Source organism: Pongo abelii, chromosome 4 (assembly GCF_028885655.2).
Source record: "Pongo abelii isolate AG06213 chromosome 4, NHGRI_mPonAbe1-v2.0_pri, whole genome shotgun sequence".
Lineage (NCBI taxonomy): Eukaryota > Metazoa > Chordata > Mammalia > Primates > Hominidae > Pongo > Pongo abelii.
The window spans coordinates 137,275,830-137,420,008 of NC_071989.2; the positions used below are offsets into that span (position 1 = coordinate 137,275,830).

The 144,179-nt window shown below is 36.8% G+C and overlaps 1 protein-coding gene across 1 annotated transcript; it reads left to right on the forward strand.

Annotated features, from left to right (window-relative positions):
* Positions 1 to 34,962: 34,962 nt before the first annotated feature.
* Positions 34,963 to 102,837, forward strand: SLC27A6 (solute carrier family 27 member 6). The gene is made up of 10 exons (XM_024247316.3): positions 34,963 to 36,083; positions 54,592 to 54,795; positions 58,062 to 58,220; positions 59,798 to 59,922; positions 85,146 to 85,340; positions 92,832 to 92,922; positions 96,352 to 96,550; positions 97,560 to 97,657; positions 98,785 to 98,915; positions 102,310 to 102,837. The coding sequence occupies exons 1-10, from the start codon at positions 35,603 to 35,605 to the stop codon at positions 102,484 to 102,486; spliced, it is 1,860 nt and encodes a 619-aa protein (XP_024103084.1). The 5' UTR covers positions 34,963 to 35,602; the 3' UTR covers positions 102,487 to 102,837.
* The last annotated feature ends 41,342 nt before the right edge of the window (positions 102,838 to 144,179 follow it).

The following is a 144,179-nucleotide window of genomic DNA, read 5'->3' on the forward strand; positions in this document are numbered from 1 at the left end:
TAAAATTATTGAATTAGCTGGGCATGGTGGCACACAGCCATAGTCCTAGCTACTCGGGAGGCTAAAATGGGAGGATCGCTTGAGCCCTGGAGTTCAACATTACAGTAAGCTGTGATCACACCACTGCACTCCAGCCTGGGTAACAGAGACACCCTATCTCTAATAATAATAATAATAATTTGAAGGGTTATCATAGTCAAAACAATGTGAAGATTTTTAATATGTTACTCATTTTATTATAAATTTCTAAGTGCTACCTTATTTAGGCATAGTAACCTTGAAATATTCACATGTTTAGAATAAAAAAAAATGAAAAGTGAAGTGAATTAATTTTTGGAAGAGTCAGAAGTTAACCTTGGAAGTGATTTCAGGTGATTAATTACCTGGGTGGCTGTGGCTGACCAGCCTTACTGGCTCTGCTTTTCTTCATCTGTGAGTCCTGAGCTAGATTATGTCACCCTAATATCTTGTATTAAATATCTTGTATTAAATATCTTGTATTAAATATCTTGTATTAAAACAGCACAGAAAACAAGAATATACCATATTTACTAGAAGCTTATGATGTGCATGCAGTGTTCTTTATCAATATTATTTCATTTAATGTCCACCATAATCTTTGGTGGTAGATAGTTAAAGTAAAATGCAAACAGACCAAGTTATGTTGCTGTACCACACCAAGCCCAGGTAAAACCCACATGAAACTCCTAAGCCTGGCTCACCTTTACTCTTTGATTTAAAAAGTTCATTTCAAATGTCACTTCCTTTAGAAAAATTTATCTGACTTTTCCAAGAAACTCAAGAATTCTTTTCTTTAGCTGCTTAATACACTTTGTTCATTCCTTCATTATATAAACTATCATACTGCTAGCCCCATGTCCACCTCCCTTTCTGAGAGAGGAGACTGTGATATTTCATGCTGTATCCCTAGAATCCATTAGTATCTGGTATACAATAGGTACTAATATATTCGTTAAATAAATGAATGAAATATTTAACACATTTCTATGGAAATAAACGCCAGTAAGCATACCATCAGTATATATTAAATGAGACTTACCAATCATCCAATACCAACATGTTGGCACTGCTTTTGTGAGGACACTGTAAGCAGAAATTGGATTGAGCATTGGTATGAGGAGTCTAACATGGTTGAACTTGGCCAGTCCAAACCATACATGTATGAAATCTGATATATTGCTCAGTGGCAGAGAAGTTGTGTCCCTCTTCTTAAGAGTTGCCTAATACAAGACATGGCCAACCTGATTGTGCCTGTGTCCACATCTGCCAAGACCAGCTCGGTCATGGAGACCCTAACCCAGTGGCGCTAGAGGAATTAAAGACACGCACACAGAAATATAGAGTGTGGAGTGGGAAATCAGGGGTCTCACAGTCTTCAGAGCTGAAAGCCTCAAACAGAGATTTACCTACATATTTGTTGACAGCAAGCCAGTCATAAGATTTACTAAAAGTATTCCTTACAAGGAAATAAGGAGATCGGCTGAAATAAAGGGATGGGCTCTGGCTAGTTATCTGTAGCATGAACGTCTCCTTAAGGCACAGATCGCTGATGCTATTGTTTGTGTTTTAAGAATGGCTTAAGTAGTTTTCTGCCCTGGGTGGGCCAGGTGTTCCTTGCCCTCATTCCGGTAAACTGACAACCTTCCAGGGTGGGCATCAAGGCCATCACGAGCATGTCACAGTGCTGCAGAAATTTTGTTTATGGCCAGTTTTGGGGCCGGTTTATGGCCAGATTTGGGGGCCTGTTCCCAACACACATCCTGATAGATGTGGACTTCTTCCTCATAGAGGATAAGGACTGGAGCTGGGCGTGGTGGCTCATGCCTGTAATCCCAACACTTTGGGAGGCCAAGGTGGGAGGATCGCTTGAGCTTAGAAGTTTGACCAGCTTTGGCAACATAGTGAGACCCCGTCTTGAAAAAATAATAAAAGAAAAAAGAAAAAAAGACTTATTTGGAAATATCTTCACTTGCTAAGCAAAATGGTCTACCAATATCAAATTTCTCTTACTAATGCTCCTAGAATGAAACAGGAATTAAAAGAAATTTAAGAATGTGTAAGCAAAAACTCAGTTATATATTAAAAAAAACCCAATTTCCCCTGAGAAAGAAAAAGAGATGGAGTCCTTTAAAAATTAACTGCCTGTTTTTCTGTCTGTGGCTAGTGAGCCTTATCTCTCCCTTTCCCAGGCATTGTGAAGACCCTGTTTCTCTAGCTGTGCAGCTGCAAGGTCACTAGGCAGATAAACTCATGTCGTAAAACATGTTTTTCCTTGAAAATTAAGAAATAATGTAATACATGTCTCAATTGAATAACTGTTTTTGTTTCTTGCTTCTGTAATATGCTTCCCCCTGCACAGATCTCCCCCCACCCCACAAAATGCTTAAAAGGTAACCTGACCCTTTGTTTGGGGCTCAGTCCTTTGGATGTTAATCCAACCGGGTTGGTGCACCTAAATAATAACATATATCCTCCTCAAACCCTCGGTCTCTCTGATTCCTAAATTATCCCACTGAATTTCTGCAAGAAGTTATCCTCTCTTCCTCTCTATCGTCTTCAAGAAGAGTCACTGGGTGCAGTGGCTCACGCCTGTTATTCCAGCACTTTGGGAGGCAGAGGTGGGAGGATCACCTGAGGTCAGGAGTTCGAGACTAGCCTGGGCAACATGGTGAAATCCCGTCTCTACTAAAAATACAAAAATTAGCTGGGCATGGTGGCAGATGCCTATAATTCCAGCTACTTGGGAGGCTGAGGTATGAGAACCGCTTGCACCTGAGAGGTGGAGGTTGCAGTGAGCCAAAATCATGCCAGTGAACTCCAGCTTGGACAACAGAGTGAGACTCAGTCTCAAAAAAAAAAAAAAAAAAAAGCATAGATCTTTTCCCAATATAGGATGAAATGCATCTGAGTGAAACATACAATATTGCTACTCCAGCTAAGATTGCTCTTGGTCACAGAATTACCATTAGAGTTGATAAAATATGTTCAATTAAATTACTTTATCATGATGACATATTTGCAAATAAGAACATTCATATTTAGATAGGAAGTTATACAATATATAGTAAACAAAAACAAATTACTCAATGACATAGTATTTCATGTTACTTAATATATTTATAACTATCTAGGAAGGAGAAAGCAAAAAAAGTGTAATATAATGACAAATCTATGGATTCCATATATAATAAATAGACTCATATGTAATAAATGGATTTAAACACTATGAAAAAGCTAATGGGCTTTTATCTTCATTAATAACATTTCTGATTTTTCACAAACACTTTACATTTTACAAAGTCTATTCTTATACATTAACTCCTTAAATCTTCACAACTTTCTCCTGTGGGAGTTTTATATTTTATTTACCAGAAAAGAGCATAGAGGTTCAGTGAGGTTAGGTTTCTACTTTGTATATAACTGTTTCTCCATTAAATAATGGAGGCAGCATAGATGATACAGCATCATTAAGATAAAAATAAATTTACACATATGTAGAAGAATTTTCATGAAATATTTCAAAAAAGTGACAGAAAAATAAATTTTACCATATATGCTAAATAATTATATTGCAAAATGGAGCAGAACTATAGGTAGTTATGAAAATAATCTTGCTATATTACACTCAATAATAAGATTTTCACTGCTTAATTTCCTGGCATAGCTTTTTGTTAGATTTCCTATTCACTCAAAGCTGAATTTCTAATTGCAGTATTCTCTTTATTCTGGAAGAAAAGAGTACTGAAAATCTTTTGTAATTTTACTATAATGTATAATGCAAGTGCTAATTTTCCTGTAGACCAAGAATTAATTTACTAATCATTTTTGTGTTTCAGGACTTTGCTGGAGAACACAAAGGATGTTGGATACTTCTTGAAAGCAATAAAAACAATTTTGACAGAAAGATAAGAATATGTCTAATTTATAGTGATAAGGAAATCCTGGGCATGAAGTCTACTGCTGCTGGTAAAGTTGGACTAACAGAGTTCGATTAAATCTCATGCCTGAAGCAACTTAAAAACTGGAAAAAATTATAAGAAAAAATTGGTTTTTAGGCATTGGAGATAATAGCAATAAAGAACAGTGATCCCAGAAAGATAGGAAAAAAAATGAGGTGACCCTCCAGCAGCCCCAGTTTACTGACTGGAGAGAGTTTCAGGACACAGTACAGGAAGAGAGAACTGGGTAGGATCTGGCAGTTTTATATGAGATAAGGAGATAGATCTTAGAATCCAGAGAGATCAACAAAACTAGAGGTTGCAAGGCATAGTATCAGAGGAGAGAGCCACCAGAGAAATCTCTACATCTGTGGAGAGTGCTATTTGAATCTTCAGCTGAGTTCAGATCAGTGCATGCATGTGAGTATAAGTAGCCAAAGGTGGAGGAAGAGCCAACCAAAAGGATAAGATGGAACACACAGGGTGAGAAATGCTTTTTATTCTAACCATGCAGAGTGGAAGACCCCATCATTCACAGGACACTGGGTAGAAGAGTCAGAAAGATTTTACCTCAGTATTAGGGCTAAATTAGCCCTACACTAATCATCACTCTTTTTCATCCCAGTGAAGCTTAAACATAGATCTCAAAGGGATCAAACTGTATCCATGTTTCTTAATTGCATCACAAAAATAAGTCAATATTTATTTAAAGGAATACAAATATAGCTAACACAAAGTTAAATTGACGATATCTAGCACCCAATCAAAAATTACCAGGTATATAAAGAAAAAGGAAAATAGGACCCATTTTGAGGAGATAAATCAAATTGACATGGGACAGGGCATGGTGGCTAACACCTGTAATCCCAACACTTTGGGACACCAAGGCGGGAGGATTGCTTGAGTTCAGGAATTCAAGACCAGCTTGGGCTACGTAGTGAGATCTTGTCTCTGGTAAAAATAAAAAAAAGTAGAGTGGTGTGGTGGTGTGTGCCTGTAGTCCCAGCTACTTTGGGGGCTGAGGCAGGAGGATTGCTTGAGCCTGGGAGATAGAGGCTGCAATGCTCTATGATCATGCCACTGCACTCCAGCCTGGGTGACAGTGTGAGATTCTGCCTCAAAAAAAGAGAAAGAAATTGACATAGAAATTATATTTGTGATAGAATTAGTAAAGAATGGCTAAACAATGAATGTAATTGATTCCATAGGTTCAAGAAACTACAAGACAGATTGAGCATGTTACGTAAAAACATGAAAGATGAATGTTATTAATGTTTCTGTTAATATCAGACATAATGGATTTAAGAAGAAAGAATATTATCAGGTCATTTAATAATGATAAAAGTATAAATTATTCAAGAGAACATAGTTCTCAATGTTTATGCATCTAATAACAGATTTAGAATACACAAAGCAAAAATTGATAGAATTTTTAGGAGAAATAAGTATACAGATGTAGTAAAATATAAATGTCAATAACCCTCTTTCAATAAATTATATAGAACACATTATCATATAATAATACATTTTATAGAGCAATTAGTCAGAAAATCAGTAATGCTATAGAAAATTTGTTTGACACTATCAACCAAATTGACCTAACTGACATTTATAGAACATTCCACCTACCAAGAGAAGAAAACACATTATTTTTAAGCACCTTTGGAACATTTACAGACCAGATTCTGGGTCATAAAACAAGTCTCAATACATTTCAAATGATTCAAATCAAAAGCAGTGTGTTCTCTGACTACAATAGAATTAAATTGTACATCAATAAGCAAAATATATCTGGGAAATCTGCAAATATTTAGAAACTAAATACCACCTTTATAAATAACTCATGAATCAAAGAAGACACAAAAAGGAAATCATAAAGTATTTTTAACACAATAAAATTAAAGGCAAAACATTTCAAAATTTGTGAGATGCACCTAAAGCAGTGCTCAGCAGAAAATCAAAGCATTGGAGTTCCACTTTGGGAAAATAGAAAAAAAGGCCGAATTAAATTCAAAATAAGGAAAATAAAGGAAATAAACATCAGAGGGAAATTCAGTAAAACAGAAAAACTGAACTGATGAAACTAAAAGTTTTTGTTTCTTTTCTTTTTTTTTTTTTTTTCACTCTGTTGCCCAGACTGTTGCAATGGCAACTATCATGGCTCACTGTAACTTCCAGCTCCTGGGCTCAAGCCATGTCCCTGCTTCAGCCTCCCGAATAGTTGGAACTACAGGTACACACCACCATGCCTGGCTAATTTTTAAAAACTTTTTGCAGAGACAAGGTCTTGCTATGTTGCCCAGGCTCCAGGTCTCAAAATGCTTCTACCTTGGCTTCCCAAAGTGCTGGGATTATAGGTGTGAGCCACTCATCTTGCTTAAAAGTTATTCTTTTTTTTTTGAGGAGATCAATGCGATGGATAATTTTTTAAACAGATTCATTGGGAAAAGAAATAGAAGAAATAAATTACTAATATCAAAGAGAAGTTATATGAATACAGATTCTGCAGATGTTCAAAAGGCTAATAGGTGTATTATTTTCCTATTGCCATTGTAACAGATTACTACATTATCACTCACTTGGTGATTGAACACAACACAAATTTATTATCTTATAGTTCTGGGGGCCAGAGGTCAGAAATAGGTTTCCCTTGGCTAAATTTTTTTTAAATACTTTAAGTTCTAGCGTACATGTGCACAATGCTATAGAAAATTTGTTTGACACTATCAACGTGCAGGTTTGCACTAACAACATGCAGGTTTGTTACATAGGTGTACATGTGCCATGTTGGTTTGCTGCACCCATTAACTCATCATCTACATTAGGTATTTCTCCTAATGCTATCCCTCCCCTTGCCCCCCACCCCAAGACAGGACCTCACGTGTGATGTTCCCCACCCTATGTCCAAGTGTTCTCATTGTTTAATTCCCACCTATGTGTGAGAATATGTGGTGTTTGGTTTTCTGTCCTTGTGATACTTTGCTCAGAATGATGGTTTCCAGCTTCATCCATGTCCCTGCAAAGGACATGAACTCATCGGTTTTTATGGCTGCATAGTATTCCGTGTGTATGTGTCCCACATTTTCTTAATCCAGTCTATCACTGATGGACATTTGGGTTGGTTCCAAGTTTTTGCTATTGTGAATAGTGCCGCAATAAACATATATGTGCATGTGTCTTTATAGCAGCATGATTTAGAATCCTTTGGGTATATACCTAGTAATGGGATCACTGGGTCAAACGGTATTTCTAGTTCTAGATCCTTGAGGAATCACCACACTGTCTGCCACAATGGTTGAACTAGTTTACACTACCACCAACAGTGTAAAAGTGTTCCTATTTCTCCACATCCTCTGCAGCACCTGTTGTTTCCTAACTTTTAAAAAAAATTTTATGATTATGATGCTTTAAGATTTAGGGTACATGTGCACAACGTGCAGGTTTGTTACATATGTATACATGTGCCATGTTGGTGTGCTGCACCCTTTAACTCATCACTTAGAATTAGGTATATCTCCTAATGCTATCCCTCCCCCCTCCCCCACCCCCACAACATTCCCCGGTGTGTGATGTTCCCCTTCCTGTGTCTATGTGTTCTCATTGTTCAATTCCCACCTATGAGTGAGAACATGCAGTGTTTGGTTTTTTGTCCTTGAGATAGTTTGCTGAGAATGATGGTTTCCAGCTTCATCTATGTCCCTACAAAGGACATGAACTCATCATTTTTTATGGCTGCATAGTATTCCATGGTGTATATGTGCCACATTTTCTTAATCCAGTCTATCATTGTTGGACATTTGGGTTGGTTCCAAGCCTTTGCTATTGTGAATAGTGCCACAATAAACATATGTGGGCATGTGTCTTTATAATCCTTTGGGTATATACCCAGTAATGGGATGGCTGGGTCAAATGGTATTTCTAGTTCTAGATCCCTGAGGAATCGCCACACTGATTTCCACAATGGTTGAACCAGTTTACAGTCCCACCAACAGTGTGAAAGTGTTCTTATTTCTCCACATCCTCTCCAGCACCTGTTGTTTCCTGACTTTTTAGTGATTGCTATTCTAACTGGTGTGAGATGGTATCTCACTGTGGTTTTGATTTGCATTTCTCTGATGGCCAGTGATGATGAGCATTTTTTCATGTGTTTTTTGGCTGCATAAATGTCTTCTTTTGAGAAGTGTCTGTTCATATCCTTCGCCCACTTTTTGATGGGGTTGTTTGATTTTATTCTTGTAAATTTGTTTGAGTTCATTGCAGATTCTGGATATTAGCCCTTTTTCAGATGAGTAGGTTGCAAAAATTTTCTCCCATTCTGTAGGTTGCCTGTTCACTCTGATGGTAGTTTCTTTTGCTGTGCAGAAGTTCTTTAGTTTAATTAGATCCCATTTGTCAATTTTGGCTTTTGTTGCCATTGCTTTTGGTGTTTTACACATGACGTCCTTGCCCATGCCTATGTCCTGAATGGTAATGCCTAGGTTTTCTTCTAGGGTTTTTATGGTTTTAGGTCTAACATGTAAGTCTTTAATCCATCTTGAATTAATTTTTGTATAAGGTGTAAGGAAGGGTTCCAGTTTCAGCTTTCTACATATGACTAGCCAGTTTTCCCAGCACCATTTATTAAATAGGGAATCCTTTCCCCATTTCTTGTTTTTGTCAGGTTTGTCAAAGATCAGATAGTTGTAGATAAGCTGCATTATTTCTGAGGGCTCTGTTCTGCTCCATTGGTCTATATCTCTGTTTTGGTACCAGTACCATGCTGTTTTGGTTACTGTAGCCTTGTAGTATAGTTTGAAGTCAGGTAGCGTGATGCCTCCAGCTTTGTTCTTTTTGCTTAGGATTGTCTTTGCAATGCGGCTCTTTTTTGGTTCCATATGAACATTAAAGTAGTTTTTTCCAATTCTGTGAAGAAAGTCATTGGTAACTTGATGGGGATGGCATTGAATCTATAAATTACCTTGGGCAGTATGGCCATTTTCACGATATTGATTCTTCCTACCCATGAGCTTGGAATGTTCTTCCATTTGTTTGTATCCTCTTTTATTTCCTTGAGCAGTGGTTTGTAGTTCTCCTTGAAGAGGTCCTGCACATCCCTTGTAAGTTGGATTCCTAGGTATTTTATTCTCTTTGCAGCAATTGTGAATGGGAGTTCACTCATGATTTGGCTGTTTGTCTGTTATTGGTGTATAAGAATGCTTGCGATTTTTGCACGTTGATTTTGTATCCTGAGACTTTGCTGAAGTTGCTTATCAGCTTAAGGAGATTATGGGCTGTGATGATGGGGTTTTCTAAATATACAATCATGTCGTCTGCACACAGGGACAATTTGACTTCCTCTTTTCCTAATTGAATGTCCTTTATTTCCTTCTCCTGCCTGATTGCCCTGGCCAGAACTTCCAACACTATGTTGAATAGGAGTGGTGAGAGAGGGCATCCCTGTCTTGTGCCAGTTTTCAAAGGGAGTGCTTCCAGTTTTTGTCCATTCAGTATGATATTGGCTGTGGGTTTGTCATAGGTAGCTCTTATTATTTTGAGATAAGTCCCACCAATACCTAATTTATTAAGAGTGTTTAGCATGAAGGGTTGTTGAATTTTGTCAAAGGCCTTTTCTGCATCTATTGAGATAATCATGTGTTTTTTGTCTTTGGTTCTGTTTATATGATGGATTACGTTTATTGATTTTTGTATGTTGAACCAGACTCGCATCCCAGGGATGAAGCCCACTTGATCATGGTGGATAAGCTTTTTGATGTGTTGCTGGAATCGATTTGCCAGTATTTTATTCAGGATTTTTACATCAATGTTCATCAAGGATATTGGTCTAAAATTCTCTTTTTTTGTTGTGTCTCTGCCAGGCTTTGGTATCAGGATGATGCTGGCCCCATAAAATGAGTTAGGGAGGATTCCCTCTTTTTCTATTGGTTGGAATAGTTTCACAAGGAATGGTACCAGCTCCTCCTTGTACCTCTGGTAGAATTCGGCTGTGAATCCATCTGGTCCTGGACCTTTTTTGGTTGGTAAGCTATTAATTATTGCTTCAATTTCATAGCCTGTTATTGGTCTATTCAGAGATTCAACTTCTTCCTGGTTGAGTCTTGGGAGGGTGCATGTGTCGAGGAATTTATCCAGTTCTTCTAGATTTTCTAGTTTTTTTGTGTAGATGTGTTTATAGTATTCTCTGATGGTAGTTTGTATTTCTGTGGGATTGGTGGTGATATCCCCTTTGTCATTTTTTATTGTGTCTATTTGAATCTTCCCTCTTTTCTTCTTTATTAGTCTTGCTAGTGGATTATCAATTTTGTTGAGCGTTTCAAAAAACCAACTCCTGGATTCATTGAGTTTTTGAAGGGTTTTTTGTGTCTCTATTTCCTTCAGTTCTGCTCTGATCTTCATTATTTCTTGCCTTCTGCTAGCTTTTGAATGTGTTTGCTCTTGCTTTTCTAGTTCTTTTAATTGTGATGTTAGGGTGTCAATTTTAGATCTTTTCTGCTTTCTCTTGTGGGCATTGAGTGCTATAAATTTCCCTCTACACACTGCTTTGAATGTGTCCCAGAGATTCTGGTATGTTGTGTCTTTGTTCTCATTGGTTTCAAAGAACATCTTTATTTCTGCCTTCATTTCGTTATGTACTCAGTAGTCATTCAGGAGCAGGTTGTTCAGTTTCCATGTAGTTGAGCAGTTTTGAGTGAGTTTCTTAATCCTGAGTTCTAGTTTGATTGCACTGTGGTCTGACAGACAGTTTGTTATAATTTCTGTTCTTTTGCATTTTCTGAGGAGTGCTTTACTTCCAACTATGTGGTCAATTTTGGAATAGGTGTGCTGTGGTGCTGAAAAGAATGTATATTCTGTTGATTTGGGGTGGAGAGTTCTGTAGATGTCTATTAGGTCCACTTGGTGCAGAGCTGAGTTCAATTCCTGGATATCCTTGTTAACTTTCTGTCTTATTGATCTGTCTAATGTTGACAGTGGGGTGTTAAAGTCTCCCATTATTATTGTGTGGGAGTCTAAGTCTCTTTGTAGGTCACTAAGGACTTGCTTTATGAATCTGGGTGCTCCTGTATTGGGTGCCTATATATTTAGGATAGTTAGTTCTTGTTGAATTGATCCCTTTACCATTATGTAATGGCCTTCTTTGTCTCTTTTGATCTTTGTTGGTTTAAAGTCTATTTTATCAGAGACTAGGATTGCATCCCCTGCCTTTTTTTGTTTTCCATTTGCTTGGTAGATCTTCTTCCATCCCTTTATTTTGAGCCTATGTGTGTCTCTGCACATAAGATGGGTTTCCTGAATACAGCACATGGATGGGTCTTGACTCTTTATCCAATTTGCCAGTCTGTGTCTTTTAATTGGAACATTTAGCCCATTTACCTTTAAGGTTAATATTGTTATGTGTGAATTTGATCCTGTCATTATGATGTTAGCTGGTTATTTTGCTCGTTAGTTGATGCCGTTTCTTCGTAGCATCAATGGTCTTTACAATTTGGCATGTTTTTGCAGTGGCTGGTACCGGTTGTTCCTTTCCATGTCTAGTGCTTCCTTCAGGAGCTCTTTTAGGGCAGGCCTGGTGATGACAAAATCTCTCAGCATTTGCTTGTCTGTAAAGTATTTTATTTCTCCTTCACTTATGAAGCTTAGTTTGGCTGGATATGAAATTCTGGGTTGAAAATTCTTTTCTTTAAGAATGTTGAATATTGGCCCCCACTCTCTTCTGGCTTGTAGAGTTTCTGGCGAGAGATCCACTGTTAGTCTGATGGACTTCCCTTTGTGGGTAACCCAACCTTTCTCTCTGGCTGCCCTTAACATTTTTTCCTTCATTTCCACTTTGGTGAATCTGACAATTACGTGTCTTGGAGTTGCTGTTCTCGAGGAGTATCTTTGTGGTGTTCTCTGTATTTCCTGAATTTGAATGCTGGCCTGCCTTGCTAGATTGGGGAAGTTCTCCTGGATAATATCCTGCAGAGTGTTTTCTAACTTGGTTGCATTCTCTTTTTTCCCCCGTCACTTTCAGGTACACCAATCAGACGTAGATTTGGTCTTTTCACATAGTCCCGTGTTTCTTGGAGGCTTTGTTCACTTCTTTTTATTCTTTTTTCTCTAAACTTCTCTTCTCGCTTCATTTCATTCATTTCATCTTCCATCGCCGATACCCTTTTTTCCAGTTGATTGCATTGGCTACTGAGGCTTGTGCATGTCGTCTAGTTCTCGTGCCATGGTTTTCAGCTCCATCAGGTCCTTTAAGGAATTCTCTGCATTGTTTATTCTAGTTAGCCCTTCGTCTAATTTTTTTTCAAGGTTTTTAACTTCTTTGCCATTGGTTCAAACTTCCTCCTTTAGCTCGGAGTAGTTTGATCTTCTGAAGCCTTCTTCTTTCAACTCGTCAAAGTCATTCTCCATCCACCTTTGTTCCATTGTTGGTGAGGAGCTGCGTTCCTTTGGAGGAGGAGAGGCACTCTGATTTTTAGAGTTTCTGGTTTTTCTGCTGTTTTTTCCCCATCTTTGTGGTTTTATCTACCTTTGGTCTTTGATGATGATGATGACGTACAGATGGGTTTTTGTGTGGATGTCCTTTTGTTAGTTTTCCTTCTAACAGTCAGGACACTCAGCTGCAGGTCTGTTGGAGTTTGCTGGAGGTCCACTCCAGACCCTGTTTGCCTAGGTATCAGCAGCAGTAGCTGCAGAACAGCAGATATTGGTGAACTGCAAATGCTGCTGCCTGATCGTTCCTCTGGAAGTTTTGTCTCAGAGGTGCACCCGGCCGTGTGAGGTGTCAGTCTGCCCCTACTGGGGGGGTGGCTCCCAGTTAGGCTACTTGGGGGTCAGGGACCCACTTAAGGAGGCAGTCTGCCCTTTCTTAGATCTCAAGCTGCATGCTGGGAGAATCACTACTCTCTTCAAAGCTGTCAGACAGGGACATTAAGTCTGCAGAGGTTATTGCTGTCTTTTGTTTGTCTGTGCCCTGCACCCAGAGGTGGAGGCTACAGAGGCAGGCAGGCCTCCTTGAGCTGCGGTGGGCTCCACCCAGTTCCAGCTTCCCAGCTGCTTTGTTTACCTACTCAAGCCTGGGCAATGGCAGGCGCCCCTCCCCCAGCCTTGCTGCTGCCTTGCAGTTTGATCTCAGACTGCTGTGCTAGCAATGAGCAAGGCTCCATGGGCGTAGGACCCTCTGAGCCGGGTGCAGGATATAATCTCCTGGTGTGCCGTTTGTTAAGCCCATTGGAAAAGCACAGTATTAGGGTGGGAGTGACCTGATTTTCCAGGTGCCATTTGTCACCCCTTTCTTTGACTAGGAAAGGGAATTCTCTGACCCCTTGCACTTTCTGGGTGAGGTGATGCCTTGTCCTGCTTCGGCTCACACACGGTGCACTGCACCCACTGTCCTGCACCCACTGTCCTGCACCCACTGTCTGGCACTCCCCAGTGAGATGAACCCGGTACCTCAACTGGAAAGCAGAAATCACTCGTCTTCTGTGTCACTCACGCTGTGAGCTGTAGACTGGAGCTCTTCCTATTTGGCCATCTTGGCTCCACCCCCTGTTTCCTGACTTTTTAATGATTGCCATTCTAACTGGCATGAAATGGTATCTCATTGTGGTTCTGATTGCATTTCTCTGATGACCAGTGATGATGAGCATTTTTTCATGTGTCTGTTGGCTGCATAAATGTCTTCTTTTGAGAATTGTCTTTTCATATCCTTTGCCCACTTTTTGATGGGGTTGTTTGATTTTTTCTTGTAAATTTGTTTAAGTTCTTTGTAGATTCTGGATATTAGCCCTTTGTCAGATGGGTAGATTGTAAAAATTTTCTCCCATTCTGTAGGTTGCCTGTTCACTCTGATAGTAGTTTCTTTTGCTGTGCAGAAGCTCTTTAGTTTAATTAGATCCCATTTGTCAATTTTGGCTTTTGTTCCCATTGCTTTTGGTGTTTTAGTCCTGAAGTCCTTGCCCATCTGTGTCCTGAATGGTATTGCCTAGGTTTTCTTCTCGAGTTTTTATGGTTTTAGGTCTAACATTTAAGTCTTTAATCCATGTTGAATTAATTTTTGTGTAAAGTGTAAGGAAAGGATCCAGTTTCAGTTTTCTACATATGGGTAGCCAGTTTTCCCAGCATCATTTATTAAATAGGGAATCCTTTCCCCATTTCTTGTTTTTGACTGGTTTGTCAAAGATCAGGTGGCTGTCAATGTGTCATAGTATTTCTGAAGGCTCTGTTCGGTTCCATTGGTCTATATCTCTGTTTTGGTACCAGTACCATGCAGTTTTGGTAGCAGTACCATGCTGTTTTGGTTACTGTAGCCTTGTAATATAGTTTGAAGTCAGGTAGTGTGATGCCTCCAGCTTTGTTCTTTTTGCTTAGGATTGTCATGACAATGTGGGCTCTTTTTGGTTCCATATGAACTTTAAAGTAGTTTTTTCCAATTCTGTGAAGAAAGTCATTGGTAGCTTGATCGGGATGGCATTGAATCTATAAATTACCTTGGGCAGTATGGCTATTTTCATGATATTGATTCTTCCTATCCATGGGCATGGAATGTTCTTCCATTTGCGTCCTCTTTTATTTCGTTGAGCAGTGGTTTGTAGTTCTCCTTGAAGAGGTCCGTCACATCACTTGTAGGTTGGATTCTGAGGTATTTTATTCTCTTTGAAGCAATTGTGAATGGGAGTTTACTCATGATTTGGCTCTCTGTTTGTCTGTTATTGGTGTATAGGAATGCTTGTGATTTTTGCACATTGATTTTGTATCCTGAGACTTTGCTGAATTTGCTTATCAGCTTAAGGAGATTTTGGGCTGAGATGATGGGGTTTTCTAAATATACAATCATGTCATCTGCAAACAGGGACAATTTGACTTCCTCTTTTCCTAATTGAATACTCTTTATTTCTTTCTCTTGCCTGATTGCCCTGGCCAGAACTTCCAACACTATGTTGAATAGGAGTGGTGAGAGAGGGCATCCCTGTTTTGTGCCAGTTTTCAAAGGGAATGCTTCCAGTTTTTGCTCATTCAGTATGATATTGGCTATGGGTTTGTCATAAATAGCTCTTATTATTTTGAGACACATTCTATCAATACCTAGTTTATTGAGAGTTTTTAGCATGAAGGGTTGTTGAATTTTGTCAAAGGCCTTTTCTGCATCTGTTTGGATAGTTACGTGGTTTCTGTCATTGGTTCTGTTTATGTGATGGATTACATTTATTGATTTGTGTATGTTGAACCAGACTCGCATCCCAGGGATAAAGCTGACTTGATCGTGGTGGGTAAGCTTTTTGATGTGTTGTTTGATTCAGTTTCCCAGTATTTTATTGAGGATTTTTGCATCGATGTTTGTCACGGCTATTGGTCTAAAATTTTCTTTTTTTGTTGTGTCTCTGCCAGGCTTTGGTATCAGGATGATACTGGCCTCATAAAATGAGTTAGGGAGGATTCCCTCTTTTTCTATTGATTGGAATAGTTTCAGAAGGAATGGTACCAGCTCCTCTTTGTACCTCTGGTAGAAATTGGTTGTGAACCCATCTGGTCCTGCACATTTTTTTGGTTGGTAAGCTATTAATTATTGCCTCAATTTCAGAGCCTGTTATTGGTCTATTCAGAGATTCAACTTCTTCCTGGTTTAGTCTTGGGAGGTTGTATATGTCCAGGAATTTATCCATTTCTTCTATATTTTCTAGTTTAATTGTGTAAAAGTGTATATAGTATTCTCTGATGGTCGTTTGTATTTCTGTGGGATCGGTGGTGATATCTCCTTTATCATTTTTTATTGCATCTATTTGATTCTTCTCTCTTTTCTTCTTTATTACTCTTGCTGGCCATCTGTCTATCAATTTTGTTGATCTTTTCAAAAAACCAGCTCCTGGATTCATAGATTCTTTTGAAGGGTTTTTTGTGTTTCTATTTCCTTCATTTCTGCTCTTATCTTCATTATTTCTTGCCTTCTGCTAGCTTTTGAATGCGTTTGCTCTTGCTTCTCTAGTTCTTTTAATTGTGATCTTAGGGTGGCAATTTTAGATCTTTCCTGCTTTCTCTTTTGGACATTGAGTGCATGGCATGAGTACTACGTGATGCATGCACAAGCTTCAATAGCTGATTTGATCAAGTGGAAGAAAGGGTATCAGTGATTGAAGATCATATGAATGAAATAAAGTGAGAGGAGAAGTTTAGAGAAAAAAGAGTAAAAAGATACCAACAAAGCCTCCAAGAAATATGGGAATATGTGAAGAGACCAAATCTACATTTGATTGGTGTACATGAATGTGACGGGGAGAGTGGAACCAAGTTGGAAAACACTCTGCAGGATATTATCCAGGAGAACTTCCCCTACCTAGCCAGGCAGGCCAACATTCAAATTCAGGAAATACATAGAACACCACAAAGATACTCCTCGAGAAGAGCAGCTCCAAGACACGTAATTGTCAGATTCACCAAGGTTGAAATGAAGAAAAAAATGTTAAGGGCAGCCAGAGGGAAAGGTTGAGTTACCCACAAAGGGAAGCCCATCAGACTAAGAGTGGATCTCTCAGCAGAAACTCTCCAAGCCAGAAGAGAGTGGGGGCCAATATTCAACATTCTTAAAGAAAGAATTTCAACCCAGAATTTCATATCCAGCCAAACTAAGCTTCATTACTGGAGGAGAAATACAGTTCTTTACAGACAAGCAAATGCTGAGAGATTTTGTCATCACCACGCCTGCCCTAAAAGAGCTCCTGAAGGAAGCACTAGACATGGAAAGGAACAACCGGTACCAGCCACTGCAAAAACATGCCAAATTGTAAAGACCATTGATGCTACGAAGAAACTGCATCAACTAACTGCCAAAATAAATTACAGGCATGTGACACCAAATCCGGCTAATTTTTTGTATTTTTAGTAGAGATGGGTTTCTCCATGTTGTTCAGGCTGGTCACGAACAATGTAGCATCTTTAAATCTCTCGCTGACTCTGGCTTTCTTGTTTCCCTCTTTCATGTAAAAGAAACAGTGAGATTGATTACATTGGGTCCACCTGGATAATCCAGAATAATCTCCCTATCCCCAGATCCTTAAAACATATCTGCAAGTGCTTTTTTTCCATTTAAATAACATATTCATAGGCTCTGAGTTTCTGAATGCCCAAAAAGTGGGCGAATTGTTGGGCCATTATTCTGCCTGTCACAGTAGATAATACTATCAACAAATTTATGCCAAAAATTTAGACAATTTAAATAAAATGGATAAATTCATTTAAAAAACAGCTAAAGCACACTGAAGAAGAAATAGATCATCTAAATAACCTTATATATGTTAAAGACATTGGACATGTAGTTATAAAACTTCTGACAAATAAAACTCCAGGCCAAGATCATTTCTCTGATTAATTTTACCATTTAAGGAAGAAAATAATACCTAGTCTACAAAAATTCTTCCAGAAAATTGTAGAGGAAATCATGCTTTCTACCTCTTTCTATGAGGGAAGTATTACCCTAATACCAAAAGCAGATGAAAACACTTCAAGGAAAGAAAGAAGTGACCAGTATCGCTCATGGACAAAGGTTAAAAAAAAAAAAAAAAAAAAAAAAAGGCCTAACAGAACGTTACCAAATAAAATCAAACAATATATAAAAAGGGTAATATATCCTGACAAAGTGATGCTTATCCTATGAGTGCAAGGTTGGTTTTTACCCTTGAAAATTAATGAATATAATTCACTTTTTTGTTTGTTTGTTTTTGAGACAGGATCTCACTCTGTCACCCAGGCTGGAGTGCAGTGGCACAATCTCGGCTCATTGCAACCTCCGCCTCTCTAGCTCAAGTGATCTTCCCACCTCAGCCTCTATTGCAATTACAGGTGTGTGCCATCACCCAACAGTTTTTTTTTTTCTTTTTTTTGGTATTTTTTGTAGAGATGAGGTTCTCACTATGTTGCGAGGGCTGGTCTTGAACTTCTGGGCTCAAGAAATCTGCCTGCCTCAGCCTCGCAAAGTGTTGGCATTAACAGGCATGATACACCACAGCCGATCCACAGTATTTTTAGATTGAAAAAGAAATGTCATATGATCATCTTAACAGATGCAGAAAAAAAAATCTCTTGGTAAAACCCAACATCCATTCCAAATAAAAACTCCCATCAGACTAGATGAGAACTTCCATTCCAAATAAAAACTCTCATCAAACATTGATGAGAACTTCCTCAACGTGATTCAAAGTACCTATTAAAAAAATCTACATTTAACATTACACTTAATGGTGAAAGAATGAATGCTATCTCCCTAATATCAGGAATAAGGGAAGGGTGTCCACTCTCACCAGTTTTATTCAACATTGTACTGTAAGTTTTTGCTAACACATTAAGAAAAAAACCAGAAATAATAAAGGCATTCAAATTTGAAATGAAGAAGTAAATCTTATTCATTAGTGGCGTGATCATGTACATAAAAAGTCCTGTGGAGTGTGCAAAAAAGTTAATATAGTTAATAAGTGAGGTTAGCAACTGTTCTAGGATACAAGAACAACTTAGAGAAATCAATTACTTTTTATACTAGCAAAGAAAAATCAGATATTGAATTTTTTAAAACATTACTTATATTAGTATCAAGAATATGAAATACTTGTATATCACCTTGACAAAACCTGGACAAAACACAGGTACACTAAAACCTAGAAAAATTATTGATAGAAATTAAAGAGAACTGAATAAAGGAGAGATATATTGTGTTCCTGGATTGAAAGATTAACATTGGTAAGATGTAAATTCTTCCTTAATTGATTTATAGATCAAATGCAATCTGAATAAAAATTTTCCTAGGTTTTTTTTTCTTTTGGTAGAAATTGACAAAATGATTCTAAAAAGAAAATGCAAATGCAAAGGACACACACACACACAAACAACTTTAAAAAATAAATTTAACATTGGAGGACTAATGACACCTAATTTCAAGACTTATTAGAAAGCTTGAGAAATGAGGACACTGAAAAAATGATGTACAGGCAGACAGATCAATGGAACAAAATAGCACAAAGATAGAGCCAAAAATGTATGAACAACTGATTTTTTACAAAATTGCAAAAGAAATTCTTTGTAGAATGTACAGCTTTGCAAAAAATGATGCTGAAATAATTAGATATCCATATGCAAAAAAATTTACATCCATACCTTGTACCATATAAAAATTAACTCAAAATGGAGCCTAGATAAAAATGTAAGACCTAAAACTATTAGTCTTCTAGAAAAAAAGCATAAGAGAAAACCTGTGACTTTTGCTTAGACAAAGTCCTCTTAAATAGGATATAAAAAGCATGAGCCATAAAAGAAAAAATACTTAATAAATAAAACAATTAAAATGAGGAGCTTCTGCCCTTTGAAAGACAATCATAAGAGAATATTTTTTTAAAAGCCACAGACTTGGAGAAAATATTTGTAAATCACATGTTGACTTTCTAGGGGCCAAGGAGGATCCTCTGAAGATTCACTGAAAAATCTACTTGCAAAAGGCAGATTAACTGGAGAACAGGTGCATATGAGCCAGATATGGTCATTCACATCTGTAGTCTCAGCTACTGGGGAGGGTGAGGTGAGAGGATGGCTTGAGCCCAGGAAATTGAGGCTGCAGTGAGTTATAATAGTGCCACTGCACTTCAGCCTGGGCAAAAGAGCAAGGCTCCATCTCTTAAGGAAAAAAAACAAAAGGCATACAAATTTATTTAATGTGTGTATACAGGAGCCTTCAGAATAAACGCCCAAAGATACAGGGGAATCGTTCATTTTTACGCTTAGGTTGAACAAAGTATGAACAACCATGTAAAAATATGATTAGACAAAACAGGTATGATGTAATGCTAATGGACCGAGTGAGGAAACCCAGCCAATCCTGTCTGTCTAGATTTTTCTTGGCCTCTCTGTGCAACATTCCTTCCTTCCAGGTATGGGGCAGGACCTTCTCTGGAATGGGGTCTTAGGCTCTACAGTCAAACAAGATAGGTCCGATAATTTCTTTATGGCCAGTTCTTACACAGAAACATAAAGGGAAAATTAGAGTAATAATTTTAGGTTTTATGGCTGGCTGAAAGGAAAAGGAGTTCTGGTTTCTATAAACTGCCTTCACGAAGAGGGATTCTAGTTTCGATGGCTAGTCTTAGGGGATAATGGAGCTGAGAGACAGGAGGGAAGGGTAAGATCAAAGAAAAAGTTTTCCTTCTGAGGCTGCTTTTGAGGGCTTCATTTTGGGGTATTGTTTTCTGAGCCCCAACAACTATTATCCAATATATTTTCAAAAACTCTCAAAACTCAATAAGAAAACAATAAAAACCCAATACAAAAATAGATCAATGATTTAAGCAGACATTCACCAAGGAAGATATATGATAGTAAATATGCACTTTAAAAGTAGCTCAAGATTATTACTTATTAGGAAAACAAAAATTGATAGCTCAATTGGATATTACAACACAGATATTAGAATGTTTCAAGTGAAAAAGAATTAACATTCCAAGTGTTGGTGAAGTGGAGCAACTAGAACTGCTGGTGGGACTGGAAAACTGAACACTTTGGAAAACATTTTGGAAGTTTCTTCAAAAGTTAAATATAACCTTACCCTATAACCCAGCCATTCTACCCTGGGGTTTTTATCCAAGAGAATCAAAGGCACATGCCTAGTCAAAGATGTGCACTGTAATATTCATAGCAACTTTATTTGTTTTTTGTGGTTGTTGATTTTTGAGATGGAGTCTCACTCTGTCACCCAGGCTGGAGTGCAGTAGCTCAATCTCGGCTCACTGCAACTTCTGCCTCCTGGGTTCAAGCAATCCTCATGCCTCAGCCTCCCAAGTTGCTGGGATTACAAGCACCAAACACCATGCCCGACTAATTTTTGTATTTTTAGTTGAGACAGTGTTTCACCATGTTGGTCAGGCTGGTCTTGAACTCCTGACCTCAAGTGATCTTCCCGCCTTGGCCTCCCAAAGTGCTGGAATTACAGGCATGAGGCACTGCGTCTGTCCATAGCAACTTTATGTGTAATAGGCAAACTGGGAAATGACTCAGATGCCATTGAAACGTGAATTGATAGATAAATTATGGTGTAGCCATTCAATGGAATATGACTTACCGACATAAAGAAATAAACTCTTTCTACAGTTACAACGTCAGATGAATCTAAAAATAAATATGCTGAGCCAAAGAAGCCAGACCAAGTAAAAGGAGGAGTGCATATTATATGATTCATTTATATGGAAATCTAGAACATGCAAACTAATCTATAGTGACAGAAAGCACTGTCAGTCAGGATTTGCTTAGTAACAGGGTGGAACAGATGTGGCAGAGAGGGATTATAAAGTGAGGAAACTTCAGGAGGTGATGGATACATCCACTATCTTGATTGTGGTGACTGGCTCATATACATGTACATATATCAAAACTAAACTATACACTTTCAATATGTGTAGTTTTTATATTATTATAATATATATAAAACATCTCAATAAAGTTGTTAAAAAACAGATTATAAGAAATTTAGTAATCTAAAGAACACTTAAATGTTATTAGTAATAATATTTCTTATTAGATATTAAATATTAAAATATACATACATGCCTATATATGCTAATTCTGATTTATTTACCTTGTCATACATTTAAAACAAACAAACAAAAGTAATCTATATACTACTGTGAATGCTTATGTGGTAGATGATACTTCTGTATGTGTATGTTCATGAATCTCTATTTTCAATCTAGTAAAAAAGTGTAAATTTTTCTGCGAAATCTTCTGCAATCCAGGTCTGCAAAGAAGCCAAACAGGGCTGGGTGCAGTGGCTCATGCTTGTAATCCTAGCACTTTGTGAGGCCGAGGTGGGTGGATCTCTTGAGTCCAGGAGTTTAAGATCAGCCTGGGCAGCATGGTAAAACCCCTTCTCTACAAAAATACAAAAAATACAAAAACTAGCCATGTGTGGTGGCCCAAGCCTGTAGTCCCAGCTATTCAGGAGGCTGAGGTAGGAGGATCACCTGAGCCCAGGGAAGTAGAGGCAGTAGTGAGCTGAGATCTTGGCACTGCACTCCAGCCTGGGTGACAGAATGATGAGGGCACATCAGGAAACAATCTTCCAGCTTTGCTAAAAGCAGAAAATAAACTACTGAAGCAAGTGAGACAGTAAGTGGGTGGATTACCTTCAAGCCTGTTGCTTTAAATAAATCAGAAATCATAGTAAAGAAGTAATTTGTCTATTTCAACCCTTTATTCTATCTTCTAAAACCTACCGAGCTCATCTAATAATCCTCAAATGCATTATTAAATAATTAAATAATTAAGAAGTTTTGAGGAAAAAAAATCCTTGTGAAGACTTGTCAATCCCTTTCTTATCCTACCTCCACAATGAGTCTACATAATCTGTAAGCTTATCCCACCCTTCTCCTAATTCAACATGAGAAAATATGCGAAGCATCATGCCTGTGACGAAAAATGGGATATTTGGAAAGTTTCTATTTTGCTAAATGAGTTTCCTACCTTCTACATCTTCTGCTCCACCATCTACCCTTGTCTCTGTGCTGTCCCTCCTGCTCTATATAGACACATGCACACATATGTTTATTGCAGCACTATTCATAATAGCAAAGACTTGGAACCAACCCAAATGTCCAACAATGATAGACTGGATTAAGAAAATGTGGCACATACACATCATGGAATACTATGCAGCCATAAAAAATGATGAGTTCATGTCCTTTGTAGGGACATGGATGAAGCTGGAAACCATCATTCTCAGCAAAATATCGCAAGGACAAAAAACCAAACACCGCATGTTCTCACTTATAGGTGGGAATTGAACAATGAGAACACATGGACCCAGGAAGGGGAACATCACACACTGGGGCCTGTTGTGGGGTGTGGGGGAGGGGGAAGGGATAGCATTAGGAGATATACCTAATGCTAAATGACGAGTTAATGGGTGCAGCACACCAACATGGCACATGTACACATATGTAACAAACCTGCACATTGTGCACATGTACCCTAAAACTTAAAGTATCGTAATAATAAAATTTAAAGAAAAGAAAATAATCCAGATTAGGCCTTTTGTAATCTTTCTGTGAGTTCAGAAGTTAATTGTAAAGAGTTGACAAGTTTTTCTTGTTGAAAAACATTAGAGATTCCTTGTGTGTAACCATTAGGTTTTCATTTGATATTATATAAGGCAGCTCATGGACCTTATTGATTTAATGAGCCAAAATGTATGTGCCTCCCAAAGCAAGTCAGGATATACATTTTTATAACAGTTTGGAGAACAACATATCTTTGAAGCGTGTGGCCTGGATTTTGAGGCCACATTGCTACCGTGTCTCTCATCTCTGAGACCATCTATTTGTTTAGTTTAGCTTTTGTTTTAAATGTTTTCCTAATTTGCTATATAATATAAACAGGAAATTTAGTACTGCAAGGAGCATAAAACTGATATGGATTTTGAATTATATAATTTCATGTCAATAAAACAAAATTTACATTCTATAGGCATGAAACACTTAATGGCATTAGGATATAGAACAAAAACCTTTACAATAGATAACTTTAGTTAACTTGTACATATTTATGAGAACATCTTATATATTTCCTAGTATTTCCTACTTTCCCTTATTGAAAAGTAGTCTTATTAGAGACTTCTTTTTCAGTTGCCCAATATTCTTATACACTGATGCAGTACATGCCAATGGTACAACCAATACATAGGGGAAATTGTCAAGATCCAGAAAATTCACAGATATGTTTACTGTTTGAATCAGCAATCCCATTTCTAAGAAGCTATCTTAAAGTTACAGCTAGAAAAGTATGTAACATGTCCCGACTCATTAATTGTAACACTATTTGTAATGGCAAAAAAATGGAAGCAAGTCTAAATGTCTATCAGTAGGGAGGGAGTTGAATAAGTTATTATATTATTCCACAGTGAAGTATATGCAACCATGTGTAAAATGAAGAGGATGTCTGCATAATGATAGGTTGTGATCACCAGGATCCATTAAGTGAAAAAGGCAAGATGCAGATCACTGTAAAAGCTATGTTTTGTAAAATAAAAAAGAGAAAAATGTAAATATGTATGTATTTCTTGTGTTTGCAGAAAGAAATATTGGAAGAGTGAACTGAAAGCAAAAATTACTACTATAAATGCGCCGGCAATAAGGGTGAAAGGGTTAAGATGAAAGCCAAATTTTCTGAGTGTATATATATATATATATATATGTAAATATATATATATGTAAAACTTAATGTTTTACATATTTAGAATATAATGTATAGTTAAAAACAACATTAAAAAGCACTTGTCAATTACAGACACAAATGTTGCAGGAAGTCTTCACTTTGCAAGTTGATTGTTGAAAGAATTGACTCTTCAACTCACTTTATTGTATAAACTGTATTTCAGAATAATCATATGGCTCTTGTTAATAAAATAAAGCTCTTTTTGGAGAAAAATATCAGCTAGTAGGATCATTTTTCAACTCTATGAAATAATTGATTCAGGCAATCAATGGGCAATCACTAATGGATACTAAAATAATTGAGTGAAAGATTGATAGAAAACTGAACATTCACAGAGGGTCCAAGTACCCCTTCCTGGTACTTGTGCAGTAGCACACCAAAAGAGGAAAAACAACCAAATGTGACCACCTGAAACCTGTAGTCAGGTTTCATCATCGATAGCAATGTGTTGTCCAATTCACAACAAGGAGGTATTAGGTTTATCCTGATGTAATATGACATAAAGTACACAGCATCACCTATGAAGTATTCTTGCCAAAATGTTTAAACTGAGTTTCATGAAGATTTTAAGTCTAATTATCAGTTTACATGAAATTAAACATGGTAATTAGCATATTTTAGGGGCAATTAGGGGACATAGGAACACGTTAAATGAGAGCAGGGAGAAGCAGTCAGACCAATGCAGAAGGTGGGACACTCTACAAGATCTGTGGCCTGTTCTAACAAGTAAATCTCTGGCAAAGATAAAGCGGTTGTGATAGGAAATCGATTCTAGTTTAGACAAACTCTATAATACAATATGAAAAAATTAAATGTGGACTAAATATTAGATGGTATTAAAGAATTATTAATTTTATCAGGATTGATCATGGTATTGTGATTAGGTAGGAAAACGTCTTTTTGTCAGAGTTGCACCCTGAGATTTTTAGGGGAGAAATGCCATGTCATCTGCAATTTATTTAAAATATCTAAAAATAAATGGGTAAGACAATTTGAATATAACACTAACAATCATTAAACCTGTGTGATGAGCATATTGAGGGGGTGGGTCAATATTTTATTGTTTCTACCATTATGTATGTTTCTAATTTTTTATTTAACGAAAAGCTAAAAATTAAAATTGAAACAAAGAAAGAGCAATTGGCTGTGACTTTCCTGGGCCAATTTTCCCTTCCTGATGGCCAGGAGAGAGCGAGAGCTGAAGCAGCTGCCTTGAATTCATAAGCAGAAACCTCCAGTTGGCAGAGTGGTGCCAGCCCTGGGCCACCAGCGCTAAATCACCTGCCTACCCAGGGAAAGATATTATTATAATCAAGTCATTGAAAAAACATTTTTAAAAAATTAAGTGTTGTAACATTTCAGAATATATTGAGATGGCATTTCCACTGTACATCTCAGAAGTCCCACTCTCCCCTCATACACCTTTGAGACTAAATCTTAGACCTTCTGAGACATACAAGAGTGGGAGCACATGGAAAGACTCACTGCAACACTGGAGTATTGTTAATTCCTAACAACAGTTGCTAGAGAGTTTCTTTGATTTACCTCACTAATGATGAAATGAAGTTCCTCCATGTAGGTGGCTTATAAAATAGAAAGGAAGCTGGCTTGAGGACTCAGTGTCCTCATTTATATATTTACATAAATATCTTTTCCAAACAGTAAATTTTGTCAACACTGAGAAAGGGGAATTGTAATAACTAGAAGTATGTGGATATAAGACAGCTGTTTTTCTTAAAAAAAAAAAAAAAACACGAATAAAAACGTGTAAAATATCTTCTTGGCAGGGTCCTGACTGCCATAAATTTCTAGGCATAGTTTGTAATGAGTGGTAGAAATGATAGTTAAATATTTCATTTGTTTGGAAACTGTTCTTAAGTCTATCATTATAGGACCACTTATTTGGTGCTATAAAATTTTTATATTTTAAGAAGTGTTTGATGTGTCTGACATGTAGTAATGTTAACAGCACCCAATTCTCAAACAGCACACCTCTTTTTTTTTTTAATTATACTTTAAGTTCTAGGGTACATGTGCACAATGTGCAGGTTTGTTACATCTGTATACATGTGCCATGTTGGTGTGCTGCACCCATTAACTCGTCACTTACATTAGGTATATCTCCTAATGCTATCCCTCCCCCCTCCCACACCCCACTACAGGCCCCAGTGTGTGATGTTCCCCACCCTGTGTCCAAGTGTTCTCATTGTTCAACTCCCACCTATGAGTGAGAACATGTGGTGTTTGGTTTTCTGTCCTTGTGATAGTTTGCTCAGAATGATGGTTTCCAATCATCCATGTCCCTACAAAGGACATGAACTCACCCTTTTTTATGGCTGCATAGTATTCCATGGTGTATATGTGCCACATTTTCTTAATCCAGTCTATAATTGATGGACATTTGGGTTGGTTCCAAGTCTTTGCTATTGTGAATAGTGCCACAATAAACATATGTGTGCATGTGTCTTTATAGCAGCATGATTTATAATCCTTTGGGTATATACCCAGTAATGGGATGGCTGTGTCAAATGGTATTTCTAGTTCTAGATCCTTGAGGAATCAACACACTGTCTTCCACAATGGTTGAAACTAGTTTACAGTCCCATCAACAGTGTAAAAGTGTTCCTATTTCTCCACATCCTCTCCAGCACCTGTTGTTTCCTGACTTTTTAATGATTGCCATTCTAACTGGTGTGAGATGGTATCTCATTGTGGTTTTGATTTGCATTTCTCTGATGGCCAGTGATGATGAGCATTTTTTCATATGTTTTTTGGCTGCATAAATGTCTTCTTTTGAGAAGTGTCTGTTCGTATCCTTTGCCCACTTTTTGATGGGGTTGTTTGATTTTTTTTTTGTAAATTTCTTTAAGTTCTTTGTAGATTCTGGATATTAGCCATTTGTCAGATGGGTAGATTGTAAAAATTTTCTCCCATTCTGTAGGCTGCCTGTTCACTCTGATGGAAGTTTCTTCTGCCATGCAGAAGCTCTTTAGTTTAATTAGATCCCATTTGTCAATTTTGGCTTTTGTTGCCATTGCTTTTGGTGTTTTAGTCCTGAAGTCCTTGCCCATGCCTATGTCCTGAATGATATTGCCTAGGTTTTCTTCTAGGGTTTTTATGGTTTTAGGTCTAACATTTAAGTCTTTAATCCATCTTGAATTAATTTTTGTATAAGGTGTAAGGAAGGGATCCAGTTTCAGCTTTCTACTTATGGCTAGCCAGTTTTTCCCACACCATTAATTAAATAGGGAATTCTTTCCCCGTTTCTTGTTTTGGTCAGGTTTGTCAAAGATCAGATGGTTGTAGATGTGTGGTATTATTTCTGAGGGCTCTGTTCTGTTCCATTGGTCTACATGTCTGTTTTGGTATGGCACCATGCTGTTTTGGTTACTGTAGCCTTGTAGTATAGTTTGAAGTCAGGTAGCGTGATGTCTCCAGCTTTGTTCTTTTGGCTTAGGATTGTCATGGCAATGTGAGCTCTTTTTTGGTTCCATATGAACTTTAAAGTAGTTTTTCCAATTCTGTGAAGAAAGTCATTGGTAGCTTGATGGGGATGGCATTGAATCTATACATTACCTTGGGCAGTATGGCCATTTTCATGATATTGATTCTTCCTATTCAAGAGCATGGAATGTTCTTCCATTTGTTTGTGTCCTCATTTATTTCGTTGAGCAGTGGTTTGTAGTTCTCCTTGAAGTGGTCCTTCACATCCCTTGTAAGTTGGATTACTAGGTATTTTATTCTCTTTATTCAGCAATTGTGAATGGGAGATCACTCGTGATTTGGCTCTCTGTTTGTCTGTTATTGGTATATAGGAATGCTTGTGATTTTTGCACATTGATTTTGTATGCTGAGACTTTGCTGAAGTTGCTTATCAGTTTAAGGAGATTTTCGGCTGAGACGATGGGGTTTTCTAAATATACAATCATGTCGTCTGCACACAGGGACAATTTGACTTCCTCTTTTCCTAATTGAATACTCTTTATTTCTTTCTCCTGCCTGATTGCCCTGGCCAGAACTTCCAACACTATGTTGAATACGAGTAGTGAGAGAGGGCATCCCTGTCTTGTGCCAGTTTTCAAAGGGAATGCTTCCAGTTTTTGCCCATTCAGTATGATATTGGCTGTGGGTTTGTCATAAATAGCTCTTATTATTTTGAGACACGTCCCATCAATACCTAATTTATGGAGAGTTTTTAGCATGAAGCACTGCTCAATTTTGTTGAAGGCTTTTTCTGCATCTATTGAGACAATCACATGGTTTTTGTCTTTGGTTCTGTTTATATGATGGATTACATTTGTTGATTTGTGTATGTTGAACCAGCCTTGCATCCCAGGGATGAAGCCCACTTGATCATGGTGGATAAGCTTTTTGATGTGCTGCTGGATTTGGTTTGCCAGTATTTTATTCAGGATTTTTGCATCAATGTTCATCAGGGATATTGGTCTAAAATTCCTTTTTTTTGTTGTGTCTCTGCCAGGCTTTGGTATCAGGATTATGCTGGCCTCATGAGTTAGGGAGGATTCCCTCTTTTTCTATTGATGGGAATAGTTTCAGAAGGAATGATACCAACTCCTCTTTGTACCTCTGGTAGAATTCGGCTGTGAATTCATCTGATCCTGGACTGTTTTTAGTTGGTAGGCTATTACTTATTGCCTCAATTTCAGAGCCTGTTATTGGTCTATTCAGGGATTCAATTTCCTCCTGGTTTAGTCTTGGGAGGGTGTATGTGTCCAGGAATTTATCCATTTCTTCTATATTTTCTAGTTTATTTGCGTAGAGGTGTTTATGGTATTCTCTGATGGTAGTTTGCATTTTCGTGGGATCGGTGGTGATATCCCCTTTATCATTTTTTATTGCGTCTACCTGATTCTTCTGTCTTTTCTTCTTTATTAATCTTGCTAGAGGTCTATCAATTTTGTTGATTGTTTCAAAAAACCAGCTTCTGGATTCATTGATTTTTTGAAGAGTTTTTTGTGTCTCTATCTCCTTCAGTTCTGCTCTGATCTTAATTATTTCTTGCCTTCTGCTGGCTTTTGAATGTGTTTGCTCTTGCTTCTATAGCTCTTTTGATTGTGATGTTAGGGTGTCAATTTTAGATCTTTCCTGCTTTCTCTTGTGGGCATTTACTGATGTAAATTTTCCTCTATACACTGCTTTAAATGTTTCCCAGAGATTCTAGTATGTTGTGTCTTTGTTCTCATTGGTTTCAAAGAACATCCTTATTTCTGCCTTCATTTCGTGATATACCCAGTAGTCATTCAGGAGCAGGTTGTTCAGTTTCCATGTAGTTGATTGGTTTTGAGTGAGTTTCTTAATCCTGAGTTCTAGTTTGATTGCACTGTGGTCTGAAAGACAGTTTGCTACGATTTCTGTTCTTTTACATTTTCTGAGGAGTGCTTTACTTCCAACTATGTGGTCAATTTTGGAATAAGTGTGATGTGGTGCTGAGAAGAATGTATATTCTGTTGATTTGGGGTGGAGAGTTCTGTAGATGTCTATTAGGTCTGCTTGGTGCAGAGCTGAGTTCAATTCCTGGATATCCTTGTTAATTTTCTGTCTCGTTGATCTGCCTAATGTTGACAGTGGGGTGTTAAAGTCTCCCATTATTATTGTGTGGGAGTCTAAGTCTCTTTGTAGGTCTCTAAGGACTTGCTTTATGAATCTGGGTGCTCCTATATTGGGTGATATATATTTAGGATACTGAGCTCTTCTTGTTGAATTGATGCCTTCACCATTATGTAGTAGCCTTCTTTGTCTCTTTTGATCTTTGTTGGTTTAAAGTCTGTTTTATCAGAGACTAGGATTGCAACCCCTCCTTTTCTTTGTTTTCTGTTTGGTTGGTAGATCTTCCTCCATCCCTCTATTTTAAGCCTATGTGTGTCTCTGCATGTGGGATGTGTCTCCTGAATACAGCACACTGACGGGTCTTGACTCTTTATCCAATTTCCTAATCTGTGTCTTTTAATTGGAGCATTTAGCCCATTTACTTTTAAGGTTAATATTGTTATGTGTCAATTTGTTCTTGTCATTATGATTTTAGCTGGTTATTTTGCTCATTAGTTGTTGCAGTTTCTTTCTAGCATTGATAGTCTTTACAATTTGGTATGTTTTTGCAGTGGCTGGTACCAGTTGTTCCTCTCCATGTTTAGTGCTTCCTTCAGGAGCTCTCATAAGGCAGGCCTGGTGGTGACAAAAATCTCTCAGCGTTTGCTTGGTTTGTAAAGGATTTTCTTTCTCCTTCACTTATGAAGCTTAGTTTGGCTGGATATGAAATTCTGGGTTGAAAATTCTTTTCTTTAAGAATGTTGAATATCGGCCCTCACTCTCTTCTAGCTTGTAGAGTTTCTGGCGAGAGATCCACTGTTAGTCTGATGGGCTTCCCTTTGTGGGTAACCCGACCTTTCTCTCTGGCTGCCCGAAACATTTTTTCCTTCAGTTCAACCTTGGTGAATCTGACAATTACGTGTCTTGGAGTTGCTCTTCTCGAGGAGTATCTTTGTGGTGTTCTCCGTATTTCCTGAATTTGAATGTTGGTATGCCTTGCTAGGTTGGGGAAGTTCTCCTGCATAATATCCTGAAGACTGTCTTCCAACTTGGTTCCTTTTTCCCCCGTCACTTTCATGTACACCAATCAAACGTAGATTTGGTGTTTTCACATAGTCCCATATTTCTTGGAGGTTTTGTTCATTTCTTTTTACTCTTTTTCCTCTAAACTTCTCTTGTCACTTCATTTCATTAACTTGATCTTCAATCACTGATACCCTTTCTTCCACTTGATTGAATCAGCTACTGTAGCTTGAGCATACGTCACGTAGTTCTTGTGCCATGGTTTTCAGCTCCATCAGGTCATTTTAGGTCTTCTCTATGCTGTTTATTCTGGTTAGCTATTCGTCTAATCTTTTTTCAGTGTTTTTAGCTTCTTTGTGATTCGTTTGAACATCTTCCTTTAGCTCAGAGAAGTTTTTTATTACCAATCATCTGGTAAGTCATTCTCTGTCCAGCTTTGTTCCATTGCTGGTGAGGAGCTACATTCCTTTGGAGAAGAGGCGCTGTGATTTTTAGAATTTTCAGCTTTTCTGCTCTGGTTCCCCCCATCTTTGTGGTTTTATTTACTTTCGGTCTTTGATGATGATGATGTACAGATGGGGTTTTGGTGTGGATGTCCTTTCCGTTTGTTAGTTTTCCTTCTAACATTCAGGACCCTCAGCTGCAGGTCTGTTGGAGTTTGCTGGAGGTCCACTCCAGACCCTGTTTGCCTGGGTATCACTAGCAGAGGCTGCTAGAGCAGAGGCTGCTAGAGCAAATATTGCAGAATGGCAATTGTTGCTGCCTGATCCTTCCTCTGGAAACTTCATCTCAGAGGAGCACCCGGCTGATGAGGTGTCAGTCGGCCCCTACTGGGAGTTGCCTCCCAGTTAGGCTACTCGGGGGTCAGGGACCCATTTGAGGAGGCAGTCTGTCCATTCTCAGATCTCAAACTCTGTGCTGGTAGAACCACTACTCTCTTCAAAGCTGTTAGACGGGGACGTTTAAGTCTGCAGAAGTGTCTGCTGCCTTTTGTTCAGCTATGCCCTGCCCCCAGAGGTGGAGTCTACAGAGGCAGGCAGGCCTGGTTGAGCTGAGGTGGGCTTCACCCAGTTTGAGCTTCCTGGCCACTTTGTTTCCCTATTCCTGGCCACTTTGTTTCCCTATTCAAGCCTTAGCAATGGTGGATGCCCCTCCCCCAGCCTCGCTGCCACCTTGCAGTTGGATCTCAGACTGCTGTGCTATCAGTGAGCGAAGCTCCATACACGCCTCTTATTTTTAATGTTCGGTTTGCTTCATGAGTCCTTGTGTCGAATACTATTCTGGGCAATGATTATTCATTAATACAAATAAACATTAGATTATAGGAAGAGTAAGCTTCCCATGAAAACCGAAGTTATTATCAGATCCTAAAAGCAATAATTAAAAACCCTGTTCCCAGGTAGAATTGTAAAGTGGATGACTCTTGCATCCAGCATTCTCCCATTCATTTTTAGAGCCATCCAACTCCCTCAGTCACTTCACTGCCATCCCTTCCCAAGCCCCAGCTGCCATCTAGATAGTCACAGCTTCTTGGCCCATTGCAAGCACTCATCATGATGTTTAGCCACCAACCCAGCATTGTTTGGCATCTTTCTTAATTTCTTGGTTTTCACTCAAACCTCCCATAATCCAAATGATGACTGCTATAGAATTGCATCAGAAGACTTATGAAGACAAGTAATTTGATAGCCAAGAGTCAGAATTCTTAGGTTACAGTGGCAAAATCCTGTAAGCTCCATATCTGTCATATGTTGCTATTTGTTCAGTCTTACTTTGATCTACTCACTAAACAATTTGTCCTCTATAGAACTGAGGGTGTAAAGGTGGTTGGTAGTGGGTTAAAGAGGAAAGTCAAATCAGAAATGAAGAAGAGGTTGAGGAGACCATATGTAGATTAAAAATAAACTTGTTTTGGGCATTGATTTTCATTTAGTCACAATATTTTTATTTTCAAATAACATTAAAGAAAAACATACAGCCTTTATATTTTCTAAAGGAGAAGCAGAGAAATATCACACTGTTCTTAGTCAAAAGTAATGTTAGCAGGAATGTCTAGACTATGTCTATGTGTTTATTTCTCTTTATTTTAGTTAAATGATAGATTTACTCACTTGCAACTAACTCTTGCTATATTTCTCCCATTTCAAAATTCTTAAACTATTGTAGCTAAAAATTGTATCTATTTTACTTAACTGCCTTTGGTAGCATTTGAAAGTGAATGCAAAATTTCTGGACAAAAAAGAATCAGATACATGGGCTAATATAGGAATATACACAATACTGTTAACTGTCCCAAGATTTTTCATTGATTATGTCTTCCATGGTGAGATTTCAGGCATAAAATTGGTTTGGGTTAGTACAAAGTCTGGCCCAACATAACTTACTTGTAGTTCTTCCTAATAAGTCAAACAAGCTCACATTTATGGTGCTGAATATATTCTAGATTCCTTGTATCTGTAGTTGCTAAAAATTTAGTTCCATGCCTTAGGATGGTATTAGAATGTCCATGATAAGAAAAATAAGTGCAGCAAAATAAAAGAAATGCCACGCCTGTCTTTCTGTATTAATTTTTTCCACTGGAGAAGGACAGATTTTACTCATTAAAACTACAAAAGTCTGAGACCAACTGCTCCATATTCTTTTGTGTTCTTTAAATGTTGTTATTTGGAGGTGACTTAATTAGACTAAAGCTAGAAGAGAAAACAATAGAATGTCAAAGATGCTTTTCAAGTTGTAAACTAACATTTTAAGTTATAAACTCCTTGATACTATTTTCTTAATTAAAAAGATATTTCTGAATCGAAAAGATCACAGCTTCTGAGTAAATTTAGAAAGCATTTTTTTGTCATTTACAGAAAAGGGCTTTAAGAGCCTATGTTCCTTTGGTTTTAAGAGCTCTTTACTGTGACTTCAAAGTAATCATTTTCAGATTAATAAACTGGAGCTCGTCTTTGGAATTATCAGTTTTTCTTTTACTACAGAATCTGAGGTTAGCCAGAATCCATCTGTAGAACATGAGGCAGAAGGGAGAAACACCTGACAAGGTGAGGCCATCCTTAACTATTTTAACACAGGCAATTAACCATTTATACGCACTTAAAAGCAGACAGCTGGGATGATGGTGTCTGCTAGAAAATAAAAGTGTAATGAAATGTTCTTTAGTTTTTTGATCTTTAGTAAAATTTCATCTTCGTATAAAATTTTGTTATCCATTCCACTAACTTGTTACTTCTCCACTCCACCTCCCCACTCCCTTTAGAATCCTTAGTTTGAAGACATAATTCTTTAAATGATCTGTCTTGGGGAGGGGGGAATCTTGTTACTTTTAAGGACTGAAAATAGCATTATAAACTTTGTTTTTATTTTTAAATACGAATAACGACTGAAGCTCTCAAATCAATCAATATTGTTGCCAAATTTTGTAAAACGCACTGTCTTGGCCCTCTAACGATAGAGTTCCAATATAAATGTAAAAACCAACCTATCAACATGTTTTCAAAAATACTTTTTGTAAAGAACAGTACAATTTTGTGGCGTCCAAATATTCCTTCCTTTCTTACAAAATATTATTGGATCTGTCCAGTTCATAAATATTCCTTCCCTCTCTCCCTCCCTCCCTCCCTGCCTCTCTCTGCAGTTTTTTTGATGTTTGTTCTTTTCTTTCCATTTTCTAGTTATTAATTGGTTCAATGGATGACCTTTGTGCGACACTGTTCTACCTTATCAGCCTCGCCAGGGCCCCCGCGCCGCCCAATTCCAGCAACCCTGGTTCTCCTGTGACCCCAAGCCTTCCAGATCCCTGGGTTTCCCCCCACGGGACTGTCAAATTTTTCCCCGCCAGAGACGCCAGTCGCGGGCTTCCTCCCTGGGGTGTGAGCCGGTCGGCGCGCCACACTTCTCTAGGTGGCCGGACGCGTGCCCAGGGTAGGAGCTGGCGGCGGGGCCCAGGCTGTTCCGGCTGCGGCACGCCAGGGAATGTGGTTGGCCCTGAGCCTGGAGGCCGAAGGTGGGCAGTCAGCACTCCCACCGTGTTTCGGAGGAGAGATACACTAAGCCAGCCTAACGACACTCGGAGTGCGAGCCGCGGCTGGGGTGTGGGCAGCCCCTTGCAGCGGGCGCGTGGGTCACCAAGGAGCAGTTCTCCGGGACCCGTTGCGTCCGAGGGACTGGGCGGGGCTGGGCGGGGCAGGACGGGGGCGGCGCTCAGGAGCCCTGGAACCCGCTGGTCCTGCGGCCACGGTCCGAGGCGTGGTTCTGAGCCCCTGCGCGGTTTCTGGTGCGTAGAGACTGTAAATCGCTGCGCTTCTCAGTTACCATCATCCCAGCTTTTCCCGGCTCGAATTCAGCCTCCAACTCAAGCTCGCGGGAAAGACTACCTGAGAGGAGAAAAGCTTCTGTCCCTGGACCTTCTTCTGAGGGTGGTGAGGTTTGTTTAGGGTCGCAGAAGCAGGGAGGACTGACTCAGCCCTCACAGAGAAGCCCTGGGGAACTCGCAGGGCACGGGCCGCTGTCGCGGTTGGGAGGCGAGGGCACAGCGCTGCGGTTGTAGATTCCAAGACCCCTGAGGGTGGCTGTGTTGGTTTCTCGCAGGAGTCAGAGGCTCCCTGCTCTCCAGCCGCCCAGTGACCCCAGCTTAATCTTCAGCACCACTTGGGGCGACCTTTTCGGTGCAAACCTACGATTCTGTTTCTCAGGATTCCTCCCCATCCCGCTTCGCCCCGGAAAAAGCTGACAGGAACTTCAGGTGTAAGCCCTGAGTAGTGAGGACCTGCGGTCTCCGCGGAGAGCTGTGCCTGCAAGAGAAGGACGCTGGTGGGGGGCTGAGATCAGAGCTGTCTTCTGGCCCTGTGGTCCCCATGCTTCTGTCGTGGCTAACAGTTCTAGGGGCTGGAATGGTCGTCGCGCACTTCGTGCAGAAACTCCTGTTCCCTTACTTTTGGGATGACTTCTGGTTCGTGTTGAAGGTGGTGCTCATTATAATTCGGCTGAAGAAGTACGAAAAGAGAGGGGAGCTGGTGACTGTGCTGGATAAATTCTTGAGTCATGCCAAAAGACAACCTCGGAAACCTTTCATCATCTATGAGGGAGACATCTACACCTATCAGGATGTAGACAAAAGGAGTAGCAGAGTGGCCCATGTCTTCCTGAACCATTCCTCTCTGAAAAAGGGGGACACGGTGGCTCTGCTGATGAGCAATGAGCCGGACTTCGTTCACGTGTGGTTCGGCCTCGCCAAGCTGGGCTGCGTGGTGGCCTTTCTCAACACCAACATTCGCTCCAACTCCCTCCTGAATTGTATCCGCGCCTGTGGGCCCAGAGCCCTAGTGGTGGGCGCAGGTAGAGTATGGGGTGTGGTCTGCCTATACAGAATGGCAACCCACCTGCTTTCCTACCCTTTTTTTTCTTTAGGATAATTCGTAACTAATATTTTGGGTGAGTGAAGTGTGCATGTTAAGAGTACAAAATAGTTTTATGATTCTATGCTGATTTAACAACTGTCTCCTCCCTTCAGGCACGTAGTTTCAGAAAACTTTTATGAAATCTCTGCTTCCTACCGTTTTGAGACAGGGACAGTTTTACTGCTATTGGTTCCTTCAGTGAGTGCAAGAACACACAGAGAGAGAACTTGGTCAGTTCTAAATTTTATCAGCTCTGACAAAATGATGAATAGGAAAGTTATCTGACTTCATTGTGACACGTCTACCTACCTCTAATTGTACTTTATCAGGGATGACTACATTTGCAGAATAGATATGTTTAATGGGAAGTACCTGAATTCCTTTCTTCATGTCTGCTCTTATTTTATACTGTCTGCAAGCTAGGACTTGCCTAGCAAGGCTGCGCTCCCACCTGTGAGCGAGAACTTGGGCTCTTGGCAGACTCTAGGAGCCTTTCTATTTCTTCTTCTGATCCTTCCATGCATCCTTTTCTTTTTTTGACTAAGTTCTACCCTTCCTCCTCCCCCTACCTTGGAGTTAGGACATCTTAGGCTACACATATTTTCACTGAACTGTAAAGGAAAGCCTGGGGTTTAGTGGCTAATAAGTAAAGAAACTAGGAAGATGGGTTGCTTAATGAAATAGAAGTGAAATATGAAAAATGATACTTATTTGGTGTAATCTAAATGGTTTATGCAGAGTCTTCTTCAATGGGGAAGGAAGGTGCAAAAGATCCGTTGCAAGGACCATAATGAAAATATTTAAGTATTTTAGATTAATAGATACATACCAATACCTTGTGTAAAGTTTTTAAACTCACAGAACAATATGGAAAAATATATTTATACACTGGTGATCTCTAAGGTATAGAACTTTTCAAATAACCTTTATCATATAATATTTGTATATCAAACAAAAATGAGTTAGGCAGTATACGGAAAATGGGCTAGCCCTTCAAGGCTATCACTGTTCCTAGTTCTTTTCAGTTCAACTTGTGGTCTGATAAAGTGGCAAATGTTTACTTTTTCTTATTTATTATTATTTTTTATTATTATACTTTAAGTTCTAGAGTACATGTGCACAAAGTGCAGGTTTGTTACCTATGTATACATGTGCCATGTTGGTGTGCTACACCCATTAACTTGTCATTTACATTAGGTATTCCTCCTAATGCTATCCCTCCCCACTCCCCTAACCCCACGACAGGCCCTGGTGTGTGATGTTCCCCACCCTGTGTCCAAGTGTTCTCATTGTTCAGTTCCCACCTATGAGTGAGAACATGTGGTGTTTGGTTTTCTGTCCTTGTGATAGTTTGCTCAGAATGATGGTTTCCAGCTTCATCCATGTCCCTACAAAGGACATGAACTCACCTTTTTTATGGCTGCATAGTATTCCATGGTGTATGTGTGCCTCATTTTCTTAATCCAGTCTATCATTGATGGACATTTGGGTTGGTTCCAAGTCTCTGCTATTGTGAATAGTGCCACAATAAACATACATGTGCATGTGTCTTTATAGCAGCATGATTTATAATCCTTTGGGTATATACCCAGTAATGGGATGGCTGGGTCAAATGGTATTTCTAGTTATAGATCCTTGAGGAATTGCCACACTGTCTTCCACAATGGTTGAACTAATTTACACTCCCACCAACAGTGTAAAAGTGTTCCTATTTCTCCACATCCTCTCCAGCACCTGTTGTTTCCTGAGTTTTTAATGATCACCATTTTAACTGGTGTGAGATGGTGTCTCATTGTGGTTTTAATTTGCATTTCTCTGATGGCCAGTGATGATGAGCATTTTTTCATGTGTCTGTTGGCTGCATAAATGTCTCCTTTTGAGAAGTTTCTATTCATATCCTTTGCCCACTTTTTGATGGGGTGTTTGTTTTTTTTCTTGTAAATTTGTTTAAGTTCTTTTTAGATTCTAGATATTAGCCGTTTGTCAGATGAATAGATTGTAAAAATTGTCTCCCATTCTGTAGGCTGCCTGTTCACTCTGATGGAAGTTTCTTTTGCTGTGCAAAGCTCTTTAGTTTAATTAGATCCCATTTGTCAATTATGACTTTTGTTCCCATTGCTTTTGGTGTTTTAGTCCTGAAGTCCTTGCCCATGCCTATGTCCTGAATGGTATTGCCTAGGTTTTCTTCTAGGGTTTTTATGGTTTTAGGTCTAACATTTAACTCTTTAATCCATCTTGAATTAATTTTTCTATAAGGTGTAAGGAAGGGATCCAGTTTCAGCTTTCTACATATGGGTAGCCAGTTTTCCCAGCACCATTTATTAAATAGGGAATCCTTTCCCAATTTCTTGTTTTTCTTAAGTTTGTCAAAGATCAGATGGTTGTAGATGTGTGGTATTATTTCTGAGGGCTCTGTTCTGTTCCATTGGTCTATATCTCTGTGTTGATACTACTACCATTCTGTTTTGGTTGCTGTAGCCCTGTAGTATAGTTTGAAGTCAGGTAGTGTGATGCCTCCAGCTTTGTTCTTTTTGCTTAGGATTCTTTTGGCAATGCGGGCTCTTTTTTGGTTCCATATGAACTTTAAAGTAGTTTTTTCCAATTGTGTGAGGAAAGTCATTGGTAACTTGATGGGGATGGCATTGAATCTATAAATTACCTTGGGCAGTATGGCCATTTTCACAATATTGATTCTTTTTATCCATGAGCATGGAATGTTCTTCCATTTGTTTGTGTCCTCTTTTATTTTGTTGAGCAGTGGTTTGTAGTTCTCCTGGAAGACGTCCTTCACATCCCTTGTAAGTTGGATTCCTAGGTATTTTATTCTCTTTGTAGCAATTGTGAATGGGAGATCACTCATGATTTGGCTCTCTATTTGTCTGTTATTGGTGTATAGGAATGCTTGTGATTTTTGCACATTGATTTTGTATCCTGAGACTTTGCTGAAGTTGCTTATCAGCTTAAGGAGATTTTGGGCTGAGATGCTGGGGTTTTCTAAATATACAATCATGTCATCTGCAAACAGGGACAATTTGACTTCCTCTTTTCCTAACTGAATACCCTTTATTTCTTTCACCTGCCTGATTGCCCGGGCCAGAATTTCCAACGCTATGTTGAATAGGAGTGGTGAGAGAGGGCATCCCTGTCTTGTGCCAGTTTTCAGAGGGAATGCTTCCAGTTTTTGCCCATTCAGTGTGATATTGGCTGTGGATATGTCATAAATAGCTCTTATTATTTTGAGCTACATCCCGTCAATACCTAATTTATTGAGAGTTTTTAGCATGAAGGGCTGTTGAATTTTGTCAAAGGCCTTTTCTGCATCTATTGAGATAATCATGTGGTTTTTGTCTTTGGTTCTGTTTATATGATGGATTACATTTATTGATTTGTGTATGTTGAACCAGCCTTGCATCCCAGGGATGAAGCCAACTTGATCGTGGTGGATAAGCTTTTGATGTGCTGCTGGATTTGGTTTGCCAGCATTTTATTGAGGATTTTTGCATCGAAGTTCATCAGGGATATTGGTCTAAAATTCCTTTTTTTTGTTGTGTCTCTGCCAGGCTTTGGTATCAGGATGATGCTGGCCTCATGAGTTAGGGAGGATTCCCTCTTTTTCTATTGATTGGAATAGTTTCAGAAGGAATGGTACCAATTCCTGTTTGTACCTCTGGTAGAATTCGGTTGTGAACCCATCTGGTCCTGCACTTTTTTTGGTTGGTAGGCTATTAATTATTGCCTCAATTTCAGAGCCTGTTATAGGTCTATTCAGAGATTCAACTTCTTCCTGGTTTAATCTTGTGAGGGTGTATGTGTCCAGGAATTTATCCATTTTTTCTAGATTTTCTAGTTTATTTGCGTAGAGGTGTTTATAGTATTCTCTGATGGTAGTTTGTATTTCCGTGGGATCGGTGGTTGTATCCCCTTTATCATTTTTTTATTGCGTCTATTTGATTCTTGTCTCTTTTCTTCTTTATTAGTCTTTCTAGCGGTCTATCAATTTTGTTGATCTTTTCAAAAAACCAGCTCCTGGATTCATTGATTTTTTTGAAGGGTTTTTTGTGTCTCTATCTCCTTCAGTTCTGCTCTGAACTTAGTTATTTCTTGCCTTCTTCTAGCTTTTGAATGTGTTTGCTCTTGCTTCTATAGTACTTTTAATTGTGATGTTAGGGTGTCGATTTTAGATCTTTCCTGCTTTCTCCTGTGGGCATTTAGTGCTATAAATTCCCCTCTGCACACTGCTTTAAATGTTTCCCAGAGATTCTGATATGTTGTGTCTTTGTTCTCATTGGTTTCAAAGAACATCTTTATTTCTGCCTTCATTTCGTTATGTACCCAGTAGTCATTCAGGAGCAGGTTGTTCAGTTTCCATGTAGTTGAGCGGTTTTGAGTGAGTTTCTTAATCCTGAGTTCTAATTTGATTGCACTATGGTCTGAGTGACAGTTTGCTACAATTTCTTTTCTTTTGCATTTGCTGAGGAGTGCTTTACTTCCTACTATGTGGTCTGTTTTGGAATAAGTGTGATGTGGTGCTGAGAAGAATGTATATTCTGTTGATTTGGGGTGGATAGTTCTGTAGATGTCTATTAGGTCCGCTTGGTGCAGAGCTGAGTTCAATTCCTGGATATCCTCATTAACATTCTGTCCCTTGATCTGTCTAATATTGACAGTGGGGTGTTAAAGTCTCACATTATGATTGTATGGGAGTCTAAGTCTCTTTGTAGGTCACTAAGGACTTGCTTTATGAATCTGGGTGCTCCTGTAGTGGGTGCATATATATTTAGGATAGTTAACTCTTCTTGTTGAATTGATCCTTTTACCATTATGTAATGGCCTTCTTTATCTCTTTTGATCTTTGTTGGTTTAAAGTCTGTTTTATCAGATACTGGATTGCAACCCCTGCTTTTTTTTTGTTTTCCATTTGGTTGGTAGATCTTCCTCCATCCCTTTATTTTGAGCCTATGTGTGTCTCTGAACATGAGATGGGTCTCCTGAATAGAGCACACTGATGGGTCTTGACTCTTTATCCGATTTGCCAGTCTGTGTCTTTTACCTGGGGCATTTAGTCCATTTACGTTTAAGGCTAATATTGTTATGTGTGAGTGTGATCCTATCATTATGATTTTGGCTGGTTATTTTGCTCGTTAGTTGATGCAGTTTCTTCGTAGCATCAATGGTCTTTACAATTTGGCATGTTTTTGCAGTGGCTGGTACCGGTTGTTCCTTTCCATGTTTAGTGCTTCCTTCAGGAGCTCTTGTAAAGCAGGCCTGGTGATGACAAAATCTCTCAGCATTTGCTTGTCTGTAAAGGATTTTATTTTTCCTTCATTTATGAAGCTTAGTTTGGCTGGATATGAAATTCTGGGTTGAAAATTCTTTTCTTTAAGAATGTTGAATATCGGCCCCCACTCTCTTCTGGCTTGTAGAGTTTCTGACGAGGGATCCACTGTTAGTCTGAGGGACTTCCCTTAGTGGGTAACTCGACCTTTCTCTCTGGCTGCCCTTAACAGTTTTTTCGTTTATTTCAACCTTGGTGAATCTGACAATTATGTGTCTTGGGGTTGCTCTTCTCGAGGAGTATCTTTGTGGCATTCTCTGTATTTCCTGAATTTGAATGTTGGTGTGCCTTGCTAGGTAGGGGAAGTTCTCCTGGATAACATCCTGAAGAGTGTTTTCCAACTTGGTTCCATTCTCCTCGTCACTTTCATGTACACAAATCAAACATAGATTTGGTCTTTTCACATAGTCCCATATTTCTTGGAGGCTTTGTTTGTTTCTTTTTACTCGTTTTTCTCTAAGCTTCTCTTCTCATTTCATTTCATTCTTTTGATCTGCAGTCACTGATATCCTTTCTTCCACTTGATCAAATCGGCTACTGAAGCTTATGCATGCATCACATAGTTCTCGTGCCATGGTTTTCAGCTCCATCATGTCATTTAAGGTCTTCTCTATGCTGTTCATTGTAGTTAGCCATTCATCTAATCTTTTTTCAAGGTTTTTAGCTTCTTTGTGATGGGTTCAAACATCCCCCTTTAGCTCGGAGAAGTTTGTTATTACCGGTCTTCTGAAGCCTGCTTCTGTCAACTCGTCAAATTCATTCTCCATCCAGTTTTGTTCCATTGCTGGTGAGTAGCTGCGATCCTTTGAAGAAGAGGCACTCTGATTTTTAGAATTTTCAGCTTTTCTGCTCTGGTTTCCCCCATCTTTGTGGTTTTATCTACCCTTGGTCTTTGATAATGGTGACCTACAGATAGCGTTTTGATGTGGATGTCCTTTTTGTTGGTGTTGATGCTCTTCCTTTCTGTTTATTAGTTTTCCTTCTAACAGTCAGGACCCTCAGCTACAAGTCTGTTGGAGTTTGCTGGAGGTCTACTCTAGACCCTGTTTGCCTGGGTATCACCAGCGGAGGCTGCAGAATAGCAAATATTGCTGCCTGTTCCTTCCTCTGGAAGCTTCGTCTCAGAGGGGCACCCGGCTGTATGAGGTGTCATTTGGCCCCTACTGGGAGGTGTCTTCCAGTTAGGCTACTCGTGGGTCAGAGACCCACTTGAGGAGGCAGTCTGCTGGTTCTCAGATTTCAAACTCCCTGCTGGCAGAACCACTGCTCTCTTCAGAGCTGTCAGATGGGGACGTTTAAGTGTGCAGAAGTGTCTGCTGCCTTTTATTCAGCTGTGCCCTGCCCCCAGAGGTGGAGTCTACCGAGGCAGGCAGGCCTGGTTGAGCTGAGGTGGGCTCCACCCAGTTCGAGCTTCTGGGCCGCTATGTTTACCTAGTGAAGCCTCAGCAGTGGTGGACTCCCCTCCCCTAGACTTGCTGCCACCTTGCAGTTCAATCTTGGACTGCTGTGCTAGCAGTGAGCAAGGCTCTGTGGGCGTGGGACCGCCGAGCCAGGCACGGGATATAATTTTCTGGTGTGCTGTTTGCTAAGACCATTGGAAAAGTGCAGTATTAGGGCGAGAGTATCCTGAGTTTCCAGGTACCATCTGTTACAGCTTCCCTTGGCTGAGAAAGGGAATTCCCCGACCCCTTGCGCTTCCCAAATGAGGCGATGCCCCACCCTGCTTTGCTCACACTCTGTGGGTTGCACCCACTGTCCAACAAGTCCAAGTGAGATGAACCCGGTACCTCAGTTGGAAATGCAGAAATCACCTGTCTTCTGCGTCGCTCACACTAGGAGCTATAGATTGGTGCTGTTCCTATTCAGCTCTCTTGGAACAATAAAAACACAAAGGTTTACTTTTGAGTGCTCATTTTAATCTTGTTTTCACTACAGGAGGAAGGGTCTAGGAGCAAATGTAAACTCCAAATTTTGCTAATAATTGATAAAGCTGTAAGTTCTGTTTACAAGGGCCAACCAAGAGGGCCACAGTGTCCCTGAAAAAATGGAAACCCAAAGCCAGTTTCCTGAGAGATTCGTCTTAAAGTACATAGGACTGGCTACTTCTCAAAATAGAGCATTCAGACTTTTCTGTTGACTGAATTGTTGCTTAACTAGGACCAATTAATTTTGCAATTTTACTTGTGCCAGCTTTTATTTTGCTTGCCAATAACTAATTGCATTGTTTTCTTATTTTTGTTTTTAACACCAACAGTCAGTTTTTTGTATTTAAAAAAGCCACTTTGGGATACTGAAGTTTTAAGCCAAGACTAGTTGATTGGCTCAGTAAGTAGGTCGCTGGAGAAGTCAACTATTCTTTCTGGCATACCTTCAAACATAAATGAGATATATGTTTTCCAAAGATGGAAAAATTCTATTTTGATTAACAGATTTTGTAATAAGATGTAGCTTAGATCATAGTCACTTTTATACTTAAAATACTGTGTTGTTGGCATCTGGAGTCTCATTGGTGAACAATATAAACATACTGTTTTCAGCACATTAAATTTCAGATTTCGTGGATTCTCATTGGATGTTTCTGATGTTGTACTATTAAATCATTATACCCCAGGGAGAGTATATTGAGGTAGAAAGATGAATCATGTGGTTCAGACAGAGGTAAGCCAGACAGACCCAAATTCCATGTATGGTCTGCCACTTCCTAGCTGTGTGGTTAAAGATAATATCATCATTTACCCTGGATCTCCCTGAACTTAGCTGTAAAATGGTGATGATACCATCTGATTCACAGTATAATTCTGAGGATTAAATGATATATCTTTTGTAAAGTGGCTAGCTGAGTGCCTGGTATGTACTAAGTAGATCTTTAGTGTATTTAAATGATTGCTATTATGATTATAGAGTAATCCTGGGGCTTTTAATAAGGGATCTTATTTGGATTTTGCAGCTACACCCTTATTTGATGTTAGCTAGTATATACAGTCATGAATCACTTAATGACAAGGACACTTTTCTTAGAAATGTGTTAGACGGGCCAGGCGTGGTGGCTCATGCCTGTAATCCCAGCACTTTGGGAGGCCGAGGCGGGCAGATCACTTGAGGTGAGGAGTTTGAGACCAGCCTGGCCAACATGGCAAAACCCCATCTCTACTAAAAATACAAAAATTAGCCGAGTGTGGTGGCAGGCACTGGTAATCCCAGCTACTTGGGAAGCTGAGGCAGGAGAATTGTTTGAACACAGGAGGCAGAGATTACAGTGATCTGAAATCGTGCAAGTATACTCTGGTCTGGGGAATAGAGCGAGACTCCAAAAAACAAACAAACAAAAGAAATGTGTTAGGTGATTTTGTTGTTGTGTGAACATCATAGAGTGTACCTACACGAACCTAGATGACATAAGTTTACTACACACCTAGGCTTTGTATGGCTTATTGCTCCTAGGCTTATTGCTTTGTATGGCTTATTGCTCCTAGGTGTGGCTTATTGCTCCTAGGCTACAAACTTGTACAGGATATTACTGTACTGAATATTGTAGGCAATTGGAACACAATGGTGGTAAGTATTTTTAAGTGAAAACAGAAATGGTACAGTAAAAACATAGTGGTATAATCTTATGGGACTACTGTTGTATATGCAGTCCCTCATTGACCAAAATATCATTATCATTACTATGTGTTAGCAGTAAGTTAATGACAGAGTTAGGATTTGAGCCCATGTTTACCTGATATCATGATGTGTATTTCTCACATTCAGCCTTGCCACCTCTGTTAGGAGGTGTATCCTTTCTTTACATTATTTTTGCTCCTGACAGTATTCAAGCATCATTCCCTTTCAGTAAATACATGTTCAACAGATATTATAAATAAAAACCCCAGAGTCAGTGTCTCCATGGCCAGTAAGGAAGAAACCATGCATTATCAGTGCTTAGAACACTGCCTTTTCTAGCTACTGAACCATGAAGACATCTAAACTTCCTATTAAAATCAATTATTTTCTTTTGTAACAGAAGTAATTGTTGATCTAGCTGAGTCTAGGAATGAAAAAGAAAAAAAAAAAAACTAAACAGTCTATTCTACTAAATACAAGTAGAAATTTAGAAATGTCCTGAAAAGTAAAACAGGTATCATGTATGAATATCACAGTATGTAGCTAAGATAATAAAAGTTCACATGAGCTGTGTGTTTTATCTATCGGCATACATAACACTTTCTATAAAACTTGAAGGGGGCTAGTGTGGTGGCTCGTGCCTGTAATCCCATAACTTTCAGAGGCCAAGGCAGGTGGATCACCTGAGGTCAGGAGTTCGAGACTAGTCTGACCAACATGGTGAAAGCCCATCTGTACAAAAATACAAAATCAAAATCAGCCAGGTTTGGTGGTGTGTGCCTATAATCCCAGCTACTCAGGAGGCTGAGGCAGGAGAATCGCTTGAACGTGGGAGGTGGAGTTTGCAGTGAGCTGAGATCGTGCCATTGCACTCCAGCCTAGGCAACAAGAACGAAACTCCATCTCAAAAAAAAAACAAACAAACAAAAAAACAAAACACTTAAAAGGGCATTTATTTTTCCTCTGACTCTTTTTCTTAGTCTTTAAAAAAACAATTGCTTTTATGGTTGAAAGTCATTTGGAGAATTACAATGGCTTGATTGTTAACAAGAACATTTGCCCTGCACCGTTTCAGTGTAACAGTTTATGAAAACTAACAGTGCAAGGCTGCATGCATTATTTTGTGTTTATAGAGAAGACACAGGATTTTTACTTCTTACAAAGAGAAATCTGAAATGCTTCAAAATATGTTGAACCACAAAATACTATCAAATCTAAATTGAAAGAGTTCAGGGTAATTGAATAGTTTTTTAAAGGTATCTATTTATAACTATAATGATTTAATATTGGTGTATTAAGAAAGGATGGAGAATAAAATATATACCATATGCTAAATCTGAAACCTTGTGGGTGCCTACTATGTCTAAAGTGCTTTGTATCTTTTGGGAGTGATGATTAGTAACATTGACATCAACACAACCAGGAAATCCCAACCATATCACCACCCTCAAAACCAGTTACCAAATGAACAGTAGAGAGTGGACAACTTTTTGCAAAAATATGCAAAGTAAATTAAAAGTTAGCAAGAGTTTATGTGTATCATAGTTTTTATTATGCCATTCATTCACTCATTCATCCAGGTAATAAATATTTGTTGAATATCTCCTTTGTGCTAAGTCCTGAAAATTTAGCAGTGAACAAAACAGATTTCCTCAGTTCAAGAGTTTACAACCTAGTTGTTGAACTATTCCTCGAGGCTGCGTCAACATCTGTTTGTGAATTGACTAAGAGCTTTATGATTGCAGGAAGTCACTGTAAATACACATAGATCACCTGAGGCAGGTGAGGTCAGTGGAAAAGGTACTCAAAATAGATGGATAGAGAAAAGGTGAGAGAGAAAAGGAAAGGGGTGGGGGAACAAGGGAGAAAAGGAGAGGGGAAGGGAGAAGATGGAGATGAGGGAATGAGCAGGAGGAGAAAGGAGGAAAAAGACAAAGGTAAGCCCTGCAGGCTTTTATGATTTAGCATCAGAAAATCTGAACTTTAGTTCCCATGCCACCTTGCCTAGATGTATGAGCTTGAGTAGAGTATTTGCCCACTATAACCAGGCTTCCCTCATCCTTAAAATAAGGTCAATATTTACCTATCATGGCTGTAAGTGTGGATCACCAAAAATAATGTATAAAAACATTTTGTAATCTATAAGTTACTTTAAAATGGCAAGGATTCTTATTTATCATCAGCAGCATTATGATTATGACTAAACATGCCAAAGGATATAGAGATAATAGCATACAAATTTTAAATGATATAAAAGCACCCCAACATTGTTGTGTTTGTTCTAAGAGAAAAGCATAGATCAGTAGATGATAATCTTGGCAGCAGATAATATTAGCAATATCAGAGATGAAAAATTGGGGGAAAGGTCGAGGTTTAATCTCAAACACTTTAATTTTCAATAAGTTTCCCAGGGAAATTTGGGATGCCATTTGATATATGTTCTAATCCAAAACACACAGATATAAGACTTCTGCAAGTATTTTTGAGTCTTCAGACTATGTGGGAAGGAAATAATAGTATTATAAAAATTTTGACATTTTTCTTATCTGTGTATAAAAAACTTGGTGTCTTAATATTGGTAACTTTTATTTTCATATTTTGTATAGCCTGAATGTGTATTTTTTCAGTTATATCAAAGTAGAATTGACAGTCTCAGAAACATTGGACTATATAGTATAGAGACCACGTTTTGAGTCTGCTCTGCAACCTACTAAGCTGTGTTACCTTAAAAAAGTTACTTAATTGTTTACCATTTCAGTTTCTAAAATATAGCACTTTACCTGTCTCCCAAAACCACTGAGATTGCCTTTTAGTTAGCCTTGAGTACATGGCAACTATTATTTTTGTTAATGACAATAACAAGAGTAACATTTGCCTGGTGGTTTAGCTGAAATCTTTTCCTTTGGCTTATTCCTAAAGACAGTTATCAGATACCAGCCATGATGGAAACTTTACCTATCACAGTGCACATTATCTGGCGTGGCCTATGAAACCTGTTTGGAATTGGTTCTGTATAACTTATGAAAAATAGAATTTTTCTAAAATGTACCAAAACAATGTGTTTAAGGTTCTATTTCAAAGAAACTACACTATTATTTGAAGCTACATGGAAATGCCTGAATACATAGTTCTAGGAGGTGTAACTTAAAAATAGAAGGCAAAATCATTATAAAGCCAATAATGGAATGCATACGTGCTGAGGGTCCCATAAGATTGTAATACTCTGTTTATTGTACCTTTTCTAAGTTTAAATATATTTAAATACACAAACACGTATTACTGTGTTAGAATTCCTGCAATGTTTTCAGTACAGTAACATGGTGTACAGGTTTGTAGCCTAGGAGCGATAGGCTATATATCATACAGCCCAGGTGTGTAGTAGGCTATATCACTTAGGTTTGATCAATGATTATCATTGGGTCTTGTGTGAATTAAATATAAAGAACCCAACAGAATACCAGGATCATAAAGTATATTCAACAAATGGATGCAATCATTATTTTTAACTGCATAATGGCAGAGACAGCCACCCATAGTAAGAAGTCACTTTTCTCAGGTCTCTTCATTTGAGATTTGTTGTATGGAGGGAAACCCACGTAGTGTGTTATACAACCTTAGTGAGTTGGCTTTAAACAGCTTTCTTGTCCTCTCCAGTAGCAGTACATCCATTAACTACTTCCCAGCCCTCAGTGGCCAAGGTTGGAATGCTCTCAGACACAAGTTTGAAGTGAGGTCGCTAGCTTTTCTCTGGCCAAAAAGAAGAGGGTTCTTCTACTGTTAATAATGAAGAGGTCATGAGGGAAATAACCCTGATGGGGTCTGAGTCTTGCAGAAATACTACATTAGTATTCACTGCCTTTTAAAAATATGTATATTGTTTACTTACTAATGAGTCTGTCTGTAGATTGCTTTGGTCCACATTTACTCTTCTAATTTCACCACTTTCATACTGAAAAATAGCAAGCCAGATGTAACATGCCTTCTTCTGCCATTTCAGTAATAATTATTCATTGGCAACAGGAGATGTGTTAGAAATAACATTAAATGAAGTGTTCGACTTTTTCTTTTGTGTATAATTTTGGTTATAATAATGTATAAATTATATTATTATGTTATAATAATATTCAATCTGCTCACCTCAAAAATGTGGGAACAACTGAGAGTGAAAACACATAAACCCACTTAGAAACTTGTGTGCGTATATTCAGGGCAGTTAAATCATGTCAGGAAAAAATATGTTATTGCAATAGAAAGACTTGTGCTTCTGTTATTCATGAGTTTTGTATTTCACTCCTCGAGAACTTTGCTATGTTAAGTGAGGAATGAAGCTCCAACTCACCCTGCCTAGTTATGCCCTTTTGGGTGGGAAGAGGAAGGGCGTGGTCTGACTTGGAAACAAAACAGGCCAGAATCACTAGAAGCACTTCTCCCATGTAAGGACCTGGATTCCCAATCTGTTTCTCTCCCTTGCAGGGTCTATGATCTCCTCTTTTCAGTCTTCAACTTTCTATTTAATGAGCTTGAGCTCATTGTATGTCATCATCATCATCATCATCATTACAACCAACAGAAGTAGTAATAACAACCACCACCACTGCAGACACCATTTAAGGAGGACTGATTCTGGGTCAGGCACCATAATGAATGGTTTATATAGACCATTTAATTATCTCAACAACTGTATAAGTTGTATGGAGTCGCTTTTCAAAAGAGGGGAGGGAGACTCAGAGAAATGACGTGACTTGTCCAAGGTCACACAACTAGCAAGTGTCAGAAGCGGTGTTTGAATCCAGATTCTCTGGCTGAAAATCCTATACTCTAGGGAATCAATCCAGAATTCCAGTGTTTTGCTGAAACCATATGTTTTTGTTTTTAAGCCGGTGGGGTCCACAGTGTAAGTTGGAACCCATTCTTGGGCAGTAATTTTGCCTATTTAAGCATCAATTTTCTTAGAAACCAGAGCTACCGGTGCATTATGTGACAAGCCTGTTGAACTGCTCTACATAGTAGGATGGTAACTATAAGCACGTGGCAAGATCTCTAATTTCGCTTTGAATTCTAATGTTGCTTTGCAGTATGGAAAGCTAAAGTTAACCATTTGTAGCTGAATTTCATATTACGTTTATTAGTGCATGAAAGTTTAAAGTTGAAATGCTTACCAATGTATTAACAACTATAATCAATCAATTCCCATCCCATATCTTTGAAAGTATTAGCTTGTTTTATGTAGAATAATATAGTTTTTAGTGCAACATAAATATTATAACTCATACTAACGGCATATTAGAAGGATATATAAAATTTTTACCCATATATTTTGCAGTCTCAAAAATGTGAATAAGATCTGATGTTGATGAAGAAGCAAGAAATCAATTTGTAAAATAAATGCTAAAGGATTTTAGGCAGGGATTATAATTAACATTTTTGTACTTGCAACCCCACCTAATGAAGTACATTGCATGTGGGAGGAAAAAAAAATGTAATTTTTGAATGAACATGCTTCTTTGAAAACAGAAATTAAGCCTATAATGTAGACTTTGTTAAAGGTCATAGAAAATCCAGCTGTCGGGCTGGGCGTGGTGGCTCATGTCTATAATCCCAGCACTTTGGGAGGCCAAGGTGGGTGGATCACCTGAGGTCAGGAGCTCGAGACCAGTCTGGCCAACATGGTAAAAACCCTGTCTCTACTAAAAATACAAAAATTAGCTAGGTGTGGTGGCGGGCACCTGTAATCCAGCTACTTGGGAGGCTGAGGCAGGAGAATCGCTTGAACCTGGGTGGCGGAGGTTGTTGTGAGCCGAGATTGGGCCACTGCACTCTAGCTTGGAGGACAGAGTGAGACTCCATCTCAAAAAAAAAAAAAAAGAAAAAAAAAAAAGAAAATCCAGCTGTCTCATTTTCTTGCAGTAGTTTACGATCAAAATGGTACAAAGTTCAGTTTCTGTAACCAGTTATCTATCTAGCACCTAATGGTATGTGGCCAGGTAGAGTGAGCAGAAGGATGGAGGAGAACACACATCATTCTTTTGAGATGCTTATAATTCTACAGGTATCAATGGTAATGCAGTGAAGCATAAATCCTCATGAGACAAAGTCATTTCCTTAAAGTATTTAAACAAATGCTATTTGTGTCAAGACAATATTCAGAATTTACTGTTAAAGGACATGAAAAGATTTTTTTTTCTTTTTTCTTTTTTTTTTTTTTTTTTTTTTAAGATGGAGTCTCAGTCTGTCCCCTAAGCTGGAGTGCAGTGGCGTGATCTTGGCTCACTGTAACCTCTGCCTCCCAGGCTCAAGCAATTCACCTGCCTCAGTCTCCCGAGTAGCTGGGATTACAGGTGCCCGCCACCACACCCAGCTAGTTTTTGTATTTTTAGTAGAGACAGGGTTTCACCATGTTGGCCAAGCTGTTCTTCAACTCCTGACCTCAGGTGATCCACTTGCCTCAGCCTCCCAAGGTGCTGGGATTACAGGCATAAGCCACTGCGCCTGGCCAAGATTTCATTTTATTAAGAAAGACTGGCAGTGATAATGATTCTTTATCCCCTACATGACTCTTCAAAGTTTTATTTTAACTTTCTGTATCCTCAGCCACATTTCCTACCACTATTGAAGAAATAATTTGGTTACACTAAATTCTATTTGAGAATTCTAAGCATCTCACCTAAATAAAATTAATTTTAACTTATGAAAGAAATGACATTGTATCTCCTCTGATTCGTACAAACCTTCTCACTTTCTTTTTTCTTACTGTAAAAATTATCACTCTTGGTAAATGCTCAGTTTCTTTGGGCTCTAGAATTCCAACAAAGATTTGGAGCCACACTTAATATTTTAACTTTCTTGGCACTTATTTTCCCAATTTAGACATACATATCATTAAGAACACATAAAAGTTTGTGCTGGGAATTTCTCATTCCAGATGAGAGATTTTGAAATTAAAGTAATGAGTCAGTTCAGAGATTTGCACTTACAAGTTCAAAACCTGAGAAAGAGTCATTACAACAAAATCTGGAACTAACATTAAAAAAGAAAGTGTAGATCCTTTGCTTATCCAGTTTTTCATGTTTCTAACTTGTCACTCCTCCTATCATCCTTGGTGGTTTTTCACATTTTGCCAAAGCAATCTATATACAGCAGCATGATGTGTGTGTTAAGTAGAACTAGGCATTTTCCCTGGATTCTTACATTTTACTTAGATTTGTTATAGAAATAAAAATTAATAAGACATCTTAAGGCTATGAACCCTACTTCCCACCACATATCAACTTCATTATAATTTCTGTGTTGCCTTCTACTTTCATACAGGTTTTATTTATAAACTGCTTAGTCCCACTTGACATATTTCTCTTGCTGCTGCTTTGTGATCAATCTGGGTTATAGATTTCATAAAAGTAAATCAAGAGTTTTCCCCCAATGTATTGCATTATAGTAGAACTAACCCAATGACTGACAGTTGGCCTTTTGAGGGAACCAGATACTGATTTATGTTTCCAGGGAAATGTTTAATGCAGAACTCTGAATTCAAACTCAAAGCAGAATATATCTTGTGATTATTTTAAAATTTTTCCTGAAAAAATTAGAAAAAATATAATTGCTTTAGGTGTAAAGGTCCATATTTTCATGTACAGAACTTGAGCATTCTGATCTGGGTTTTTTTGTTTTTTGTTTTTTTTTTTTCGAGACAGAGTTTTGCTCTTGTTGCCCAGGCTGGAGTACAATGGCGTGATCTTGGCTCACTGCAACCTCTGCCTCCTGGGTTCAAGCGATTCTCCTGCCTCAGCCTCCTGAGTAGACAGGATTACAGGCACCCACCACCATGCCTAACTAATTTTTTTGTATTCTTAGTAGAGACAGAGTTTCACCATGTTGGCCAGGCTGGTCTCGAACTCCTGACCTCAGGTGATCCACCTGCCTCAGCCTCCCAAAATGCTGGAATTACAGGCGTGAGCCACTGGGCCTGGCCGATCTGGATCTGTTTTACATTTAGCACCATTATTTTTTCTTTTTTGCCATTTATTTCTTTTATGAGGCAATTTGATAATTTTAGACTTAATTAGCCTGTGGTTAGATTACTAATTCTACCGTCCATCAACTTGTGAGCTTGATGTATGAGTTTCCTAAGGTTGCTATAATGAAGTACCACAAACTTGGTGGCTTAAAACAAGTGAAATTTACTTTCTCACATTTCTGGGGGCTAGACATCCAAAATAAAGGTGTCAGCAGGGCCATGCTCCCTCAGAAGGATCCAAGAATTTTTTCTTGTCTCTTCGCTTCTGGTAGTTGTCGGTAATGTTTGACTTTCCTTGCATTAACTCCAAAAGGCCAGTGGGGTACTATTGTTTAATATCCCCAAGGATGTTAATATAGATTTTAAGATAACCTGTATAGCACTCAGAAATCCCTTGGACCTTCTAAATGTATGGCATATTATAGAAATAAGGAAATAAAATCAGAGTTGCCATGTAGAATATAAAAGTTGAACTTCATGTCAGAGATCCATGCTAAAGTAAGGGAGTGGTGAATTTAAAAAGAATTTAAATAATATAAATAATTGTATGCCTCTCTACTCTGGAGAAAAAAATGATGCTTCACTTGCTTACACAAAAGACTGTATAGGAATGATGACATTGTTTCTTTTGTATCCCACAGAGTGTTGGGTACCTCAATGCTTAACTATTTCCTCATCAAGGATCCAGTCCCACCTTCTGTCTCTCTTGTTTTCCACCACTACTCCCCTCTTGAACAGATGATATTTTTTTCCTGGGTTAATGGGCAAATCAAGGTCTGGTTCAGTTTCACAGATTACCTCAACATAGTCTCACCTCAACAGTTGCTCCTTTGTTATCCTTGTAGCAGATCCTTCCTAAGGAACTTGCCCCTTTTTCTTTCTGAACCTTAAATTGCCAGTCACCCAGACTGAATTGTAAACATTGTACCCAATAGGTAATTTCTCAATCTTCACCTTTCTCTCTCACCCTCCCCCATTCTGGAGTCCCCTGTAACTTAACTTTTGGCTTTGGAATGATTTCTAAACCACAATGATCTTGTGATTTCAGAGCAGTCGGGGATTCTCCCAAATGTTTTGCATTACAGTGTAACTGAAGAGTAACCTACAGACAGCTTTTTGGAATAACTAGCTACCAAGTTGTACTTCAAGGAAAATGTTTAGTGCAGTATCCTGAATTTAGATTCAGACAGAGTTTTAAATAGTTTTATTTAAAAATTGGCAGGGGGAAACCCATAATTTGAATAATGGAGTCTCTTAAATTCAGTCTGAATTGGACTGCTTGCATTGGTCTGTCAGGTGATAACTAAATTTTCCTTTCAGTTGATTCGGTTGAAACAGAACCGTAAAATGGCTGTGATGTTACTTATCCAACATGAGAAGGAAATCAGCATTTTATTTACATTCTATCCCTGTTTCAATACACAAAAGCAACTCCAAAGTGAATGATTTGAGATTTAAAGTTTTCTTACCTCTTCCCAACCCTTTGGCTTTTAGATTTGCTTGGAACTGTAGAAGAAATCCTTCCAAGCCTCTCAGAAAATATCAGTGTTTGGGGGATGAAAGATTCTGTTCCACAAGGTGTAATTTCACTCAAAGAAAAACTGAGCACCTCATGTGATGAGCCCGTGCCACGCAGCCACCATGTTGTCTCACTCCTCAAGTCTACTTGTCTTTACATTTTTACCTCTGGAACAACAGGTATGATCCAATTCTTTTGAAGGCTAAAATGAATGTGACAAATTTGCAAAGCAACAGTGTTGGGCAAATTTCTACCATGGATAGTGACCAACCATCTGACAATGCATGCTTGCAAGAAGATGTAAGGATCTCAGAGGCTAGAACTTTCCAACTTGGATGGAAAGTTAATTATCTTAACTTTTACTTGAAAAGTCATCGTGTTCATTTGGCATTTGTCCCATTTGACAATATTTTCTTAAAGTTTGGTACTGCAAAGGTCACGGGAGTGTGCAAACACCTTGATTCAGTCTCGTTGCTCAGTGTATGATACTTGATACTTGATTTTTTGGGCAAGATCTTTGTTAGCTTCTCTGATCCTCAAATTTCTGATATCTAAAGTGAAGAAATGAGTTTAAATAGTTTCTACTGATTCTTTTGGATTTAAAAAGTGTTTTAATATACTTGAAAACAGTTCTCTATATTCCTGTGTAAATTATTAAATCCTAAGCATAATCCAGGTATACCTGCAATTTAAGCACCTGTTTCTGGCTCTCCTGATTTTGGTTAGGGTAATTGAATCATGTGACAAACAGGAACTCTTGAAGGCACTGCAGGTTTGAACTAAGATACAAAATAAAATCAAGTAAATAAACTTTATTTTAAGTAAACAACAGCAATAACAAGGAATAATAAAACTGCCTGAGAATTCAAAAGAAGGGCCTGTCACAGTGACTACTCACACCTATAATCACACACTTTGGAGGCCAAGGCAGCAGGATTACTTGAGGCCAAGTGTTTGAGACCAGCCTGGGCAACATAGTGAGACCCCATATCTACAAAAAAATAAAAAAAAATAGCCAGGTGTGGTGGCATGCACCTGTAGTACCTGCTACTCAGGAGGCTGAGGCAGGAGAATCATTCTATCCCAGAAGTTCAGGGTTACAGTGAGCTGATTACACCATTGCACTCCAGCCTGGGCAACAGAGTGAGACTCAGTCTTAAGAAAGAAAAGAAAGAGAATTCAAAAGAAGTGTTAAGCTTAATTGATTTCTAGGAAAAACTGAATGTTATTAATGGTAGCCTAAATAGGCTTTCATTATTAGTTTGAAGATGATTGGTGATTTGACTTAGACATATTAAGAGTACTCTGATACTTATTTCTTGTGCATAGGTTGTGAGCAACTATTGCATAGTAAAATTTTTCTTACATTTTAAAAATCTATGCAGTTCCTAACTGTAATCCCTTTTAGACTGGAGAATATAATTTTTTTTTACTATGATTAGAACTGTTTTGATAAATGAACTGAAAAGTGCTAATATGTATGTGGCTACTCTGTCCAGACTGAGGGAGCTTCTCTCTGAGATTCTTCAGGCTACCTAATCAGGTCTACTGAATAATAACAGGTCTAGAAGTTGGCAGATTGAATGGATACACAGTCCCTTAGGACAAAAGGAATGGAACTAGAGATGACAGCTACAAAATTTTAGAAAAGAAGGTGATGACTGAGTGTGGTGGCAGACACAGCAGACCCAAGGAGCTGAAGCTTATGGTGAAGCCTTGAAGAAAAACTCATTTGCCCCCGCCAAACCGCAGAAAGGCTCGGAAATTGGGTACTAGGTACCTCAAAGAGTAGAAAATAAATGTGAAACTATAAACAGGGAACTACGGGAAGTTTGTTTAAGAAGGAACTATAGTCCTGGATTGCTTCTTCCACCCTGATAGAAGTCTTGAGGCGTATTCTCTGAAAAAGATGAACTTCTGAAAATACCAGGAAGAACAGAGGTTTAAAAAGTAGGGGATATAAGAGAAAGTCTCCCTCTCTATAAATATGTATATATGTATATAGATAGATAGATATACATATATATATGTTCTCTTTAATATATATAACTTCTTTTAATGCTTGACTGTTTTAATCTTTAAGATTCTTGTCTGAGGAATCTGAATAGCCCACATGTAAAAATTGAAAGACACTGATCATGATGGATTCCCCCAACAGAATGTCCTGGACAGTGAAACCAACTAGTAAATAAGTGTTCTTCAGGCACAGAGATTCTAGTTAATATTCTGTTTGTTTATTTTGTGTTTTTATGTCTGCACTTTTAAATATAAACTGATAGTCAGTAGTCTCCAGGTATTTGAAAAAAATCCTCCTGAATATATTCTAGATTGGATTGAGACCAATACAAACCAAAGATAAAAACGATGTTGGAGAAAACTGACAAGATAGGAGAAATTTTCAAAAAATTATTATTGTTAATATTCTGAAAGGTGGAGACAAAAAAGTGTCAATAATATAAAAATAACATACTACAAAAAGAGGAATATTCAGAGAACACAAGTGTTGGAAAATCTCTCAAAAAGTAAAGCAAAATAGGTAAGAGAAGGAAAATAGGATAGACAAGATTAGGAAATTAGTGATTCTGTCCAGGAGGGCTGATCTTCAAAAAATCAAGAGTTCTAAAGATGAAAGGATGAACACACAAATAAATGTAACAGAAAAAAGCAATGGGCAAAAAGAACAGAAATAAGGAATGAGAAGAAGAGGGTGTGAAAATTATTTTTTTTTCAAATTCAAAAATATCTAGAACTATAAGACCTGAGTTGTTAGACTGAAAAGGCCTACAAATTTCCCAGTGAAATGGATAGATAAGACTGGTCCCAGTACAAGTCATCATGATATTACAGACTACTGAAAACTAATAGAAGATTCCAAAAATGAAAAAAGTAGAAATACCATGTTGCATCCAAAGGATAAGAAATCAGAAAGACTGATAATTGCTCAATATATATACTGGAAGTAAGAAGATTATAGAGCAATGCCTTCAAAGTCCTGCATAAAAATGACTTCTTACCTAGAATTCTTTACAAGCAGCCATTCAAGTGTATAGGTGGAAAAAAAAAGACATTTTCAGACACATAAGGACTGACAAAAACTTACCTCCCAAATGCTCTTTATCAGATAGCTGCTGAAACCAAATGTGTGCTACCACTCTAATTAATTTCTAGAATCTTAGATCTATCCAGAAAGGCTAACTATAAAATTACATAGCGTTTGAGATACAGTCCTACTTAGCAACCTGTCAAAGGAGCATTGCTAAAGTCAGAATGGCCTCTTTTACAAAGCAGGTAGACTACTTTGATATGTTTTGTGTCAATTGCTAGTGTGGTTGTTATCAGCATCATCTTCTTTCTATTACTTCCTTTCTAGTTATATGAGTATGTATGCATATGTATATGTATGTGTGTGTGTATATGTATTTCCTGTTCTTTTCTTTTCTTCCAGGTCTACCAAAAGCAGCTGTGATTAGTCAGCTGCAGGTTTTAAGGGGTTCTGCTGTCCTGTGGGCTTTTGGTTGTACTGCTCATGACATTGTTTATATAACCCTTCCTCTGTATCATAGTTCAGCAGCTATCCTGGGAATTTCTGGATGTGTTGAGTTGGGTAAGGCTTTATTTTCTTTTCGATAAGTTTTCAAAATGCCTAATAATTAGAACAAGTGTTTATTAACATTTGAAGTTCTATTGGTAGAATTTAGAGTGATTACATGCATATTATTTTATTATAACACAATATTTATTTTAAAAAACTACACAATTTTATGGCATATTCAGTGTTTTCCTGAGGTGAAAAGAACAGTTTTCTGAGGATTTGGCCATGTGGTTGGAGCTGGCTATTGGCTGGGCTTCTCTCTCCTTCTGGTCACTCACCCTCAAACGAACTACTCCCAGATTCCTCAAATGTGGTAGAAATGTTCCAAGGGAGTGAGTGTGGAAGCTGCATAAATCTTAAGGCCTAGTCTTGAAAGTCACATAGGTTATTTCACCTTCATTCCATTGATCAAAGCAAGTCATGGGCCAGCCTAGATTCAAGATTCCAGGGCTGGAGAAATAGAAGCCACCTCTTGAAGGGAGAAGGAGCAAATTTACATTGCAAAAGTAAGAACCCTGAAGAAATTGCTGAGGCCATCTTTGCAAACAATCTGCCATAGACACTCAATAAATTAGTTGGTAGGGCTTGTGACTCAGTAGATTCCATTCATAAACATGCAAGATTATGTGTCAGTTTGTAGACCTCACATAATATGCAAACAGTGGAGATCATTTGCTACTTGTATTTGTCTAAAATGCTATAATTTTTAGAATTGAATATTTAGAATATGATCAATATCCACCATAAATAAAGATGAGATATTAAAAGACATTAAAATCTTCGGTGGACATACATTGTTGTCAAAATTAGATTCTGCAGTCATTTAAGAACTTTTTTGTTAGTACTATCTTGCTAATTCAACGTTACTAACAGTTGACCTCAAGATATGTTGAGGTGGCCGGGCGCAGTGGCTCATGCCTATAATCCCAGCACTTTGGGAGGCTGAGGTGGGTGGATCACGAGGTCAGGATATTGAGACCATCCTGGCTAACACGGTGAAACCCTGTCTCTACTAAAAATACAAAAAATTAGCCAGGCATGGTGGCAGGCACCTGTAGTCCCAGCTACTCGGGAGGCTGAGGCTGGAGAATAGTATGAACCCCAGAGGCAGAGCTTGCAGTGAGCCAAGTTCGCACCACTGCACTCCAGCCTGGACGACAGAGCGAGACTCTATCTCAAAAAAAAAAAAAAAAATGTTGAGGCTGTTTTAAGGTTTTAAAAATGAATAATATGTATATATTCAAGTTCAAAAGTAAGTGAATATTCTTGGCTTCTATGAAGAAGGATGACTCTTATCAATAGCCATGCTCTAATACTTTAACCCTTACTTATTTTGACTGTTGCTTTTCTCCTGTGTATCACAAAAAGCATATTTTCAGTCAAAACATAGAATTACAATATTTTTAACAGAGTTTTTGGATGGTAAAAATCAGTGTTTCCAAATGAGTTTGATATAAATTATTGACGATGAGTTATTAAAGTTTTAAAATGAGCATACATGTTCTAGGCAGAGAAACATCATTTATGTTTTATGTTCATTCTGCCCTTGAATTTTTTTCCCTAGTGCCTGTTTTTGTCTTTTCTTATAGGTGCCACTTGTGTGTTAAAGAAGAAATTTTCAGCAAGCCAGTTTTGGAGTGATTGCAAGAAGTATGATGTGACTGTGTTTCAGTATATTGGAGAACTTTGTCGCTACCTTTGCAAACAATCTAAGGTAGGCGTAATCATTATCAGAAAAAAAAATTTGTCAGAAAGAATAAGTATTGAGATAGAAAAGGTTATTTTTATTTCTTTGTTTATACTCTACCTTTGTTACTGACAGGTCTTTGTTCTTAGAGCTCCCAAGATAGTGGCAGGTGCTACCTAGATGGTGGCGGGCGGCTCCCGAGATGGTGGCAAGCCTTTTGTTCTCTGATCTGGGGTTCTTGGCCTCACAGATTCCAAGGAATGGAACCCTGGGTCATGCGGTGAGTGTTATAGCTCTATTAGAAGCCATGGTTCATGGAAGAGAACCGTGGAACCCAGCGACTAGTGTTCAGCTGGATTAGGACAAACCCGGGCACTTAGCCGCTCAGGAAAAATGGCGAGCCTCAAGCCCGATGGGGAGTGGCAGTGGGCATCTTGGTGGATCAGAAGCAGAGAAGACACCCTGCTGGATCCAGAGGGGTGGAAGTCAGCAGTGGGGCTGCGACGGCAGAGATCAGCAGTGGTGGACGGCGAGCGAAAGCTCAGCTTGAGCCGGAATAAACACAGACCAGAAGAGCATGCAGTTGCAAGACAATAGGGTGAAAACAGAGCTCCCATACAACGGGAGGCGACCCAAAGCAGGTTGCCACTGCTGGCTCCAATGCCTGGGTTTATATCCCGATCTTTGTCCCTCCCCCTGTGCTCTCAGGTGATAGATGATTGACTATTTCTTGACCTCCTGCTTTTAGCCTAATTGGTATTTTAGTGAGCTCTCTGCTACCTGATTGGCCGGGTGTGAGCTGAGTTACAAGCCCCGTATTTAAAGGTAGGTGTGGTCACCTTCCCCAGCTAGGCTTAGGAATTCTTTGTCGGCCTAGGAAATCCAGCTAGTCCTGTCTCTCACCTTCTTTCAGAACATAATTTAGCTGACTTACAAAGATGCATGCAATACCCCAAGATAAAATAAGACAAATGAAAGAAAATATACAGAGAGCTATCCAAGAATGTACTAATGAGCTTTGTACTGTAGCAGGATAGGACAGACCTAAAGACTTTGTGTTTAGACTCAAATTAAAATTTGTATAAACATAACACGCATCAGATTATGAAATTAGATTCATGCTATGTTTACAGAAAGCAATTATTCTAAGGTTAAAATAATCTTTTAAAATGCTGTTCTTTAAAAAAATAACTACTGACCATTGACACTGATTATAATTTATTTTCTATTTTTTCTTTTGAATAAGTGATTATATTAGGATATCTTTTTGTTTTACTTTAGATTTAAAAAAAAAACCCACATTGCTTTGATTTACACTTGTCTCCTTACCTGAAGAAGTCATTTCTACATTCTTTTGATCAACTGCCACTATCTGAAAAACAGATAAGCAGAGACAGTTGCAATAGCCTGAAGTTTATCTTTATTGGTTCATTTGTTTTTTTGCCCTCAGAAGTTATTTTCTTTTTCCTGGTTTCATTTATCTCTCCAAATGCTTCTTCTTTAACTTTATGATTTTCTAAACATTCTTGAGACTATAAAGAAGTGACTTTCTTAAATCAAATTTATTTAATTCTTTATATTATTTTATTATTATAAATTATTTATCTTTAATTATCTGATTATTTTAATCATCAGATCCACATCAGCCCCTTCAAGAATGACAATAGAGTGGGATATTGCCCTACGTGGGGTGGGGCAACAGAACGTTGGCTTTTGAGACCCACCTTTCCTAGACTAGAGGATCTCTCACTTATCACCTCTGCCATCATCACATCTGCTTAAGGCATGAATGGTGTGCTGGGATATCTTCTCTTCTCTTTGGCTAAAATCTGGACATGTAATTTTTCAATTAATTACCCAGAGCACAGCTGACACTAGGCTGGAGGCATTTAAATAAGACTTTTTCATTTTGAGCTTGGAGTTTACCAAGGAGAAACCTCCAGTCGAGCTTCTGACCCACCTCCATGTGGCAGAAGCCATCCTTACTCATTTTTTGTCTGGAGTGCTTCAAATAACTACAGATTCCACAGATTCCTGGCCAAGACAAAGAGTTCCAGATAAATGTTTTACATTTTTTTAATTTTTTTTTCTTCAAGGAGACCTTGCCTCAGGTAAGGGATGTAGTCTTAACCTAAAGAACCCCAATAATACACTTAGAATGCCACAACCACACGTATTTTCTCTTCTTGTTTTCATTGTACTTTTTGGTAATGTGATATCTGGACTAGGTTAATTTAGGGAATTAATGCCCTCCAGTAAGATTAAGGTCACCTTCAGTTGAGATTTCATGACTTTAGTACAGAACACAGTAGGTGCTACCTAGTGAAGCTCATCTGCTTTCTAAACCATGTGCTCCACCATTCCTGTTTCCTCTCATCCTTTAATAGTGACATCAGTTTGGGTAATGTCATTGCTCAGTAAATATTTATTGAATGGTTGAATACATGAATTTACTTATTTCTAAAACTTACCAACTTAAATAATGCTGCATTTAGTATCTTCATGCAATTGAGCTAATGTAGGTTTTCAGAAGTGAATGTCAATAGCCAAAGTATATGGATACTTTTGCAATTTACAGAAAATATTTCTAAATTGCTGTTCAACATGGTTGAAGTGATTTAGAATCTCATGCACATTGTAGGAGTATGCCTGTTGCACAGTGTCTGTCAGTACTGAGTGTTATTAAAAATAGTGGTTTTCCAGTTGTGTTTCTTGGAAAACTAGAAGCTCTCTTAAGGTCCCTCAAAAGTCCTTGAAACATGGTGAGTAAGAGTAAAAGCAGGCCAATTTCCAAGGCCCACCCTTTCAAATATCATGAATTAAACCCAATTTCCTGAGCTCCTCAATAATACTTTGTTTGAACAAAGGATGCCTCAGTGGTTTTTAATTAGAAAAAGTAAATTAGATTATTTACTTTTGTTTATAATTTTGTAGACTAGAAACAAACATATATTAATGTGCTCTGTTAAGATTACTGGCAAGGCGGGACAGTTTTCCAGCTGTATTTCCCTTTAAAAATGTCTCTTTTGTGTCTTGTACTCATTTATTTGTCTGGTACATAATGTTTTACCTTATCCATTTGACCTCCCACTTCATATAATAAAGGTATTAATAGTTTTTCATATTGATTACAAATCTTTTCTCTGCGTTTTTCTTTAAATTTTTTAAAGAAATGAAATATTACTTTTAACTCTCTGAATCTGTATTGCACTAATTTGGAGGAAATATTATAGCTGCAGAGAATTTGAGAGAACTGAGAATTTAAAACAGAATAACTGATTGCTTTTTAATTAATTTAATTTTGGGGGGTGGGCATGGTGGTTCACACCTGTAATCCCAGCATTTTGGGAGGCCGAGGTGGGCAGATCACTTGAGGTCAGGAGTTTGAGGTCAGTCTGGTCAATATGGGGAAACCATCTCTACTAAAAATACAAAATTATTTTTTTGTAAAATACAAAGATACAACATGGGGAAACGATCTCTACTAAAAATACAAAAATTAGCCAGGCATGGTGGTGAGCGCCTGTAATCCCAGCTACTCGGGAGGCTGAGGCGGGAGCATTGCTTAACCCCGTGAGGTCGAGGCTGTGTGAGCCGAGATTGTGCCACTGCACTCCAGCCTGGGTGACAGAGTAAGACTCTGTCTCAAAAAAAAAAATTTAATTTTTAATTTTAATTTTTAACTAAATCTCTTCAAAGAAAAAATGATGTTTATGAAATAATCTGCAAATGCTTACCTGAATACAAACTGTGGAGGAAAGAAGGAAATAAATACAGCTTTACCCAAAGGAAAACTTAATAATGTTTTTTTAAGCAGAGAAGCTTTGTACTACCTAATCCCCTTTGTTGAAATCACACAAAATGAGTACAAGCTGTTCTTGGCATTAAAAATTAGGGAAAGGAGAAAGTCATTCTGTTATGACATCTTTTCGTTTCAAGGAGATCTTACATTTTTGCTGTCCAATATTCCTTTCAATGACATTGCCTTGAAATGAAGGGGCAGTTTCTGCTGCCCAGCCAGCACATCAGTGGATTCAGGTAGAGCCAGAGAATGAACACGTGACATGGTCCTGGTCCTTACCTTCAAAGAATTAAAATTGAATGTCTCATAAGCCATGGTTTGAAGCCCCACAGACAGTTATTTAAAAGAAAGCAAAACCATGTGTTTTTAAAATAGATTCAGATTTGTTGACAATCTCAGGGTAAGTAGCATATTCCAAAGGAAATTTACCTGCAGGCAGAAGTCAGAGTGTGAGTTGAATGTTTATGTGTAGTTGCACAAAGACTCCCTAGGGTTGGCTTTCTCTGGCCAGAAGCATTTATCCATTCCCATCTCTCAAACATGCACCCCATTCCCCACTGCTTCTCTTTTTCAAAACTCCAGTTACAAAAGTTCTTTTGGCATAAACATTAGATGTACTTCTTTAAAACTGCTGGCAGCAGCATTATCTTCAGAAAAAGAGACTGACTCCTGTTAGTCATGGTGAGATGAAGTTATACTTCTCTTCTCCTGAGACTAGGAAAACAGCTCTCCCTCACTTTTAATCTTCCAAGTTTTCTACATCACTAAAGCACCATCATACAATCTGATTGGGTCTAGTTCTATATTTTCTTAATACTAATGTTGTCTTTAATATTGATTGGTGAGGAATGTGTTGGAACTCTAGACATCAGTGATCCTCTAAGGGAGTCTTGCTGCAGAGTTTGTCTTATATAAACAATTCTACCTAACACAGTCAACAGCCATATCTAGGGATATATCTAGGGATAGACCATATATGTAACATATTCATTTACTCATTCATTCTTTCATTCAAGTAATATTGTAGGATTAGATATACAGGGACACACAGGACAAATCAGACCGCTTCTCTCTTAGAATTTATACTCTCTTTGATGAGGGGGAGAGAAAATAAACCCAGCAAACACAGAGGAAAAGTAATTACAGACAATGACAAGGGTTATGAAGAAACAAAACAGGGTGTGGTGATGGAGAATGATGGGCTGTGGGAGTAGGACATTGCTAATTAGATTTAGTGGTCAGGGACAGCTTCACAGAAATAGTAATCCATGAGCTGAGGAACTGATATGACAAGTGGGATCCAGGCACAGAAAAGCTGGGAGGTTGCAGTCATGACAGAAGAAACTGAAAAGGAAGAGGCCCACAGAAAACACCACCTGAATGTTTGAAGGGAAGGAGGGTATGCTGGGCCATCCATTGACTAGATCTTGTAGGGCTTGAAACTTTGTAATCTTGGAGGAGAAACTTGGATTTTATTCCCATCAGAGTAGTTGAAAAAAGCTGAAGGAAAAACTGGAACAAATTATACCACTTTGGGATCTATTTTGACGGAAAGCTAACAAGACTTGTTAGATCAAGGATAGGAAGTGAAGGAATGGGTAGAATCAAGGATAAGTCCCAGGTTTTTGGTTCAAACATCTAGGCAAATTATGAACTATTTGCTGAGCTGAAGAAAACTGAGATTCAAGGAATTAAAATTAATTTTTTTGGATCTGTTAAGTTTGATATATTAGGCATCCAGATGAATAAGCTAAATAGGCAATTGGATGTAGGAATCTGAAGCTCGAATAGTACAAAAGAGAGGACCTAATTAACAAAGCAAGGACCTATAGTGTGATGCATGTATGATGCTTATTTTTCAAGCTACTATTTGTAGTTTGACATTTAGGCTATATAATTTGTCTATATATGTCAATGTAGAACACCCACATTTTGATATTCTCAAGGCATAGTCTATACTTATTAGTAATGCATTTTCTAAAAATTATATCCCTTTTCCTTATTTTGTTTTCTTAAAAGCTAAGAAATTCCCTGGGAGCCAGAAAACATCCTTATGATTCTGAATACTTTTGGTAAAGAATATTGAAATTTGACAAAATGTCTTACACTTGACTCCCATTATTAAAAGAGAGGTATTTTAAACTATCAGTGTATTCAATAAATATTTTTATTCATCTTTAAACTATAAAAATTGTGTTAAATTTTTCATTAGTAATGCTTAGACAATCCTGCAGTGAGCCCCTAAGAGTTTACAGGGTTTTTTTTTTTATTATTTTATTTTGTTTTTCTGAGGCTGACAAGATGAAAATTTTGGAACACAAGAAGCGATTTATGGCAGTGTGAGAGTGTTTAAGAGTTCAGTTAGAAAGGAAACCTGCTTTCTTTTCCCCAAAAGAATCTATCATTCAAGAGTTTTCTTTGTCATATCTAGATATGATATGGAAATGAAGAAGATTCAGTAGTGCCAGAGAATAAAATTCCAATAGGAGAGATCGAATGATGCTAATTTGATCTTGGTATCTTGAACTTGTTTGTTTGTTCATTTGTTTTGCCAGTTACTTTTTGAATGGGACCAAAGACAGTCATAAGCTAAAATCTTGGCTTTACCTTGTACCTGGTTAAGTGCATTCTATTTATTCTTTTTTCTCTATTGAAAATGGGCATATTAAAAATATTCGCTCTTTCATCACATTTTCATTTTCTTAGTTTCTACATAACTTCAAGTGTTTTATCATGTTTTCTCCTTTTCATGTCCTGTAAAAGATGTAATCTATCAAAGCACTAAGTTTTGGAAAACTTTTCCCACCACATTTTAGTAACTTTTTAAAAATAGCATTTTAAGATTAATGTAAACTTTAATTGTTATCAAGATGTTCTGACATAGTTTCATTACAATTCTCTGTAGCCTTCAAAACAATTGATTTTGCCTGTAAGATCTAGTTACTTAAAGATATTTATTTTTTTTATTATTTCTATTCCTCAAATATTTGAAGCATATTATTATATGGTTGAGAAAGTAATCTCTCTTTTAAAACCCAGTCTTCCTTAAATAAGTCAAAGATATGTTTACATTGTCATAATAGATATAAAAGCATTTAGAAAAGTTGGTAAGGTGCCAGAAACTCTTTCCAGCTTAGAAACTGTAAATGTAGAAATACAAGGGGCTAACATAAATAGCTGTTAGAAGCCTGAATGCTAGTGGAATTACACGGGAATTTGTGAATATTTTGGAGTGTTTTAGAACTATGTGTATATATTAAAGGCTTTTTATAAGTGCTAATTTTAATAGTTAATGATTCACATTTCATAGGTAGCAGTGCATGTAAAATATACACGTCTTTTTCTATCTGTCCTTTATGCCATTATGCTAATTCCATTGAGGATACATATATCCCATCTTTGTAAAATTTCCAAAGAAATTTAGCTTTATGTAGGAAACCATCTGATAGTGCATTGGCTATGGAATCTAATGACATAGGCTTAATTTTAAGCTCCTGTTGTTTGACTTTCAGTTACTCACTTCTCTTCTTTAAGCCATAATTCTTCTGTTTATATAAAATAAGTAACAATACCTACTTTTTCTAATTGGCCCTTGATTCTCATAATCCAGTTATGAGTTATATGTGAAAAACTGTAAACAAGGAAGCCAAATACAAATGGAAGGATTTTAAACAAAATGTAGGTTGAGTGCAGTGGCTCATGCCTATAATCCCAGCACTTTGGGAAACCAAGGCACGAGGATTGCTGGAAGCCAGAAATTTGAGACCAATTTAGGCTACATAGTGAGAGTCCCATCTCTACAAAAAAAAAAAAAAATTAGCCGGGGTGGTGATGTATGGCAGTAGTAGTCCATGCTTTGGTGGGGGCTGAGGTGGCAGGATCATTTGCACCTAGGAGTTTGAAGCTGCAGTGAGCTATGATTTCATCACTGCCCTCCAGCAGCTTGGGTGACAGAGCAAGACCTTGTCTCAAAAAAAAAAAAAAAGTAATGTTTTACGTGAATGTATTTATAAAATTAGAGTAATTTTGTAGAATGTATTTATAAAATTACAGTAATTTTGTAGGTATTGAAAACTAATTGATCTTTGACTAATAAAAATTACATAATACTGATTGTAAAATTCCATATAAATAGATCATGATCATTTTAAAATAAAACTTTAATAATAAAATATTAACAATTTTATAGTGGCTTGTCACAAAAAGACTAAAACTAAAAAACCAGAAACCCTAAAAATATTATGCATATCTCCTCTTGGATTATGTATTCTTATTGTAGATGTGGTGTGTTAGTAAGATTTTCCCACATTTGATGTTAATTTAACATTTAAAAACTTATGTCCAGGATTATTTCTTTGAGTATTCATTTGCTATTTTTCACATTGCCTATTCCCTAAATTTTCTATTCCTGAACTTCCTTGCTATGGACACATAAAGTGAAGGTCAGAAATGGTTAATCTTTGCTCTGCAGTGAGGGCTTATCAGGAAATACAAGAATATTCAGCAAATGATAAACTATTAGAATTCTCCATGATCACATCATTTTTATTACCAGCGGGGGTAAAATACGATGAATTAAGATCAAGGATTTAATTACAACTTTTCTATTAATTTACCACGTGACATAGGGCAATTCATTGAATTAATTTATTTGCCCCTTGGAGTTGGGGAGCCTGAAATTTAAGCCTAACCAACAACCATGTCTTATGAGCTTTGTGATCTTGGGGTAGTTCTTGTTCTTTCATCTATATAATGAATGTAATAACAATTACATCCAGAGGTGATAGGATGATTAATGAGTTAACTCAAGTAGAAAAAGGTTGACTACAACAGGGGGTGCTCTCTGGAAGAAGCCTCACAAGATTTTTTTATTATCATAGTGAATATGCCAAAACTGAAGATGTAGTCTTCAGCCTTCCAGGACCAGAACTCAATTTATCAGTACATGTCTTTAGGCTGGACTCATATAAACCAGGCTCAAGAATGCCAGTTTATGGCTTCAAAGTCTCTTCATTGCTGGACCTTCCCTGATCTTCTTGACTAAATGTTGGCATGTCCCAGACTCACTTTCAAACCTTTACTCTTTACACTCTATTGTCACTCCATGGATAGGCTCCTGGTTGCAAATACCGTCTACAACTTAACTCTCAAATTGGTATAGTCAATCCTGTCTTCTCCCTTGATTTCTAGTTTTTTATATCTAGATTCCTACCTGACATGTCCACTTAGAAATCTGACATCTTACCTCAAAAATAGCCAAAGTCCAACTTTTTACACCCCAACTAGTTTATTCCTTGTTTACTCCAGCCTATCTGCCTCCTTGCCTTTCCTTCAGTACACCAGGACTTTCCTCCCTTGGACTGTTCCTCCCCTGGATATTGTATAGCTCACTCCCTAACCCATCAGATACCTCCTCAGAGTGGGCTTCTCTGACCTCAAGCTCCACTAATGTCTGTTTTGGTCACGCTACCAACTTGATGGGCTCCCTACCCAAAGTTTGGATAGACTGATGTTATACATGCATCAAGAGAATACAAAAAGGTTAACTACTGACAGACCCTTCTGAGGAGAGAAGCAAAGAGTTCCAAGCATGTCCAAAAATGGCTGGAGAGCAGGGGAAAAGACTGGTTCAACTTTTATTTGATAAAGGAGCATCACTAGGGTGAAAGTTGCTGGGCATTTAGGCCTGTATATGTTGATCTGAACATACAGCTGGTGCCCAAAGAAAGAGCACTGGGCATTCTCATCAGCTTGCTGAAGAGGAAAGGATAGTGATGCAGTGTGAAAGCTGTGAGCAGTCACGCATGAAGAATGGAGATGGACACTGGATTATGAGGTCTGTCTTCTTTGTGAAAGTGTCTTCTTTCACTGCTTTATTTTTCTTCCTAGAGCTTATAATTCCATTACATGTTTTATATATAATCTTTCTTTATTCTCTCTTAATCTTCTTCCCTCTACTATTACATAAGTTCCATTATGTATTATTATATCCTTCGTGCCTAGAATGGTGCCTGACACACAGTAGATCCTCAACAAAATTTGTTCATATTTAAACAAAAGAGAGTAGCAAATAGAGCAAGTCCAGTTGCTGGGATACTTGTGTGCTCGTGACCAATATAATCTTTCCCTAGTCTCAGACCTGCAAGGAAAGCTAAATTCTACAGAACGTTGGTGTTTCTGGAGGGGACAAAGTCCAACAAGGGAATTTGGATAAATCAAAGTTTCTATCATTGCAGGCAGGAAGTTGGGACGCTGATGCATTCTGGTCACTGCAGAAATGACCTTGCTAATGGGCCCCTGCATTTTTCGGAACTTTTCATTAATGAGCGCTGGTAGTTGTAGTTCAGGTGACAATTTTTCTGAGTTTCTAGGAAAAATCAACCTCCCTTCACATCTATACATCCTTTTCTTAGGTGAGCTAACACAGTTATTCAAGTTAGAGCCAAGTCTTGCAGACTGTTGGAGCTGGTCTTTCTCTACAAGGTGCCTTTGAATGTTCTGGGTCTGAGGCATTTGCTTTCCTTCCACTGTTCTCCCACGTGCTGCAGGATAGAAAGCAGCTATTCAGAGTAAGTAGTCTGTAAGTAGCCGTTCCTATCCCTGTACTATTATGTCTGGAAAATGAGGAGTTTGAAGTAAGCCCACTTTGTGCTGTAACACTTGAAATCACTGAAGTCTTTTCAAACTATCTTTTGTGCCTTAAAATCTTTGTTAAACTGATGGCTGTCATCTCTGAAACAATGGCCCACCCAAACTCAGGCTTGAGTTAAAGGCAACATTGAAAAGATTTTCAGGGGCAGCTGGAACTTGCGCTGTCTTGACCTTGTAGGCCACTCATTTTAAATACTACCAAATCCTTTCTTAAAAGAAGTCCATACTCTCTCCCCGCACCGCTCCTTTCCTGCTTCAGTAAAAGAAAGTCTGTTTTTCTGCCCCAGTTTATGCCTGTTTTTCTGCCCCAGTTCTCTGACATCCTGTTCGTATTTAGTGTTACTTCTTACTGGCTCTGCAATAGCCATTTGACTTGGTGTCTATATTGTTTCAGTGTGTAATATTGGAGTGTCTGTGAAGAAGGCAAACTGTTGGAATGCATTGTCTTTCTTGTTATTACATAAGGTGTGTTGGTGTGACACATGTATATGTATAATTGTGAGTAGGTTTTAGGAAAAAGAAGTCTTATAATCCCTAACATATGTTTATATTTTAGGTGATCTTTTAGGAGTTAGATCATGCTTTTATGCATTAAATGGTTAGTTATCTAAGGCTGAAGGCAGAAATGATTTGCTTCTTTGTTTTCATGATGAATTTGTTTCTTTTGTGTCTCTCCACCTATCAACAAACATTCTTTTGTTTCATGAAAAATTAAGATTGATATAAAATTACATGTATTTAAACAGAGCTTGAGAGGTTCACTTTTCTTAGGCATATAAAGAGGTTATTCAGCCTGAGTATGTTAGAGATTCTCTGAGTAGGAATAACCACATGTTTTAGAAGAAAGAGGCTTTGTTTTTAGAAGGGCATTGTTAGAGGCCTGAGTATTTCGGGAAATGAATAAATAAATTCTTGACCTTGTAGGAGGTACCTACAGTTCAATTAACTGTGCAGCAGCTCAGCAGACACTGCTGGCAAAACATCTCTCAAAGAACCTTTTGAAGAAACCAGAGTTTTGGTTCAAGTCAATGTGACTACTTTATTGGTATCATCACGTCAATTTGATGAATGGTCCTGAAAGCTAGAGGGAAATATCTATTGAAATCCAAGACCTTGGGATGTCTGTATTAAAAACTCTGGGCCACTAAGCAAGTTCTCTTTTAAATTTTAAAAGGAATTTTAAGTAGTTGATGATGAAATGAGCATTTTCTACATGTTTGAATGTGTCTTACTCAATGTGTGTATGCAAACATATAAGCATCTGACAAATAAAACTGAAATATTCCAGTACTTTTTCAGCTTCATTGAGTAAAGAACAAAACCACTGAATTAGAAACTCATGTTTTGATGACTTCCTATTATTGAAACCATGGGAACAGGATGGGTAAATAGAGCATGGGCTTTTGAGGCTTTTTAAAGCTGGTTTCCTCCCCACTCCTTCCATCGTTCCCTCTCTTGTTCCTTCCCTCTCTCGTTCCCTCGTTCCCTCGTTCCCTCCCTCTCTCCCACCCTCATTCACTCCCTCCCTTCCTTCCTTGGTTCCTTCGTTCCTTCCTTCCATAAATGTGTTGTGAACACTTCTTATGCACCAGGTCCTATTGCAGGCCATGCTCTAGGTAATGGGGTACAGCAGAGGACAGAGCAGACAACAATCCCTGCCTTTATGGAGCTTACATTTTAATGAGTTCAAATTATGTCTGTATCTTATGTGACCTTGGATCTGAACTTCATTTCTCCATATGCAAAATGAGAATAATTCTTCTTATTTTATAGGGTTATTGTGGTGATTAACATGAGACAATACAATACTTTGATATGAGGGCTCAAGCATGTTCTCTCTTTGTTTCGCCTGACCTGGCAGCCCACATGGGTTTTGCTGCTGTCCTGCATTCTCTGTATTTGTCCTCTTTCTTGCTGTTTCTGTACTTTGGTTTTTGAGTGTATCTGTGGGTCTTAGTGCCTTTATTTCTATGTGCACCCGAGTCTTCTTATTTGTGTGCTTTGGCATGTGTGTCTCTCTCACTGTGTCTTTCTTTGTATATGACTCTGTATGTCTAGTTTGTGTCTTTCTTTTTTGATCTGTGTGTGTGTCTGTGTGTGTGTGTGCATGCGTGCGAGAGAGCAAGAGAGAATCTGTGTGCATACGTCTCTGTCTCTGCATTTTTCTCTCTTACAGTGTGGGTTTCTGTCTCTGTGAATTTGTCTAAGTTTTAAAATCAAAGTTCTGTGAAAAGGAATTTGAAAGAAAGCAACTTTATTCCGGTGAACTGTTTGCAAACTGGAAGATACAGCCTTTGTTGTGAAACTTAGGTACATTCCAGAGAACAAAGGGAAGATTGAGTTTTTATAGCAACAGTTCCTGCTCAGGTTTCCAATCAGGTCCATTTATGCAAATGAAAGACTCAAACTTGCTGAGTTTTGATTGGTTGATGTAGCTGAGTTCTGATTGATAATTCAAGCCACAGCTTATTGGTTGGTTCAGGAAAAATGAAAAAGAAGAGTTAGCTATGAAAGCCTTAACAGTAGGCCAGTGCAGTAGCTCATGCTGATAATCCCAGCTCTTTGGGAGTTTAGGGTGGGAGGATCACTTGAGCCCCAGTTCAAGACCAGCCTGGGCAATATAGTGAGGCCCTGTCTCTACAAAAGTAAAAAATTAGGTAGGTGTGGTGACACATGTCTGTAGTCCCAGTTACTTGGGAGGCTGAGGCAGGAGGATTGCTTGAGCCCAGGGGTTCAAGACCAGCCTATGCAACATAGTGAGACCTCATCTCTACAAAAGTAAAAAATTAGCTAGGTGTGGTGGTGCATGCCTATAGTTTCAGCTACTTGGGAAGGTGAGGTGGGAGGATTGCTTGAGCATGAGAGGTTGAGGCTGCAGTGAGCTGAGATTGCCCCACTGTACTCCAGCCTGGGTGACACAGTGAGACCCTGTCTCAAAAAAAAAAAAAAAAAAAACAAAAAGAACCTCAGACTCAAAGTTAAGCAGATGTGTGTGAGCTTTCTGAGAACTCAGAGAACGTGTCTGACCTCTAGTCAAAAAACAGCTCATTGGCTCTATTTTATGTTTAGGCCCAATTAGCCACTCAGGATTTATTTTGAGGAATTGTCTCATTCAGGTTCATATTTGGATCAGTACATGAATGTGTGTGAGTGTCTCTCTATGTTCCTTTCACAGTGTGAGTCCCTCTGTCTCTGTGTGTCATACTGTGTTTAGGTTTCTATAATGTCGATTTGACTCTCTGTCTTTTTTCTGTTTTGTTCATTCATATTCTCACTCTTGCCTGCCCTTTCTCCCCTTGCTCCCTAGCTCTGACTCTGTCTGGCTCTGTCTCTCACCTTTTTCTCTTGCTCTGTGAATCTCTTTTGCTTTCTTTCTCTCTAAGTCTCTCTCTCTCTCTCTCACTTTCACTCTCTGTCTTTCCTGCTTTTCGTCAGTCTTTCACGCTCTCTCTCTCTGTCACTTCATATCTTTCACTTGTGTGTGTGTGTAGGTAGGTTTTTGTGTATTCATTTATTTAATTGTGCTCATTATATTTATGCATGCCCTCTCATTCATATCCCAATATAGCTTAGATATTCAGTGATATTTAGGTAGCAATCTCATATCTCAAGAATAATAAAAAGGAATAGAGATTTATTCTAAAGAAGCCATAAGGGGATTTATGGACTGAGAAGAGGAGTTTTAAAAATTACAGATGGATATTACCAAGATTTGGTTGTATTTTAGGTGACGTACCACTAATTTCACAGTATCTCACAACTGTCCAGTATAAAACCAAATATGATTAACAACCATCAGGCCCTCATCTCTATGTCTAGATAGTCTAGGGTCACTTTTTAAAGCTCTCTTTGCTGATCTTGATGATTTTTCTTCTTCAATGGTTGTCATTCTGCTGAGCCTGCTATTCTGTTTCCTTGACTACAATCTAGGTTCTCATCATCATCACCCTCATCATCTTTTGCCTGAACTACTTCAGGTGCTATCCCTGACCCCGCTAACTTTCCATCCATCATGCCAGGTGGGGGCAGGTTATTGTTCCATCATCAGTCTCTCCTTGATGCCCTCCCCTGGCTTCCAGTCTTCTTCCAGGGTTCACCAATAGAGTTTCACAACATAAACAGCTGTTTTTTTTTTTTAAAGGCTTCACCTGACCAGTATTTTGCCCACCTACCAATATACCCAATGTGTATAGGAAGCCATGCTTTTGAATGCTTTGACTAGGCTATTTTCTCCACTACAAATATTAACTCCCAGTTATTTCTAATGGGATAAAGCCCTTTCCTGAAAAGGAAACATAGAAGGAAAACACACGGGAATCTGGATAAGGAAACTTTATAAACCAATATTTGTAGCACCAATGTATTGTCCAGTTAACCAGACGATGCTTAACTTGTTTTAATACTAAGAAGTTTCTGCTATTTTGACTTTTTATCATTTAGGAAAGGGTTCAGCAAGATTTTTCTGTAAAGCACCAACCAAGTTAGTAAATATTTTAGGCTTTGTGGGTTATACTGTCTTTCTCACAACTATTTAATTCCACCCATGTTTCTCAAAAGCAGCCATAGATGATCCATAAATAGGTCTGGTTGTATTTTTTTTTTTTTTTTTTTTTTGAGACAGAGTCTCGCTCTGTTGCTCAGGCTGGAGTGCAGTGGCGTGATCTCGGCTCACTGCAAGCTCTGCCTCCCAGGTTCACGCCATTCTCCTGCCTCAGCCTCCCGAGTAGCTGGGACTACAGGCGCCTGCCACCACGCCTGGCTAATTTTTTGTATTTTTAGTAGAGACGGGTTTCACGGTGTTAGCCAGGATGGTCTCGATCTCCTGACCTCGTGATCCGCCTGCCTCGGCCCGCCAAAGTGCTAGGATTACAGGCGTGAGCCACCGCGGCCGGCCTAGGTCTGGTTGTGTTTTAATAAAACATTATTTGCAAAAACGGGACATGGCTCAGATTGGGCCCCTGCAGGCTGTAGTTTGCCAATACCTAATTTAGACTTTATGATAACATCTTATTATGTATTCCATATAGGTAAAATTTTCATTCCTGTGCACACTGTTTTTTTTTTTTTTGAGATGGAGTCTCGCTCTGTTGCCCAGACGGAAGTGCAGTTGTGTGATCTTGGCTCACTGCAAGCTCCGCCTCCTGGGTTCACTCCATTCTCCCGCCTCAGCCTCCCGAGTAGCTGGGACTACAGGAGCCAGCCGCCACGCCCGCCTAATTTTTTGTATTTTTAGTAGAGACGGGGTTTCACCGTGTTAGCCAGGATGGTCTCGATCTCCTGACCTCGTGATCCGCCCGCCTCGGTCTCCCAAAGTGCTGGGATTACAGGCGTGAGCCACCGCTCCCGGCCACTCATTTTTTAAAGCTTTTTTTCTCTCCCACCTTTCATATATGTATATGCATGAGTGTGTGTGTGTGTGTGTGTGTGTGTCTGTGTGTGAGTGCCAAAAATATAACTTTTGGGCTTTCTACAGGGTTTCATAGAATTTGTTATTATTATTATAAATAAAGGAATCATATTATTTTCATTTACATATAATTCCATGCTCATAATTTGAATCAAGAAAACCAAAACCTGAAACATGTTACTAGTAACTTTCAAGAAATATCTCAATAATCTGTAAAATAACAACAGTAATTTATATCACGTATTTTATGTAAATTATGTCATTTATGTTTAACTCTTTTGTAAGTGTTATGTTTAGATTCTTAGTTACCATTTAAAACAAGATTTTAGAGAATTGTTTTAAAGTATTTTGTTTTGTGTGCTTATTGAGTCAGCTTAAAGATGTTTGTAAAATTTTAGACTTTTATTAGTTGAAGGCCTTTTATTTGTAAATCTTATCTAAAGTGCAGTTGAATAGATTTAAAATTAAACTTTCATGAAATCTGAATTGACCATCATTATATAGAGCAAAAAATGTTACATCCTTGTCATAAAGTTAATTCTAGATGAATGTAATAGGTAAATGTAAAGAGATAAGAAGAAAATAATATATAGATTTTTTTGCTTATAGGATGGGAAAGAAAATTTTAAATCACATATTAAGTTGAAATATTAATAAGAGCAGAAAATGATCCATTTAATTATTAAAAACACTGAATATGGCTGGGCACAATCCACCTGTAATCCCAGCACTTTGGGAGGCCGAGGCGGGTGGATCACAAGGTCAGGAGTTCAGGACCAGCCTGGCCAAGATGGTGAAACCCCGTCTCTACTAAAAATACAAAAATTAGCCGGGTATGGTGGCATGTGCCTGTAATCTCAGCTACTTGGGAGGCTGGAGCAGAGAATTGCTTAAACCCGGGAGGCAGAGTTTGCAGTGAGCTGAGATCATGCCACTGCACTCCAGCCTGGGCGACAGAGCGAGACTCAGTCTTAAAAAAAAAAAACAAAAAAAAGAATATAATGTTAAAAATAAAAATCAAAAGAAACAAATGCTTGTAACTATTTTAAAAAGTGTTGATCTTCTTAATACACTATTAAATGACAAGGATTCAACTTGGTTAAAAATAAAGAAAAAGAAATTAAATACAATATATTTTCTTATCAAATTGTCATTTTAAATTAAATGAAATGTTGTATTTCTAAGAATTCTTCATTGAAGAGGTATCCATCTCCCTCTCCTCAATAAGATATAAACAGGAATGTCCTTTTTAGCCAACAATTTGGTAACAAATCCATAAAAATATTTACAACTATTGGCTTCTTCCAGGGATCTGTCCTAATGAGATGCAAAAATTTATAGATAAGATGCATCCTAATGAGATGCAAAAATTTATAGATAAGATAATCACTTTACTATCTATAATGATGAACATTTAAGAACAATGTAGCAATTCAAAAACAGGTGATGAAGAGGTAAATTGTGGTATAATTATATGATAATCATATAAGCATGGAACATCATATATTTGAATGATAACAATTTAGAATAATGTCCAGAATTTATTAATAAATTAGAATATATGGCCATATTATGCTGATTATAACTTTTAATGTATATATAGATATATTACATAATATTCATATAGTGAGATTATATATTATTTCATTTTTTATTTTTCTGTATTCTCTAAATGTTGTATGATATATGTATATTTCAACATCAAAAGAAATACACATTTTCTTTTCCCACATAACACTAAACAATAGATCAGTTGATGTTTCCTCATACCTTTCAAAGCATGATCTTCTGGGTTTTCTTTAAAGGAAAGAAAAGTTTTTTAAAAAGAGGTCTTGGACATTAGAGAAATGAATTTGATATTTTGGGACAAAAGTCTTGATCCTAGTTTTGAAAATTTGATTCTGTGTATCAACTGAATTTCTTAGGATGATTGTTTTTATTTAGTAAGCTTGTATAGCTATAGCCCACACAAGTTAAAGCCTGTGGAATATGGTTTATAAACCACCTTCATATTGGATTTCAGAGAATGCCAAGGCATTTTATAAATGATGATACTTGCTAAAACTCATCTCATACCTGAAAAGCTTCCAAGCATTATACCATATAAAAGATTGTTTTCTGTTCAAGCAAAGTAAGTCCTAAGATTTGCAATGCTGCTGTTTGACACAGGAAAATGGCAGTGGAAAATCCAAGAGCTAGTTCCATGCCAGGCAGGCAAAATCTGCCATGCCCATAGGAGGCGGGAACTAGAACAGAACTGCTGTGGGTTATATTTACTGTGAGAAAAGGAGAAAAGAACCCTCTGTCTTGAAAGGAGCTGCAGATGGAGTCTTTTCTCCATTTGCAGAATAATTACCTTAAACCTCATTTATGTAGGTCTAAGGAAATCAACAAGTGAGAGCGTTGTTTCACATAATTCCACATCTTAGCTATCTTGTTCTTTTCAATAGATTTTTTTTTTTTTTTTGAGATAGAGTCCCTTTGTTACCCAGGCTGGAGTGCAGTGGTACAATCTTGGCTCACTGCAACATCCTCCTCCCGGGTTCAAGCAATTCTCCTGACTCAGCCTCCTGAGTAACTGGGACTACAGGTACCCACTACCATTCCCAACTAATTTTTGTATTTTTAGTGGAGGCAGGGTTTCTCCATATTGGCCAGGCTGGTCTCGTACTCCTGACCTCAGGTGATCCACCCGCCTTGGCCTCCCAAAGTGCTGAGGTGTGAGCCACCGTGCCCAGCCTCAACTGAATTTTTAAAAATCAAAACAGTACTTTTACACAGTTACAAAAATGAAATAGTACTCTTACGATAGGAAATATCTCTGCATTATCAGTACTTGATCTCTAGAAGTAAGCATCTTTAATTCTTCTAGGACATTTTTAGTTATTACTTATCTCCATATTTGTCAGTAAAGTATGTATTCTGCTATTTCTTGATTTTTCAGTTTTAACTATCATCTACCTGGCTTCCTACTCACATACTCACTATCCACACACATATATGTCTTCTCTCTCTGTGACACCAATAAAATTATGATAGTTTAAAAATATGTTTATAACCAGTTTTTAAAGTATTGTAAAGAAGTGACAATATATCAATTTTATTCATAGCTGAGACGTACTGTATTTATTTCATTACAACTTTTCTTTTTTCATTCCTTATAAATAATAATTGTCCCATTTTTATATTTTAAATTTAGCTTTCTAATGTCTATCACAAATCCATCTCAAACTCCCCATCATAGCTAACATTTCTGTGTGTGTGTGTGTGTGTGTGTGTGTGTGTGTGGGTGTGTCACTCTGTTGCCCAGGCTGGAGTGCAGTGGCGCAATCTCAGCTCACTGCAACCTCCGCCCTCTGGGTTCAAGCGATTCTCCTGCCTCAGCCTCCTGAGTAGCTGGGACTACAGGCGCACGCCGCCATGCCTGGCTAATTTTTTGTATTTTTTAGTAGAGATGGGGTTTCACCTTGTTGCCCAGGCTGGTCTGTAATTCCTGAGCTCAGGCAATCCACCTGCCTCAGCCTCCCAAAGTACTGAGATTACAGGCATGAGCCACTGCACCTGACGCTAACATTTCTTAATAAGATTTAATAACGTTACGTGTTTTTAATAAATCGTATTTTTTTAAAAGGCGTCCCTGCTAACGTGCTGAATCGGTGAGTCACTGTCCTCCCAAATGCGAACACCATTCTGATTTCTCCCAGTATAAATTAGTTTTGCTTGTTTCCCAAAAACAGAATCTAAATGAAATTATATATATGCATGCTTTTGACCTTGCTTCTTTGACTCAGTCAGCACTATGTCAATGAGATTCATCTTTGTTTTGAGGTATAGCAGTAGTTCATTCTCTCTCATCACTTTAGAGTTATGGTAGGCAAAAAAATAAAAAATAAAAAAATGGCCCCTTCAAATATGTCCATGCCCTAATTCCTGGAATGCATGAATATGTGTGCAGTAGAAACATTGGCAAAAGGGATTTTGCAGATGTGATTACAGTTACAGAGCTTAAAATAGGAAGATTATCCTGGTGGATACAGTATAATCGTATCAGACTTTAAAGCGATGATTTTCTCTGGCTGCAAGCAAGGAAGACTCAGCATAGGGGAAGTTGGAGATTTGGAAGATGACAGGAACTCAATGTGTCATTTGTTGTTCTCATATATAGAGGCCTATGTGGAAGAACTGGAGAGAGGCCTCTATGATCTAAGGGCAGCCCCCAGCTGATAGCCAGCAAAGAAAAGAGAGTCTTAGTCCTACACCCTCCAGAAACTTGATTCTGTCAAGAACCTGCATGAGCTTGGTAGCAGATACTTCCAGGAGTCTCCCAATAAGACCCTAGCCAGTCAACACTTTCATTTCAGTTTTGTGAGTCCTGAATCACACAAACCAGTGAAGTTGATGTGGACTTCTGACCTACAGACATTGTGAGATAGTAACTTGACATTGTTTGAAGGGCCTAGGTTTATGGAAATTTGTATGGCAGCAATAGAAAACTAATAGAAGACTATTCCATTATGTTACTATAACACAATATTTAAAATATATCTATTTTACTATTGATGGATTTGGATTGATTTCAACTGAGACTTAATATGATTAATGATGTGAGGAACATTCTTATATGTGTCTTTTGGCAGATTTATGTACATATTTATCTTGGTAGATAATTAGGAGTGGAATGGGTAGATTGTATTATATGCATATTTCAGCATTAGTAAATATTGCTAATCAAAGTGGCAGCAGTAATAGGCACTCCTGCCAATGGTCTATGACAGTCCCAATTGTTCCATGTCCTTGCCAACACTTGTTGGAAAATTTACAGTGCTAAAGAAGAAATCATAATGTTTGTAAATGTTTGTTGCTACTTCATGGTGTTTTGATTTGTAGTTCTCTGATGATGAATGATGTTGGGCATATTCTCATATACTTACTGGATGCTTGGAGGTATTCTTTGAGAAGTACCTGCTCAACACTTTGTCAATCATTCAAGCAGTCCATAAGCAACACCATAGCTGCTTGACTGGCTCACCATATTTCCATAAAACAGGTTAGTAAGGAAAGAATGAACTCAAATAGATTTATGCAGCACAAAAAGCATCATAACCTTCTGTTCACATATCATGTCCACAACAGTTCCCTCTCCCCACACATCCTATGGGGAATGCAGAGGTGGGCCTAGGTGGATGCTACATCTGTGGCATAGGTCTGTGCCTCAGCTGAGAACATGGCCCTTAGGAGCTTCCCAGTCATGGGCTGCTGATAAACCTGCCCTTTCTTTATATCTGAGAAAGAGTTAATAAAGATATGCAAGTAAATCTTCTTGTATGTAAACAAATTTTCTCCCTGAAGAGGAGGGAGACTTTACTATCATGGAAGGTAAATAAATTTTCTCTGTGACCTAAAAACCATCTCTAGCTTCCAAGCCTGTTTGCCACACAAATACCCTTGAAAAGATATATATAGATATAGATATATCTATATATGGTTACATAAATATACATATACATACGTATATTATAGTTAGGTGTAAATATATGCACATACATACATGTATTATATAAATATATATCAAACTATTATTTATACATATATACTTTTATAATATAAAAATATGTATTTTTACTGTATTGCTTTTGCTGCATAGCATAATTTTTATTCTGTCTTATTTTTCTTATACAGTTCAAAATACTTTTTAAATTTTCATTGTAATTTTTTTCTTTTACCCATGGGTTGTTTAAAGCTGTATTATTATTATGCAAACATTTGGAGATTTTCTAGTTTTCTTTTTGTAATTGATCTATGGTTTAATTTTATTGTGGTCAGAGAACATAGTTTGAATGAAGCTTAATGCTTTGAATTTGGCTAAGACTTGCTGTAAGACTCAACAAATGATTGATCTATTTTGATAAATGTTTCATGGGCACTTGAAAAAAACTGTGTACTCTTCAGTGACTTGTTATACTGTTCTGTATACATAAATTAGGTCAAGTTGGTTAGTTTTCTTTAAACTTTCATGTTCTTATGATTTTTCTCCTGCTTATTCTATCAGTACCAGAGAGATAAGTTAAAAATATCTCGGTCTATTTTAGCTCTGTCCATTTTTGCTTTATATATTTGACTATGTTATTAGGTAAATAGAAATTTAAGGTTGCTATCCATACAGTGAATTGACCCTTTTATTATTACTAACTATCCCTCTTTATCTCCAGAAATGTTGCTTTACTTAAGGTCTACTTTGTCTGATATTAGTATAGTTATACTAGCTTCCTCTTGGGTGATGATTGTATGGCTTACCTTTTTCCATCCAACTACTTTCAATTTTGGGCTCATGTAATATTTAAGATGTATTTTTCATAAACAGTATGTAGTTGAGTTTTATATTTTTATGCATTCTAAAAGTTTTTTCCATGATTACATATTTAGTCCATTTACATTTTAGGTACTTATGATATATTTGCTTTTATAGCTTCTATTTTGCTATTTTTTCTTGTTGTCTCATCTGTTATTTGTTCCCTTTCCCCCTTAATCTTCTTTTGAAATAATATTTTTATTATTAGTTTTCATTGATTAGCCCTTTAGTTATACATCCTTTTATATTTGTTTTATTTATTTAAGTATTTTTCTTTGAGTAATTTTACCTTGAAGGATACAAGATTAATTCTTAACTTACCGCATTCTATCTTCAAATAGCATGTTTTCCACTTCTTTACAATGCAAGAACTTTGTAACACTTCTCTTTTCTGGTCCTCTTCATTCCTTCCTGCTTTTTGTTTCTTTGCTCTTGTATAATATTGTTTTCTTTGGTGCTAAGAACTGCCTTTAGTGTTCCATCTGTACCATTCTACTAAAAACAAAATTTTCCTTTTTATTTGTGTGAAAACATGTTTTTCCTTTAGTTTTGAATAATTCTTTAGCTGAGTATAGAATGCTAGGTTGAAAATTATTTTCTTGTACTAGCTTTAAAATATTATATTGTCTTCCAGGCTTACGGTCATTGTTGAAATGTCAGCCATAAATATTCATGTTGCCCCTTTGGAAATGATGTTTCTGTTTCTTTCTGGCTGCTTTTAAAATTCTCCCTCTCTTTTTAATTTTTATATATTTTTTCTTCTTAGCAATTTTGCCAGAAAATGTCCAACTGTATTTCCCTGGTATTTAACCTGTCTGAGGTTTCAGGTTTTATTTATTTATTTTTTCATGGCTTCATGTCTTTCTATCACTTTTGGAAAATTCTCAGTTAAAATCTCTTCAGAATTGCCTCTTCTCCATTCATTTTATTATTCTATAGGGCTCCACTTGTAGGTATTTTTGGCATGTTCTTTGTGTCTCATGTGTCTTTTACTTCCTTTTACATATTTTTATTCTTTAAAAAATTAATTCTTTAATCATCATATTTCAGAATGAGGCACTAAATGCCTGATGGCACATAGCTGGGATTTGTCAACAAAAGGCTCAGATTCTAGAGTGATTAAGTGAGGATCCAGACATTTTATTGAGATACTACCAGAAGTCAGTATCTTTTCTCTTGGACTGACCAGTTTCCTTGATAGTAACTGAACAGTTTCCTGCTCTGGTATATGATTTGGGGTATCGGAATTCTGATACTAGAGCAGGAGAAGAGTTTAGTGATCTCATCTTTTAGTATGTAGACTTTCATTTAACCCTCCTGTTTTCAGTAGTGTTAACTTGAAATAAAAATTACAGAGATGCATCTCTAAGCAAAGAGCTTCTTTGGAAACAAAAAATTGCAATTCGGGACATGTAGACCAGTGTAGCCTCTAGGTGTGTCCGAAGAACAAAAGGAAAGGCTGGGGTTTTATTGGGAAAACGAACAAAGTTATGTAAGCTGTTTTGAAGGAAGTTTCATTGGTGATGGCAGTGTCTTATGGGAGCTGGCGAGTTCTGATTGATGAGTGTCAATAGTTACCAGGTAAGACTTAAAGTTACGGTTAGGTCTTTGTGCTTTTGCCTTTGAATTACAAAAACATTTTCTGGAACAGGTATGCATGACCTGGGTGCCTTTCTTCATGGCCTCCAAATCCATTTTAGTTTGGTATGACGTGAAGGACTCTATTTTGTAAAATTAATTTTCACCGTAAGTTCCTCAACCCAAACTGGTTTCTGTTTGGTTAGACATCTCCAGAGATTACTTTCCAGTCTTTGGCCAATGTGTAGCAAGGGCAAACTCCCAGATGCTTTGTCTGTATGTAGATATTTAGTTATACAACTGCTTCTGAAACAAATTTCCTACCAAGCTTTCACCTCATTCTTTTTGATGCTTGCTTGACACTTTCAGGAGCCTTTGTCGGGTGCTAACCTGCAGGCTTAGATTTCAGCCTTATCCATTCTGCTCAATCACATGTCCTTTTATCTCTTCACTTTTCAGTTTCCAAAATTACCTCTCAACTCACTTCTCTTTATTCTTGAGAATTCATAGATTAAAATCTTCCCTTTAAAACCATTTAAATGGTGTTTAGAGAAGAAACTGAAATAAATAATGTGATCCATTAATCATTTTAAATTATGGGTACCAAAGAAGCCAATTTCTCTATTTTATTGTTGTTGCTGATTTATTATTACATCTTGTTATTTTGCATTTTTTGGTGATGATGGAGGTAATCAGAGCAAATAATGGATTTATTATGACTACACTGATAATATATTTTTACTCTAATCTTAGGTGAGTGTAAAAGTTCATGTTAGTTAAAACATTACTTATTAAATATAGAACAAAATAGAATCCTGTTTCTTCCTTTAATTCTAAAATATGAATGAAAAGTAAAAATGTGAGAATATTGCACATTCTAAAACAATAGTTACATAGAGTTGCCATAATATTTATAAGTCAAATATTACTTTGATTCTATGGCCTCAAATTATTGTTTACTCTATGTTAAGCACTGCATATTAACTATACACTACAGTACATAAGGAAGGCAGGTATTATTATCTTTTTTAAAATAGATGAATAAACTGAAAATCAGAGGTAGGAGTCAACATCTTGTTCAGAATTGTATAGCTAATTACTGCTAAGCCTGGACATCCAAACTTAAGTATGTTTCATGTTATCAAAGTAATGCTTTTTTTCTTCCTGAAAAATGCTTTCTTCCTTACCTGACATTTACCCAAAAAAAAGCCTTCAGTGATCTGCAATTTAGAATGAGCTGTTCCCAGATACAGAAAAACACAAACTGTATTATTCTTGGCCAGTGTTACTTTCATTAGAATTTGGACACAGTTCTGCAATAGACTTATACACGTATTTTAACTTCCCTTCTATTATTGCACATATGCAGTTTACATCTATGATATTTTTCATTTAAATAATAATAATGAAAGAAAGAATTAGAAACTGGAATTAATTACAAGTAAAACATTTTCTTCTAACAGAGAGAAGGAGAAAAGGATCATAAGGTGCGTTTGGCAATTGGAAATGGTATACGGAGTGATATATGGAGAGAATTTTTAGACAGATTTGGAAATATAAAGGTGTGTGAACTTTATGCAGCTACCGAATCAAGCATATCTTTCATGAACTACACTGGGAAAATTGGAGCAATTGGGAGAACAAATTTGTTTTACAAAGTAAGTACGGCATTTTCCTTATTAAAGAAATACATTGGTGCGGTGGCTCATGCCTATAATCCCAGCACTTTGGGAGGCCAAGGTGGGCAGATCACGAGGTCAGGAGATGGAGACCATCCTGGCTAACACAGTGAAACCCCGTCTCTACTAAAAATACAAAAACAAAATTAGATGGGCATGGTGGCGGGCACCTGTAGTCCCAGCTACTTGGGAGGCTGAGGCAGGAGAATGGCGTGAACCCAGGAGGCGGAGCTTGCAGTGAGCAGAGATCACGCCACTGCACTCCAGCCTGGGTGACAGAGCAAGACTCTGTCTCAAAAAAAAAAAAAAAAAAAAAGGAGCACATTGTGGTCTGCCAGCACTCTTCTAGATACTGTGCTTGTAAATTGTGGTAAATATTATCACCTTTTTTTTTTTTTTAAGTTGAGAATTTCTAGAAATAGAGTAGTGGCCTCAGTGTGAGAGACAGTGCTATAGGTTATGTGAACCTCAGTTATCTTCTGTATTTTCTCTCTCGTATCGCCATAATGATGTCTTTTCTTGTTCAGTTTCCAAATTTAATGATATAATTTATAAATAGCAAGCATAGGCCCTGATATATATTAATTTGACTCTTTCCATATATATTAATTTGACTCTTTCCATTTTCCTTGAGTGTTTTTATTCCACTATTTCTATTTACCTTTCATCATTTATGCCACTCAATTCTATACAGGCTTTTAATAATTTTTAAGCTATATTAAGATACCACTAAAATCTTAAAAGTAGCCAAATAAACCAACTTTTTAGGAGGAGAAGATTGACAGCGATTTCTCAGTAGCAACCACAAAACACAAAAGACAGTGGACATTTACCTTCCACTGGCTTGGAAAAAATAACTGTCAAACTGGAACTTATACTCAACAATAATTTTTTAAGAATAAAGGCAAAAATAAACATAGCAATCTCAACCTTTATAAAGCAAAACTGATATAGCTGCAAGAGAAAATAAATCTTCAGTAACCTTCTATAATAAGAAACTGCTAATCGACATATGAAAGACCCTGCATCTAACAACTACTGCATATCTATTTTATTCAAGCACTTTTGAAACATTTACAAAAGTTACTGGGCCAGTTAGGTAATTCCAACAAATTTCAAAGGATTGAATATATATAAATTATGCTCTCTGAAAACAGTTTAATTGTTGGTAGAAATAATTTTTTTAAAAGACAACTAGATAACCTCCTATATATTTGGAAATAAAACATTTCTAAATTTCCATTCATCAAAGAAAAAATCATAATAGAAATTGGAAGATACTATGAGCTAAATCATAAAGAAAACGTTACTTTAAAAAACTTGTGCACTTAGCCAAGAATAGCTGAAAATTGGATGGAGCTCAGTAACCATCTCTATAAGTTAATTTTTAAAAGGACAACTAAAATAAATTCAAAGGAAATAAAAGGAAGGGAATAATAAAGAGCAGAAATTAATGACATAGAAAAAATGTTTGGTGATGATATAAAAATAAATAGAAATATAATTTTTAAAAAGTAAAGAAATCAATTCTGATTGATAGAAGGCGCAAATAATATCAGGAATGGAAAAGAGAACATTGCTGCTGATACTTTAGACATTAAGACAGTAAAAGAGGGTATGTTGAATAAGTTCATATCAATAAATTTGAAATTATTAGATGAATTGGATAAATTTCTAGAAATGTACAACTTACTAGTATTGACTCAAGAATTATTTTATCACACTAAATGAAATAAATTCATGCTCCAACATCTTCCCTTAATTTCAGATAGCTTTCCCGCTCAGGATAATGAATATTCAAAGAGCAAATAATTCCTCCATTACAAACTCTTCCAGATAACGCAGAAGGAGAAAAAACTTCCCAACTCACTTTTTGACTCCAAACATGATGTAACAGTGCAAGAACAAAAGTACTTCCTGCAGACATACATGTATGAGGAAAGTTTTTGGTTGATAATCTCTCTCCTCAGGTGTGTTTCCTTAGTGGTCTCACCTGTTCCCTGAAAGTAGCACTATCCTATAGCATTGCTTTTGAGGTTTCCAGAGCACCCTACTCAAGCCATATTTAGAACTGCTTTTGAAGAGATCTTTAAGGATCCCATAATGCGAACTTTGGTGCTTTTTTTTTATCACTTTCATCCCTAACTGCTTTAGTTTTATAGGTGAAGTTTTCTGTATAATAAACTGTCATACCTCAAAGAACACCTGGAAGCAACAAAGTATTTGCTTTTCTAATCCATGGTGATTTTTTCAGTATCTGGAAGTAATTGGCAGACATGTGTTTTTCATGCCACAGCAGCTCACTTTTTCAGTCTAGTTGCCCATTCAAAGCTGGTGTAAATCACAGTAATGCTCTAAACCAAAAGAATGTGCAAACTATTTTTATAATGCATTCTTTTGGGATTTTGAGGGTATAGTTGACATCTCAGAAATGCACTTTATTCTGAACAAAAGCATTTTGGGGAAAGTAAGTGCTGATTTTACTGAGTTTTACATTCCTTGCAGTTAATTTTCTCAATTAATTGCACTGGTTCCATTACAAATTTGGTATTGATACTGAGCCCCTTTGTGAAGCTGACTCATTGTAAAGCAACCAACAAGGGTATGATGATTTGTATTTTATATCACTGACTTTATTATAATTTTCTAATGCTTTAAATTTTCTGTCAACTGTAATAATGTCAATCATGTAAAAAGTCATTATTGTCTTCAATTTATTTGGAAAACCTCTGATTTTCAACTAATTTTAGTTTTCTTTTTCAGTTTGGAAATGAAAAAACAAAGTTGTGCCTAATACTGTATGACTTCTAGTCTGTCTTTTATCATTTTATTCACATGTTGTTTTGTAAGATAGCAGGTAATGAGAAAAATTTGGTTCAATGATTATCTCATAATTAAGAGCGGAGATTTGATAAATGTCTCTCAAAAATGCTAACCTAATGGAGGCTCATGCTTATTATCTGGGAGGGAAGCAGCCTCCAGAGATAAAATGTTACAAGTGAAGGAGAAAGATAAGGCAGCAACACAGAGTTCCTATAATCCATTGTCTTTATGTGCTACACTATTTTAATGCATAAAACTGAAGAGATATTGTCCCACATATTCTCCCAGGGCAAACAATATAAAAAATTTAGTGACAACGTATTTGAGAGACAAACTCAAGTAGAATTATGAACTGCTTTCTTTTTTTCTGTAGTATTTTCACCTGGGGAAAATAACTAGGAAGAGACAAACATAAAATACATAGCTAAAGCTTGAAAAAAGGGAGAAAATGAATCTAAATAAAAGGCAGCTAGAAAAATGAATGCACATTTTATACATAGGTGAAATAAGGCTCAGAAAAAAAGAGAAAATGAATCTAAATAAAAGGCAGCTGAAAAAAAAATGAATGTACATCAAAATAGTAAGTTCCCCAAAACGACCAGGAAATGTTTAGAAAAACAATTACTCACAGGCTTGAAAACTTGCAATAATGTTCTCTTTAAAAATAAGAGCTCAGAAAAGAAGAAGGATCAAGGAGAAACATAAATAAACAAAATGAACTAAAAAGTAAGCATGCTCAGCTCAAAGGAAAAAAGAGAGGAAAACATGTAAATATTACACAAATGAGCATCACATAAAATAACTTAAAATCAAAAGGAATGTAAATGTTGTTAGGGAGAAAGATGAGTGGAATTAAGGAGTCCCATAAAGACAATAAAAAGAGCAAGCAAATGATAATTTAAAAATTAAGAAAAAGGATTTTGAAAACATAGACAATGATCTGATGTGTCCTTAATTGGTGTTCCTGCAGAAAAGTACAGATCAAAGAAAAAAATAATTATTTCTACCCTAATAGAGGAAAATTTCCTTAAGGTAAAAACTTGAATCTTTAGCAAAAGAGTACACCATATGGGGCAGAATAATTATCAGAAAAATATATCCTGGTGAAATTATGAAACAAAAAGAACCATAAGGAGATTTTGAGGTAGGAAAAGCAAAGGATGAGCAAAATGTAACACAGGTGAGGGTGGGAAACATCTCAGGCATTCTCAAAATAAAACACTCAAGGCCAGAAAAAAAGGAAAGAATTGACTTCACCTAAGAATTTTTGTTCTGGCTAAGCTGCTTCTCAAGTATCAAGTCAACAAAGAGGTTTTCTCAAAGTTTTAAGAAATCAGAAACTATAATACTTGCATATTTATAGGAATGCAATATTTCTTTGTAAAATTCACTGAATGAAAAATCATGACCAACTTGAAGATAAACCATAACTTAGAAATGAAAGAATCACCTTCCGTTAAAATGCCTGATGGTGAACATTGAATCAATTCACATGTAGAAGATTGAACAACTCTGAATTGTTTATACATGGAATAAAACCTGACAATGTAAAAATAATTATAACACTAACAAAAATGGGAGTTGGGAGGGAGGAAAGGATGAAATGGTTATTCTCCTATCTGTCATATTGGCAAATCCATAGATACAACAGAATTTAAAATTTACCATCTAAACTTAAATTTTAAAGTAATAGATTAATAAAATGGCTCATTTCTTTAACCATTTTCATAAGTTGTTTTATTGCCTTAAAAGTAGGTGTCTTTTTGGGATGAGGAAAGTTAGACAACTTCAAAATAAGAGAACAGTCCCCACAAGACCACTCTCATTTCTGACATCAATTGCAATTTCAGGAGTCCCAAAGACCACTCTCAGGTTTGATAATTTGCTAAAAGGACTCACAAAATTCAGCTTATTACATCTAAAGGATCTAGATTATAATCAGCCGGGGATGTCATACGTAAGGCAGAATCCAGGAGGGTACCAAGGGTGAAGCTTCCAGTTATGCTGTGTTGTGGAGTCAGAACAGCATTACTTTCCCGGAAGTGTGTAATAATACACACGAACTGGTGCCAAATGGGAAAGCTCATAGGAGCCTTGATGTCCAGTCTTTCTGGGGGCTTGGTTGTGTAATTCAGGTTGACTGCTTACGTAGCTTACCTCCATCTCCTGCCCCTTAGGAGGTCAAGCTGCGTGATCCAAAGCCCCCGGCCTACCTCACATTGTTCATGTGCCTCAGAGACCCCATTCTAAATCATATTGTTACCATCTAGTTGCCCAAAGGTCTTAGACAAAAAAATATACTCCTCTATTAAGAATGACATTCCAAGGACTTAGAGATCACCTCCCAGAAGCTGGGACCTCTTTTGGGGGCAAGGTTAAATTCTTTACTACACAGGGACTGATAACTCTATTCCTGACTCTACTACTATTTCACTTCGTGACTTTGACAAGTTACTTTTCTCTCGGTTCAGAGTTTCCTCATGTATTAATCAAGGAAATTAACTTTGTGTTCCTTTTCCAACTCATACATTTACAAATCTGAATCTGCAAAGATACGTAGGTATGGATAAAATCTCCCAGGGCCAATGCATACAGCCACATAGGTGTGTGTGCATTGCACAGTTCTGCTATGAATGGGACCCCGTGTTTTGAATGGGACCCCCTGCAGCTGTGCTCCAGACAGGTACACATATACACATACATAAACATGTACATTTGGGAGATTTTAAGGTGTGGCATCTATTTTTTAAATTTGTATTATAATGCAGCCATTTTTGTAATATCATGAGGACCTCTTGAAGGCAGGAAGGAGAATGGAAATATTTCTGGTTGAGCATTAATCCTCTGCTCCAGAGTACTTCTAGAAAATGCTGTGATATATTTAATTGCATTTGAATTATAAAATTATTCAATTTCTGACTATCAAGTCCCCTTTTTCTGATAACAGACACACTAAACGGTAATTTGCTGTGGAATGAATCTCACCCACACACGTTTGCCCAATTAATCTAAAAGAAATAACACTAAAGCTGACATCACAAGTCACTGGGCAAATTTTCCAAAAAACAAAGCATGTTAAAACAGGAGAGAAAAGAATAAGTAATGAACAGGGCTCTGTTCTTGTTTGGCCAAGATGATAAAGGCAGTCCCGAAACTTCTGGACTCTTTCTTTCTACTAGCCATTAGGCAAGTGGCCAAATATCCTGTTATCCCAGTTACAGACAAAAACCAACAAGATGCAAGTTCGTATTTTAATAAACAGTCTTTATATCTAGAATAACAATATATTTGCTTTGCTGCCTCTTTCATTGGCTGTAACCCTAAAATAGGATAATATTAGTTTCTACATCATAGGATGTTTTGATGATTACATTAAATAGAGCTCTTAAACACTTAGCACAGTGCCCAGCATATAGTTGGTGCCCAATCAGTATTAATTGCTTTCATTTATATTTTAATTCAAATAATGAGTTGTGATACAAGTTACATGCTTATTTTACTAATGCTAAGAACCAGAGGTATTTGCATTTAATCTTTGATGATAAATAATACCAATGCATCTACCTCAATCATCTTATCTTTTCCCACTTATTTGTTCTATATTTATTTGTTCATTTCTCTTCTCCTGCTTTCCCCCCATTCATCTTTCCTTATTATTTTATCTCACTTCATTTTATTACATTCATGTTAGTTTACCATTTTCTAACTGAGCTTGTTTAATTGCTGAGTAGAACCTCAGTTTTCTTATAGAATAAAAATGAGGAGGGCTGGGCGAAGTGGCTCACGCCTGTAAGCTCAGCTGCATGGAGGGCTAAGGTGGTAGGATTACTTGAGCCTGGGAGGCAGAGGTTGCGGTGAGACAAGTTCTCATCACTGCGCTGCAGCCTGGGTGACAGAGTGAGACACTGTCTCAAAAACAAACAAAACAAAATAGGAGGAGATTGGACTAAACCAGTCTGCAGTTCTCTCCCAGGGTGAGAATTTAGTGGACAAATGAGCCTGCATGGCATGATAATATGGATATGATAGGAGCAGAGTAGCTGAAAATATTTGGGGATGAGAGGAGACATCCAATTTTTGGTTCTTGATGTGATGGGTGTTTTCTAATAAATTTATTATCTCACACCAAAACAGTGTGGAGAAGCACTGAATGTTAGTTTAGGGGCTGTCAAGTAAACATGCTTTTTAGGCATTTGATGTGTTTTGGGTTTTTTTTTTTTTTTTTAGATACTGTGAGGAAAAAACATAATTTTTGCATTAATATGGTTACATTTTAGTTCTATTAAAACTTTTCATTTCAAGGGCTATTTTAAATAAATGGCTGCAGAAAATGGTCCTTTTACCAGCAGTTAACAGAGAATATAATTGAATGCCTGGATTGTTTCAGTATCTTGATTAAAATTAGTAGTGTTTTGCTAAGTAAAGTGTACCACAAAAGAAATGAAAGTAAACGCCAGTAAATGACTGCTGTTTACTAATACCTTTAGTTTTGATTTTTAAATATTTATTTAATTAGTCTTCAGTAAAAGTTGTTTTAATAAATCCATATTCCAATTAGTTATTTCAATTAGCATAGTATACTACAGTAGATGTCATTGCACAAGTAACTAAATGCTTGTTTCTATTTGTTTGATTTTTTTTTTGCAGCTTCTTTCCACTTTTGACTTAATAAAGTATGACTTTCAGAAAGATGAACCCATGAGAAATGAACAGGGTTGGTGTATTCATGTGAAAAAAGGTAAGACTTCTATTTGAAGGCATCTCCTCAAGCAAGGTTTCTGATCTACTTTAAACAGACATCCCTTGGTATCCTTAGGGGATTGGTTCCAGGACCCTGGGTAGACACCAAAATTCATGGATGCTTGTTCCTTATATAAAATGATACAGTATTTGCCTATGAGGTATGCACATCCTCCTGTATACTTTAAATTGGTTGCTTATAATGCCTAATACAATGTAAATGCTACATAAATAGGGTCATATGGTATTTTTTATTGTTGTATTATTATTTTATCTTTTTTCCCCAAATATTTTCTATCCAAGGTTGGTTGAATCCACAGATGTGAAACCACGGATATGGAGGGCCCACTGTGATTATTAGTGAATTTCAAAAGGAGAGGATGACTAGGTCCACTGTGTAATTTAACTTTGGAATTTTAATGCAGGTGGAACAATTTTACTATTAAATGTTAAGAGCCCTAGAGGGATCACTCAGATGATAAATTATTAAAATAAAAAGTGGTAACTATTTGGCTCATACTATTCTTAATCCACCACTCATAGTATGAACAGTGGCAAATGTCTAATGTCCTATATTGCCAAACTATAGTATAGAAATTAGTGAATTAATTTATCATTCTAGTTATAATGGAAAGTCAGGCCAACTTGGATTTAAACATGGTCTCTGATACTTAGAAATGGTGCACCTTTAGACAGATTACTCAACCTAAGTCTTATTTTCTTCATATGTAAAGTAGAAGTGACAATATTTATTAAGTGAGGTTATTGTGGACAATTAAATGGGATGTATGTATATTCCTGGGGGACTTGGTATGTGGCTTGTTACTTTCCTCTCCTCAGCTTCTCCCTCTCACTCCCCTCCCTTCTCTACCAAGGTAGACTTTCTTACAATTTTAGGTTAGAAATTTTCATGAAAGCAAGTACTTCAATTAACTTGCTGCTGCATATAATCAAATTAGAAAATAAAATGTAGAGATGTGCACTTAGAATTGTTTAGAGATCCAGTATGAATAAATCAAGCCAAAATTAATTTTTATTGCCTTAAAATATGTTGGAACTACATTTCAGAAGTGACTTCCTAAATATTTACTTCAAATGTGAAGATAAGGTGACAAACCTGTTTTTATTTTCTGGTAGCTGAAAGACTAAAAAAAAAAAATGCAAACTTTGTCTATTAAAAAACAAATCTCCCAAATCTCTGAATTTCAAGCCTACTGGCATTTATCAAATATGTTTCTCCAATTCTATTCTGTAGACACTGCCCATGGGAGAGCAGTTTCTGAGGAGAGTGCAAAGAACTTAAGCGCACTTTTCTACTGTTCTATTTCTTACAATTATAGTAATATCTGATATTAAAACTTGAATCCCAGAACTGTGCTTATATAACCTCAGTGTTTCTTAAAAAGCTGGTTGACCCCAAATATCTGTTTTTCTATTTTGGAATTCTCATTATGAGCTACTCAATATTTTTTCCATTAAGGCATTGTGTCTTCACAATGTAAATTATGCCCCGACAGGAAAGATATGAATACACTGTGACCTATTTAAACATTTGCAATGATTAGTTTGTCAGAAAAGAAACTGTCACCTGTGTCCTGAAAAAGAAAAAAAAAACAAAGAACGTAGTTTTAAGGGAGATATAAGAGTCTTGAAAAATTCTGAAATATAGGGAATGTAGACTGACAGAATATGTCACAGAGGTAAGGCTTTGGAGTCAGATGTACCTGGATATATATATATATTCCGACTCCTGCATCTGACAGCTGTATGATATTGGGAAAATTCCTTTTTTTACACCTCAGTTTTTTCACCTTAGAATGAAGATATTATCAGGGACTTTCTTATAGGTTTGTGATGAGAATTAAATGGATTACATATGTAAAACACTCAGAATCATGACTATTACCCAAAAAGTGTTCAATAGGTATAATTGTGGTGATGATGACAGTGATGGTGATGATGATGATATGATGGTGATGGTGATATGATGATATGATGGTGAAGATGTGATGACAATGATGATGATGATGATGATAATGCTATCAGACTCTGCTGGGGCAGAGAAGATTTGCTTTGGCCAGTGACCTATGTGCCCTTGAAAGCCAGAATGCCCAGGAGTGGGAGAAATGGGAGTTGAGCAAAGACTGTTGGCTGGGTGCGGTGGCTCACGCCAGTAATCCCAACACTTTTGGAGGCTGAGGTGGGAGGATGGCTTAAGCCCAAGAGTCCTAGATCAGCTGGGCAACCTGGTGAGACCTCGTGTCTACAAAAAAATTACAAAATTAGCTGGGCCTGGTGGCATGCATCTGTAGCCCAGCTACTTGGGAAGTTGAGGTGGGAGGATCGGTTGAGTCTGGGAAGTCAAGTTTGTGGTGGGCCATGATCATGCCATTGCACTCCAGCCTGAGTCACAGAGTGAGAGTTATTTTTTTAAGAGCATTAAAAAGACAGAAATCACTCTCTATTATAGTTTGCTGGACTCCAACTTCATCTAGCCACATGAACACTGCATCACTTTACAGCAGGCATAGCAAGTGGACAATAGCCTTGAAGACTTCCAGAGCAGTGATTGCTGCCGTCCTTTGTCCTCTCATCTTCTCTTAGAAGTAGCTTTTACCTTGAAGATTGCTGAGAAAAATCTTAATTAATTTGAATAAGTTTGATTGGAAAATTATTTCAGATAATGTGTCTAAACATAACTGAAACTAATAAGTATCATGGAATAGGAAACCTTTTCAATGTCTCATCTCTTTCCCATCAAAAATTTCCAGAATAGCATCCCAGAGGAATAGACTATTTTATTATAATAACATGTGTATTGGATCAGAGATAGTATTATACAGAAACCTTGCCACACAAAGTGATAAAAACTTGAATTTGAGTTATAGGTCCATTTATTTCTCTGAGCGTGGCAACTATTTTACCCCTCTCGGTCCTAGTTCGTTGCTGGTGAAATAGGGAATATATCAAAGGATTTCTATGCAGAGTAAGCAAAGTGACATTTGCAAAGGGCTCACGGTAAATGCCCAATAAAAAATGCTATCATTATTTTATTAACACTATCACTACATTTGTTATTTATATAACAAATGTCAATATTATCTGTGGTAACATCTACATAATCCAAAACAAAAATAGCCATTGGTCTATCCACCTGGGAAGTACGAGAAATCTAATGAGGCTTTTCTTTCCATTCAATTCCCTTTTTATTAGTTTTTCCAAAGTAATTTGTATTTGTGGTAATCTATGAAAGGATGTGCTGGCTATAGGCACCAAGGGTAAATGATGTCAAATACAGAAATAGGTTCAGAGGAAGCTGAGATAAGCAGCATTGGTTGTGCTGGCCAGATATAATATAGATACATGCATGGTGTGTGTAACAATAGTTTTAATCAGATGGCTGCAAAAATGTCGTTCTTTCTTGCAGGAGAACCTGGACTTCTCATTTCTCAAGTGAATGCAAAAAATCCCTTCTTTGGCTATGCTGGGCCTTACAAGCACACAAAAGACAAATTGCTTTGTGATGTTTTTGAGAAGGGAGATGTTTACCTTAACACTGGAGACTTAATAGTCCAGGATCAGGACAATTTCCTTTATTTTTGGGACCGTACTGGAGACACTTTCAGGTATGAAATGTCATGGGATCCATAGCTTGTTCTGTAATTGTGAACCATGCTTCTATAGAAACATCAGAGACCACATATGCTTTAGCTTTCAGGGCAGACAGAGCCCTTTTATCTCCATGTCTCCTCATTAAAACATTTATTGGCCATCTGTTTCTAGACTGAACCACAAGTTAAATTTTGATCTAAAATTTTATAATTATTTTAATGAATCAGTTTAGAACAAATCAGTGAGCTCATTTTTAAGGAAATAAAGCTGGCAGACAGATGTAAAATATAAATGGTAGGGTTAAAACAGAAAGCCAGTTTGGTCAACTGTAGTCTAATTCTTGGCCTAATGATAAAAATTTTGAAGCAGCAAAAATCCCCTTTTTCACATTTCCTTTTTTAATTCCCTAAGATTATTTTAGGCCTATGAAATTATTTTGCTTTACTAGTCCAATGACTTGAATGAATAAGTAACTTCCTACATCGTTGCCTTCTTGTACCATGTTATAAGCTCACTTTATATAAAATTATTTCAATTAAAACAAAATAATCATTCAAAAGCATTAAAGGAGTCAAAGGGGTTAACACCTAGAAATTGAAGTGGCTCAGAGTCAAAGGAGTTAACACCTAGAAACTGAAGTGGGTCAGTGTACTAAAAGACAACTAGAGCTTTGCCTTCAATTCTTATCAGAGAAAAGGAATGTTTCACACTTCATTGTTATTTTACAAAATAATATTTTTGTAATGATAATCCTTACAGTTATTTTATTTTTATGTATATTATAAAACGTAGAAGGTAATTTATACAATGAGATATAAAGTAATTTTAACAAAAAGACCAATGCTGATTTTGTTGAAATACCAACAAAGTGCTTTCTTAGAAATGCCTTTCATCTTGAAAACTACAATTATGTTGGCCAGTAGGTGCTTGCACAGTGCCAAATGCAAGACACTAAAACTAAAACTGGGTACTTAGTTTTTCAAATACAGGTGCACTAACTGGAATTTGATTTTTTTCATTTAGATGGAAAGGAGAAAATGTCGCAACCACTGAGGTTGCTGATGTTATTGGAATGCTGGATTTCATACAGGAAGCAAACATTTATGGTGTGGCTATATCAGGTATAAATATATTTCAGATTTTGGAAAGATTCTTAGAATAGAATTGCCACTATTCTCTAGTTTTACAACAGTCTTGCTAATTCAACATTTTAATTTTTGTGTATTAAGATAAAGATTTTATTATTGTCTTGGCAAGTAATGCCCTTGACCAAGCCAACAAAGTTCATGATCACATCAGGGGAAAGGTACCAGCTGAATTTTAATGCCTGTGTGTTTTTTTTTTTAGCAAAGCTTGAAAACTCTGATCAATGACTCACTGCTTGGAATTAGTTGCAGCTTTTTAATAGTCTGTTATTTTTCTTTTTATGACTAGTGTTTGTACATACCACTAAATAAAAACATGTTCTACTTTAAATGTTTAAAAATACTGACTTTTAGTTAAGATGGCTCTTTATAAAAATTATTTTTAAATTTGGACTCATTGTCCTTATAGTTATGCATATGAGGATTGTCTCATGATGTTGAAAATGTCACAGAAAAGTGACCAATTTGAAGTCATAAGACAGCCATTCTCCATTTTTTCTGCAAATGCTTTTAGGTGCAGGGGAGATCAGGGATGTGAGTGTTTGGATGGGAGAGCAGAAGAAGGGAATGATTACTTAATAAATAGCCACTGAGTGTTGAAGAAAGATTCCAGGACATTCTGACCCCTGTAAAGATCCACAGGTGGCATGATAAGCATTAAATGATTTTTGGAATCAATTATGGAAATATGAGTTTCTAGTTTCTTAACTTAAAAAATATGCCCTTCATATTTCACATTAAAGCTTAGGATATGTATTTCTGCTGGAATATAGTTGCCTTAAAATAAATGTTTTCTTTCTTAATATTTGTTTTAGTGATGGTAGGATGCAAATTCATTGTAATTTATAGTGTTTCCCATTCCATGTATTTCATTTCGGTAGTATAGGCAATTAGAGATAGACTCTGGCCTTCCCTGTCCTTAAATGATTTCTAGGGGGTAAATCCTATGTTCAGGAAAGGATACAGAGTAGTTTATGCTCCTGTTGTCTTATTATTACTGAAATAGATTTAATGTCTCCATGTGTGGCAATTAGCATGTACAGAATTATCTTTTAAAGTTTATTTGGTACTTAAAAATGACTCTGTTTCAAACTTTTTTTCAGGTTATGAAGGAAGAGCAGGAATGGCTTCTATTATTTTAAAACCAAATACGTCTTTAGATTTGGAAAAAGTTTATGAACAAGTTGTAACATTTTTACCAGCTTATGCTTGTCCACGATTTTTAAGAATTCAGGTAATTTTAGTGGCGGAGTTTACTATCAAAAGTAAGACAGTAAACAAGGAGGTAGTTTAATTGCAAAATAATATTGTATCCTTTAGATAACAGTGAGTTATGTGAGAGGCGTGGCGTGTAGAGTTGATGCAGATCAATGCCATGTTTGAAGCCTAATTATAAAGGGGGTATGGTGAAATGCTAGGACGTACCTGTCTTTGTCCTAATTATAGAGTTACTCTCTTCCTCTTCAGTCAGGACCTCAGAGCAAAATGATGGTCCCAGTGACGGTGGCAATCCAAAACCACATCTTACTTTTATCTTGTGAAGACCTTTGGTGCTATGTGCCTAGAACTGGGTTCCATTAAGGAGACATCAAAGAGATGGCAAGATGTGTGCAGAACCTAAAGGCATCTGGCTTTAGGCTGTCCTGCTTTTAATTTTTATTGCTGTTCTGTCCAAATTCCCCCTCACCTGGACCTTCCCCATGTGAGAAATTCTGAGTTTATTTATTTTGAGATGAGGACTTTCTCTTGTTAGCTTACTGGTATAAGTACAGTAAAAAAACAAATTAACTACTGGGTAACTTTACTTACTCACTTATTCAACCATTCATGTATTTAATATTTTGCCTCAAATATAATTTCCCAAAATTAGTACTCATCATCTCTTAACATCCAACCACACAGATTTTTTTTTTCTGAATACATTTGTTATTTCACAGATAGACTCCTAGCAGAGCAATAGCCTGTGTCATATTCAGGTTTCAGTATTTGCCAAGCAATCATTGCAGCCAAGTCACTGCTTATTCAATGGGACACATCCTCTGAACTATCATAATACCTATTTCATTTCTCTTTTTGATTTTGAGTTTTTACATTGTCTCAGATTATTTTAACAACAACCCTCTGAAACACTAAAGGTAAGTAAATATGAAAAAAGAAGTAATAGATTTTTATTGAAATTTTGTTTAGATAGTTGTAGATTGACGCGCAGTTATAAGAAATAATAAGAGAGAACTTGTATATCCTTCACCTTGTTTCCCCCAAGGATAACATTTTGCAGATCTGTTACGACCAGGATGTTAACATAATCTACCCATCTTATTAAAAATTCTGCTTTACTTACACTCATATGTGTGTGTATATTTTCTATACAGTTTTATCACCTGTGCAACTTCATGCATTCATGACCATAGTAAAGATACGAACAATTTCAAAATCACAAGTTTCCCTCATGTTGTCCTTTTACAACCATAGCGAGCTCCCTCTGTCCCTCCTCAACCTCACCCCACCCCATAAGTAATATATTTTCATGGAGTAGAAAGTTGATAGGACAAATAATATTTTAAGAGTTTTTTTCCAGGGCAACATAAAATTCATTTTCATTAAATAGAAAAAATGTTTTAGCACAAGACTACTTTAGAAGATTAGATCAGCCTTGCACAAATTTAGAAAGTATTTTAGGATCTTTAAGCACCTAAAAAGAACATGGACCATGACTGTTATGTTTATTAGAGTATTCACTATGGTTAGAAATAAAGCCTGACAGCAGTCAAATATTTGTTTAATAAATGAATGTTAGTAATAAATGATCTCATAAAAGGAATGCAAAAGTAAAAGTTACTTCTGACAAAATGAGTCAAACAAGTATTGTATTACACATCTATTTAGCACAAATTAAAAAATGGAAGAAGTCTTTTTGCCAATAATTCACAAAAATATAATATTCAGTGTGGCTGGGATAAAATGAACTTGGTCCTTTCATTCTGCTCATGGAAACATAAATTGTTATAACCTCTCTAGAAAACAATTTGGTAATATATGATCAGACTCTTAACAGTTTGCATATATTTTGACTTAGTCAAAATGCATCTTAGGAAGTAATCAAAGATATATAAAGATTTTAATACTCTAAAACACATTTTTATTTCTAGTGTTAAAAATTTTGATATTCTCTAAAAGTTCATGAATAAGGGCAAAGTTAATTAAAATATGATAATTAAATGAGACCTTATAAAACAATTTTTTAAGTTCTATTTTGAAGAAAATTACAGGACCCAGGAAGATATACTTTGTATAATATTAAGCTTAAAAATGGCAGAACGCTAAATTGTATAAATACAGTGAGCTGCTAATTTTTAAGAAAAGAGTAGAAAGATATGTGTGCTTGCACAGCCGTATCTGGCTGTGCTGACAGCGTTGGATCAGGGAAGATGGAGGAGGGAAGGGAGATCAGAGAAGGGGGTTCAAAGTGATGTTGACTCAAATAGTCCAAAAGGATAAATAAAAATGGCCAAGCTTCTCATAGAATGTTGTATGGGTCTCTACATGTCATCTCACTTAAACAGACTGTTTATCCATGCCTGAGATTCCCACAAAGGGATCATTCTTATCTCCTTTAAACACCTTGAAACAGAGATTCTTAAACTTTCTAGACTCATGGCATCTTTAATGTCTCATAGCACTCTTGGGTCAAAACAAATACCTAAACATTTGTTTATTCACTAGTTAAGGAAAAACAAATTAATAAGTATTTAGGTCTAACAAATGAGTAGCCACCTGAAAAATAATCCATATAAATAAATAAATGCTTTCATTTCATTTTCAAATAACCACAATCACTCACTAAGGAGATGTAAGTTGGGCCACAGTTCTTCAGACCTTGGAATTAGATTGGACTGGACAGGGACAGCCTGATTTCATGTTCCGTGATGATTTTTGGCTGTACTTGCTTTCTATCCCAGCAACTACCAAAAACCCAATTTTGCAAAGATAATGACATCATTGAATGTACTACAAATTACTATTGAAACTGTGAACCTTGAGCTAGTAGTTTGTGACTGGTGACTAACAGATGTCACTAAGTTTCTCTTGAAAACAAGATATCCTGTGAGGACCTTGGAAATTCACTGAGGTACCCGAAGTTTTAGACCATTCAAGTAGCCCCTCTGGGTACATTTAAGCCATGTTTTAGAACATTCTGCACCCTGTCTGGCTCTTATAGTATTCTGCTTTTTATGATAGATTTGTGTGTACCTGTAGTAGAAATTGCTGTTTTTTTTGTGGCTTTTATCTCCTTAGCATCTTATGGCATTCTCTATACATAATATTATATTGGCATTGAATTGAAGAGATAACCTATGTATTTTAGACATAATTATAATCAGTTTATTATGTTCATAATTCTTCTATATTGAATGAGTTTATATTTAAGTAAAGTTTACAGGTAAATCAAACTAAAGATTTTAATATTCTAAAATACATTTTTTATTTCTAGTGTTAAATTATTAGAAAATACAGAGATCACTAGATATAAAGTGTCATAATTTAATATTACAGTCTATAGTATTAACTATATATGTATATATTATAGTTATTAAATGATTCTACTCATCCTGGTAATTGCTTTACAGGAAAAAATGGAAGCAACAGGAACATTCAAACTATTGAAGTATCAGTTGGTAGAAGAAGGATTTAATCCACTGAAAATTTCTGAACCACTTTACTTCATGGATAACTTGAAAAAGTCTTATGTTCCACTGACCAGGGAACTTTATGATCAAATAATGTTAGGGGAGATAAAACTTTAAGATTTTTATATCTAGAACTTTCATATGCTTTCTTACGAAGAGTGAGAGGAGAGTATATGATTCTTTATGAAATGGGGAAAGGGAGCTAACATTAATTATGCATGTGCTATATTTCCTTAATATGAGATAATTTTTTAATTGCATAAGAATTTTAATTTCTTTTAATTGATATAAACATTAGTTGATTATTCTTTTTACCTGTTTGGAGATTCAGTGCATAACTAAGTATTTGCCTTAATATTAAAGATTTTAAATAATAAATAGTGGCTAGCAGTTTGGACAATCACTAAAAATGTACTTTCTAATATGTAAAGTTTCTAATTTCGAATAAAAGATTAAATTTTACTGAAATATTTTATTTTTATGTGTCCTGTCCTATAACCCAATAACATAATTTTCATTAAAAATGTGTTTTCAGTATAGTTTGAAGTCAAGTAGCATGAAACCGCCAGCTTTGTTCTTTTTGCTTAGGATTGTCTTGGCTATGCGGGCTCTTTTTTGGTTCCATATGAAGTTTAAAGTAGATTTTTCCAATTCTGTGAAGAAAGTCATTGGTAGCTTGATTGAAGGGGATAGCATTGAATCTATAAATTACTTTGGGCAATATGGACATTTTCATGATATTGATTCTTCCTATCCATGAGCATTTATTTGTGTCCTCTTTTTTTCCTTGCGCAGTGGTTTGTAGTTCTCCTTGAAGAGGTCCTTCATATCCCTTGTAAGTTGTATTCTTAGGTATTTTATTCTATTTGTACCAATTGTGAATGGAACTTCACTAATGATTTGGCTCTCTGTCTGTTATTGGTGTATAGGAATGCTTGTGATTTTTGCACATTGATTTTTTGTCCTGAAACTGCTGAAGTTGCTTATCAGCTTAAGGAGATTTTGGGCTGAGACAGTGGGGTTTTCTAAATATACAGTCATGTCATCTGCAAACAGAGACAATTTGACTTCCTCTTTTCCTATTTGAATACCCTTTATTCCTTTCTCTTGCCTGATTGCCCTGGCCAAAACTTCCAATACTATGTTGAATAGGAGTGGTGAGAGAGGGCATCCTTGCCTTGTGCCGGTTTTCAAAGGGAATGCTTCCAGTTTTTGCCCATTCAGTATGATATTGGCTGTGGGTTTGTCATAAATATCTCTTATTATTGTGAGATATGTTCCATCAATACCTAGTTTATTGAGAGCTTTTAGCATGAAGGGCTGTTGAATTTTGTTGAAGGCCTTTTCTGCGTCTATTGACATAATCATGTGCATTTTGTCATTGGTTCTGTTTATGTGATGGATTACGTTTATCGATTTGTGTATGTTGAACCAGCCTTGCATCCCAGGTATGAAGCCGACTTGGTCATGGTGAATAAACTTTTTGATGTGTTGCTGGATTCAGTTTGCCAGTATTTTATTGAGGATTTTGGCATTGAAGTCCATCAGGGATATTGGCCTGAAATTTTCTTTTTTTGTTGTGTCTCTGCCAGGTTTTGGTATCAGGATGATGCTGGCCTCATAAAATGAGTTAGGAAGGACTCCGTCTTTTTCTGTTGTTTGGAATAGTTTCGGAAGGAATGGTACCAGCTCCTGTCTTACCTCTGATAAAATTTGGCTGTGAATCCATCTGGTCCTGGACTTTTTTTGGTAGGTAGGCTGTTAATTACTGCTTCAATTTCAGAACTTGTTATTGGTCTATTCAGAGATTCGACTTCTTCCTGGTTTAGGCTTGGGAGGGTGTATGTGTCGAGGCATTTATCCATTTCTTCTAGATTTTCTAGTTTATTTGCATAGAGGTGTTTATAGTATTCTCTGTTGGTAGTTTGTATTTCTGTGGGATCAGTGATGATATCCCCTTTATCATTTTTTATTGTGTCTATTTGATTCTTCTCTCTTTAATTCTTCATTGGTCTGGCTTGCAGTCTATTTTGTTGATTTTTTCAAAAAACCAGCTCCTGTATTCATTGATTTTTTTTGAAGGGTTTTTCATGTCTCTATCTCCTTCAGTTCTGCTTTGATCTTAGTTATTTCTTGCTTCTGCTAGCTTTTGTATTTATTTGCTCTTCAAACTATACTACAAGGCTATAGTAACCAAAACAGCATAGTACTGGTACCAAAACAGATATATAGACCAATGGAACAAAACAGAGGCCTCAGAAATAACACTACACATCTACAAACATCTGACCTTTGACAAACCTGATACAAACAAACAACGGGGAAAAGATTCTCTATTTAATAAATGGTGTTGGGAAAACTGGCTAGCTATATGCATAAAACTGAAACTGGACCCCTTCCTTACACCTTATACAAAAATTAAGTCAAGATGGATTAAAGATTTAAACATAAGACCTAAAATGATGAAAATCCTAGAGGAATACCTAGGCAATACCATTCAGGACATAGGCATGGACAAAGAATTCATATCTAAAACACCAAAAGAAATGGCAACAAAAGCCAAAATTGACACATGGGATCTAATTAAACTAAAGCGTTTCTGTGCAGCAAAAGAAACTATCATCGGAGTGAACAGGCAACCTACAGAATGGGAGAAAAGTTTTGCAGTCTATCCATCTGACAAAAGGCTAATAAATAATAATAATCTACAAAGAACTTAAATTTACAAGACAAAAACAACCCCATCAAAAAGTGGGTGAAGAATATGAAGAGACACTTCTTAAAAGAAGAGATTTATGCAGCCAACAAACATGAAAAAAGCTCATCATCACTGGTCATTAGAGAAATGCATATCAAAACCACAATGAGATACCATCTCACACCAGTTAGAATGGCAAGCATTAAAAAGTCAGGAAACAATGGATGCTGGAGATGATGTAGAGAAATAGGAGTGCTTTTACACTGTTGGTGGTAGTGTAAATTAGCTCAACCACTGTCAATGACAGTGTGGTGATTCCTCAAGGATCTAGAACTAGAAATACCATTTGACCCAGCAATCCCATTACTGGGTATATACCCAAATGATTATAAATATTTCTGCTATAAAGACACAAGCACACGTATGTTTATTGTGGCACTATTCACAATAGCAAGACTTGCAACCAACCCAATTGTCCATCAGTGATAGACTGGATAAAGAAAATGGGGCACATATACACCATGGAATACTATGCAGCCATAAAAAAGGATGAGTGCATGTCCTTTGCAGGGACATGGATGAAACTGGAAACCATCATTCTCAGCAAACTAACACGAGAACAGAAAACCAAACACCTCATGTTCTCACTCATGAGTGGGAGGTGAACAATGAGAATACATGGACACAGGGAGGGGAACATCACACACTGGGGCCTGTCGGGTGGTGGGGGACTAGGGGAGGGATAGCATTAGGAGAAATACCTAATGTAGGTGACGGGCTAATGAGCGTTGCAAACCACCATGGCACGTGTATACCCATGTAACAAAACTGTACGTTGTGCACATGTACCCCATAACTTAAAGTATAATAATAAAAAAACGTGTTTTCAGTTTTTGTTCTGGTGTTTTTAATTGTATACTTCCAATCAAAGAAAGCTGACTGACTAAATGCAGGCAGTGATATCTTCTTTATCTTAAACTCACATTAAGATGATAGAAATATAAAAATATGAAACAGCAGATCAGGAAAACTGGTAAGCTCAGAGCACTTAAGAATTTTTGGAAGATATATAAAACGGATAACCTGATGATAAAATCCAACAGATATGTCTAAACCACTCATCATACTGGGAAAATGTAGACTAGAATAGAACCATAGAATTTTCATCAAGATCAAAAACAAAAAGGGCTACAGGTTTGGACAGTTTTGTGAGTAGTTAATGGGGAAATTTATTATAAGGATAATCTAGTGAGCACAATTGTACTTAAGTTGGAAGCACCAGGCTCCAGTATTTCCTTCAAGCTAGAACCACAGAAATGACTCTCTTAATAAGATGAGGTATCTTCTATAGGAGGACATTGCGGAGCTGGACTGAGAGGGGGAAGACTGCCCAGCAAGAAGCCCTTGTACCCATAAACCCTGTTCCATGTACAACCAAATGGAAAGTTTTCCTTGCTTCATGCAGTCTCTCACATGCTAAAGAGATTGCTTTGGTTGGAACAGAAGTTGTAGAGAGTTTAATTTTGTAAGTGCTCAGAAATCATATTATAAAGTTAAAACATTTTTTAAAATGTAAAGGTTAACTACAAATAGCATAGAAATAAAATGTCAAATTTTGTGAGAAATATACTTTTGTAAAAAGGAATTTTGAAAGAGAAACAAAAAATAGTAAATAGAAAAAATACGTGCAAGCATACTCATATCCCAATATATAAATGAGAATGGATTAATTTCCTTTATTAAAACATAAATGAATAAATAGACTTTTTTTATATCTGTGATTTGGCTGGATTTTTGCCTTTCCCACTAAAAAAGATTTTGCCTTTACATAGTTTTAATTTGTAAGTGTTCTTTAAGTACTATGAATCTGAGTGAACATGTTTCTTATTTCCTACCCTTTAAAAACTTTGGAGATTTGATCATGACAGTGAAGTAGGCATGCATATATCACCCCCTTGGATATATGGGTAAACTCCTCCTCCTGCCAAATCCATTGCAATGAAAGATAAAATGTTATAGAGAGAACAGTCCATTTGAAAATGGAGGGTTGGGGCTAAGTACGGTGGCTCATCTGTAAACTCAGGCCTTAGGGAGGTGAAATGGAATCGCATGAGCCCAGGAGCTTAAGACCAGCTTGGGTAACATAGTGAGACCCCTGTTTTTACTAAATAAATAAATAAATAAATAAAGCTGAGCATGGTGGCAAGTGCCTGTACGACCAGCTACTCAGGAGGCTGGCCCCAGGAGGTCAAGGCTGTGGTGATCTATGTTTGTACCACTGAACCCCAGCCTGGGTGACAGAGCGAGACTCTCTTAAAAAAAATTACTAAAAAATATAAAACAGGTGAGATTAGATTAGCAAAGAAACCATGAGGGAAGAGTGGGGAAACAAAACATCAAACTTATGCACAGTGAAATACTTCAAAGGAAAAAGAACTCCAACCATACAGTAAACACATATAAAAACAAAGATGGGGCATCTGTGTAATTACAGAGTATCCAGATTATTAATTATTAGGATACTTAATTGTAGAAGATTGAGACCGTGAATTTTCTTGCCTTTTTCTTACTTATAGAAAACTTCCAGCATCAGACAAAGTAATTCATGACATAAAAATAATATGTTGTTAATTTAAAAATTTCTTTAAGACAAGACAATAAAGATTAAAGTTTTTAAAGAGCTAGAAACTAGGGAGAATAGTTGTCACATAGTATATAAAGAACACTTACATATATAAAGGCAAAATAATTTTAATGAGAGAAATGTGAGAACAGGCGATGTGGGGAAATTTTAGCTTACCAGTACTTCTATTGAGGGTATAAATAAGTACAGCCATTCTGGAAAGCAATATGGCAGTACTTATTGAAATGTTAAAGGTATATAGCATTCAACATGGCATTCTACTTCTAGAGAACATGGAATACCTTTAATACATTATAGACATGTGCACAAAGAGTCTTAATGAATCTTTATCCCTTTTAATAAAAAAAATTTGTACTTATACATCAGAAGAAAGAAAAATAAATGGCAATACAGTCATATGGTAGAATATTATGTGATCATAATAAGGTGGGCTAACATATACTGATTCATAAAGCCATAGTATAAATTAAAAAATTCATATTGCTGAATAATTCATACAATAAGATAAATTTATGTCAACATTCTACAAAACTATTTTATATATATGCATGTATAAATACATAGAAAAGTATCTGAAAAATATTATACTAATAACAGTGTTTATCTCTAGCGAAGAAAGCTGTATTTAGGCATTGAGAAATGTGGAGAATTGTAAAGAAATGTAAAGAAGATGAAGGAAATAAATTTTAAATTATTCAGGTGATATAAATACTTTTAATATAAAAATACTTCTAAAGTATATGATGTAAGAGTTTAAATTCTCTTTCATTTAAACTTGGTGAAATGGTGAAAACTAAATATTTGTTGTTTAAGCCACCCAGTCTATGGTATTTTGTTACAGAAGCCCAAACTTACAAAGATGCTCAGCAGACCTAAAATTGAAAAAGTGCAAAGAAAACCATACCTAGGGCATTAAAATCAAACTGCTGGCAAATAAAGACTAAAACAAATTCTTGAAAGGGGTCAGAAAAAAATTACATAATGGAATAACAGTTTGAAGTATGTCTGACTTCTCATCAAAGGTAGGATGGACAGAGGAAAACAGAACAATATCTTTAAGATCCTAGATAAACAAAAAACTGTCAAAGCAGAATTCTACAGGCAACGAAAATATCCTTCAACAATAAAGGTAAAATAAAGGCAGCTTCACATAAAAGATATCTAGAAGAATTCATAGCTAGGAGTCCTGTCTAAAGAAATGCTAAAGGAGGTTGTTTAGACTAAAAAAATACCAGGTAGAAACCTATCTCTTCAGGAAGAAATAAAGAGTTATTAGAAATGGTAAATATGTGGGTAAATATAAAATTTTATTTCTCTCAATTTAACAAAAGTACATAACTATTCAAAGCAAAATTTATAACATTATCTTTTTGGTTTAAACTTACTATAGATGAAATACAAATGGCAACCATAAGCATAAAGAATGGTAAATCCAGTGGAAAATAACAGATACTTAGCATCAGGAAACAAATCTTAAAACTCATGACTAATTAGGAGATTTCAATTTAAAATAAAGATCATACATCTATCTATATCTGGCAATATATAAAAACTAGGACTTTTATAAGATTGTTGATGGAATGTAAACGAGTGCAGTGTAAATGAGTGTAAATGTTCTGGAAAACTATGAGAATATAAAACACAGATAACTTTGACTTATCAATTCTATTTGAAAGGGTTTTTGTTTGTTTGATTTTTTTGTGTGTTTTATTTGAGACAGGAATTAGGCTGCATTGCAGTGGCGCATCTCAGCTCACTGCAACCTCCACCTCCCGGATTCAGGTGATTCTTGTGTCTCAGCCACCCTAGTAGCTGGGATTACAGGCATGCACCATCACACTAGCTAATGTTTGTATTTTTAGTAGAGATGGAGTTTTGCCATGTTGGCCAGGCTGGTCTCGAACTCCTGCCCTTAAGCGACCTGCCTGCCTTGAACTCTCAAAGTGCTGGGGTTATAGGCATGAGCCACAGCACCCAGCCAGCAATTCTATTTGTAGGAGTAAAGAAAAAAAATCACTTTTGATAGTGAGCCAGAATTCATGTCAAAATATGTTCAATTAAGGACAGCATTTATTAATAATAGTATTTGGAGACAACCTAAAAAAATTAAATAAAAATTGATAAAATCAATGCTTTGTTATGCTCTGCAATGATTACAAAGAGTGACTGACATCTCAGCATATACTGACATGGAATAATACCCATGCTGTATCCCTAAGGGGGGAAAAAAAGGAGTACAGAGTACTTATTATTTATTTGTTAAAAATACATTGAGAATTAGAAGTATTTGTGAAGACAATTTAAACAATTTTAATTAATTAAGAAGTGTGGAGTTGGATGGAGTGTAGGTGACTTTTTACTTTTTAGTCTATACTCCTTGTATTATTTGAATTTTAAAATTGCTGTATTCTGCTGATGTTTTCTTTTAAGACAATTAGAAAAGTTAAATAAATTGCTTTCTTTAAGAAAAATATAAGGCAGAAAGCAAGAAATTGATTAAGTGGTATTATTCTGCGAATTTAAGATACTCAACCATTTCTCAGTAGAAATATTAGGTTGATATTATCTCTGTTGCTATATTTCATTTTACTACAGATTTCACCACTTTTTGACATACTTAGATGAATTATTTTAAGACCATTAAAAAGGAGAGTACAAAACATCTGATATTTTTAACAAATCTCATACGTAAGAGTTAATTTATGAGGAAAAATAACTATTAATTCTCCCCAAATTGCAGTAAATTTGTATGTAAATTTTAACATGTATAACAAAAGCCAAGTTTGAACCACATCCAAGATGATCTTTCTTTGAGGTCCTGTTATATTTGTTGCTGTTTTTCTAGTGAAGGGATTTATTACTGGAACTGTGGCTTTTATACAAAGAAACTTGCAGCAATGTCTTCAGTAAATTAAAATCAAAGTTAAAATGCAGCACTAAAAATGTCAGTGGAGTTTATTTTATGAACTTCTTGCAGTGCTTTTCCTTATTCAGAATATTGGTTTCTTGATTTAATGTAGCTTGACATTTAATCTATGTAAACTATTTTACTGTAATCCTTTTAGAGATAGAATCATATCTACATGATTACTATCTGTGTACTATGTCACATTTCAACAATGAGGTGAAAGGGTTGAAAATGTGAATGAATAACTGTTTCTCTGTTCAGCACACCTAACCTTGTAAACAGTGATAGCTCTTCCTCCCCCATAAAGAACATGAAGTCTTTATTACCTTTCTCCCCAGCATCCAACAAAACATAAATGTTTATCAAGGCTAGAGTGCAAAACCAAACTTTTGTGTTATTTTTAAAAATGCATATTCCTGATTGTCACCCAGATGTACTAAATCAGAAACTCTGAGTGTAAGCCTTGGGAACTTGTATTTTTAACAAGGATTTTGAATTCTTGTCATGTATAATATTCTACTTCTTTATTCTCATTCTCTAACTGTCTCTGCCTCCCGGATTTTCCTCTGGGCCCTCTTGCAACCCCAGACCTAAGTAAGTACATCAAATTCCTTATAAATCTTCCGTGTATTCCCAAAGCCATCCTTCCAACTATTTGCCTTATTAGAAAACTTTCTGGCTGGGCACGGTGGCTCACAATTGTAATCCCAGCACTTTGGGAAGCCAAGGCAGGCGGATCACTGGAGGACAGGAGTTTGAGATCAGCCTGGCCAACATGGTGAAACCCTGTCTCTACTAAAACTACAACAACAACAATAAAAAATTAGCAGGGCATGGTAGCAAGTGCCTGTAATCCCAGCTACTTGGGAGGCTGAGGCAGGAGAATCACTCTAACCCAGGAGGAGGAAGTTGCAGTGAGTCAAGACCATGCCATTGCAATCCAGCCTGGGCAACAAGAGTGAAACTCGGTCTCAAAAACAAAAAAAAAAAAAGAAAAAAAAAGAAACCTTGCTGTCCCTGGAGGATACCATTTAACTTTTGGTCCACTAAAGTGGAGGCTCTAACACTCATACACCATATATTGCTTTCAACAGGTGGTGTGTTCCTTGTACCTCATGGTCCCTTCTAGACTATTATGCTTTCTGCACCTATGAGTGCCCTGCCATTTTGCTGCAACGTACTCACCTCTTGGTCCTTACACCTCATTTTCTGACAAGCTCATCAAAGGGTCCACAGCTTTCTTCTCACCCTAATTCATGTCATCAGCCAATACCAATCTCCATCTAATCATCTCAGGTTTTTTCCACTTTGACTATAACATACTTTCCCATGCTTTTCCAATCTTTCATTTCCCACCTACCCCACTATGTTCAGCTGATGGCTCTCCTTCTTCTTAATTGAGAATATGAAAGTCATCAGATGGGGACACCATCATTTTCATATCCTAAACAACTTACATATATATGCCAATTATCTTTATTCTTTTTGCCATGAAATGAATGTCTTTTTGTTATCAAAAGGCATGCTCATAATTTACGTTTCAGTACTCGTCTCCCCCTCTCAAGAATCATTTCTAAATGTCAGCAGGATGGCAGAATATGAGGCTCAGGACTCTCTCTCTACCCACAGATATACCAAATAAACAGTTACACTTGGATCAATACCCTCCGAGAAAGATCTGGCAATTACTTGAGGGACTTTGGCACACTAGACAACTTAGAAAATACATCAAATTGGGTAAGAAAAACTGAAATAGTCTCACCATTAACCCTACCCCTAACACAGTGCCATACAATCTGGAAGGAACTCCCATTTCCCAGCTTTTCCCCAATGAGTGAAGGGTCCTGAGGTACTAGTCCCTGACTTGACTAACCCAGGAAGCTGATGGGGAATGAGTGAATAACACTCAAGTATTCACTACCTCCCCAGGACCACAGAAAACAAAATGGCAGTTTCAAACAGGTGTGCAAGCACTTCCCACACCTCTTTCTCCAGCTCAGTGCAGACTTAGCAGCAATAAAGCCCAGCTTTCAGCTCCTCTCTGGAAAGGTTGACTCTACCTCTAAAGTTCCAACTTTTTCAGATGCTGTCTGAGCATCTGGCTTCTAACTAGCTTTCATCTGGGAGCTGAGAGGGCAGGGAATCACTAGTCCTCTGGGCACTTGACTGGGCATGTGCTCACTTCCTTGGCTTCTCTTTTCTAGCTTCCTTCAGCAATAAAAATAAGCCTCCAGCTTCTCCCTAGAAATAGTTGGACCATACATCTATACCACCCACTCAACTTTTCTGGCTGCTATCTGAGGGACTGGCATCTAATCTGCCTGTCTCTGTGAGCTGATAGGGCCGAGCATTTGCTATGCTGGTGGAGAGACAGAGAGCAAAGCAATGTTTTGAAAGTGCATGCAATCTGAATGAGCATGCAGGCATTTGTCACAGCTCCCTTTCTCAGCTCAGTGCAGAGCCAGCCAGCAATAAACTCCCACTTTCAGCTTCTCCCTCAGGAGAGAAGAAACTGGGCCACACATCTAGCACCACAACTTTTCCAGGTGATACAAAGAAATAGAAAATATTTAGAAATACCAAACAGAAATCATAGAGCTAAAAAATACAATAACTGCACTGAAAGTTTCAATAGAAGGGTTCAATAGCTTACTATATCAAGCAGGAGAAAGGATCAGTGAACTCAAATACATACAGGTCATTGAAATAATCCTGTTATAGGCGCAAAAAGAAAAAGAACAAAAAAGTGAGGATAGCTTCAGGAACTTATGGGACATGATCAAGCCAAACAATGTATTTATTATGAGACTCTTTGAAGAAGATGAAGAAAAGGAGAAAAAGTTTATTCAAATGAATAGTGGCTGAAAACCTCCTAAAACTGGGTACAGAAATAAACATCCAAATCCAGGAAAGCCCCAGACAAAACACCAAATAAGATGACACCAAAGAGCGCCACACCAAGACACATTATAATTAAATTTTCAAAAGTTAAAAACAAAGAATTCTGAAAGCAGCAAGAAGAAAAGTGACTTATCATGTACAAGGAAACCTCAATAAGACAATGAATGGTTTTTTATTCCCAGTAGAAACTTTGCAGACCAAAAGAGAGTGGAAGAATATATTCAAAGTACTGAAAGAAGAAAACTGCCAACCAAGAATACCATATGTGGAAAACCTGTCCTTCAAAAATGAGGAGATAAAGACTTTTGCAGACAAACAAAAGCTGAGGAAGTTTACCACCACTAGACTTACCTTACAAGAAATACTAAACAAAGTTCTTCAAGTTGAAATGAAAGGACACTAAACAGCAACACAAGAGCATAGGAAAGTGTGAAACTCATTGGCAAAGATAAATATATAGATAATATTACTATAATGATGGTGGGTAAATTGCTTTTAATTCTAGTATAAAAGTTTAAAAACAAGTATTAAAAATAACTATAAATTATGTTAATGGGTGCACAATATAAATGGATGTAAATTGTGATATCAGTAGCATTTTTGGGGGTCAGAAGAGGTAAAAGTGTACACTTCCTGCATGCAGGTGAAGCTGTTATCTGCTTAGACTGTTATAACTAAAAGATATCACATGTAACCTCCATGTTAACCATAAAAATACTATAGACATTACACAAAGGAAAGGGAAGAATTAAAACTTCTAAATACAAAAAAGCAATAAAACACAAAGACAATGAGAGAAAAAACAAATTGAATAATTGCAAGACAAACCAAAAAGAGTTCACAAAATGGCAATAGTAAATCCTTCCCTGTCATTTATTACTTTAAATGTAATTGGATTAAACTTCCCAATCAAAAGATATAGAGTGGCTGAATGGATGAAAAGCAAGTTCAAATTATATGTTCTCTACAAGAAATTCACTTTAAATTGAAAGACAGAATGAAAGTAAAGAAATAAAAGATATTCCATGCAAATGATAATCAAAAGAATGCAGGAGTGGCTATATGTTTATCAGGCAAGTAGATTTGAAGTTGAAACTGTCGCTAGAGACAAACAATGTCATTATATAATGATAAAAGGGTAAATTCAATAGGAAAATATAGCAATTGTAAATATCTATGCACCCAACATCAGAACACCCAACTATATAAAGAAATACAGATCTAAAAGGAGAAGCTGATAGCAATACAATAATAGAATATTTCAATTACCCCATTTTCAACAAAGGACAGAACATCCAGGAGAAACAATTAACAAGAAAGCAGCAGAACAACACTACAAACCAACTGGGCCTGACAGACATACACAGATCTTTTACTCAACAGGAAAATATACATTCTTCTCAAGTGTATATGAAACATTCTCCAGGATAGATCACATGTTATGTCCCAAAACAAGTGTTAGCCAATTTAAGAAGATTGAAATCACATTGTATTGATCAGGGTTCTCCAGAGAAATGGAACCAATAGGAGGGAGGGAGAGAGGGAGAGAGAGAGAGAGAGAGAGAGAGAGAGAGAGAGAGAGAGAGAAACAGATAAATAGGAAACTTATTATGGAAATGGGGTCATGTGATTATGGAGGCTGAAAAGTCCCACAGTATGCCATCTGCCAGGTGGAGAACAAGGAAAGCCAATTCAGCCTGACTCAGAAAGCCTGAGACCCAGAGGAGCCAATGTTGTAACTCCCAGTCCAAGGCTGAAGGCCTAAGTACTCCAGAAGTGGGAGTTCGGGGGTGCTGTTCTAAGTCCAGGAATCCTAAGGTCTGAGAACCAGAAGCTATAATATACAAAAGGAGAAAATAGATGTCCTGCCTCAAGAAGAAAGAGAGAAATTTGCCCTTCCTTCATCTTTTTATTCTACTTGGACTCGCAATAGATAGATGGATGCCCACCCTCATTAGTGAGGGCTGATACTCTTTACTCTGTCTACTAATTCAAATGCTAATTTCTTCTAGAAACATTATCATAGCACACCCAGTTATAATGTTTTGCCAGTTATCTAGATATTCCTTAGCCCAGTCAAGTTGACACATAAAATTAACCAACACAAGTTTACCTTTTATTAACTTGGCACCTAAACCCACTCCTTAACCCATACCTAATTTTCAAGTAAGTAAAATAACAAGGTCATAATACCACTTGACATGATGTAGCTATCCTGCATACAACAAAAAAAGCACAGACCCCTTTCCCAGAAGAGAAGATAAAGTATTTGAGTGATATTTACTCTTTTTATTATCTCCCATAACTTAATTACTGTATAATTAACATATATATGTTAATATATATAAACATATATATATATATAAAGTCAATACATCTTATATGAGAAAAAGAGAGGAAAGAAAACAAAAGATATTACACACACACATACACATACACACAAAAATAGACAAAAAAACATGTATTCAGCCAACACCATAACTCCCTTCTTGGTCTGTTGACTCAAAGGCATGAGGAGCCCAAGTGGCCAGGTAGCAGTCTTAACTTCCAGTTTAGTGCAATTATTGTGATACCTCCTGATGGAAGCACTCCTTCTTCTGGAGCTAAGACTTCTTGGCCAGCAGAACGTAAAATTGTGGGAACAGGAAGCAAAAAAATTGCTAGTAGGTCACTGTGGTAATGATGAGTGGTGCCACTCTCATTTCCATTTGTTGGTTCCTGATTCATGAATCCCAGCTATGAGAGAAAGATATTGTATACTGACTTAGATAATATACACCGTTCTGGAGAACTCTGCCCCAGTCCTGCAAAGTATTGTCACCTAGCTGGCACTATCACTATTCCTTCAAATGGATATTCCACTGTCCTATCAATCCAGCTGCTTCAGGATGGTGAGGAACATGATAAGAACAGTGAATTCCATGAGCCTAGGCCTTTTGCCATGCTTGTTTGTCTGTGAAGTGAGTTTCTTGGTCAAAGCAATACTTTGTGGAATACCATGATGATAGATAAGGCAGTCTATAAGTAAACAGATGGTAATTTTGGCAGAAGCATTGCATGTAGGGAAGACAATCTGTATTGAGAGTATCTATTCCATAAGGACAAAATGCTACCCCTTCCTTGAAAGAAGTGAACTAATGTAATCAACTTGTGAACAGGTAGCTGGCTAAGCAGCCTGGGGAATAGTGCCATGTTGGGCCTCAGTGTTGGTCTCTGCTTCTGGCAGATTGGGCACTCAGTGGTGGCTGTAGCCAGGTTGACCTCAGTAAACAGAAGTTTATATTGCTTATCGCATACATAATTGTTATCCCTGCAACCATGGCCACTTTGTTTATGAGAATGAGTGGCTGGTAAGGAGGATGACTAGTAGGCAGAGATCACGTCATTATATCCATTTGATTATTAAAAATACTCCTCTGCTGAAGTTACCCCTGATAAGCATTTACATAGAACACAAACATCTTGACCATTCAGAATGTTTATTGACCATTCAGAATGGCTTCTTGACCATTCAGAATGATCCATCTGTATACCTCTTTTTAAATTTCTTTGTCATCAATTTTCCAATAATGTTTCTTAGTCCTTGACCATCAAGCGAAACCATTGAGTACAGCCCCCAAATTGCAGATATCCACTTTTGGGTGTTACTTGCAGAACCATCTGTAAGCCAGGCTGACGTTTTCTCTTCCTCTGTCAACTAATCTTAGGTAACTATCCATGAAGCTGAGAGTGCAGAGTGGGAAAGAGAAGGCAGTGTAGCAGGAGTTGGGACCGTGTACATTCAGGCTATTTCTTCATACAAATTACTTGTGCGTTCAGAGTTTGCTCAGGGCCTGATAACCTATACATTACTTATATTTAATGATGGAGTGCTGCTGTGATTGCCCATATGGCTTGATGGGTCAGATAACACCTTGTTCATGATAAGCAGCTCAGGTCACATTGTAACTCGGTGGCCAATGATCAAGTGTGCATTTTCTACTAACACTTAGCAGCAGGCCTGTAATTCAACCATAGGGACCTGCCAAAGGCTCCAAATAGCATCCTTACATGCCCCTGATACATCAAGTATCACTAGACATACTGGATCATAAGGCACAATGATCTGCTGGCAGAGCAGCTTGCACAGAAGCCTAGACTTGTTGCAGAGCCTTCTCTTGCTCTGGGGCCCACTTAAGACTAGCAGCTTTTTAGGTCACTCATTAACCTCGCTACAGCAACACAACAAAATGGGAACTATGATGGAAATAAAGTCAAATGACAAATGAAAAACTAGGGGAAATATCTGCAATTAACATCACAGATAAGGGGTAATTTCTTAAATGGAAATCTCTTCGGTCTTGTTTAGTAAAAGATAAGTAACACTGTAGAAAAATGGGCAAAAAGCATGAACATAGACAAAAGAATCCCTAGGGGTGTAAAAAAGTCCAACTTTATTTATTGTAAGAGAAATACTTATTGAAATTACACTTATCAAGGAAATGGGGAATCAGATGGTCTCATATATTGCTCATGGGAACATAAAATTATATAACTGTATGGAAGTCAGTTCAGCAATATCTATCAACACTATAATACCATGTGTCTTTGACCCAACATTCTCATTTCTTGGAACGTATTCAACAGATGCCTCTGTATTTATAAAAGAAGAAATATTTACAAGGTCATTAATTCAAGCATGATGTGTAATAGCACAATCTTGGAAACAATCCAAGAGTGTATTAATAGTGGCTGCTTAAATAAATTATGATACATGCATCAAAAATGCAATAAAAATTAAGCAACTCTCTGTATATTAATTTGGAAGGATCTCCCAAATATATTGTTAAATGGAAAACTTCAGGCATTAAAGATACATCTTGAATCATAAGATATTGTGGATATGATGCCAGCTTCACGGCTGCTCAGACTTTGGCCTACATCTGCTGCAAAACCCTTTTTTTTCTCTAGGACCCATACAAAACCCAAAAGTCTTTTGTACTACCTGATAAATGGGTCAAAGCAATATTCACCAGTGTGAAATTGTGCAATTGCTCCCAAAACCCTAGGAGACTTCCCACATGTTTTACTATTTTCTTAGTGGTAAGAGGTACAAGAAACAATACTTGTCCTTTACTTTGGAGAGAATATCTCAATAGGACATTCCTTACAACTGGGCTTCTGTACCTCTAAAAACTTCACTGATATGTCAGGCCCTTGAATCTTTGTAGAATTTCTACAAAGATTGAAACTTCTACCTTCTAAAGTTAATGTAACAAATGGAAGCAAGGCTTCCAACATAGTTGACATTTTTTGGGTCATTCTGTAGGATGATACATGCATCAAAACTACAAGTAAGTTACTGTCATCTACTATGATCCCTCTACTTTATGCAAGCACCAAATTGGGGATATGATGGAGACTCCTACCCCTGCAACCTTTAAGTCTGTGGGGGTGGTACAAACTTCCATCATTCCTCCAGGGATGTAAAAATCATTTTTAATTTTGATGTCTATCTTAGGCTGAGGACACAGAATTCAAGGGCTTCTACTTGTATTTTCCGGCTACTATTGATCTTACTCTTTAGGTGAAGAAAGCACTATATGGTTTGTGCCACTTGCTTGGTGTATTCATTCCTATTGTATGTTTTAGAACTGGGGAAATGACCACAGGGTATCTCTGTGAACCCGTCTGAGCCACTGGGAAGTCAATAATCACTTTAACTGCTGATTCTTACTTATTCCTATTCTAACACATGGGCCACGATTTACTGCAGTTCTCAGTACATTAAAATCAGCCTTTGATTCAACAGTACTAAAAAGCTTTGGGTATGCTTTTCCCGTAAGTAAATGGCCATAGGTCTCTGAGGAGAATAGGAATTTACTACTCTATATAATTGACCAAGTATTACAGGATCCTTCTTCATGGGGACCCAGGCTCTTCAGTCAAAAAGGGGTTATTGTGCAGTTCTTAAGGGAGGGGGCAGCAAGAGTAAGAAATACTGATTGGCTTCCCCAAATGCTCCTTTAAGCAGTGTGAAGATGAGGGAGAGGAGGAGAATATGAGAAATGGAATTCCTGCCAAAATCCAAGTTGCCAGGACCAAAAAACAGAGGGGAAAGGTGACTTTCCAATTTTAATATTTAAAATAAGTAATGTCCTTAGGAGAATGTAGAAAAGAGGAGTTCAAGAAGAATGGGACTTCCATCTAGAGAAGAATTTTTCTGGCCTTAGCAAAGGAGAGACATGTGAGAAGTGATAAAAATATTTCAGAAACAAAATGAATACTACGACTCCAATGTTGGCAGGAAATTAGTGAGAAAGGCATTGGACTTCAAGAGGCCTGGAGGCTGGGAATGAGGAGCATTTCAGTGGCTAACTGCATGGATCTTTGGGAACCAAATAAAACAATGACTGTTTCAGAGACTGTTGCATGGCTGGTAACCCAAGGCTATCTTTCATCAAATGTCTTTAGCACACTCTCAAGAACTTAGACCTGATGCCCATGGAAATGGTAGGAGAAAGGAGGCCAAAATTGCCTGAAATTAAGTGTTGTTCTCTTGGTTTTTAAAAGGGAAATTAGATTAATTGTGGTTAGAAGTAAAATTTAAATTCCCTAGAGGGTAACTTAATTCTTAACATACAGGAAAAATTGCCAGAGGAATCTTTACAGATAGATACTCAGAGGATCATCTATCAATCAGTTGTACTTCTTGGGACTTCTAGTGTGATGCACAAGGTGGATGTCTTAGAATTGACAGATATTTTGCCTCTTTCCCTCTGTTCATAAATTAGGGCTGGAATGGGAGGAGCTGCCGAGAGATTTCATCAGCCACAGTGTGCATGATGGATGAGAACACGGGACACATACTAGTGAAGGGAAGGTCATATAATAATGTTATGCTAACAGAGATTGGGAATGCAAATAATCAGGGAGTTCATGTGCTATCTTTTTCACTGTGACTCTACTTGGTGCTATTTACTGAATGTACTATTACTTATGAGTGGATGTCTGAGCCAAAAATACATCATTTTCTACAGACACAGGTTTTAAAAATTGTGGAAAATTAAATTATCAATATATTAAGAGTTGCAGTATTCAGACCATATATTCTTGTTCAAACAAGCTAAAAATATTAAAGGTGATACATGAAAGCTTATGCCAAAAATGCAAAAGTGTAATGAACAAATTCCTGTTAGACTGAGTTTAGTAAACAAAAAGGCACTTCTTTTTTGATGTTACCACAGAAACTCAGTAAGGGAGAAATGTGATCTAACTGGCTTAAATAAAAGATAATGATGAAACCTATTTTCGTAAATTTACATTAGTCAAATATTTTGATGATTAATAAGCAAATCAAACTATTATACTTATAAAGGAAGTCTATAAATGATCAAATGCCTTTTATCAACATCAAAGTATCTGATTTTTCTATTTCCTTGCCTTCGTAGCCTATTTAAATAAAAAATGAGAACATTATTTGAAGCTATTATGATCTAATTGTGTGCTATATGAAAGCATAAAAAGACATTTGGATCAAATGGAGTTTGCATTAAAAGAAATCAACTGTTTTCCAAGAAATGGGAGGAAGTTCTATATATATTATGTAAAAGAACAAAGTAATAAATCAGGTTTCTCACATGCTTCATAGAAAATGTTACTTATTGACACTGGACTAAAAAAAGACTGTGCATAACCCATAGATAAGCCAAGTCTTATTGTGATAAAACATCAGACAAATCCAAATTGAGAACATTCTACAAAATACCTGACCGGCACTCCTGAAAACTACCAAGGTCAGTAAAAACGAAAAATGATAACTAAATGTAATATGATGTCCTGAACATGGTTCTGGAACAGAAAAGGACATTAGGTAAAAACTAAGGAAAATTTAATAAAAGTAAGAACCTTGGTTAATAATATATTAATATTTCTCATTCATTTTAACAAATATATCACACTAATTTAAGACATAATAATAGGGGAAACTGGGTGTTGGACATGTATATGGCTGCTCTCTATATGGCCCAATTTTCCTGTAAATATAAAAGTATCCTAAAATAAAAAGTGTATTTTTAAAAAATTCCCCACCTCCAAAAAAATCCTGTGAATCTGTTTAATGTGCTGCAGTATGAACGTGATTTCAGAGGGTAAACAGTTAATAAATGTTTATATGACAGTTCAATAAATCAGTCTCCTTCTCTAAGGTTTTCAGGTTTACTTTCTGGCACTACGAGATACTCTAGGCTCACCTTGCTTACTACTTGCCCCAGTCCGGCCATCAGCCATTCCTGTTTCCTTTTATTGGAGAATGGAAGAATCGAAGGACTGGGTTGTTAGTGGTGTTTTGTTGCTTCTAGGCCCTGACAGCTGGCTGACAGAACAAGGCAATACACCTGGTATATTAACCTATGTATATACACATATCTATGAATATTTCTTTGTGTAATCATATATATTTATATTAAGCTAAACATCAGTTCATATTTAGGACACCAACTGTAAATCATTACCCTGTGGGTCATTCCAGCCTTCTGTCTTTGTATATCTGCAGCCTCTCAATCCATGGATGTTCTTTTACTTGGTCATCCTTACCCCATGGTTCAAGGGTATAGTAAGTATTTAGTGATTCTGCATAAATGTTCTTCATATTAATATTCAAGTATTTGTTCAATGTATATGATTTTGATTTAAAGCTATCAGCTCTAAATGAAGGCTAGGAGGCTAAATTAAACAGAAATTAAATTGGCTAAAGTTAGAGAGATCTTTTTTTAAAAAATATATGTTACTAAGTAAGCTTATCTCTATAATTGGAATTTTAATTTTATCTACTTATATATTGGGCAATTTTGGAAAATGTATTGTCTTCACGTAGGAGAGATATCATTTGAAGATATTCTATAAACTAAATAAAACAAATAATAGCAATTGTTCTTGATTATTATTGATAGTGATTTTTTTTTTTACTTTTTAAAAATTTTTCTGGTCAAACAGTGCCATCTGTCTACCGGCCCACATTGCAGATGCATAAGTTTAACACTGTAGCAAATATTTGCTTTAATAATTTCTGAAAATTAGATTCACTGGCACCTTGACTTTATCTGATTTCTAGCAATTATGAGTTCCTATTTAAACTCATAAGTTGTTTCAAGTCATAAACTTCATAAATGAAGTGAAACTGGAGTCACGATTTCTCCATTCTGTGTCATCACAGCTTTGCCTTTTTACTAGCTGGGTGACCTTAGCAAGTCACCTCTCTGAGCCTTGTTTTTTTCATTTGTAAAATACAGATTATAAGTCTACCTTAAAAAATGTTGTAAAGATGAAATTAACAAAAAATATAAAGGCCCTGAATACGCTCAACAAAAAAAAGTTTGTTTCATTTATCTACAGAACATAAAAATTGTTTTTAGCCTTCATTTTACAGAAACAGAGATGCCAATTTTTCTAATTTCAGGGTTATATTGTGCAATGTCATTCAATTGAATGAATCAATGGACACATTAATTTAGAAGAATAATACTTAAATTTACAGCCATTGACTTATTTGGACAATAATTGACTTTATAGCAGTAGAAATAATGAAAGATACATTTACTTTCCCATAAAAATGTGATTTTAGTGGAGAATAACGTTCCTGAAGGGATGAGTTCCCACATTTTATTAATCAATATAGCAATGATCATAATTAACAAAACAAATTATATTCCTCAGTATTATTCATCACAAACCTATCTAAATTACATATCAAATAATCAGCAAGTTAATACAGAAATGAATAGCGTATATAACATTTATTTACTTTTACTTAGCGGACTCCGGGGAGAGGGAATGTGCTCAGTTGGGAAAGGGTTGAGGAGGAACATGAGAAGAAATTAGTTGGACATAAGAAATTTAGAGGCCGGGCGCAGTGGCTCATGCCTGTAATCCCAGCACTTTGGGAGGCTGAGGCGGGTGGATCACCTGAGGTCAGGAGTTTGAGACCAGCCTGACCAACATGGAGAAACCCTGTCTCTACTAAAAATACAAAATTAACCAGGTGTGGTGGTGCATGCCTGTAATCCCAGCTACTCCGGGGAGGCTGAGGCAGGAGAATCGCTTGAACCCAAGAGGTGGAGGTTGCGGTGAGCCGAGATGATGCCATTGCACTCCAGCCTGGGCAACAAGAGCAAACTCAAAAAAAAAAAAAGAAAGAAAGAAAGAAATTTAGAAAAATACTCCTTGAAGCTCCATGCTGATGGAATAGTTCACTGGAGTGTAAGTGGCAAGATATAGGGTAAGAATCTCTAATTCCGAAAAAACAAAACAAAACAAAAAACGTAATGAAGACCCAATTTGTTTAATTTCCTAAGCCTATCTTAAGTGGTAGCAGTGATAATGATCATGATGATTTTACCCTCTTCCATTCACAAGGAGCAGTAAAGTTTGTGTAACTGACCTTCGCTTGAAGGGTAAAACTTGTTGGTCTTGGTATTCTCTTCACTAGTGACTTATTAAGAATGAAAATGAGAAGAGGAGGTGGAGCAAGATGGTCAAATAGAACCATTCACTGATCATCCTCCCTGCAGGAACACCAAATTGAAAAACTATCTACATAATAAAGCACCTTCATAAGATGCAAAAATCAGGTGAGTGGTCACAGTACCTGATTTTAACTTATATCCACAGAAAGAGGCACTGAATGGGGTAGGAAAGACAGTCTTGAATTGTTGATGCCACCCCTCCGCCATGTGGCAGTGGCCACACAGGGCAGAGAGAGAATCTGTGCATTTAGGGAAGGGAGAGCACAGTGATTGTGAGACTTTGCATTGGAACTCAGTTCCGCCATCACAGCAGAAAGCAATACTAGGCAGAATTCAGCCAGCACCCGTGGAGGAAGTATTTATACTAGCCCTAGGCAGAGGAGAATCGCCCATCCCAGCAGTAGGAACCTGGGTTCTGGCAAGCCTCACTACCATGGGCTAAAGTGCTCTGGGACCCTGAATAAACTAGAAGGGCCATCTAGGCCACAGGGACTGCAATTCCTGGCCAGGTCCAGGTGGGGTGCTGGGCTTGGAGATAGTGAACATGTGGGGCAGGTGACCTAATGAGATATCAGCTGGGGCAGTTGAGGGAGTGCTTGCATCACCATTCCCTCAACCCCAGGCAGCACAGCTTACAACTCCAGGAGAGACTCCTTCCCTATGCTTGAGGAGAAGAGAGGGAAGAGTAAAGAGGACTTTTTCTTGTAACTTGGAAACCAGCTCTGCCACAGTAGGATTGGACAATGGGCAGAGTCCTGAGACCGCCATTCAAAGCCCTACCTCTCAGATAACATTTCTAGACACACCCTGGATCATAAGGAAACCTGCTGCCTTGAAGGGAAGGGCCTAGTCCTGGCAGGATTCATCACCTGCTGATTAAAGAGCCCTTGGGCCTTGAATAATGAGCAGTGGTAGCCAGGCAGTACTTGCTGTGGGTCTTGGTGAGACTCAGAGATGGGCTGGCTTCAGGTATGACCCAGAAAATTCCCAGCTGTGGTGGCTATGAGAAACTCGTGCTTGAGAAAAGGAGTGGAAAAAGTAAAGGCTACTTTGTCTTATAACTTAGATACCAGCTTGACCACATTGGGGTAGAGCACAAAGTAGAATCTTGGGGTCACCAATTCCAGGCCTTGTCTCTTGGATGGCATTTCCGGACATGTCCTAGCACAGAGGGAAGCCCCACTGCCCTAAGTAGAGAGTCCCAAGCCTGGGAGCATTCACTATGAGCTGACTGAAGAGCACTTGGGCCTTGAGTGAACATCAGCAGTAGCTAGGCAGTATTAATTGTGGGCCTGAGGTTGTGTTGGCCATGGGGAGAGACTTCCTTGCTTGCAGAAAGGGGAGTGAAGAGTGGAAAGGATTCCGTCTTGTGGCTTTCATGTCAAACATGAAGGAGAAATAAAGATTTTCTAGACAAACAAAAACTGAGGGAATCCATTAACACCAGACCTGTACTACCAGAAATGCTAAAGGAAGTTCTTCAATCTGAAAGAAAAATACAATAATGAGCAGTAAGAAATCATCTGAAGGTGCAAAACCCACCGGTAATGATAAGGACACAGAAAAACATACAATATTATAGCACTATAGTAATGGTGTGTGAACTACTCATTCCTTGAGTAGGAAGAATAAACAATGAACCAATCAAAAATAACAACTACAAATTTTCAAGCCTTAGACAGTAAAATAAGATGTAAACCAAAAGAATAAAATATTAAAAGTGTGGAGAGAAAGTTAAAGTGTGGAATTTTTATTAGTTTTCTTTGTGTTTGTTTGCTTATGGAATCAGTGTTAAGTTGTCATTAGTTTAATATAATGGGTTATAAGATATTATTTGCAAGCCTTATGGTTACCTCAAATAAAAAACACACAACAGATACAGAAAAAATAAAAAACAAGAAATTAAAACATAAGAAAATCCCCTTCACTAAAAGAAAAGAAGTAAAAAAAAAAAAGAAGAGACGACCATAAAACAAGCAGAAAACAAATAACAAAATGGGAGGAGTAGGTTTTTTGTTTGTTTGTTTGCTTGTTTGTTTGTGACAGAGTCTTGCTCTATTGCCCAGGCTGGGGTGCAGTGGTGCGATCTCGGCTCACTGCAACCTCCACCTCCTGGGTTCAAGTGATTCTCCTGCCTCAGCCTCCTGAGTAGCTGGGACTACAGGCACATGCCACCATGCCTGTCAAGTTTTTTGTATTTTTAGTAGAGATGGGGTTTCACCGTGTTAGCCAGGATGGTCTTGATCTCCTGACCTTGTGATCCACCTACCTCAGCCTCCTAAAGTGCTGAGATTACAGGTGTGAGCCACCACGCCCAGCCAGGAGTAAGTTTTTACTCATCAATAATAACATTAAATGTAAATGGACTAAACTCTCCAATCAAAAGACACAAAATGGCTGAATGGATTAAAAAGAAAGACCCAATGATCTGTTCCGATAAGAAACATATTTCACCTATAAAGACACACACAGACTGAAAATGAAGAGATGGAAAAAGATATTCCACGAAAATGGAAATTAAAAAAGAGAAAAAGTAGCTATACTTATATAAGATAAAATATATTTCAAGACAAAAACTGGATAAAGAGACAAAGAATGCCACTATATAATAATAAGGGGGTCAATTCAGCAAGAGGATATAATGATTGTAAATATATCTTCACCCAACACTGAAGAGCCCATATATATAAAGCAAATATTATTACAGCTAAAGAGAGATGGATCAGAAGAAGATAATAGCTGGCTACTTGAGTATTGTGTTTGGACAGATCTTCCAGACACAAAAGCAACAAACACTGGACTTAATATGCACTGTAGATCAAATGTACCTAATAGATATTTACAGAACATTTAACCCAACAGCTTCAAAATATACATTCTTCCCCTCAGCACATGGATCATTCTCAAGGACTGATCATATGGTAGCACACAAAACAAGTCTTAAGAAATTCAAAAAAATTGAGAATATATGAAGTATCTTCTGTGACCATAATGGAATAAAACTAGCATCAATAACAAGAGGAATTTTGGAAACTATACAAACACATGGAAATTAAGCAATATGCTCCTAAATGCCCAGTGGGTCAATGAAAAAGTTAAGAAGAAAATTAAAAATTTTCTTGAAACAAATGATAATGGAAACATAACATATCAAAATCTTTGGGATATAGTCAAAGCACTACTAAAAGGAAAGTTTATACCTATAAGCACCTATATAAAAAAACCAAAAAATGTTACATAAATAACTTAAAAGTGCATCTTAAAGAAAAGGAAAAGCAAGAGAAAACCAAAACTGAAATTAGTGGAAGAAAAGAAACCACAAAGATCAGAGCAGAATTAAAATTGAAATGAAAATAAGACAAAATAATCAAAAAACAAAAAGCTGTTTTTTAAAAACAATAAACCAAATTGACAAGCCTATAGCCAGACTAAGTAAAAAAGAGAGAAGCCTGAAATAAATAAAATCAGAGAAGAAAGGCCAGGTGCGGTGGCTCATGCCTGTAATCCCAGCACTTTGGGAGCCCGCAGTGGACAGATCATGAGGTCAGGTGATCAAGACCATCCTGGCTAACATGGTGAAACCCCATCTCTACTAAACATACAAAAAATTAGCTGGGCGTGGTGATGGGTGCCCATAGTCCCAGCTACTCAGGAGGCTGAGGCAGGAGAATGTTGTGAACCTGGGAGGTGGAGCTTGCAGTGAGCCAAGATCACACCACTGCACTCCAGCCTGGGCAACAAAGCAAGACTCTGTTTCAAAAAAAAAAAAAAGAAAATCAGAAAAGAAAAAGGAGGCATTACAACTCATACCACAGAAATTTTAAAGATCGTTAGAGGGTACTATGAGCAACTATATCTCAATAGATTGGAAAACCTAGAATAAATGAATAAATTCCTAGACACACATAACCTACCAAGATTGAACTATGAAGAAATCCAAAACCTGAACAAATCAATAACAAGTAATAAGATTGAAGCCCTAACAAAATGTCTCTCAGCAAAGAAAGTTCTGGGAACTGATGGCTTCACTGTAGAATTTTACCGAAGACTTAGATAAGAACTAATACCAAGTCTACTCAAAACTATTCTAAAAAATAAAGGAGGGGGGAATACTTCCAAACTCATTCTACAAGGTCAATATTACCCTGATACCAAAATCAGGCAAAGATATATCAAAACAAGAAAATTACAGGCCAATATCCCTGATGAATATTGATGTAAAAATTCTCAACAAAACATTAGCAAACAAAATTCAACATTACATTAAAAAGATCATTCATCAGGACCAAGTCAGATTTATCCCAGGGATGCAAGAATGTTTTCAGATACACAAATCAATCATTTTGACATATCATATTGACAGAATGAAGGACAGAAACCATATGATCATTTCAAGTGATGCTGAAAAGCATTTCATAAAATTCAACATCCCTTCATGACAAAAACCCTCAAAAAAGTGGATATAGAAGGAACACAATAAAAGCCATATATGCAGACCCATATCTAGTGTCATACTGGATGAGGAAAAACTGAAAGCCTTTCCTCTTAGATCTGGAATACGACAAGGATACTCACTTTCATCACTGTTATTCAACATAGTACTGGATGTCTTAGCTCCAGCAGTCAGACCAAAAAAAGGAAATAAAGGGCATCTAAATTGGAAAGGAAGAAGTTAAATTATCCTTGTTTATAGATTATGTAATCTTATTGGAAAAACCTAAATACTCCATCAAAAACTATTATAACTGATAAACAAATTAAGTAAAATTGCAGGATACAATATCAACATACAAAAATAAGCAACATTTTTATGTCAGCAATGAACAACCTGAAAAAGAAATCAAGAAAGTAACCCGTTTATGATAGCTAAAAATAAAATAAAATACAAAGGAATAAGCTTAACAAAGAGGTGAAAGATCTCTACAATGAAAACAATAAAACATTGATGCAAGAAACTGAAGTGGACACACGCAAACATGGAACAACATTCCAAGTTCTTATACAGGAAGAATTAATTTTGTTATAATGTCCATACCACCCAAAGCAATCTACAGACTCAGTGCAATCCCTAACAAACTATGAACAACATGCTTCACAGAAATAGAAAAAAAATCCTAAAACTTATATGGAACCATAAAATATTCAGAATAGACAAAGCCGTCCTTAGCAAAAAGAACGAAACTACAGGAATCACATTACCTGACTTCAAATTGTATTACAGAGCTATAGTAACCAAAACAGCATGCTACTGGCATAAAAAAAGACCGATGGAAAAAAATAGAGAACACAGAAACAAATCCATATACCGACAGTGAACTCATTTTTAATAAAGGTGCCAAGAACATACATTTGGGAAAGGACAGTCTCTTCAGTAAAGGGTGCTGGGCAAACTGGATATCCATATGCAGGAAAATGGAACTAGACCCCTGTCTCTCACCATACACAAAAATCAAATCAAAGTGGATTAAAGACTTATTAAATGTAACATCTGAAACCATGAAACTACTAAAAGAAGACTTTGGGGAAACTCTCCAGGATATTCAATGGGGCAAATATTTCTTGAGTAATACCTTATAAGCACAGGCTACCAAAGCAAAAAGGAACAAATAGCATCACATCAAGTTAAAAAGCTTCTGAACAGCAAAGGAAACAATAAAGTGAATAGACAACCCACAGAATGGGATAAAATATTTGAAAACTATCCATCTGACAAGGGATTAATAATCAGAATATACATAAAGCTCAAACAATGCTGCATGAATGATTTTCTTAATTTCTCCATAAATTCCCAGAAAACCTTTGAAATCATTCATGACTATGATGTTACTCTATAACATTCCATAACATTCCAGCAGGCATTTACAGCTTCTGGTTTTAATTCATCCATTGTAACTTTGATGAATGTTTTTTCATCAGAAATAGTGAATGATATCCAGCCTTAAATTATGTCCAGATTATGGTCTGCATCAATTGCTGATCTATTAAGATCAAATACCGGTGGGTGAATATGACCTTGACAAACCAAATGTTGCCTTGGTTAAGGGGCTGAAGCAATTAGGTTGTATTTAGAAGTATAAAGGCAATCTCAACATTTTCATTTTCAAGGCAAAGAGATTCAGGATGGCCAGGTGAATTGTCTATTATTAGTAAGATTTTAAATGTCAACCTTTCCTCTTCCAAGTATTTGTTCACTCCTGGGATGAAGCTGAGGTAGAACCATCTCATAAACTAGATGGCTATCACCCACGTTTTCTTATTATTTAGCCATAACAGGGGCCATTAATTTTTGTTTTTGAGAACACTTTCTACACTGTGCATGATTTTATCATATGTCCTACAGTGTTTCCACATAATACCAGAGTTGATCTGTCCTTTCATGTGATTCTCTGGTGCCTCCTTTGCACTTTTATGAATTTAGGTTCTATTGGGCATCTTCTTCCAGAAGAGTGTGGTTTCACTGCAGTTGGAAACTTACTTTGGATGGCTTCCTTTCCCCTTACACAGTTTCTTCAACTCTGCTGGAAATGTAGTACAGTTTCTTCATTGGCAGATATCACCTTTCCAGTAACTTTTATATTTTTCAGTCCAAACCTATTGCTAAATTCAAGTATCTTTACTTGCAGTAAATGCCTTGCTTCACTCATTTCAAGGGAATCCGTTGCTTAAGTCTTATAGGCTCAATGCTTTCTAGTGCAACACATGTAGTCAAACATCATGTTTCTGTTCATGTCTTCCACCTACAAATTTAATGCCTTTTTCATCTTATTTAAACACTTATGCACTGTGGCCATAACATTTGGAGCTTGAGGTGTGACAGCAAAACTAGCATGATTTTTTTCCCTTTCTTTGCAATGTTATGAATGAAAGACTCCCTCTTACCATAGATTTTAGCAACCTCAGCATATGACATTTTTCTTTCCTTATTGAGAATTTTCAGCTTTTAAAAGATATTTTATGAGTTCTCTTTGACATATCTGAATTGCCAGTATCACTACTCTTGGGCTTTGAGCCTTTTTTAAGTAAATTAAGGATCACCTGAAGCCAACCACTGAGATACCACCATAATTGATCTGGTAACCCACAGGACTGCTAAGTGACTAACAGGTGGGTGGTTTCTACAGCGTGGAAATGCTGAACAGAGGGGGCATTCACATCCAGAGCAGGACAGAGTGGGATGGCATGAGATTTCATCATGCTACTTAGAATCATACACAAGTTAAAACCTGTGAATTGCCTGTTTCTGGAATTTTTCATTTAAGATATTCAGACTATGGTTGACTGCAGGTTACTGAAATCTCAGAAAGCAAAACCGGGGCTAAAGGGGACTACTGTATGCCTCCTGTCTTGTTAATATACAGCTCCCCTCATAGAGTTTAATTCTCCACAGTATTAATTACTTACACCAGGAGAACACAACACCTTGATGGGAGGGTGCCTGAATTCTTTTCCTATTACCATATAGAATAATATTTACATTGTGCTTTGAAAAATACAGTTGTCCAGCAAAAACAATGTTATTACTTCAACAACAATTCAAAAATATAAGTTTAATGAAAGAGAGAATGAGAAGTTCCGCTCATAATATTTGGCAACACCTGAGGTTTAGGATTGAAGGCCTTCAATAAGGAGAGGGTGATGAGGATGAGTTATCCATTTTTAATTACTTTTGTGCATTTTTTTCTGAGGTGTAAACTTTCAACCACTGTGACTAGAAAAGAGCAAGCTGTAAAGGTGTGAATTATTTTCTGCCTCAGCACATTTCACTCCTCATAATATTTTAAAAATCTAAAATTTAACTTACATCAAGAAAAAAAGTTCAATAAAATTACACATACACAAAATAACTGGTTAATTTTCACATTTCTCTCTCTCACCTGTGCAGATAAGTTTTTATTCTAACCTGAGCGTTTTTGCTCTCTAATACCTGAAGCCAACCACTGAGATACCACCACAGTTGATCTGATAACCCACAGGGCTACTAAGTGACTAACAGGTGGGTGGTTTCTACAGCGTAGAGATGCTGAACAAAGGGAGGATTCACTTCCAGAGCAGGAGAGAGCGGGACAGCATGAGATTTCATCATGCTACTTAGAATGACTCACAAATTAAAACTTGTGAATTGTTTATTTCATTTCTTTCTTAAGCAGAGACATTTTTGCTTCACAATTCACCTAATTTCAAGAATTCCACATCATTTAAAGAGTTTCCCCTACATATATTCACTCTTATACTTGCCCTTCCCTTGTCTATATGAATTTGAGAAGAAGATTTCACACTTGTGTTTCTCTCCCAGTTATCCCAGGAATGACCCCCTTCCCTTCCCTCCTCACCACCCCTTAACCAGCTAGAGCAAGAAGTATCCATTTCCTCCAGGTAGGCTTATTAATTATGGCAGAACACAGAAAAAAGTCAGTACTTAGTTTATGAGCTTCAGGAGCTTAAGCTGCAAAGTCAGTCAGAGCCAATGTTTTCTGTCTCAGCAGATAATATTCAAGTTTGCCAGACTGTATGGGGGTGGATACGATAGGGTTAGATGTTGGCATGATTCCCAGAGAGAGGGTTCTGTGCCCTGGCTGAAATCTCTGGCCAAATGCCAGGGAAAAGAAGAATAGAAACCCTAATTAGAGGATGGAGGTTTTGAACAGAAGTTCAAGTAAATCCTTGGGCAACAGCAAGATCCCCAGGGACCCCTGCATCCAACATGGTATATACAGTGTGGGCAGGAGTTGCCTGTGGCAGGTCTGAGCAAAAAGGGTCTGAGAAAGCCTGGGAGAATTATTTTTGTGCCAGTATGGCTTGGGAGTACAGCCTTGGAGTATTTTTCCAAGCTCTCTAGAGAGGCATTGCAGTAATGAAACAATTGGAACAAAAAGCTTTAAGGTTGGGGAGGAGAAAGACTCAGCTGCAAGTGATACAGGCTAATACCTGCTAATGATATGGGATAATATGATGATGTATATTTCAGTAGATGCCAGCATGAAGTGATCATGGTAAACAAGGACTGATTTCATCTCCTATGCACCTTTGTGACCTGATACACTCACCAGCGACTACTTAGGTTTTCTCATCTTCTCCCATGTTTACTTTGCTGCAGGATAGGAATTAATTACTTCTTTGTTATAAAACTTTTAACTCAAATAGAGTCTGCCTACTTATTTATCAATTCAGAATTTTAAGAATATGTGTATATCTGAAATATAATAATGAAAAAGGGATTTGAGCCTGATTTGTGGAAAAGATTGAGTCAATTTGGAGTATCATGTGCATATGGATTGGTTCAAAAATTAATTTTTGAAACACCTCACTTACTAAATAATATGACACTCTTATTATAGTTTAAAATTGCAGTATACTAAAAGTTTGTTTAAAAATAACAGAATATAAATTCTATAAGTGATTATAGTTCAGAGTGAGAGATGTTTGGAGAGAACATAAAAAATTGAAAGAAAAAATAAACTATTTTCAAATGTGCTGACGGTGATGTTTGAATATTTGAAAAGCAGATGGGTCATAGCCTTAAATATGCATGACCTAGATGATAATAAACAAACTACTATAATGTATTTTTTGCTAATGCATTTGTATAAGCAGATATAATAATTCAGAGAAATTATTGTACACTGATTTTGTTGACTTTAAAAGTTAGTTCTTTTCCTATAGTTGTAATGTGATTAATCCCTCAGGTTATATAAACCTAAAATTCTTTTTAAAATGACATAGCAACAGTACAAAATGGAGTGTATTTCTATTACCTAGCATAGTGCCTGGCACATAGATATTTTAAAAACAATGGTTTTTGAAAGAATCAATGTTATTTCCTCTTCTAAATATTATGTTACTAATGTTAATGCAATTTAAAATTGCATTATCTTAAAAACTCATAGGGAGAATGGGGTCAAAAAAACCCACAACGCTTTACTTTTGACAATATTTCTGTGAAATCATGTTTTTCTCATTGCGTTTTCATAATTTTTTTACACTTAAGTAAATAAACTTTTGATTAATTATATCATATACTTTTTTCTTCTTCTTCTCTTTTTTTTTTTAGTGAAGGAGACTCCCTATGTTGCCCAGGCTGGACTCAAGTCTCAAGTGCCTGGGCTCACGTGATCCTCTAGCCTCAGCCTCCCAACTAGATGGGACTACAGGTAGCATCATCATGCCTGGCTACATGTTCTTTTAAATCAAGATGCCTGCTAATTTTTCTTCTTCTTTTTTTTAATCTTTTGTCAGTTAGTCTCAAAATATAGGATAATTTGACCAGGTTGTCATAGTATACAGATTTTACATTAGAGGGTTAAAAGAGACAATAAAGAACATCAATATCTTATGGGTATAAGTATCTAATTTACAAAGTTTTTCATAGTCCATGGAGTGGCTATTCAAACCACTATGTCCTACCAAGCATTAGAGGTAAGTTAAAAATGCTTAACTGACATTTACAGTTACTATTAATTTTATTTGACTTACATAGAAAATAATGATAATTAACCAAAAACCAGTGTGTGTTAGAGAGATTACAATATGGATACTGTGGTAGATAGAATAACGTGTCCCCAACATCCAAAAGATGTCTACGTCTTAATTCCCAGAACTTGTGAATATGTTACCTTAAACACAAAAGGAATTTTGCAGGTATGATTAAATTAAAAATATTGAGATGGGAAGTTTAGCCTGGATTATGCAGGTGGGCCCAGTGTAATCATCAGGAATCTAGTAAGGGAAAGAAGGAGGCAGGGTGGTTAGAGATATGAAGATAAAAGCAGAGAGATTAGAAGATGCTAGGCTGTTGGCCATGAAGATGGAGGCAGGTGCCCTGTGTCAAACAATGCAAGTGGCCCTTAGAAGCTGGAAAAGGCAAGGAACAGCTTCTGCTAGAGCCTGCAGAAGGAATGCAGTTCTGCAGACACCCTGATCTTAGGACTTCTGACATTCAGAGCTCTAAGACAATAAGTTTGTGCTGCTTTTAAGCCACTTAATTTGTGGGAATTCACCACAACAGTTAAAACTAATATAGATGCTAAGTTCTATGACAGATTAGTAGGGACCTACCCCATGTTTCTTAAATCCTCTCGGAAGTGGTGCTTCATATCATAGGATTGTGAGACAGCTCACTCATTAGGAAGCAAGCAATATGAAGAACCTACAGCATGAGGTTCTTAATTTGGAAAATAGATCCCTCAGGAGATCTCTGCTTCCCTAACAAATTGTGTGCATTTACCTGGGGAAAGTATCTGTAGCTTCCCACAATTTCCCAAAATAAGTCCAGGGCTTAAAAAACCATTAAGAACTGTACAATTGTAACAAGGATTCTAATTCTGATTTATTTAATTTCTGATTCAGATTTATCTAATTTCATTAAGTAATTTGTAACATTGGAGCTTATCATTAAAATTGCAATAATAGGAGGAAATATTTCGACAACAAAATAAATAATACATGTAAATATAAGTAATCTGTAAAATTGCAGATTATCAGGAAAATTGCAACCATATGAGGAAATGATATTTCAATGACAAATATAAGTAAATAGAGAGATAACACATCCAGAGGTAAAAAACTGAAGACCCTCAAATTCCAGACTACAGATGAGGTTTTTTCGGGCTTGCTCAGGTGTCTAAGTGATACACACTTAACTCCCATAGCAACGGGAGATGCTCTTGTTTAGACTATTTGTCTGACTCCTATTGGCACTGTGTTAGCAACCAGTGGACTTCTGGATTTGCAGTGAGGCACCTTGGTAGCCATTTAACTTAACAGGTTCTTATTTAATTTCCACAAGATTCCCTGAAGGTCAGAGAATTTCCTGAGGCACATAACTATTTGGGAGGGCTCTGGGATTTTAATACAAGCCTGAATTTTCATTGAATCTAGGAAGCAGTGAGGTGGTGGGGGGAAGGAATCAGTTTATTAAGTACCATGCAAGGGAAAGAGTATTTTGAGCAGCTACCTAGAGCTAGGAAGCACTTCTCAGGTGCGATTCTGCACCAGTAGCATCATCATCCCCTAGGAACTTGTCAAAAATGCAGTTCTCAGGTTCCACCTCAGACTTACCTATGGAACTAGAAACTCTGGGGACAGGGCTCAGTAATCTGAATTTTAAATCCTATGGAACTAGAAACTATGGAACTAGAAACTCTGGGGACAGGGCTCAGTAATCTGAATTTTAACAAGCCCCTCTGGTGTTTCTAATTCCAAAGTTTGAGGACCACTGACATCTCTATCTGCCAATAGAGCATATTGCATTGATTTCTATGTTCAGAAAACAATAGTTAAATTGGCGGTTAATTTTCCCAAAGTGGGAGGGAGATGGAAAGGGGAAAGAACGAAGGTAAAGCAAGTTAACAGAAAAAGGAGAGATTAACTTGATTTTTCTTTTTCTTTTTTTTCTCCTTTAAAAACTATAAATATAATCCTTTCCTAATCATTTGTGGCTGAAAAAAATTTATTTCTAGGGCATAGTCTTCTAACCTAGAGACTATCAGGAGGCTGTGAGAAAGCTTCTAGGGGTTTATGAGCCTCTTAGGCCTCTTACCTGTGATTACATTTTCATCATGGGTCAATAGTTCAGCCTTAGCTAATTTACTATGGTCTGAACAGCTAAGTTTATAATACCCAGTATGTTCATCAAAGTCAAATTAGATTAAGGCAAAATGCATTGGCTGGGAGTGATTTAAAGCAAACACCAAAGGACAGTTACTTTAATTCAAAAATTTCTTAGCTATTCTAACTCAACATATTTACTCAACTTTAGCACTGTCTTTCTTAGTTTTAAGGTTCATCCAGGTATGCCAAAATCTAGGATCCCCATACGACAAGTGCTAAATGGGACAGGATGCTGTGATAACGTGTAAACCAAGCAAACAATGATGTGTGATTTTAATCTAAATTCCAAAGACCAGTGTAAATACTAGAGATTACCCGATGCAATGAATTGTAGTTAATACCTCAAAACCCCTTTTCTCAGCTGTTATTTTGTATCACACTTTTGGGAATGCCCTCCTTTTTTACTTCTGCCGTCTCACATATTCACCCTATAATTACTACTAACATTTGCTTTGGTTGATAGACTGGATGTCCTTGAAGTCTAAGGGCAGTCTTACTGATGAGAATATAGCCTTTCTGGAACTTCAGCAACTCCCTTTCTTCCCATAACGTAATTCAAGCTCAATCATGCAGAGATTCTTTCCTTAAAATCTTGTTGAATTTGTTCACAAATTAATTTATCTTGAGTATTCATTATGTGGATAACTATTAAAATTATTTTATTTCTCTTATTTATAACATTTATATTAAAAATCAACCTCAACTGATATTTCCAAGTGTGGCTTAATCAATGTATCTTGCATAGTTCAGGGTGTGATAGAGCCTCACGTACACAGCTAACTTTCTGTACATATTTATGTGTACCTGCATTAAACAACTTTTGCCTATCTTCTGTTGTTAAAATATCCTATAGTTTTATGGCCAACCGCTTCTCATTGCTTTCTATCAAGAGTCCTCTTTCTCACTTGGTATTTTTTCTATCAATTATAAACTTTTTCCGTTATGTTTATGCTACCAGTCCCCTAGGTGTACCTTCATCTCCAAATTTAGCTCCTTCTGGGGAAAAAAAATAGCCCTCCCTTGACATTGCATCCTTTTATAGCTACCAAAGTCTTTTATGCCCTTGTTACTTCCATTTCCTTACTTCCTTTGCATCTTAACTCACTGAAATCTTATATTTTGATGCCATAGTGATGTTAAAATTGCTCTCTAGAAGTTCTTAATGATACACACATTGTTAAATCCAATGGCTTTTCAGTATTTTCTGTTTAGATTTGCAGGCTTTATTTGACATTTTGAGCACTAATTTTTCTCGAAACTCTAATGTCTTGACTTCTTGACAATAACTTTCTTCCAGTTCTCCTCTGTTTTATCTCAAAGGCCTTTATCCCTCTTTTTCAATTCATTTCTTAAAGATTGAAAGATCTCAGGATTTCAGCCTACTGTATTTCTGATAATAGCAAATGTCATCATTATCCATCTACCTAATCATTCAAGTCAGAAACTGTTCCTTTGCTTTTCACATAAGACCTTAAAATATATCTCTTAATTATCTTCCTTCATTGATTATGGTTTCTTAACATCATTCACTACCTTGCTAATTCACAGTCATTATTCAATAGTCATCAGAGACTTTGATTTTTGCCCGAAAATCTTTCCTACTCTGTAGTTTCCAAACAGAACTACATTAAGCAAAGCTTGTGGTATTAAAGTGACTGAGTCCCTCTCGTCTGTGACTGCACATCTTTTATTCACACTAAGAGAAGCAACCAAAATCCTTTGAATTATGTAAAACTAACTCCCTTAAGAACATTTAAGTTCTGGTATATGTCTCACAGAGCCTGTTACCATCTGGCTCTGTTTTCATTATCAAGAATAACCAAGCATAACAACTTATGAAACTGAGATGGGGAGGAATAGTCAAATGAGCCTACAATTCAACATTATTTGCATACTAGCTAAACTGCCAGCTATTTGAGAACAGATCCAAAGAGCAACAATAGATCTTAGGAAAACCGAGAAAAAGTGGAATTTGCCTTCTGTACATATTCACCTTCACTTCCGCACTTCCTTTCAGCTTCTTGGTGCTCCTTTCAGATTATGAGTAGTCGGAGTCCACTTGCTGCAAATTGCTAATATTTTATCTATTATTATTATATTTTTGCTTAGGGTTAGCTAAGTTAAAAGAAGCTGATATTAAACATCCTTGTATAAGACGTGCCTATTTTAATATTGATGAAATTGGGTCCTGGGGAATGTACAGAATAAATCCACTAAACTCTTGACTTGTAAATATTAAAAATCAGTGCTCAAAATATGTCAATAAAATAAGTGCTCAATAATGTCAAAGTCTGCAATATTAAATATAATACTAATGATTGAATTCAGAGATTCTCTGACTTTAATGAGATTTTTACACTATTATTTTTAAGAAGTTTAAGAATTCGAGAAACCATTTTAACATTTTAATTTGGTTTGAAAGAGGTAAAATGATAGCCTTTGTGCCAGGTTAAAAAGAGAGAGAGAGAGAGAGAGAGGAATTCCCTTAACTGATAGCAGCAAACTAGATAATTAGGACAATCTTCCCACTGAAAGAAAACCTAGAAAACCTGCATAAAATGCTTTAAAAATTTACTCGACATGATCAGCATCTTAACAAGGTAGTAATAAATTACTGAACGAGAAAGCAGAAATTCAGGAATGGCATCTGGGGCTGCTTTGGCCCAGGCCCCTTTGATCACCCCAGATCCCTGGTGCCAGGGAAGCTCAGCAGCACCGTTGAAAGAATTTTTGACGTATGAGACAAAAGTTGGACTCCACAGCCCATCAATGGTGGGGACACTTGTAAATCCACAATGTTTTAGATTAGGGCTCAAAAGATTACATTCTAGGAAGAAGGGTAAACTGGAAATGAATCAGCTCTTGAAGAGACTATAGAATAGCTTTAAGTCAGCTGAGAACTTCTAAAAGAAATCTCAGTTCTAGCACTAAGTACACTTACATTTAATGTAACTAGTATTTGAGTTTATAACTAAATCAGTAGTGTTTGTGTTAAAGCCTGTAATCTTGGTATTCGCTTTCTATATATCCTGCCTCTTTGTTGTTCTTTTTCTTAATTTTGTGACTTCTTTTGCCTTCTACCCATTTATCTTCCTCTAACATGAATTTTACCTTGAAATAAGTTTCAGTTGCTTAAATCTATGGACTGAATGAAGAAGTCTTTCATTAGATTTGGTAAAGTTTTTGCTGTTATCTTTTCAAATATTTTTCTGTCTCATTTTCTTTTTTTCCTTCTGGGACTTCAGTTAAATGGATGTTAGAATTTCTAGAAAAATACAACTTACATAAATGGATACAAAAAGAAATTGTAAACATAAATATTCTTCTATTGAGTAAATTCAATCTATAATTAAAGACAATATACAGCTAAAATAATTAGGATATTGTCATAGTGATGTAAAGAGAGCAAAATAGAACAATGATGAGGGTTGGAAACACAGAAATATACCTGGGCACATATGGATATTTGATTTGTGAAAAAAGAAGCACTGAATAATGGTGAGGAAATGATATTGATTGCAAAATGTTATGCTGGGAAAATTGAATATTCATATGGAAAAATAATAAAAATATGTTTTAATACCATAAGCCATAAGCAAAAGTTAGTTACAAATTGATTGCAAATCTAAATGTAAAGGTCAATAAGGTTCTTAAATGATATAATATCTTTATGAACTAAGGATATGAAAAATTTTAAACAGAAACCAAACACTGGCTATTAATATGAAGGAAAAGATTAATATCTCTAATTCAGTTAAAATTAAGATCTTATATTTCTTTAAAGTTATCATTAAGATGAAAATTCATGCCACAGAATGTTATTAGAAAGCACTTGTCCTGTGTGTATAAATATATACATATAATTGTATGTTTAAAAAGAGACAGAGAGAACTCAATTTTTATTGAAAAACATGTATAATCCTAAGTGAATATCTAGAATGACAAAAAGTTATAACCTTATATTAGTAAAATAGCCTTTTTATTTTTGCATTTCACCCTTTGTGCATGAATGTTTTAATATTATAATCATGATATTCATGCAATTTTGAATTTTTTAACAGATATATTTTTGTTTCCTACTTTCTCTATTTTTAAAGTCTTCATAGATCTAAACAATTAGTTATTATTTACCTATAGAAATATTTGAAGCCAATATATATTAATCTTTTAAAGAAAAAGAAAAAATGATATCTAAAGATAGCTTCACATTTATGAATACAAAATACTGTGGGACAAGTGAATGACACAAGAGAAATATTTATTTAATAAAATAGTTTTAAACACTTTATATGTTTTATGGTTTCCATTACAAAAACTGGATAGATTAAAACCAATCAAATATGAGAAAATGTTTCACATTTTAAACTTTGTGACAACCTTCAGTGAAATAAAAATTTTTCTGAGTTAAAGCCTTAATATTTAAATTAATTACGCTCCTATTTTGTTTGGAAAGTGGAAGAGTAAGTCCATAATGATAAAACAACATAGAATATTTAGAATCTATTATAAATTATGAAAAATATTTAATTGCAAGATGAAAATTTGTTATTAATTTTAAAATTGTAGAACATGAGAATAAAACTCATACCATTCAAGCTGTAACACAATTCTTATTTAAAATTCATCATGGAATATGTTGGAATCAATCTTAATAAAAATATTCGTCTCAAATATAATGTAAGATTATGGCTGGGGGAACTAAATTCAATTCTATATTCTGCCACTTAACAAATTTTGTAACCTTGGATAACTTCTCTGTGTCTAAATATCCTTTATTGTATAAAGATGTTTATATGACAAAGGTTACAAGTTTTATTTATATTGCATTTTCTATATCTGTGTACATGTACAGATAAATGTAAATATAAATGATAAGGCATTTTTCTGGCTAAATTAGTTTTTTCAAATTTTATATTAAATGCTTTGCCATTCACGTAAACTTTTTCTTGGCAATAATATTCCACATTATTTTCAGTACAAAAGAGGCTATTTGATTTTAATAATTACTGGTTACTGAAACTAATTACTTGTCAGGACTGTGATGCTTTCAGAGTGCAAGAATATCTGAACAAATTATATTTTTCTGTTTTTTAATGTTCAATAATTGCAATTTAGATAAATACAAACATTAACACAGACAAATCAGCAGATGATATTGTTAACACACAGACTCTGGTTCTGTAAGTTTCAGGACCCAAAAGTCAGCTTTCTCCCAAACCCTCAGATGATGCCCACACTCCTGGTGCACAGACTACACTTTGATAGCAAGGGGAGAGCTTCCTTTACTTGGTTCGATTTAAAAGTTCTCCATGCTTTTCTTTTCAAGGGCTACTCCCTTTGGTGTGTGGCATTCTGTATTTCTCTTTAGATGGCCCCATCATTTCTTGATGTTGTTCCTGTTGAAGAACAATATAATCTACATATTGAAATATACCCCGTGCACTCTCATTTAGAATTTATTTTTCAGCCGTTGTGTCACAGTTATTGAAAACAGTTGTGATATTAGGTATTTTCCTTTAACCAACATTTTCCATCTTAAAAAAAAATGTCGCTTTGTTTTTATAGATCTATTTTCTGTAAAGGGCAGGCTCTGTTGGGACAAAACAAACTAGATGCCAGAAGCACAGATATTAGACTTCAGTCCAAATGAGCTCAGGGGCTTCCAACTGCACAGGAAGGAAGAAAATGAGGAGAAAATAGATGGGAACTACATTTGCTAAAGGAGTCTTGGAGTATAAATGAGTCAGCCCACAAGGGAATTTAATTTGCAGATGGAGAAACTGAAAGACAAGTCTAGGTTAAAAAGTAAATTGTGTCATATTCTAGGGCCTATCTGCCTTTTCATGTAGGGTTTTTAATTTGCTGCGTTAATTTGACAAAGTACTAAGTGGGGGATCTCCTTGTGTCTGTCTTTTCCGGGTATCATCCTATGCCTAGTTTAGGATGAATGAAGTACCAGGTAGCCTCCTGATCCTGCTCATTGGGAAGGCTTACAGAAAAAACTCTGAATTGGCAGTTTACAGCAGTTTTTAACTTCCTGAACTGGTCTCCTGCTGCTTCCCACCTTATCATGGTTGTCTGTTTCTGCTATACTAACGCGCGTGTGTGTGTGTGTGTGTGTGTGTGTGTATTGGAAGTTAATTTGTCTTTTTTTGTTGTTGATAAGTCTGCATATCAAAAGTAGCCACATCCAAACTTGAGGCAGAGACTGATGAATTGAACACAGTGGTCCACAATACTGAGCTATGACTGAGTGTGATTTTGGGGTTGTCTTTCTTGGGGTGGGAATAGATAGATTCTGTGTATGGAACAGAGTGTGAACCAATTGAACCAATATCTGGTAATCAGAATAGTGGCCGCTGGTAGTCACTATGCTGTTTATCAAATATTTCCAGTTCACCTCTTTCCAGGAATATCATGGAAGGCACATCAGTTCTCCCTGAAGTTTCCGGTGGCCATGAGATTTGCCTTTAGACAACCAAATGTGATCAGAAATGATATACAGTTGACCCTGAACAACACAAATTTGAACTGTGCCAGTCAATTTATACATGTATTTTCTTTGACTTCTAACACCCCTGAGACAGCAAGATTAACCCTCCCTCTTCCCCACAGCCTACTCAATGTGAAGACATCGAAGAGGAAGAGTTTTATAATAATCCACTTCTGCTTAATGAATAGTAAATATATTTTCTCTTCTGTGATTTTCTTAATATTTTCTTTTGTCTGGCTTGATTGTAAGAATATAGTAGATCGTACATATGTAGCATACAAAATATGCATTAATTGACTATATTACAGTAAGGATTCTGGTCAACAGTAGGCTATTAGTTTACTTTTGGGAGAGTCAAAAGTTGTACTTGAATTTTTTGACTGCATAAGAGTTGGTGCTCCTAACCTCTGCATTGTTCGAGAGTCAACTGTATATCAATTTGAGGAGGAAGTTCTGGTATTCATGTAGTGTCTAGCTCCTGAGTAACTACATTGGGCAGAGACCATATGACATAAGCAACAAAACATTTTTGTTGGGTTAAGCCATTATTATTAGGGATTATTTGTTACTGCAATATCACCTAATACCTCTAGACTTTAATTTGCCCAGTCTCTGTCCTCCTAGTCCTTTCTGACTCTTTCCATCTTCTTTTTCTCATGTCTCTACTATTTCCTTCAAGCTGTAGTGTTTGTTTCAGTCTGTACCTCATAACTGGGTGATAGGTGAGTTGACTTTTGGAGAGCACCTTAATAGTCAATACAGAAATAGCCATCAATATCTATTCTTAAGGTCAACCCTGGTAGATGTCATATTACTCAATACGAATTCATACTGACAATATGAATTATCTCTATGTCATCTGGAAATGACTCACATTAGCTAATGACTGTCCTTCCAAGTACTGGACATATGTTTTTGTTGTAAATACTATTAACTGATGGACTGCAGCCATCATCTAAATTAGCAGATATTTAAGCCTGGATGAGCAGCATGAAAGTCCTCGACAGTTGGCAGCATGTTTAGAGTCTGTTGTCTTTAGCTGCAAGAAAAGTGAACTG

Excerpts from the sequence above, each read along its gene's own strand:
- SLC27A6 (XM_024247316.3), top strand. The coding sequence starts at position 35,603 with ATGCTTCTGTCGTGGCTAACAGTTCTAGGGGCTGGAATGGTCGTCGCG. Across the intron at positions 92,923-96,351 it reads GTGTATTCATGTGAAAAAAG|GAGAACCTGGACTTCTCATT; the intron begins GTAAGACTTCTA and ends TCTTTCTTGCAG. Across the intron at positions 97,658-98,784 it reads TTATGGTGTGGCTATATCAG|GTTATGAAGGAAGAGCAGGA; the intron begins GTATAAATATAT and ends ACTTTTTTTCAG.